At 39.1% G+C, this 144,179-nt stretch overlaps 1 protein-coding gene across 1 annotated transcript; it reads left to right on the top strand.

Annotated features, from left to right (window-relative positions):
• The first annotated feature begins 24,465 nt into the window (after positions 1 to 24,465).
• ST6GALNAC3 (ST6 N-acetylgalactosaminide alpha-2,6-sialyltransferase 3) lies at positions 24,466 to 136,928 on the top strand. The gene is made up of 3 exons (XM_032217795.1): positions 24,466 to 24,594; positions 54,206 to 54,400; positions 136,515 to 136,928. Exons 1-3 carry the CDS (start codon positions 24,466 to 24,468, stop codon positions 136,926 to 136,928), a joined length of 738 nt encoding a protein of 245 aa, XP_032073686.1.
• Positions 136,929 to 144,179: the final 7,251 nt, after the last annotated feature.

Below are 144,179 nucleotides of genomic sequence, written 5' to 3'. Positions count from 1 at the left end.
AGGAGCTGAGTTGCCCTCTGAACACAGAAGAAGACATCTCTGCTGAGCTATAGGTACACGCCTCGGATCTTCAGGGAATCCTCTCAGCAGGTGTTGTCAGTTGTAACTTTCCTGCTGGCTTTCCAATTGACTTTAAGGGGAGGCCAGCAGAGAAGATTGAAAATGTCAATCGCATGATTGCAGGGTGCTTGGCAAATGGTTTTAAGTATGGATAGGTTGCCAAATTCCCAAAAATGTAGTTATGTGATCATGGACGGCAGTGGTGCAATGACTGGAAGTGCTTTATGGGCTGTAAAGCACCTTTCTGAGGCAGTCATAACTTTGAACAATCAGTAAACAATAGGTTGTACATTGAAGACTGCCTGTGCTGTGAATGTTGTCATATACCTTATTTTTCGGAGTATAAGACGCACCAAGGTTTTGAAGAGGCAAATTTTTAAAAAGTAGGTAGATAGATAGAGGGAGAGAGAGGGAGAGAAAAAGAGAGAAATACAGTAGGTAGGGAGGGAGAGAGAGTGAGTAGTGTGGTAGGTAGGTAGATTAAGGGATACAAGAGAGAGAGAGAAATAGAGAGAGAGAGAGAAATACAGTCGATACTGTAAGGAGAGAGAGAGAGTAGTTAGATAGGTAGATAAAGGGATAGAGAGAGAGAGAGAAATAGAGAGAGAGAGAGAGGTAGGTAGGTAGAGAGAGAGTTGTGTGTGTAGGTAGGTAAGTAGAGGGATAGAGAGCGAGAAATACAGTAGATAGGTAGGTGTTTCTGCTGGCACAGAACTTGATCAATGTAATTATCATCAATGAAAGAGCTTTCCAAAAGGAAAAAAAAAGTTTTTGCACTCTGCAAACCTCCAAAAACGGTCCGTTTTTCAAAAAAAAGGCATGAGTGGGGGGGGGGGGTTTGCAGAGTGCTCCTGGGGAGATGGGGGTAAAAATGAGCAAAAAAGGGCCCATTTTTCATGAAAACGGTCTAGTTTTTTGCAAAAAAAATAATTGCATGCATAGCCTTATGGAGGCTTATAGAGTGCTGGGGGCTGGGGGGGCAAAAACGGCCCTTTTTTGCTCATTTCTGATCTCTTCAGCCCCCTGGAGCTCTATGAAATCCTCCATAAGGCTATGCACAGCCATTTTGGTGAAGGGGGTGGAGTTTCAGGAGGCAAAAAATACTGTATTCAGTGTATAAGACGCACCCAGATTTTCAGCCTCTTCTTTGAGGGAAAAAAGTGTGTCTTATACTCTGAAAAATACGGTAAATTGTATTTATGTTTGCCAAGTTTTTTTTTTAATGTTAGTGGAATTGATTCTAGGAATTACATGCTAATAATAGATGGACTGTAATATTTAAGATACAACTTTCTGAGAGAGCAGTATTGACAGGAAGTCTCCAATAAAGATCAATGAACTCATACAGAGATTTCCAATTAGCAGTATCATACAATTTGAAACCATTGAACTTTATTGAAAATCCTATCTTAGTGCATAGTAATATACCACTTTCATGAGGAATTAAAAAAAACAAGGAGAGAATAATTCAACGTTACCGTCAAAGATTCTGGAGATAACCTTGATTTTTATGATTAGCAGACATGGAGAAATCCTATTGCTAGTAAAACAGTTGAGGAAAGCAGTATTTTTCTTATTTCACAAGGCTGGTTTTAATGTCATTATTCCAAAGTATTTGTTCCACTAGTGCCTGATATTTCAGAGTTATTTTTTATATTTTCGCCGAAGAAAATTATAGGTATCTTCTCTTCCAAAAGACCCGCAACAAAAGTTTAAGTCCCTTGTGTAAAATAAATGACTGTTCTGAAGAGAAGCATTTTCTAGAAAAGAGGTGATACTTAGTAAGTGTTATATTCAGAATGAGTACCTTCCTTGGGCCATTATGTTCTCTCCAGCTGCTAGGTGTGCAATTTGCCAAGGATAGTTTAATGGACCACTATCATTTTATTATTTGACCCCTTCACCTGTGCAATGAATGGAGATTGGGAAGGCTTTGGTTATCTGTTCATTTTCTGATCATCTGCAATAATGTTCAACAGGATAAAAGTTCACATGAAACTAGTACTTACTTGATTGTTGTTACACTGGCCAGAGCTACTTCCAGTGAGATGGGTAGCTTCATAAATGGCTCATTACAGTTTTCCTTAATGAATCATTTTGAACTGATTTTGTGATATGAAAAAAAATACCCATTCCCTGTTACAACAAAGCAGCCATGTTACTCTTAATGGAACCTCAAGGGGTAGATTGTGTTGCAGTATCTAAAGCTTCATAGCCCGGGATTGCTAAATTATTGTTCTGGTCCAGTATCTAAATTACTTAATGTACTACAGGCTACTTTATTAATTTGTTTAATTCTAAATCGTTGTGTTAACCAAGTACCTTAGGCATGGAAGCCAAAGAAAGAAGAGCTGATATACCTACCCCGCTGCATTGACTATTTCCTTCCCTACCTTGTGATAATATATGTAGGCAATTTCTGATCTGGACAACTCACATAGAGCTTTGCAGAACACAGGACATATTTGAACTACTAATGTTAAGGCTAAATATCAAAACCATCCAAGAATATTGGAAATAGATTTTAAAAAGGCAACAAACAATACATAATTAGTTAATGGTATTCAAGTAAAACTGATTGTCATGATCTTTGATAACTATAGCTATAGTTATAATTATAACTATAATTTGATAGTTTAAGTTTTTAAGTTACTAACTATGGCATACATAGTTTAGAGTAACAGGAGTGAAAACAAACTAAGAGAAAGCACTTATTTTTAGTGTTATTTAAAGAGATTTATGTAGGGTAGATGCCCTTACTGGGTTAGATGTTTCTTTTGATCTTGAAAAAAAAATTCTTATTTTGTAGGAGATCTCAAAACCCACCCTAAATTACATTCCAAATCCTACATATTTAACACACACACACTTTTTTTTACATTGCCCCTAAGTCTTATTTCAAGAGTTAACAGTAAGAAAATTGGAAAAGGCAATTTCAGTTCTGGAAACAATTTTACAGTATGCAATGTTGTTGACCTATGAGAAACAGAAAAGATGACCAGTTGGTTGAAATTATAAAAAGGGAATAGGAAAAGGGAGGAACAAAGGCCAAAGTAGTAAAGCATTTTACCAAATGTCAGTGAATACATTAAGATTAAAATTCAGAAAGTGTTTCCTTATCCCCCTCCCCCTCTCACACATCTTTTTGAGGTAAAAGAAAAGAAATTGCATGCAAATTTGCTGTAAGATTAAGATCAGCATGGCAAATATTTTACTTAAATACATAATATTGAAAATCTTGTATTTCCCTTTTAAGAAAATAGTTTTCAGTTAGGAAGGTACATCAAACAGCTACCTAATAATGCGGGATCTGCTTTGTTTTCTTTAGTTGAGAGATGTGTAGGACATCCAAATTGACTCATTAAATGCTTTGGGGCACTCATTGGAGTTTTATTTGTAACACTGTATTCAAAACAAGCACTCTCACTACCACAAGCAATAAACTGGGTAGTATCTTAATCCAATGGTGCCACTAAGGGAAATCGTTTCTTTATGGATTGATAACCTACTTTCCTCTTGCCAAATGGAGACTGTCGATTGTGAGGAACAAATTTTACATTTCCACCCCAAATGAATGGCAGTGAATGAACAAAGCAAACAAATAATATGAACCATGGGATGATCTTTATGTATCTGAAGCATCTCAGAATAAGGCACAACATTGGTTAGTACAACAGTTAGACTTGTTTAGAAAACAGATATGCAAAGTTGAGAACACTATTAAGTCAACACTATATTATTCGCATAAAGATAATCCTTGACTTACGACCATACCTTTAGGATTGTTTGAAGTTACAACTTACATGAAAGGTGTTGAATGAAAGCTATGGCTGGTGCAGCACCCCCTGTGGTCATGTGAACAAAATTCAGGCACTCGGCAGACCACTGGAAGGGTGTTCAACCCATCTCCTTTCCTGTACATGTCCTTATGATCCCCTGCACCTTTCAGCCCTTGCCACCCTAGTTGATTTTTGCCATCTTCTTGCTGATTAAGCATGTCCATCCTGGCCATATGAGACTGTCTTCCCCAGATCACACTCCCTGGTTTTCTTGGGAGACCTGGAGAAGATGCTGCCTTGCAAAAGGACAGGGGAGACCAGTCTTGTTAGCAGTAGGAACAAGGTCACCTAGGTGCAAAGTGTCAGGGGTCTCAGTGTGCAGGATGACAAGGGTGGCTGGGCTGACTGTAGCTTCCTGAAATGGCTGTGGATTTACACCATGATGCTGGGTTGTGACTTTCTACCACACTACTGGTGCATCCTTGGGTGGCTGTCGTTTTGTGCTGTACTGTTGGGGTTTTCTACTGTGACTTCGGCTTTGCAACACCTTTCTGGTCTGTGACATTGCACTCATGTTGCTGGGACTTCCTGGATAGTGGGTATTCATACTGTACCGCAGCTCAGGGGCTTTTTGCAGCCCCAGAGGCATGGAGTGCCAAGAAACCTCTGACCTGCAGCATGGCAAGCAGCCGCAGAGCCAACAATTTAAATAGCCAAAGTGCTTGCTGGACATATTTTGTAGATTTAATTGAGAGGTCAATATGTTCCATTTATTGCCTTTAACCAAGAATAACCAGAGTGTGTTCCATTAAATTAGAACAAAAGAATTAAAACAGGAGAAATCAACTATTATCATGGACATTAAGCTAATAGCAAACAGGCAATTATAAATGTGATTGTGTTTAAAGCAAAATATGCAAATTCTCTTCTGATTGGTGAACTGTGTAAGCTTAGTACATGGCAATTTTAAATTGCTCAAAGTGCATTTTAATTAGCATCCCCTGCATGTCAAGAGGATGGAGACTCTAATATTTCCCTTTCTTGTACATTCCATTAGAAAAATTCTAAATAGTTTGTATAAAACATTAAATATATAGACACTAAGCCATACTTTGAAATGAAATTGTTTTCGTGTTTTCGATTGGATGTTGGATTTAAATCAGAAGTGGTAACTGCTTTGTGAATATGTCACAATAAAATAACTCCCATTAAATTTTATTGTTTTTCAGAGAGACTGGGAAAACTGCAGTTCATATTTATGCTAAACTAAACAATTAAAATAGTATATTAAAGCCACCTTATGTTATGGTATTGCATAGATCAAGTTCTATCCTATCTGGCTGAATGTCTCATTAGTCTGTATAATGCTAACTCTCATTTCCCAGGATTTTGATATAAAAACTAATATGTTACACTGAAGCATAATGGTAGGAAGACATTATCTTTCATTCTTCAGTTCCCTTCCAGGTGGAGACAGGGTCAGAGATCTAGGTTTGATGTGGCCATGTTACATATTGGTTTGGACCAGAGGTGGGATCCTACCGGTTCAGACTGATTCGACTGAGTAGGTGGTAACTCGGCCAACCACATCCTGAACCAGTTCTATCGGCGGTGCCATGGGTGCTGCCATCTTGTTTTTTGCTTCTGCCCATGGGCAGAAGCAATTTTTTACCATGCGCAGAAGCAATTTTTTACCATGCGCAAGGAGTATACATGCCCAAAGTGCATCCCTGAGCGAACCAGCAGTAACAGAAGCCGTAACCCACCCCTGGTTTGGACCTGTTTAATACAATTATGCAGTCTGCTATACTATAGACTCACTGGAGAAGAGCCTAATGCTGGGAAAGACTGAGGCAAAAGAATAAAGGAACGAGAGAGAATGAGGTGGCTAGATGAAGTCACTGAAGCAGTAGACCAGCAATGGCAAACCTTTTTTGGCTCGCGTGCCATAAGCAGGAGGAGTGCAGAGGGATCGTGCGCGGGTATGCCGCACCCATAATGCAATGCGTGACCCCCCTCCCCAGCGTGCATGCATGCATGACAGGTGTTTCCCCCCATTTTTTGCATGCTTTTTCACCCTTCCCAGGCTCCAGAGGCTTTATAGGAGCCTGGGGAGGGCGAAAATAGTCTCCCCGCCTCTCGGAGGCTCTCCAGAGGCTTCCCTGAAGCCTCCAGAGCGCAAAAGAAAATGGCCCTTTGGGTAAACCGGAAGTTTGGGAATGTTTGCTCATATGGCTGTTTTTAGTCCTCCAGAGCCTTTGGGGACCTTCAGGAGGCTTCCCTGAAGGCTTCAGAGGACTAAAAACAGCCCTAGGAGCAAACCAGAAGTGACTTCCGGTTTGTCTGTTGGGTCATTTTTTTGTCCTCTATTCCTGAACTTCTGGTTTGCCTGTAGGGCTGGTTTTTTGTGCTCTGGAGGCTTTAGGAAAGCTCCTGAAGTCTCCAGAGGGCCTCTGGGGAGGCAGGGGAGGCTGTTTTCACCCTCCCCAGGCTCCTATAAAGCCTCTGGAGCCTGGGAAGGGCAAAAATGGCTTTTAAAAAGGCTGAACTCAGCTGGCCAGTGCGCACATGCTTGCTGGCCAGCTGACAGGGCAAGGCCTCGTGTCTCCACGTGCCACTGTGGCATACGTGCCATAAGTTCACCAACCTGGCTATAGATACTGCAATGGAACCTACAAAGACAACATTTAGGGTGGGACTTGCTATTGGAATGCATTCTCCTGTCTAGCTAGCATGCTTTTTAAAACCAGTGAGTAGTCTCTCACTTAGTGCTCTCTGAGCTTGGTTGTTTTCTTACAAATGATTTATTACCCAAAGAAGAAAACATCATTAGTGCTAGTAAGGAGTGGTGTTTGCATTAAGTTTATATTCTAGTCCTGTCAGTGTTGATGGTGGTGATGGATCTTGGAGATTCTTTGGTTGGGCTGTTTACTGTTAGCATGTTTGGCAGTTCCTTGTTTAAGGTATTGTTTACTTCTTGATTGTTGATCTGATGTTAATCTTGGAGTTAAATGTATGTTCCTCAGGGACCCCACCACAGACCCCTCATTTCAATCCTGAGTTACAAATATCCTCTTTTATTGGTAAAACCAGAGGTGGGTTCCTACCAGTTAGCACCTATTCAGTAGAACCGGTTCGTCAAATCTACCGGTTAGAAGAGGTTCCACCAGTGGACCCAGAAAGCAGGCCACACCTACAGAAGAGGTTCCAATTTTTTTTGAAACCCATCACTGGTCCTTGGATATGATTATTCTACACTATCAAGCTCATATTTATAAAATTCAATGGCTCTGTGAAAGGTAAGGATGACTACTGCGTTTGTGGTGCAATCAGAACATTGTGTGTGTTGAAATTGTTTTAACGCAAACCAAAGATGCCTTTTAAAAAACAAGTTTACATCATATTCTTATGCATGCCAGTGCTGTGTGTGAGGTAATTTTAAGGTGGTTCTGACAAGTGTCGTTGGCATCTTCATATCTGGTCACATGGGTGGCAAGCTGCTCCCACAAAGGAGGCCACACCCACAGAGTAGGTTCGAACAATTTTTGAAACCCACCACTGGGTAAAACCAATGAATCAAAAACACTGCATCATACATCGGCAGCAGACAGTACCTGAGTAGGGTTAGGATTATAATATAAGGGGATTGACTCCCACCATATTCCCAACTGGAATCTTTTAAGTTCTGTAATGAAAGGAAGAATTCAGTTGGTGTCAGTAGAAGCAGAGAGTTAGACTTGTTTTCTTCTGTAATTGGGATCAAAGTAGCAAGTTGGACAGCTCCAAGTAATATTCAGGCTTCTGTAAGCAAGTGTGAATGTTCTTTCAGAAGACATTTTAAGTGGATACTTTAATAGGGCCTCTCATGAGAAAATATATTCGAAGCTGAAGAAATCTTGCCTGTTTCAGCAATGGTTGGATCCAGCCATTGGCTCAGTTGTAATTCTTTCCCTGAAATTGTTGGCCTGGTTCAACTTGTCAGAAAGATGTTGACAAATTCATGCTCTGAACATCTAAGGAAAAACAGTTTTCCAAGGCTGATCTGGAAGACAATTTAATCCCACCCATTTACTTGTCCCAGAGACTGTGACTTTATTCATTTTCTGAGCCATGATAATCAAGAAAAGAGCTTCAGGCAGACCCCAATGTAAAACATACATTCAGTTAGAAATAGGTAATAGGTTTGACCTAAAGCAATGTTTTAAGTCTATAACTTAGTATATACAGCAATCATCCTTAATTAGATTTACATTTAGAGTATTGATGTTGCTTTATCTTTTGATTTTGAATGATGGCTGGTGACTGTGAATTAATATACACTGGTTAGATTGCTTGTAAACTTTAATGGCTTACAGAGTATGTTTATGTTGGTCTTTCTTTGCAAAATAAAATAATACTGGCTTCCTTTTCCTACTCAGGCAATATAGGACCTAGCTGAAATCCTTATAGATCTGACAAAAATAGAGTCCAACTTTATTTAGTTGAGTAATCTGGAACTTATCTGGTATAGAGTTTAGTATACTTCTTTTTTTTCCAATTTAGGCATTCTAGCAGATGCCTTAATTAGAATGAGCACTACTGAGTACACGTTTTTTCAACATCCCATATTAATAGATGGGTGCTTTTCATTTAGCTTCTGGAAATTGCAACATTATATATGAGTGATAATAGGTGAATTTATGAAATAAGGTGAAAACAGCTGAAAGATGATTTTCTTTTGGCGAAGGCTTTCTTATTGTCTATGTTTGCTAAAAAAACAAACCAGTTCCATTGTGAGCACAGAAAGTAAGAAATTAATGAATTACTGTCCCTTTTATAACCTTTAGTTACCATCTATTGTTATCTGTGGCTCAAGTAAAATAAAATTAGTTTTAAAAGCATTATGGCTTTATTCTGTATGTTTCTCTTGCCTTTTAGAAGCGCCTTACTGAGGTTTCAGCTTCAAACATGTAATTTTCTGTAACCAATAAATGAAATGTGTATTGTATTTCCATCTTTGTGTGATGGAATCACTTCATTTGCAGTTTCAAAGAGCAGATTTAGCTGGGCATAATATATATTTCAGAAGATCCATCTATTAAGAAAAACCCTTAAATCCCTTAATCCCTAAAGCCCTGTGGAAATGGAATAATGTATGTCATAATGTCATGTCAATCATACATTTATGATTCCAAAGAATTCATGGGAGCCCAATTCATTAAAGCATATCTTGGCAACGATACACATAGAGAAAACCTGCTATAGTTAATGTGTCCTATCAGATGAAAGTGAATATTAAACTATGTCCTTGTGCTAGATAACAAATTGTATGAAAGCACTAAATTAATGCACAGGGAAAAGAGATACAAGTTTATATCGTGCATACATTGCACATTCTATTTTGGGGGTGTTGTTGTTTTCTTCAGTATATGTCCTTTGTGGTCGCAAATTTTTTGCAAGCTGACATGAAAAAAATCCTGTATCTGATAGTAGCGTGGTATAATTGTTTTAACATGAATCTTCAGCTTGTCCTGGGACCATTAACTCAAATAATGTGTACTATCTGGAATTTAACTCACATCTGATATTGCTCAGAGAGATGAGTGACTTATCAAAGGAATTTGCCTACTGGTATCACACGTCTACCCATAATTCTTGGGGGAAGTTCTTCCATAGCAATAGTCAGCTGGTCATCTCTTTCCAGGGGAAAAGTTGTATACTATGTTAATAAATTAGTTAATTAATAATGCAAATCATAAATTTAAAGTAGACCTTTTTTTGTTTTTTTGGAAAAGTAGCTTCAGGTATCTGATCTGGAATATGCTTACAATTCATAGTGAGAATTATACTATATTTCTGTGAAAAAATACTATTGCTTCCCACTCTTTGTCCTTGAAGGTCCTGTATTTATCCCTGCAAAAGTACTGCAAAGGTAAATAACTGATGTCATGATGCAGTCAGGATTCAGATCCTCGTTGTCTTTGTTTTTTCAGAATAAGAAACTAGTTTAAACATGCTTTTCCAATAAAGTTTAAACCTTTAGACTGGCCCAAGGATGTACTTGAAGACAAGGGGTTTATCAGTATTACCTTGAAATATTTTGAACTACATATGTTGATTTTTATGTTGATGTTGATTTTATTTATATGCCGCCATTTTCCCCGAAGGGGACTCAGGGCGGCTCACAACTCAACCAGGGAAGGGGGATACAAACAAGAATTTAAAACGACATAAAAAACAATGCATGATTAAAACACAACAGTCATACCAATTCGAGACGGGGGCAACAGTTCTTTAGCCCCAGGCCTGTCGGAACAGCCAGGTTTTAAGGGCTTTGCGGAAGGCCTGGAGGGTGGTGAGGGTTTGAATCTCCATGGGGAGTTCATTCCAGATGGTCGGAGCAGCCACAGAGAAGGCTCTCCTCCAAGTAGTCGCCAGTCGACACTAGCCGGCGGATGGAATTCGGAGGAGGCCTAATCTGTGCGATCTAATTGGTCTAGTGGAGGTAATTGGCAGCAGGCGGTCTCTCAAGTACCCAGGTCCAATACCATGAAGGGCTTTATAAGTGACAACTAGCGCCTTGAAGCGTATCCGGAGACCAATAGGCAGCCAGTGCAGCTCGCGGAGGATAGGTGTTACGTGGATGAACCGAGGCGCACCCACGATCACTCGCATGGCTGCATTCTGGACAAGCTGAAGTCGCCGAATGCTCTTCAAGGGCTGCCCCATGTAGAGCACGTATTTGGGGGAAGATTTTAATATGAGATGAGAACCCAACCTTCCTTAGAAGCTAAAATTACAGTACACAGTTTTTAAGCATGGCAAGTATTGAGAAGCACTATCTATGAAACTCAAGTTCTGTATATTAACAAAAGGAGCTGCTTTTCCATATCTGAATTCTTTAACCTGGCAGTCATACCCAGTGTTGCTTCACAAGTGTTCTTCTAATATCCTTGGCTGCTTCTTACTTAATGGTTGAGTGCATCTTAAATATTTATAAGGGGAATAATTCCCTACACGATAGATTTTCCACCTATTTTTTTCTTAATTGGTTGTTCACAGTTCAGTGATGTCACCACAACACCAGCAATTCTTGGTCATTACAGACGCAAATTCTTATAAGTCTCTTTTCTAGAGACTCTAACCTAGAAAGATGAAAATAATTTAAAAATGGTTCCAGGTTGAGTACAAATTGCTTATTCAATTTATTAATTGTTTTATTAAATTAATTTTTATTTTTAATGCCTGCAATGATTAGGGTTTTCTGACAGATGGGCAGATTAAAGAATCTGCAAGGAATTTGAAAACAGTAAAACAAATTAGGATCTGAGAAAATAAAATATATAAAAGCAACTATCTCAGTATAGTGCAGGCAATTACAATTTGCAGATGACACCAAGCTGGCAGGAATAGACAACACTCCAGAAGATAGGCTAAAGATACAGAAGGATCTTGACAAACTTGAACATTGGGCACTATCTAATAAAATGAAATTCAATGGTGAAAAGAGTAAGGTTCTACATTTAGGCAACAAAAATGAAATGCATAGGTACAGTATAGGTGGTACTTTGCTCCACAGTAGTAACTGTGAAAGGGATCTTGGAGTCCTAGTGGACAAGCATTTAAATATGAGCCAGCAGTGTGAAGCAGCTGCCAAAAATGCCAACACAGTTCTAGGCTGTATAAACAGAGGGATAGAATCAAGATCATGTGAAGTGTTAATACCACTTTATAATGCCTTGATAAGGCCACACTGGGAATACTGCATTCAGTTTTGGTCACCACAATGTAGAAAAGATGTGGAGATCTAGAAAGAGTGTAGAGAAGAGCAACAAAGATGATCATGGGACTGGACACTAAAACATATGAAGAACGGTTGCAGGAATTGGGTATGTCTACTTTAATAGAAAGAAGGACTGGGGGAAACATGATAGCAGCGTTCCAATATCACAGGGGTCGCCACAAAGAAGAGGGAGTCAAACTATTTTACAAGGTACTTGATGATAGAACAAGAAGCAATGGGTGGAAACTAATCAAGGAGAGAAGCAACTTAGAACTGAGGAGAAATTTCCTGACAGTTAAAACAATTAATCAGTGGAACAGCTTGCCTCCAGAAGTTGTGAATGTCAACACTGGAAGTCTTTAAGAAGATGTTGGATAGCCATTTGTCTGAAAATGGTATAGGGTTTCCTGCCTAGGCAGGGGGTTGGACTAGAAGACCTCCAAGGTCCCTTCCAACTCTGCTATTGTATTATATTGTATTGTATTGTATTGTATTGTAAACAATACAAAATAAAGGAGTAACACAAAAGGTCTGGAAGAAGATGAAATGTCTTAAATATCAAAAAGAGAATATTATGTGTACCAGAGAAACTTCAGCACTTGAATTGGTGATAGGTAATTTTTAATCTGTTATTTGAATTTACTCATCACTAAATCTGTTTTACCCCTATTTTTCATCTGTCTACAAATTGATGGATTTTTGTATCAATAGAAAAGGGCATTTTCAAGATATATTTTTTTTACATTTTATTTTAAAATAAAAAAAATACTCTCATATTGGTAACTTTTTTTTCAAAATGTCACCTACCTGCATCTTTTATCTCTCTGTAATTAGTTCTTCTTAGGTGATTTATTTATCTTCCTTGCTTACTTTTATTGCTTAAATATTTGTTAGCCAGCAGCAACCTTCCAGATGTCCCCGAGCTCATTTTCACTTAGCGTTTGATTGTTTCCCCAACCTCTGTTATTTGGGTTTATATTTTTCTGAACATGGAAGCTCCAAACTATAATCCTTGCAGCTGTAGCTATGTTAGCTAGCTATGGATTAGAGCAGTATTTCCTTTAGATATTTTAAACTACATTTCAAAAACAAGATTTGGTTGAACAAGTTGTTGTAAGCTCACACTATGTCACACTAAATCACAATTGACGGTTTGTATCAGGCTGTGATAAAAACAAATAAGTCATATAGTTGTGTAACATGATATATAGATCTCTGTTTTTAGGGTAGGAGCAGATAATGTACTATAATTTGCAAAATGTGATCACTGGCCATGCCAGATGAGGCTAATGGGATTTTTACTTTAACACAGCTGAGTAATGTCAGATTGTTTATTTCCAATTTATAAAAACTAAAAAAGAAAAAAGAAAAACGAAAAACAGGAGTTTGGAATGCCAAGGTTGCACTTTGCAACTCTGCTGTGGATTTTTTTTTTAACCAATTTTAAAAGTCTCACTCTTCAGTAAAATAGCAAACAATGTTTTTGTCCCAAGAGATGTTTAATGTGTTAAGAATTTGTAAACCCCAAATTATTTACAATTGATTGATAGTAAGGATTTCCAAAATCAAATCCAGGCTTGTTCACTACTGTTTATGTAATCCCCTTCTCCTGTAGAATGCCAGGATGCTACCAGCTGTAACAAAATACCAATAAATTCTGAGACTTGGAGAAGAAAAGGAGGAAGCAAAAAGGAGAGATCAAAGAGTGTTCTTAGTGATTGAAGTTAGATATCACATAACAAAAGCCCAAACAAATCTACTAATAAGGGAATTGTCAGACAGGACAAACAGGAGCTTGCAATAGCACATAATAGGGCAGGGAGAAAACTAAATTCAGAATGAAATCCTGTAATAAAAGAACTGTCAAGTATATAATGAGCCAAACCAAGATAAAGAATAAAGAGCATGGAAAAGTAAAGATTGCATCTCTTTTAAAGTCTGAAAATAATCAAAAGGAATCTCATGAGGTAAGGTTTAAGAAAGTACTATATCTTTGGAAGATAACATAGCCAGGCAAATTTTTCATACATTCATGAATACATTCATGTATGCAGCAGGTGAACTGGTGATACTTTGGCATTAAAATACTGAAACCTGTACTATCATTTTTTATATACCTGTTCAGACAAAAGCTTCGTTATGCAGAATCCTGATTTCTTTTAACTAGCTTTGTTGAACTATCCAGAATCAAACTTGTAGATGAGCAAAATAATCATGATTTGCTTGGGCCAATTTCTAATTTTTGTTTGCTTTGTACTTCTTGAATTTAGTTAGAATCTTTGATAGTGGAACACAAAAATAAGTCAGGAAATCACACTTTCTTACATCATCCAAAGTTGCAAGTAGTGAGTCAATTGTAATATAGATGATGATTCAAGACCCTAAATCATATTTATTCAGTTGAAAAGGAAGGACAACTCCTATTTGTTCCCCTTTTGCTGTCTGTTGTACCTAAAGGTAGGTTCAGCAGTGCTCATAGTTTTGTGTTAACAGTGCAGATTACAGAAATCAGAGTGAACAGGTAGTTCTCACTGGTTCTATGCAGGCAGTTGTGCATACCTTTTCACCTAATTTGGTATAAATTAATGAACTGCATAATTAAACATGATGTTTCTGTTTCTTTTTTAAAATAAAAAGTATTATTGGATATTGCAACCTGGAATCCTTAAGAATCTTTTTCTCATAGACTTATCCAATCATAGTTGCTTAAAGCTATCTGCTGTCACATAAGTAAGGGAATATTTTCAGTGAGTCTGAAATATGGTCCCTAAGGCATTCAGAACAGTGCCCAAGTGAAGGGCTGGTGTGGCTGTCTTGAGCCAGAGAAACTCCCATGTTAAATTCCATTTTTGTCTCTTGTTTCCCTTATGTGCCCTTACCCAGCCCTGCAAATTCCTGCAAGGATTAACTTGTTGGTGTTATCAAAGAACTCCTAACAGCCTGTCTCTGAGAAGCAGCATATTCAAGGCCAATTCCCCTTCTTGTTGTTGTAATTTTCTTGTTGTACATAAATTATTTTTAAAATGTTTTATAGTCAGTGCTCTGTATGGAGAACCAGGCAGGCAGGAACTGAGGCGAGGCAGGTTGCAGTAACAATCTTTATTGTAGCAGCTAACAGTGCAAAGTGCAAGGCAACTCCCGAACCAGCAGCACCAACAACAGTGGCCGTCTGACAGCGCTTTATATAGTAGCTATCAGATGGCTGAACCAATCAGGAAGCTGCATTTTTCTGCTGAAAGGCTGCTCGTGTCTTAGCCAATCAGGAGAGTTCTGCAGCCGGCATGGCTTTTGACAGCATCGTAAGTCCGAGGACTTAACACCCCTCTCCTCCCAGTTGGCACATGTGTAGTCAGACAAGTATGCTGGTCGACGTTGGTTCTGCCCTGATCGTCTCAGTTCTGGGGCAGCGGCTGAGGAAGGAGGAGCTGGTGGAGAGTCCCCCGGAACTCCTGAAGACTGTGCAGATGATACCAGAGGAGTCTTGAGCATCGCTGGCAGGCCCGGTTCCCCAAGTAAGTCTGGTGTTGAGAATGCTTTAGTGGTATGTTGTCTCTGGCTCGGCTGGGAAGCTCGCTGGGGGTGTTGTGTCTCCAAGGTAGGACTGGGCCTGCCCTGGTTGTTGATTGGTCATGTCAGCAGGCCTCCTTCTGAGCTGATTTGTGTCTCAGCGCCGTTGGGGAGCTCGACCCTATGAATAGGGTCCTGTTAATTATATTATGTGTTCTGGTAGCCACCTCGGGTCAGCCCCATAATTGTGGGCATATACAGGGTCACCCACAGCAAAGTTTCTGGGGGGACTGCATCGGTCAGTGGCCTGTTCATAGGTATAGCTGGGATGCTGTCAGTCCAGGGTTGTCCTGAGCCGACGACCCATATGTTTTTCAGCTGGGCTTTGTTTGGTGACCAGGCAGGGGGTTGAGTGCTGTGCCAGGAGATACTGGGACAATTTGTCATGCCAATTTCTGGAACCCAGGTGGCCTAATGCCTCTTTGGCCGATCAGACTGACCGTTCTGCCATGCCATTCACAGCTGGGTGGAATGGGGCTGTTGGTACATGGCATATGGCTAGAAACATTTGGAAGGGTGCCGACATAAACTGGGGCCCATTGTCAGACATTACCATGTCCAGCAACCCATGGGTCATGAACAGCCTGCTCAGGACCTTTATGACTGCCTCTGAAGTAGCGGAAGGCATGAGAGCCAATTCCACCCACTTCGAATAGGCTTCCACTAACACCAGGAAGGTGTGTCCCATGAATGGTCCGGCAAAGTCCACCATACGTAGCTATGCCCCAATGATTTCATGCACATGATGCCAGGGTGGGCATCGTGTAGGCAATGCAGACTTAGTGCTCTTAGACTGGGAGGGGCTACCACCCGGTGTCCACAGAGCAGGAGCCCATTTTGCACGGACAGCTCATGCTGTCTCCGGAGGTAGAGCTGAAACTCGGGGGAATTGGCCCTTGTGGCGGAACACTGGGGAGGTAGCCTTGGAGCGACATCTCGTCGCCTGTGATTAGAAGACAGTGCTCAGCTGGATGCACCTCAGCTGTAGTGAGTGACTTTAGCTAGCCTTTACCTCAGTCCTGATCCCACCAGTGTTCTGTATGGAGAACCAGGCAGGCAGGAACTGAAATGAGAGAGGTTGCAGTAATAAACAACCCTTATTGTAACAGCTAACAGTGCTAAGTGCAAGGCAACTCCCAAACTGGCAACAACGACAGTGGCTGTCTGATAGCTCTTTATATAGTAGCTGTCAGATGGCTGAACCAATCAGGAGACTGTGTTTTCCCGCTGAAAGGCTGCTTGCATTTTAGCCAATCAGGGGAGTTCTGCAGCTGGCATGGCTTTTGACAGCATTGGAAGTCCAAGTACTTAACAGCCTATCAGTTTATCAGTTAGGACAAGAGGGAAGAGGCCTGCAATATTTTAGCCAGGAACCCACCTTAGAAAGAAGGTTCTGCATAGGTCAGGGGCATGAATAATTTACTGCCTAGTCCTGTCTACTGTTTGGTAATGATCATGTGTCATTCTTAGAAGTGTAAAAAGGCCATGCTCATTTGTCTGTTAGGGGCGCTCTTAATTTGTGACACAGGCTCCAGAGAGCTCCTCCTTATTGCTGTAAATAATAAACAGGTTACAGTCATGTCCTAGTGGGATAATTGGCTCTTGGTACCAGGTAATAACAATCCCAGCATCTGACTGGGCCAATCCACAGTTTAGCGAATACAAGATAAGAAGAATAAACATGATCTTTGTGGTTGTTTATGCAATCTATTGCTTCCATTTGATTTTTCTTTTTAAATTTTGTGTACCAGTTGCAAATCTTAAGAGCAGGACTGAAAGGCACCTATTTGCCACTAAATGATTGGTGTAAATGACCAGAACACTCAATGTGATAGCAAGAAATGAAAATTTCATATATTAATATTGGCATTTAGTTTTAGAAATTAGACTTTGCTTTATAAAAATAAGCAACTTTCTAGCCATATTAGTACCAGGGCTGGGTTTCAACCGGTTCGCACCGGTCCCTGCGATCCGGTTGGTCGCCGAACCCGGAAGTAAGTAACTTCCGGGAACGGCGAAGCCCCCCCCCGCGCCCGCGCACGCCCGCACACCCGCGCCCGCTCCTTACCCGTTTTTTTTGAATTTTGCGCTTTCCACGCATGCGCAGAACGCCTGCGCGATCCTCCAGGAGCAGCTGGAGCATCGCGCAGACGCTAATACGCATGCGCGCGCTGCGTGCGTGCACACGCGCGCCACGTGTGTGTGTGAGGACGCCGCGTGCGTGCACGCGCGCGCCGCGTGCGTGCGCGAGGACACCGCCGGCCTCGTTCCAACCGATCCGGTTGGAACAGGGCGAGAAACCCACCCCTGCATATTACCTAGTGTGGGTGAATGGGTGATGGATGTGTGGAGGTAATAGAAACACACAACCATGTAGAGTTCAGAAATGCAGTCATCTCACAAGGCCAGAAATGCAGATATATTCAGTAACTTAGCTGGAGTGAGACCAAAAGAGATTTACTTCCAGTTTAAAATAAAGTTTTCCTTCTCTTCAGTCGACTCCTTAAGGCGACTCCTTAACACCCCTCTCCTACATTAAGCAGAATTTTAAAAAAAACCTTTGAAGAATGTAGAATTAAGAAACCTTTGGTCCCAGGATGATAAAAGTGCATTTGGAAATGAAGTTTTAAATGTGTAGAAACAAAAAATGTTAAAAGTGGAATCAAACTATTCGGGATACTACCTGCTTCTAGAGAGGATAAGGGGAATGCATAAAGAATGATATCTCAAGGATTAATTGTTTTTATGGTAATAGTGAATAATGTACAAGATTGAAATACAAGATTGAAAAAAGAGTCTTATCTTGATGGCCTAATCTAACCATGGATCCGTTTTACATCATCTATTTCTCTGTACATCATCATCATCATCATCATCACATCATGTTTCTCTGCAGTAAAATGTTTATGGCTAGCAGGGCCATCGTACAAGCATTTCATTATAGGACGGTATATGCATTTAAGTACAATTTGAAAACAAATATCCAGCAGTGACAGAAAAGGCGAAGAAAATCAGATCTGACAGAGTTAAGTTTGAAGATGAGTTTCAAAAATTTCATTTTTAGTTATGATAATACAGTTTTGAAAATCTTCCTGTGGCTAAAGCATGAATTTCACCATACATATCTATTTGAGGGCCTCCTACAAAGACAAGGGGGTGGTGGTGTCAAAGCTATTTTGCAAAGCACCAAAAGGCAAGACAAGAAACAATGGATAGAAACTAATCAAGGAGAGAAGCAACCTAGAACTAAGGAGAAATTCCCTAATTGATGAGACTAATCAATCAATGGAACAATGGAACAATGCCTTCAGAAGTTGTGAGTACTCCATCACTGGAGGCTTTCACAAACATACTGGATAATTATTTATCTGAAATAGTACGGGATCTCCTGCTTGAGCAGGGGTTGGACTAGAAGACCTCCAAGGTCCCTTCCACCTCTATTCTATTTTGTTTATGTGGATTTTTTGGAAGGAAATCCAGAAGTCTTTAAAAATCACAAACATAACCACCACAACCACTGGTGGGATTCAGCCAGTTTGCACCTATTTGGGAGAACCAGTTGTTAACTTTCTAAGAGTTCAGAGAACCGGTTGTTGGAAGAAATCTTATTTTGATTTTTCCACTTTACAGGGCTAATCCTGTAAGGAAGGCAGGAAGGAAACATTCTAGTGGTGTTTCTAGCCTAATTTTTATTGCCCTTACAGAAACTGCCTGTGTGGTTAACCCTTATTACATTGTAAAAGCTAAGGCTAAGGCAAAGCACCCATCGACGTGAGTGACATTGACTTGGCCACGCCCATCCTGTCACGTGTTCACCAAGCCAGTGGTGGGTTCTGGATCCCGTTGCAACCAATACGCTGCAATGGGGCCCAGTGTTCACCATATGAATGCGTTTCGCACACATGCATATGCATACTTACCACCTGCGATGCTCCAGCTGTTCGGCGGAGTGTTGGGCGAACGTCATATGCTCCGTGCGTGTGCGTGAAAGTCCCGATGGGCTCAAATAGCGGTAAGGAAAGCGGGAGGGCAGGCCCTCCAAAGCATCATACTGGAACAGTACGTGGTGCTCCCAGCAGGCACCGGTACACCCATACCATGGCATACTGGTTGTATCCCACCACTGCACCGAGCCCCACCTACCCAGCTGGTCATTAGGGCAGAGAACAGGTTGTTAAATTATTTGAATCCCACCACTGACCACAACTATAGTTGTTGGAAGCACTACGATCTAAGGCAAGATCCGATGCCCAACACATTTTAAGGACACCAAGTTATGAAATTTATGAAGGACCTACAGTCCTATAGGAAAGTCCCATATGAAGAAAAGACATGTAATTTTCCAAGATATGTCTTGGTTCTAGAACACAGATAGATTGGATGTATCTGAACAAAGATAGTATTGGATCATCTTGAAAAACCATCTAGCCCTGCTATTGGGTTCCTTTACTGCCCTACCCAATTTCTTTGAATTTCTGATGTGCTGGGCATGAAAAAAACAACCCATACTCTTTTCCCCCCAGTATATGTCTGATGTTCATTCTCATTCTTGGCACATATTCACACACATGTCTATAATTTATTTCACATTAATCCTTTGATTGATGGGACTGATTCAGTAGACATGCTTTACTGCATGGAGGGAAAAGGGAGGGAAATTTATGTGCACAGTTTTATACTGTTAGTTGACAGAAGTTATGATTTCTTTGACAAGTTTGACTGTCATTATTGTCTTTAGAAAATTCAGAAATAGAAGTGCTTGTTTCAGCTTTCATGGGCAAAACTAAATGCAGAGCCTTAAAACATAAATGACTTAAAAAATCATCTCAATATATTATTTTTAAAAATTATTTTTAAAGTTATGGGCACAAAAAATAATATTGATTTATTTGGCCTAATAATTTACTACGGCAATATATACATTATTCTACTTGGTATAATGGATATCTATTGTTTGGAATTTATTGTGAAAACAGTTAATTTCACTTACCTTGTTTGGCAGTAAATTACATGGTCTAAATGAAACTAGATAAGTTCAATATATATTACTGGTATTTGCATTGAATTACTAGAAGAGAGTCCTGATTCCGGCCGGTACTAAGCCTCATACTATTTTAGCTCATTTTTCTCTTCACATTCACATCACATGAAGCTCTCATTGATGAAACATGAGATTTTACTAAATAGAGTGAACATTTTTCCAAATGAAAACATCCAGATCCCCCAAAGCAAAACAGTCCTGTATTCCTGAAGTTAACACAAACACAATCAAGAACTGTTATACAATTTTCTTTTGTACAGAAAGGGTGGGGGAATCCTTTCACTATTTTTATTTTGAAGTTATCTTCACAACCTTGATGTTGGGGCCTTTGAAAACCAACATAGTTTCAATCAATTTCTTTTATCAAAGCGAGTCTTTTAATTTCTGAAGCATGGTGGGTGTTTGTTTGGTGTTTTGCCTCTAGCTGAAGTGTAAAAAAAAGGAGTTTTATTTTCATAAAAGGTTCTTTTTCCTTATTTGGTATACATCACAGTCAGTTTGCACGTCTAATGTATGAGTTGGATTCATACACTGCTCTGTAACTTCTGAAAATATTTTTTTTCCTTGATGCCAGCAGTTTTACAAATCAGAACTGTAAGCTGGCAGGCTGTAATCCTTTAAGACAGCTTTCACAATCTTCTGGGCACAGGTGTAATCAGCTGGACCTTTGTGAACATGGCAAAGCTATTGTAAGCATGTCTTCTGCTGCGTACAATTGAAGAGCTGATATTTTGATCATTGTTGTAAATATTTTATATCAAAGTCTTAATTGATCACCATCAACTGATCTGCTCCTATTTCATTCTCATTAAATTAGTTTTAATTTTTTTAAAAAAAATTGCTAGTCAAGGCTAGGTAATATAGCAGCACTGTTTTTCTTTTTCTTTCATTAATTCAGTCGGCAACAGTGTTAGCATTTTCTTGTTTGAATGTGATTGGCAAACATTCTCAATGTGTTTTAATGCTCAAGGCATTTGTAAATGTGTTATTGGCTTGCAAATGTATTTGGAACCTGCATGGAATATCAAAGAAACTTGTTCAATTTGTATGTTCGGTTTGGCCGCAAGTTGAAGATTGAAAAAAACTGTGATTTTTCTGATAATCAGAGTTTTAGAGAAATATACTTGTCAAATTCTCTCCATCAACACCTGCCAAACATTTATATAGTAGTATATCCCAAAGGTCTTTTTTTTTTTCAGGAGGAACCTGGACTTCCTTGTTTTTTCTTTTGAAGATGTTTAGCTTCTCATCCAAAAAGCTTCTTCAGGTCTGCAGGGTAGTGGAGAATGGAAGGATTTATATTGCTTGCAGACAGCTGGACATGTGGATCCTTTTAGAGGGTCCTTGTAGCACTTGGAGGTTTATCTGTGTCTTTGGGGGTCACCTGAGTAGTGCTCCTGGTTCCTGTGGTCTGCAATTTTTCCCCTCTGGAAATCCATTCCTACTATCACACCATTCAAAGGTTGTTCAACCCACCTAAAAGCTAAAAGTCTTTTAAAAAGCATCTGTGGAACAACCATGACCTGGACGACTGAGAATCTCTACAAAAATACAGTAGTATAGTTTGTGAAAAACCATTAACTAATGGAAAGGCTAGACCTGCTAGATCAACTACCTTGCCTTGAAAAGATCCCAGGTTCAATTTCTGATACCTCAATTGAGACTAATAAAGGTTAAACAACTAGTGATACATTCCTAGTTCCAACTGAAATATAAACACAGATTAGGGATCAGTTTGTTAACTCATAGCATAATTGTACATAGAGTTTAGAGATAGTATTTAGCAGGTTCTGACCAGTTCTGGAGAACTGGTAGTAGAAATTTTGAGTAGTTTGGAGAACCGGTAAATACCACCTCTGCCCCCACCCCCATCTATTCTCTGCCTCCCAAGTCCCAGCTGATCGGAAAGAAATGGGGATTTTGCAGTAAACTTCCCCTGGAGTGGGGTTGGAATGGGGATTTTACAGTATACTTCCCCTGCAACGCCCACTAAGCCACACCCACAGAACCAATAGTAATTTTTTTTAATCCAACCACTGATTTAGTTATTCAGAAAAAAAAGATGGCTTGAATCAAATAATAGAATAGAACATAGAACTACAGAGTTGGTAGGCATCTTGGAGGTCATCTAGTCCAACCTAGATGGGGGTGACACTATACCAATGAAGGTTAACCTTTTCAGTACCAAGTGCTGAAACTGGAGCATGAATGTACGCATGTGCGCACCAGCACCTGGAATAGAGCGGCTAGCCGATGCGCATGTGTGCCTGTGCATCGGCCAACTGCTCTCTTCCGGGTTCTGGTGCATGCTGGCACACCAGCCAGCTGGCCTCTACATGAAGACCAGTTGGCTGGGACGCATGCGTGCATCAGAATCTGAAAGAGAGCAGCTGGCCGCCATGCGCATGCATATCAGACCAGCTGTCTGGCATGCATGCACGCAACAGAATCCAGAAGAGCAGCTGGCGATGGCACGTATCCCACCGAGAGGGCTCTGCGTGCCATAGGTTCGCAATCATAGCCCTATACCAAGAGTCCCCAGCCCACAGGCCACGGAGCAGCAGCTGATCATGAAAATCAATATACTTTTGCATCTCACAAATATTCAGTGTAACACGCACCAAACCCATTAATTTGAGGTTTTTATGTGTAACTCTTTGCATTATTACATGGTAGAAGTTGTCTCTCACTGACATAAATTAGTACGGTATTCTAATACTTTGTCATCACTCTCTGCTCTCATTTGAAGTTCCACACAGTATGCTTACATAAGTGCATTTAGTTGGAAATATATGGTGTAATAATTTATGGATTTATAAAAATTCATTATTTGCCACCCTTAGATATTTTTTGAGAGGGAGGGTTCTATTTCAAGCATAAGATTCTGTGGAGCCTTTCTCCATCCCTTCCAAGTCTAATGGAAATTGAAATAGTTAATGGACTGTATATCACAATCTCCTGGGGGATGGAATTGAAACACAGCTTGAGCTGAGATTTTGGAGCTCTGCGCTGTAACCCTGAATTGGGTCACCAGAAAAATGGGAAGAGCAACAGTTTGATGGACTGAACTCATGCCACTCTTGAGCTGCTGCACATGTTACTCATTTTCTTTTGCTACACCTTGTTTCTTTGGGTCGCAGCAGAGGCCACCAGTGGTCAAAGGCAAATCAAATTTTGTTCAAAGGTTTAAAGCGCTTATACAGGAGAGATTCTTGTGGCTTTGCAGAAAAATAAATCCTGCTGAAAATGCCCTTATATACTTCATAAAAAAAAAGATTGCAATTCAGAGGCTGACTTCCTTCAGTATTTGAAACAGTGGAGATCCTACATCTGTTTTAAATGATTTTCAACCTCTCTTTATACATTTGGAATCTAGTTGAAATGTGTAAGTTTATAAAGTCCAGACATGCAATTCCAAAAAGGGATATAACAATAATGTACTCATCAAAGGGTTCTGCTGGTAGAGCCTTGTGTTTTAACTATTAGTAATAGCATTTAAAATAATATGATAATGACAAGGAGGATGCAGTCTTTATGCAAATTGTTACCTACTATAAGTGATCCACACCTGTACTTAAAATACCTGGACATTTCAAGTGAGAACATAAAGTTGCCTACCATTTGTCGTTTGCCAAGAATTGAGAGGGCTGGATGCCATGATCTGAAATGGAAGTAGTGACAGATTTTATTTTCCTGGGCTCCAAGATCACTGCAGATGGGGAGTGCAGCCAAGAAATTAATAGACGCTTGCTCCTGGGGAGGAAAGCTATGGCAAATCTAGACAGCCTACTAAAAAGTAGAGACATCACCCTGCCAACAAAAGTGCGTATAATTAAGGCTATGGTTTTCCCAGTTGCAATGTATGGCTGTGAAAGTTGGACCATAAGAAAGGCTGAGCGCCAGAGAATTGAGTCCTTTGAACTCTGGTGCTGTAGAAGAATCCTGTGAGTCCCTTGGACTGCAAGGCAATCAAACTGGTCAGTCCTAGAGGAGATCAACCCTGACTACTCTTTAGAAGGCCAGATCCTGAAAATGAAACTCAAATGCTTTGGACACCTAATGAGAAGGAAGGACTCACTGGAGAATAGCCTAATGCTGGGAAAGATTGAGGGCAAAAGAAGAAGGGGACGACAGAGAATGAAGTGGCTGGATGGAGTCACTGAAACAGTAGGCGCGGCCTTAAATGAACTCCAGAGGATGATAGAGGACAGGAAGGCCTGAAGGAACATTGTCTATGGGGACGCAATGGGTCGGACATGACTTTGCAACTAACAAGAACACAAGTTGTCACCTTGAGCCTTGGCAGTAAATTCTTCATAGTGCAAAACCAATCCTATGAAGATGAGAAAGGGAATGTGAAGCACAACAGTGGTTTCAGGGGGAAAGTAAAATTGTTCATGTCTTCCTTTTACTGTAAACATTATTTTTACTGCTAATTATTTTAATTTTTGTCCTGTTCATATTTGAATTTATTTACTCTCTTTTTATCTTACATTAAATAAAAAACCTTCAGGTTACCAGCCTACAATCTAAATCACCACCATAAGAAAAATAATATTTTAACAAGAAGGCAGACTGAGTTCACCCATCTACTTTGAAAATTATGACTTCTCAGCTGCTAATCCTTTCCAGGTAGGGAAAGATAATCTGGTGATGAAAAAGGTCAACTTTGTGCACTTTAAATTGCTATCCCACCTGCTAAAGTTTTCACTTCAAATTTATTTTATTACAACTCCCTTTGATCCAAATGATGATATATAAATAATGCTAGAATAAGTACTACTTAGCCTCAAGGTCATAGAATGGCTTTATAGCGGGCAAAGTGGAGACATCCTTTGTTAAAGCTGGTGAAATTCTGGCATGTCAAGAATCCACTACTTCATTAGCCCCATGGCAGGAAGAAATAGTATCTGTTCCTCTAATATATAGATTGAGCTGCATCATGGATGAACCGAGGAAGAGCCGAGGTGGCGCAGTGGTTAGAGTGCAGTACTGCATGCCACTTCAGCTGACTGCTATCTGCAGTTCGGCGGTTCAAATCTCACCAGCTCAAGGTTGACTCAGCCTTCCATCCTTCCGAGGTGCGTGAAATGAGGACCCAGACTGTGGGGGCAATATGCTGACTCTGTAAACTGCTTAGAGAGGGCTGAAAGCCCTATGAAGCGGTATATAAGTCTAACTGCTATTGCTATTGCTATTGCTAACCAGGATGTACATATTACCCTGAAAATCCCATTTTTATTTTTAATCATATTAAAAATATCTGAATATTTAATAATAGCTTAAGAAGAGGTTAGTGCAAATATTCAATAAAGAAGAAAGATTGTACATTGTCAGGCCCAGGAAACCAGATCCATACACATAGAATTAAAATTAACTACTTTATTGTATTCTGCCTATAATACCAGAGAGCCAGTTTGGTCTAGTGGTTAAAGCACCAGACTTGAAAGCGGGAGATTTGTGAATTCAATTCTTGCCTTGACCAAGAAAGTTAGCTGAGTGACTTTGAGCCAATCATTATTTGTCGGCCCAAGGCATTTGGGAGTTGTTATTGTGAGGAAAATAGGAGGAGGAAAGTGTGATGGACATGTTCACTGCCTTGAGTTATTTGTAAAAATCGTAAAAGTGGGATACAAATAAACAATTACAGGGTAGATAAGAGTTTGTGGTGCTTGTGAGGAGGGGGTGTTAGTCGGTTCCTTCTCAAGGCTAATTCCCTGCTTGAACCATCCTCTTTGGATGGTTATTTCTCAACATACATGGAAGAAAGTATCCAAAATATTTTAGTAAATGAGAAGTTACACCTAAGTTTAGTAATCTTGGTCTTTGAACCTTCTTTGGAACAGAAACCTGCCCTTTCAGATTGTTTTCCTGTGCAGATTTTCTGGATATAAATGGATTGAAAGCAACTTGTGCAAGTATGAATCAAAGACATTTCCCTTTTTGTTCTGACTAAGTTTTATATATATTTTTTGTCTCCATAAAAGTGAGTTAGAGCTGACAATACATTATAATATTGTATGACTTTATATAACATCATTCTAGTGTGAGGAGCCCGTTCAAATTAAATCTCAGATGGGTATTAAAACCTACTTTGATGGAATGGTAATTACTTTAAAATCTCATTCCAGTGAAGTTGGATGGTTTATATTTAGGGGAGAGACATTAAAGATGAACAGCTCCCATGCCATTAATTACCAGAGAATATCATAATTAAAGCATTGTACATGCTTCGGCCTTGAAAATAAAAGTGGAAGGTATTGCCAATCTTTTTCTTCCTGGTAGGAATTAACATCTGCCTGACAGGCAAAAATATAATCAGATGAAGTGCTTCAGGTTTGTTAATAAAAACATGAGAATACCCCATTGCATCTTTTGAGGTTTAGGAGAAGACATTGGCTATCCCATCTGTATCAATCATTCACTCTGGTGGAATTTTCTACATTCTTGAATAATCATCCCTTTTCAGAAGTATATATCTGGTTATTGTGTTACTTTAGCCTTTCACAATGAAGGGGAAAACGTGACCCGACAAAAGCGCGAACGTCATAAGCGCGCCGACAAAACCGCGGCACTAAAACCGCGATGTCAAAAGCGCGCCGACAACAGCGCGCCGACAACAGCGTGCCGACAGAAGCGCGATTTAAGTTAAGGTAAGGTTTAGGGTTAGGTTTAGGGTTAGGTTTAGGGTTAGGTTTAGGGTTAGGGTTAGGGTTAGGGTTAGGTTTAGGGTTAGGTTTAGGATTACGTTACAGCGCGCTTCTGTTGGAGCGCTTTTGTCGGCGCGCTTTAGGGCTAATTCGTCGCTCATTCGTCGCGCGGTTTTGTCAGCGCGGTTTTGTCACCACGGTTTAGTCAGGCGCGCTTTTGTTGTTCGCGCATTTGTGGTGGAACCGGGGAAAATACAAAATAATAACCAAGGGCAAGTTCAGGTACGACCCTGCTTACATATTTACTCGGTAAATGGAATGAGAGACAAAGTAGCGTTCCTATATCAAACATCCATATGCCTTGTACTCTCTCATCCACTGAAAGACTCACCTAGTACATAAGTAATGTGAGAGATACATTCTCCAAAAAGTATATGGTTGACTAGAGAGCTCTAGGAAATTCATGTATTAAAAAATGAATTTTTTAAAAATTTAGTTTGTCAAATATCTGCAAGATAACAGGTATAAGTATAAACATGGACATGAACAAAGGAAATAAGTACAAAAAAATGGGCACAGGGATGGATAGGGATGGAAGGCACACTGGTGCACTTATGCAAACACCCTCTACAGACCTCCTAGGAATCAGGTGAGGTCCATGTTAGACAGTTGAAGGTTGAAGCTGTGGAAGTTAGATGATGTAACAACAGAGTCTGGTAGAGCATTCCCAGCGTTGATCACTCTGTTGTTGAAGTCATATTTTCTGCAATCTAGTTTGGAGCAGTTTACCTTGAGTTTGTATCTATCGTTTACTCAAGTATTATTGAGGTTGAAGCTGAAGAAGTCGTTGACAGGTAGGACGTTGTAGCAGACAATTTTATGTACTATGCTTAGGTCGGACAGTTGATAAGTTGATAAGACGACTTAAATATCTGTAGTACTTAGAACTTATTGCAATGACAAAAAAAGAAGAGGAGCCACAGTAGATCTATGTATATTAGTAGAAGTGCTGTTTAAGAGTTATTGTTGGGTCCCTAAACAATGCCAACTCATGATGGTTCTGTCTATTGGTACTGCAAAAGAATGCTTTATTTAAGATTATGGAGTGTGAGTAACATGTAACTAAGATGAGTGAGAGAACAATCTAACCATGGTATGAATTAAATCACTTTAGATTTAAGTGTCAGGAATGGTTTAAAAATATAATTAGAAAGGAGAATTGTCAACACTAGCAGTAGTCGTTATCACCTAAAGGAGAAAGGGTAATCTTTTCATGGCTGAGGAGTGAATTCTGTTTGAAGGATGCTGGCCTGTGTTGAGCAGGAGTTTTTCACACATGTGGGTGTGCCAAAAATTTCCCTTTTTTTTTGTTTCTTGCTGGAAAATGGTGGGCAATTGAACTAATAATTTTCAAGAGTCTTAGTCTGAAATTCTACAGGCCTGCATGTGGGGCTTAAGGGCTGCATGTGATTTAGAGGTCATGGTCTTGCCTGATTTAAAAGCTAATCATGCAGAAATTTAGATAACAGTGGAGAAAGAATATTTTAATATGCAGGCTTCAGCTCAGTTCACCCGTGGGAAGATATAGTTCAAACCTAAAAGCCTAAATAAGAAAAATCTGCCTGAACTCTGTTCATAGAAGAATGAATTTAAATGACATCTGTATGTATGCTTGATAATAACCGGGGTGGGGGCGAGGAATCACTGTGGAATCTACAACCCAGTCTTTGTCAAAAAAGATTATTTGAGATCTTTGTGAAAGACTATTTTGTTGCATGAGTCACATTTTTTCATCTGTTGATGTGTCTAATATAGAACATCCAAAGAGGAATTTGCTTGGATTTTTAGTGCTTGAATTATCATTGTAACTCTTTGTATGTATCTCAGACCTTTCACCATCCTGTTCACAAAATAAATGGAGAAGTTAGTTTCCTATTCCATTACACAACAATGAGTTTAAGGAGCTAGTTCCTGTTAGGCAGAGTAGGGTGAATATCCCTTGGGGCATCTTTCATACTTCTTTAACCTCTGAAAGCAACATTACAGCTGATCTGCAGATAGTCAAAATAGGATATAAGTTATTTAATACAGACTGCACTCTGATAGAAATTCAGACCATAATTTGACTTGAACTTGTTACTCCATGCTAGTCTCTGCTTGACTTGTTTCCCCGGGAGCTTTTCAAAGTAACACAGATGTAGATAGTGACAAGGTTTTCCTTGGAGTATTTTCTAAGGTACTAAGATGTATAAAGGGAAATATGTGAAAAAAGCATGTCATCTTAACATGACATTAAGATTACCTTAAGAGCAAGATTATTTAGTCAACCTTTTTATACCTATCGCCCACTTTTGTATCTCTGTTAGTAATAAAATTTTCTAACAGTCCACCGGTTCCACAGTAATGGTGATTTTATGAAAACCTAATGAAAATTTTTAAATAATGCTATGAATTTTTTTTTAAGTCAATTAAATTTTAAAAAAGGAAAGTGCTTCAGTATCGGACAAAACCCCTACTGCCACCATGAAAGTTGGAACATGGGCGGTAGGGACCAGGTTGACTACCACTGATTTAGAATATCCCATACCCAAACATTTCCTAGCCAGAAATGTCCCTCTTTTAAGTCTTCAACTTAAAACCATAGTTGAATCCAACATTTCTGTTGCTAAGCAAGACAGTTGTTGAGTGAGCTTTTCCCCATTTTGCGACCTTTCTTGGTACAGTTGTTAAGAGAATCACTGCAATTTTTAAGTTAGTAAGAGCCATGGTGGCACAGTGGTTAGAATGCAGTGCTGCAGTCTAATTCACTGATCACTCCAGGAATTCAGTTCTGAGCAGCTCAAGGTTGACTCAGCCTTCCATCCTTTTGAGGTCGGTAAAATGAGGACCCAGATTGTTGGGGGCAATATGCTGACTCCATAAACTGCTTAGAGAGGGCTATAAAGCACTATGAAGTGGCATATAAGTCTAAGTAATAAGTGATATGGCTAGTAATGTAGTTGTTAAGTGAATCTGGTTTTCTCATTGATTTTCCTTGTCAGAGGGTCACAAAAGGTGATCACTTGAACTGGGACACTGCAGCTGTCACAAATACATGCCAGTTGCCAAGTGTTCGAATTCTGACCACTTGACAGTGGCATGCTACAATGGTGTTTCTCTGTCTGTGAATTGCTCTTTTAACTTTTCTATCATTGAAATGTCTGCTTTTATCAATATTTTGAATAGCCAAACTATTTGCAACTTAGATTGTGGATAGCATATAATTCAATACATTCATTCATAAGTCTTATGAAAAAAAACCTATTTTATTCGTAGTTGTTTTTTCATGTCTTGTGTTTATCTATAAAAGAGATATATCTGGTTCAAATAATCAGCCGATCTTCTGTGATATTTAGAACTTTCTCACCATGATCAGTGAGTTCTTTACACCGATTAGCTGAGACAAGCTTTGTAGTTTTCCAAATTTAGGAAAGTCACGAGGCAGTTAAATTTCAATCCCACTTTCAGAATTAGCCTTCCGTATCTTGAGCGCTTAACTGGATGGGACATGTGATCAATGGATAGTGAGGCTGTTCAGCCATGAAAATATACTGAGGTTGAATTGTCAATTTACCCAGATTGCAAATTATGAATCGGTTCCTATGCTTTCAAAAATGGTTTTCTGCTTGTAATGTAAATCAAAACTATTTCATGCTCATGAGCCTATGTGGTAGTCGTTCATTCTGCATATGACAGATTAGTCACTTGAAAAGTGGCAGCTGATCTATAGTATAGACACGTTTTCCTTGCCTAATAAAATGGTTAACAGTGGTGGTCATATCCCTGATTATGAAGGTCCTGTATCATTCTGGAGAATATTCTTCAGCTTGATGAATCACAAACCCTACTGCCCTCAGCCTGGTGAATCAGGACATTCCTACTCTTATGTTCAGTTTCTGATGACTGTTTCAAGTGCATCAAAACAGAGAAAGAGTCATGTGACTTTTAAGAACGAATAAATATCTATAATATTGGAGTTGCTGCATGATAGGATCTGTCAGCATTCCTATGGACTGGGTTGCTGCAGTTTTTTTAATGAGGATTTTTTTAAATGAGTGGATATTCCAGCAGGTATCACCTTGCTCTGTTCCTGCCTCGGGACAGGTCTAATTGTTTCAGATTGTTATTGTTACAGTAGCAGTTGTTTTTTTCACCTTTTGTTTAGGCTAGAGAATAATTGTGTACACTGTGCTCCTGCAGACCCAAAACAAGTTGCCTTATTTTGAAACCATTTTTGTTGTTGTGAGCTATCTAACCTGAGCTGCTATGAATGATCTTACTCTACCCCATTTGATTTCTAGGCAAAACAAGTTAGACTTACAATTCATACAAGTTATCATGATTTCTTCATCTGATCATTCTAGGGTATACAAAATTATTCAAGGTGGTTGTTTATAAATCAGTAGGACTAAATCTGGGTGAGATGTGAACCTTAGGTTATAAAAATAAATTCATAATTATGAATCAAATAAATAGTAGTTTGGCATACATTCTCTTTTTTTAACTATCTTAAATGCTATTTTAAAAGTTGATGGAGACTTTGTGGAGGGGGGAATGATGATTATCTTCTCTTTCCCTTAAAGGTTCATTCATATATGCAAGCAAAGAGTGTGTGATTGGCAACATATTCTATTAAAAGCTATAAAGATAGGTCTAATGAAAAAGGAAGGGCCCCATTAATTTGGGAAGGCTGAAATCAAATGAAAAATGATCAGCTGATGAGTGATAAGTAATTTGTTCTCTAGCCTCTTTAATAATGTGTGAACGTCACATTACATAACAGTTAAAGTGATTAATCCTGGAAATGAACTAAGACAGGATAGATCTTAGTGTGTTTTCCCTTCAGTATTGGACAACTTGTCGCATTAATCTCTCTCAGATGAATAGTCTTAAATTAAATAAATAGCATTATTTATCTGGATTTATGTCTAAGAAAAAATCTTCCAGATTTTCTAAGGAAGTCTCCATTGTTATTTTTCTAGACTCAAGGGATAATTTTTCAAGATTTATGGGTATACAGCCTGACCATTAAACATTCCTCTCTCTGGTACTGAGTATGCAAGTTCATTTGAAATCTTAATTTGACAACCAAGTTCATTGCCAATGTCTGTATTCATGGGAGTTTTAGGAGACTGCTTTTGGGTTAAGATTTATTTTCCTTATCTGGAACTTGCACCTCAATAGTAGAATGACTTTACAATCATTACATAAAGATAACAATCAGGTAATAAATGAAGACATTTGGTTAAAGAAATTGACATAAAAGAAAGCAAATGGTGTAACTACTGAGGCTATCAGTTTATACCGATTTATATGGGACTAAGCCATGCTGAAATTAATATAGGAGGCAGCTACAGTTTCCCCTGATGCCTTCTTTTAATGGGTTATTTTTTCTTCCTTTCAATCTGATTCTGATTGATAAGTCTCTGCAGTTTTCTTGGCAAGGTTTTTCGGAAGCAGTTTGCCATTGCCTGCTTCTTAGGGCTGAGACAAAGTGACTGGTCCAAAATCACTCACCTGGCTTGGTGCATAATGGATGACAGCTATGGTATTCAAAGTTTGTTCACCAGCACTCTAAGGTTTCCATGAGAATTATCTAAGGAGTTGAGCACCACAGTTTCAGTTATATTGTGTTATTGCAACATTCATTGTAACATTTTGTTCAAATGAACTATGTTTTTGAATGAGGTCTGCACTGATATTTCATGTTGAGTAGAGTTTCTTTGTTATCTCAGATGTGAAGACCACTGCACTAGAATAAGTGAAGTGGAGAAGGCCAACCAAGGATGAGAAGTGTAGCTTCCTACTACCCATGTTTCCCTGAAATAAGTCTTATTTTCTTTGGGTCCCCAAATAAGCACTAGGTCTTATTTTGGGGGGTGTCTTATTTTGTGACCACATCCCTCCCCCTGCTTCTGCCAGTGCCACTGTGCAAGTCTCCTATGAATCAGGCAGCCATGCAGCAGGTCTGGATTACCTGTCTCTCTTGCCTCACCTCTGCCTGTGCATTCGGACGTATCTGCGCTGCACCAAGGATCCAGCAGCTGTAGCTACTGCCGGACACTGTCGTCCCCCATGCACTCTTTGCCTCTTGTGCTGGCCCATCCCCCGGGCTTATTTTTGGAGTAGGGCTTATATTAGGCCCACCCCAAAAATCAGGCTAGGGTTTATTTTCATGGTGGGTCTTATTTTTGGGAAAACACATAATCATTCATTGATCTGAGATGAATGATGATGTCATCAAAACTGGACCACACTGAATGTTGTCTGTTATGGAATTTTTCAAGTCTACAAATTTCACCATTTAAATGGCCTCGTGAGTCCACTGTATTCTGTATTAGAGCACACTATGGTCACTTCTGTCCTCTGAGTCTATAGCATTTTCAAGAATCAGCAGCCAATCTTAATGTGCTCTTCTAGGTCAGTAATAAAGAGAGATATCTCAACTAGTCAGTGCTCTGCTCTTCTCTTCTCCTACTTCTGAAATGACAGTGAAATTCAGTCACTTCTGTAGCAATGTTCCTTGCAGTCCTCTATTTGTATTAAAGCCGCATGCCCCTCAAGGAACTGTTCAGAAAAAAGTTGTGAGCTGGTTGCCACACTTCTAGTGGCAACATGCACCCATTGGTAGAATGTCAATCTACCTCATTATTTTCTTGGAATCCTTTGCTGGATGCTCCTTCAGTCTCTTCCATTCCTTTCTGATAACTGGTTTAAATGAAGTATCCACTTAGTTCTTGATGACACTTGCATTGAACATAAAGAAAAAAACGATGCCCTCTGTTCCCCAAAGTATATCTTTCTCATGAAAAATAGGCCTTCCTTCTGAATAGATGCATCATGTTGTCTCGTGTGTGCTCATTTCCATGATGAATATATTTCAGTGAAATTAGCTTGTCATAGTTAGGTAACCTTGGCCAAGCACATTTGAAAGCAGGAAATATTTCTGAACTAAGGGGGATTAAGAGCTGAGGAAACAGTTGTCTAAGAAAAGCAGCAGCAGTGGTGGTGTAAGTGGGGGAGAAAAAGATAGGTGTCATGCCTGCAAGCCACTTTTCTTTTAGACTTCAGGCCTGCCACACTTTCTATCTACTTTCTATTGTGGGAAAATGGGAGGGGCGATTATAGAGAGTTGAGTGATATGTAGCCATAATAGCATTCTTCTTAGAAACTCAAGGTCATCTTTGTCTCTGCATCTTATGGGAGGAATATGTCTTCATGGCAGTGGAAGATTGGACCATGATATGAACCTGTGGGTATTGGGGCAGGATCTTGAAATTTCAACTAGGTGAGGAAAACCTGGAAGCTTTCAGATTTGGGTTTTTCCAGATGTGCCAAATGGCTCTTTTAATAAATTGGAACTTTGAAGAATCTTTTGCCTCGGATTCTGATTTAATCTTGGATGCTATTTGGAGCCCTGACAATAGGCTTGCCTTTAAGCTCCAACTCTTCACCAAGCTCTGCTGTATATGAATATAGAAGATAAGCAATTTTCATACAGGAAAACAAGACACATCACCTATTAAAGAATTGTATTCCTCATAATACCCTACTGCAATAGTGCCACAGGTAGTCCTTGACTTCTCACTATTCATTTAGTGACCAAAGTTAAAACAGGACTGAAAAAAGTGACTTATGACTGATTTTCACACAACCGTCCCCATAGTCATGCGATCAAATGTTGATGCTTGGCAACTGGCATATATTATAACAATTGCATGTCCCGGTGTCATATGATCAATCTTTGTAACCTCCATAGCTGGTTTCCAACAAGCAAAGTAAATGATGAAACCAGATTCACTTAACGACCGCATGATTCATGTAACAGCTGCAGTGATTCGCTTAAGAATTAGGGCATAAAAGGTCGTAAAATGAAGCACAACTCACTTAATTGTCTTGCTTAGCAACATAAATTTTGGACTCCATTGTGTGCATAACAAATTCACACAATACTTGGCTCAACCAGTAGTAAGGTTTATTAAGCTTTTTGCAAAGAGCAGGTGAGACTTCTCTGGCACAACAATAGAGGTTCATACTGTTACCGATCTCAGCATATGTTATACATCCCTTTCACAGGCCGCAGGTCCTTCCTAGCCAGGCCCAATTGATAGGTCTGGTTCAGTCACATGTTTACAGTCTGCCTATAATCTTCTACCTTTAAAATTAATTAGGTATGTGTTGCTAAGCACCCAGCCCCCTCAGCTCCCTTCAGTTCTCATCTTCTTGGCACTCCCCTGTTGTGACTCAGCAATTCTGCTGAGAGTTTTTTCGGGATACAAAATTCAGTATGCAGCTGGGGCTTGTGGGAGGAGGTTTGGAGATAAAAGGGGAGATGCTGCCACACCCCAGTCGCTGGAGTCATACATTCATTCGTGCCTTCGTGTGTTCCGTGTCTGGTACAATATTGCTGGCTGATTACTCGTGATTATGCCTGTTACATTTGGAGAAATGCTTTGATGTTTTCATGTAAAACTGTTCCGTGAAGATTTCGGAAGAAGTGCATCTTGCTTGTAAGCGTTTGTTTTGGAATTCTTATCAGAGTTTTGTTTACGTTATTTTCTGGGCTCGAAGCCAGTTTGAACTGAAAAACTAATAAAAAGTCCTCTTAAGCCTTGTCTGCCTGCGTTTGTTAACGAGCCGTCAAGGGGGGGTCAGAACAGTCCCCTATCTTGTTTTTCTGTACAATTCAGTACCTGGTACTGAAGTATCTCAAGGAAGGAGTTGGTATGTCCAGGGATCACAGATCGAGTAATCATGGCTCTGCTCTAGCTATGTAATATTGTCGCTATACTTTAAAATACTAACTCTAGGCAAGTAAAGAAAGAATATAATACACAACATTTTATGTGCTAGTCTACATTATGGAAAATTACAACCTATTATATTGTATTTATTTATTATCTTGTTGGGTTAAACTTGGTTAACTCTTTTTGCTTCCATTTTGATAATGATAATGAAACCATCCCCCTACAATAAGTTGAGGACTACCTGTATGTGTGTTTGATCTGAAGAGAGGTTCCAGATATGGGGGGGAAAAACTGTTGATAATTGACTAGGTGGTTCATGGCCTGACATATATAAAGCAAAGTCGTAGAATTAGGCTTAGATTTGAGCAGGCATATGATTGAGCATAATAATAATTTCATTCAACATACTGTTGCAAATATTGCCATAGCGTTTGATTGATGGATTGTGTGAACACTACTAATTTGTTTTTCTGATCTGGAAGGTTCATTGAAGTGATAAATGAAAATCATCTTTTAAAGAGTGTAAAAGGCACGGCAGTCTGGAATTATAGGTGCTGCTTTTATTTTGAAAGTTGTAGCCAGCCAAATGTTCAATTTGGAACATGTGCTAAATTATGTGGCCGCAAGTGCATGTGAATAAGTGCTTCGCAAAACACAACGTAGCTATAAATTGTAAATTATTATGCAAATCGAGAAAATTCTAAATCTTTGATTCATTGGGCAAAGAAGAACAAAAGCCAAAATCACACACCTTGTAAAATTTGACACAGCACTGACCATCATGTTTTGAATGTTCTTCCAGACCATTTCGGGTCAACATTGTTTAGCAGAACCAAATCACAGAATGTTTTTAGTTTTTCCAACAAACCAAGTTTAGAAAGGATGAGGGTGATGGATGACTGTGACAAGGTTAGTGTGCATCACTTCCTCTCTCTTCTCTGCATTCTCCCAGTCTTCCATTGTCCCAACCCCAGCCCCTTCCTTTTCCCCTGCCTCTTCCTGTTCTTTTTATTATGTAGCAAATTAGCAAGAGCAACAGACATACATCGTTTCATAGTGCTTTGCAGCACTCTATAAATGGTTTACAGAGCCAGCGTATTGCCCGCAACAATCTCGGTCCTCATTTTACCGATCTTGGAAGGACGGAAGGCTGAGTCAACCTTGAGCCAGTCGCGATCGAACTCCTGGCAGCGAACAGGAGCTATAGAGGCCTTCTTATTTTTCTAATCTACAGCTTCAGCCAGCATTAGTCAGTAGGCAATAGAAATCTCATAGGAATCTAAATTTTTTGACGGATCATAGATGAAAGACTGCTGTAAGGTAATTGGGATGGGAATCTGCTTCCTGACCTAAGAAAAACCTATAAATAAAGTAATAACGTGAGAGCCAGCTTGGTACAATGGTTAAAGGAACTAGGCTAGAGTTCTGGTCCTGCCTTAGGCACAAAGCCAAGTGGGTAATTTCAGCCTTAGGAAGAGGACAGTGATGAATAGCTTCCTAAACAAATGTTGCCAAGTAAAACGGCATAGAGTGTCTCAATGGCACACAGAAAAAGTAATGAAAAAATTAGGGAGTGCAGCTTCCTCCAATTACAAGACACTGAAGATCTTCATATCTTTACTCAAACCCCAAATAAACTAGGTTGGGAGGGTAGAGATGTGTTCAAATTTCACGACTTTGAGCAAACTTATTTTATTTCTTCAAAGATACTTATCTTAAAGAGAAGCCATCCAATTTATTTTAGATTTGGCTTCAGGCAAAGTTACAGATAAAGCTCTATTTGTAAGAGGGTAGGAGAAGGCAGATGGCAGCAGGATCAGATGATGATAGAGCTTTGGTGAAATTTATTTTTGTGGTTGGAAGTTCAGTTACGATTATATAATTCTCAGGCAAGTCCACTAAATTATCATAGTTTTTCATCATACCAAATTCAAAAAGGTACGATTTGGACTACCCATAGGTTCATACTGCATTCCCCCCGCCCTGGATTTATGTTCCATTTCAGAAAAGGGGCAATTTAAGCCAGTGCCACAATTCTTTGGATATCTTCAGAGCTTCAGATCATTTCTGCTCTTTGTATCCCGATTGCTGTTCCACCGAGTTGCATATCAAGAAGAGAAGTCCATGCGCTAGAAGCTTCCTTTGGAAAAAGGAAATGTAAATATTGTATCTGATTAGACTAGCTTTTCAGCAAACCACATAGAACAAATCTGTCTTTTGTTTCTGTGATTTGTCAGAGTTTATGGTAGGCTTTTACACAGCTCACATTAGTTTTAAAACAATAAAGCCAACCATGCAGAAAAGCCACCAATAAATGTTAGGAAACAAAGATGTTTTGTTACATTCTAAAGTCACTGACAGTTCAGTTCAACTCAGCTGGCTTGCCCAGAAAGATACTGGTGATATGATGATGAAATATGTGTTTAGCTGGGTTACACGTGTATACTGGTAAGTTACTACCTCCCTGCTGCTTTATCAAAAATATTGAGGGATTAGACTTCATTATATAAAGATGATTTTCTAGAAAAACTCAATTAAATGTTGAATTTTCTCTTATTCTGCAGAAATCATTATCAGATATAATGAAATCATGTTTGCACTTTCTTTAATGTGGCTTCATGAATATGATTTGGGCCTTTGGTCTGTAGTCATTATTTTAAATATATAATCTATTAAATAAAAATAGTAAAAATATATATCTGAACATCATGTCGTAAACTAAGTGCTATACATCCCAAAGTGACTTTCATTCAGGCTAATGAAAGCACCGCAGAACTTATTTCCTGCTTATGAACATAATATGAATAAGATATTCTGGACTGATCTTTTTCTATTATTCTAATCATATTTCTTCCTTTATAGTATAGAATATTTAAATAACATTATATATTTTATTTTAGTTTCCGCTCCACTTGTTTTCAGTTGCTTTAGTGATTTAATATATAGGATGCATTCCTGCTATTCTCAAGTACTAACAACCATGATTTTAATGCATTTAGTTCCATATTGGGTTCATGCCCAAGCCACCCAAGATGGAACTAGGGGAGATGGTTTTAAAATGTAATAAATACAATGAATAAGAAATAAAATAAAAAATATTAGTCTTTGACCTATTTAGGTAGGAATAGGAACCAGATATTGTTTGGCTAGAAAGTTACTTGGGCTTCAAAATATTTTGGTTGACCCGTATGCTCTTGAGTTTCATCACAAAACAGATAAAATGTCTTAAGGTAGAATATCACATTAAGATGCCATAACACACTGCTTTTTTCGCTATTTGTGGTGAGCCTTTCCTAAGGCATCTCGTGATGACCTTTAGGAAGATCCAATTCCTGGAGAATGAATAATGAGATAATTTTAAATGTTGCACATAGCAAGAAAAGACATGATGTGCTCTTAGCATTAAGCCTTGTTGCCGTGGCAATTATCTCAGGTAAACAAGTTAAGGGGGTTAGGCCATGTTAACCTCCAGCGATTTTGTGGAAGCACCAGGTAAAGATGATTCAATCATAATTTTCTAATTAATTTGCCAGTCGAATGTATTCATGGACATTTAGCAACAAATATGCTTGCTTGGAGAGGCAACTTAACTGAACGCCTCGAACTATGTATTTATAATTTAAAAAGGGAGGATACTTTTTTCTTTTTTAGCACCCAGCCAGGGTAGATTCTACATGCTAAATATTAAATTTATTTAATCACTGCTTCCTCTTTTTTTGTACACTATGTTTTTTTTCCTTTTTTGCTGTTGCTGGGTTAAATGTATGATTTTGTTTCATTTCATTTTGTTTGTTTTTCTGTTTTGTATTTACTTTTTATGATAGTACAATAAATAATATTTTAAAAAATAATTCATTAGTTCAGGGGTTTAGATGCGGCTAACCAATAGACACGCAGACCTTTAAACATGTATGTGTTCATGTATTTATCCTAAGAATTTACCAACTCATCTACAGTGAAGAGTGGGACCCTCACACACAGTTCTAACATAAATTGTTTTCTGCACACCTGCTATATAGTGTGATTCTGGACACGTATGCACATATTTGACTTTCGAAATGTCCTTATTTCAGATTGATTGTGCACTTAATTGGGGTAGAAAGAGGTTGCCTCTGGGCCTTGGCTGTAGTGAGTAGGGCTGAATATTTTTTTAAAAAAATCCTTTTGGCATTTTTCAGTGACTGGAAAAATTAGGGCCAAAATGGATGCCTTAAGCATCCTGTAGAAAATTATGCCTTGGAAATCTCATCACCCCGCTTCCATAAGGCCAGAATGCAATTTTTATGTTTTACAAGAAATGGAAAATAGTGTGTTAAGTTCCTGCAAACTCTTCCCAGACATATCAAAGGCAAAACCAAGTGGGTTCAAAAATGTCAGCTGTGCTAACAGTTTGCAAAAAGTTAGCAGCAAACAACCTGAAAAAAAGGCCATTACACCAAGTTCTAATTTATTGACCACAATTGGGGCTGGAAACTCCGCCGTTAAACAAAGCAATTGCTAAGTGACACTGTAACACAAGTTGTGATTTAACGTCAACTTTTCTTTTCTTTACAGACTTGTGAAGGTCATATATGGGAAGGTTGGTGGCAAGGTTGCTTTTCCAATATCATTGTAACTGAATGGTGACTAAACAAGGCAGTCATTAAATAAGGACTATCTACTTAAATAAGGGATGGGGGGAGTAATTTCTCCCTTCCAAAAGTACTTCATACTACTTGGGTGGGAGAAAATGACACCAAAATTTAAACTTCAGTTTCATTCTGAATAGGATTTTTATTTGATACACAGCAGTCCTTGGAATTATTCTAGAATAACTTTGCCTCTTCTTGTTTGTTTTTTTTTTTTACCAAAGTTTTACATTCTTTTAATATTGTCGTGAGAAGTCAGAGTTCAGTCCATTCGAAGGAGCTCTGATGACTTCAAACTGAGTGGTGAGTAGAGCTGAGTTGCCCACCTCTAGCCTAAGAGCACCGGGTGGCATTCATTGTAGACAATTATTTATGCAGTTCTTTTCGAACAGAAGACATATGAAAACACTCTGTCTAATAACACTGCACAAAATCTTTTCTACTTTGTTTATGACCATTCACCTCATTTTTTTCCTGAAGGTTAAAATGTAGGAGATAACATAGAGCAGGGGTCAGAAAACTGCGGCTCTGGAGCCGCATGTGGCTCTTTCCTCCCTCTGCTGTGGCTCCATCACTGGAGCTTTCGGTTATGACAGGTAAAGGAAAAAGTACGCCGTGCTAGGAAGAGACTCTATGGTGGGGGAACTGAACTTCCAGTCAGCTCCAAAATTGAACAGGGGGCTTCCGGTTAGGACCTTTGTGGCTCCTGGTGTTTTCTTTTCTGTGGGAAATGGGTCCAAACGGCTCTTTGAGTGTTTACGTTTGCCGACCTCTGACATAGAGGAAAGATGCTAATTTCTAACGCCATTTATGTTAGGAGCATCTTAAGATATAGCTCTATGTTCATGAAACAATTTCAGGGGTTCAAAAGTAAACCTTCAAATACTGATGAGAAATGTAAAGAGCAAAAATGCAGTATGAATCAGTGCAGGGTGCAGCAAGGGTAGAAAAAGGCAATTAAGTATAGCGAGCGTGGTTGGTTACTATAGATTTAGCTAGGTTTCATTTTTTATTGTCTTCTACTTACAGGTAGTTCTCGACTTATGACTGGTCATTTAGCTTAGCGACCTTTAAGTTATGATGGTCTCTCATAAAAGGTACTTATGGCCTGTATTCAAAGTTCTGACAGCTGGACACCCACTTGCCCCTGTGGTCATGTGATCGACTTTGAATGCTCAAAAGCTGGCCCATGTTTACAGCTGTTTGCAGTGTCCCACAGTCATATACCACGTTCACAATGTTTTTTGCTACTAGAAACTTGGAAACAGTTTACAGCAGAGAGAGAGAAAAATGCTCATTGTGGTCAAAGGGTTGGCTTAACATTAATGATAATCACAAGAAGTGTTGCAAAATCACTCAGTCACATGGTTGCCTTGACTTACAACTGTCCTGATATACAGTGGAAATACCATGTTTCCTTGCAGTTGTAAATTGATAATTACTTTTGGTTTCATTTGCTTACCGTTTTGTAATCCTTTTCAATCCTTTGCCTAATACTGTTTACCATAGAAGGGAACAGCATGATTATCATGCCTATCTATAGGTAGTCCTTGACTTACAACTGTTCATTTAGTGACCATTTGAAGTTACAAAGACACTGAGAAAAGTGACTTTTGACCATTTTTCACATTTGACCGTTGCAGCGTCCCCATAGTCATGTGATCAGAATTTAAATGCTTGGCAACTGCTCATATTTTTGACGGTTGCAGTGTCCCAAGGTCATGTGATCACCTTTTGTGAGATGACAAGCGAAGTCAATGGGGAAACCAGATTCACTTAACAAGTGGGTTACTAACTTAACAACTGCAATGATTCACTGAACAACTGTGACAAAAAGGTTGTAAAATGGAGCTAAACTCACTTAACAACTGTCTTGCCTAGCAAGGGAAATTTTGGGTTCAATTGTGATCACAAGTCTTAAGTCGAGGACTACCTATCAGTATAGTGTCATCATTGTGAACCTTAATCCGAAGTCATAACCTTATGCAATGAGATAGGTCATATTATATACACAAAACAAAACGATATACAACAATACATGGTTTGGGAGAGAGAGAGTTAATGTTGTTTTAATAGTATATACACTTTTATTAAGCTCAAGAATGACTATTAGGAAATGCATAAAACTGCAAAAAGGTATAAAAACAAAGTGGAAATTGAAGAGTTAATATTGTTGATTTTTAATACTGCGGGTTAGTAGGTGTGGAAAGCTCTCTGTCTTCATTCTAAGACACTGTTTTTTTAAAAATCTGGCAACTTTTAAGATACATGGCTCTCCCTACTGCTTGGAGAAAGCTAGTGTAAAGAATCTTTTAAAATCCAACTACATACCAACATGCATACATAGATAATGTAAGAGAATTAAGAATCCATTTATTTGGGGGGGGATCTGGGTTGGGCACAGGAGCATAACATATTTAGTTATGCTTAGTTAATGTTTAGTTAAACATTAGATTATAGACAGCATTCTAAATTGTTATCTGCTAATTTTTGGACAGGCACAGTGTAAAAACATTAACATTTCAAATGAGCATCGATCTCGCTTACGCATTTGCTGTAAACACTCACTTTGTGGAGGCTGCAAATTATGACTAGCAGCAGCGTCCTTGGATGTTTGTGTCTGCATGTCTATATGAATGTATATCCATAGAGAGAAGGAAAGAGAAAGTGAATGGGAGAAGAGTATCTATATTTCAAGGGAAATATGGCAGCTTTTATCCTCAGATGTCTACTAAATCTGGTTGCCTGACAGAGAAATATGGCTTTGCCAATTCTTTTTGAAGCCATAATAATCTTTTTGCTTTATTTCTTCTTTCAAGTCAAAAGTGCTGTGGAATGACCTCTTTCTCCCTTTTTACTTTGAGATGAAACTGTTACTCTGATGCAACTTGAAATCCTTTTTGGTTATTTGGGTATGGTCTGAAGGATAAGAAGTCTTATGAAAAGCTCATCATGGAACTGATCCAATTTTATGACCTTTTTTTTTGTAGCAATTGTACAATCACAATTGAGCCCAAAATTTCTGTTGCTAAACAAGACAGTCGTTAATTGAGTTTTGTCCCATTTTGTGATCTTTCTTGCCACAGTTGTTAAGTAAATCATTACAGTTGTTAAGTTAGTGACATGTTAAGTGAATTCCAGTTATCAGATATGCTTAAATGTTGCTTCAATACTCCAAGAAAATAGACAAGACAATATCTACATTTTGTGCTGAGGGAAGAAAACGGTACACATACACTATATGACATTAACATTCTAATATTGCATAAAACTTCAGAGACTGCTTACTCAGGATTTTTCTTTAATGGTTATATTAACTGGGCATTAATTTGTAAATGCTTCTGGCAAGATGGGCATTGTGATTTTTGCTTGCTCTGTACATAAAGAACGGCATATATAATATAAGTATTTTGCAGAACAACAGACTGAAAATCCTTCTTATTCTTGAGTGGCTTTTAAAAGGAAAATGAAGTGAGAAGCTGGTTTCTATAGTTAGCTGGAAATCAGACATGCTGGCTAGCAAGCGTATCTGAGCTATTTAAAGAAAAAGCAATTTTGTCCAACTAGTGATAGGCAATTGCTTAAAAGTTATGATTCCCTTCATTTTAAAATGCTTTCATAGCCACAAATGTTTTCACTGTCCATAGCTCAATGGAAAAGATAACAGGATTCAATTTTTTCCCCTCATATTCTTTTCTAAGTTATGGCATATTTCCTGGGGAATGTGAAATCTGGGGCATTTGGATACTACCATGCTTATTTTATGCGTGAAAAGGACTTTTTTTACTTTTCTTTCACAATCAAAAAATAACAACCACAAACAGAGAGGGATGAAAGGGGAAAAATAGAAAATGCTATTGTTTAATACACTGTTTAACTTGCTTAAGTAGAAGAAGATGGTGATCTCTTTGTTACATAATTGTGTCATTTAAGAGCAATATGTATAAATGGTTTGATCTTTTCATTTCCTGTATTAAAATGCAACAGGAATCTTTCCTATTCCACTTTCCTTTCTCTTTCCCCTTCCTCATCCCGCTGCCTCCCTCCCTCCCTTCCTTCCTTTCTTTCCCCTTTCCATTTTTCTCTCTTCTCCTCCTCCCCTCTCCTCTCTCTCCCCTTCCCACATTTCAATGAAATAACTCTAACAGGCAGTATTAAATAAAACAAGTTTCACTCCAGTAGTTGTTAAAATAAAACCAATTTATTAATTGCAGTCATTATTGTTTTCAAATGCATAACACATGAGTAAAATGAAATGAGGCCTGAAAACTGGTACCAATTTGATAATAAACTGTTACCACGTACTGTACAATTGAATTTATTACAGCTTTAAAAATAAATACGAATAAACCAGGGGCTGTATTACACTTTAATACATCATCTAAGATATTCTGGGTTTTTACATTAATCTTTACTTTTAAAGTAAAGTCTTTTAGGTCAGCCACTATCACAAAACCAGCATGCACGTAGGCATGTTCTCACTGCTACAAATATTTGTATTATCCATTTGGTTAAATTTTGCACTTTATATCCAGGTCAAGCCCAATATTTGTGAGTAAACAGATTATTAACCCTTGATCTTGGAGGCCATTCTTAATGTTCTAATGTGCCCGCATGCCTCTCACGTTCTTATTCTTTTTTATTACTGCTATTATCTTACCACAAAAAGATCTTTGCTGAACATATTATCTGATTTCCCAATAAATCAAAGAAAACAAAAGACAGGCTTAACATCTAAACATTTCAGTGGCTCAACATATAAGGGGTTCTATGGAATAAACCTTAACATCCCTCACTTTTTTTATTGCCCTTGGAGGACTTCAGAAGATGGAAGAATAACAAGCAAAGTCATAAAGAGAGATTGGCTGAAGTTTTCAGCCCTTAATAGTTTTCTATTCATCAAGGCTCTTAAAATACTTCAAACAAATACACTAATTTGAGAGTAATCAGAAAAGGGGGGAAATGTGTGTGTGTGTGTGTGTGTGTGTGTGTGTGTGTGAGAGAGAGAGAGAGAGAGAGAGAGAGAGAGAGAGAGAGAGAGAGAGAGAGAGAGAGAGAGAGAGAGAGAGAGAGACTGTAAACAAAATGTAGCTTGCAAGTGGCTTTCCCCTGTTTATGGCTTATGACTGGACCAAATTAATTTTGAGTTATTCAGTCAACCAATGGTTATAGAAACTAGACACGACAGAAATTACGAACGGTGCATTTATGGGCCCAAATGCATCTGCAACATTTCTTATGACACTCATAGCAATCAAATAAGTATGGTAAATATTAATTTTAAAAAATTTAAATTTTTAAAAATTTAAAAAATTATTTTTTTTTTAATTTTAAAAAAGAGGACATGACAGAACTTTGGAAAAATTACCTGATGTTGCAAGATTTTAGTGTTCTCACATGAAATCACAGAGGTCAATTGCTAAAATCTTGCAGGAGCTGTAAAACATGGTGTGTGTGTGTGTGTGTGTGTGTGTGTAGCAATTGGCATTTCATTGATATAAACCATTAAAAACACAATTTTAGCTTACTTTACCAATATTATTATTCAAGGTTTCAGAAAGTTACCTTTTCCATAAGATTATTTACTTTTGACTTGGCATAATGTCAGGTCACAGAATCACACTATTGTTCTATCTACCTGGTATTTATGAAACTTTCAGCATTCACTGCTAGTTTAGTTGATAATGTTTTGGTTGGGAATTGTGACATTTGTAGTGCCAATATATCTGAAGAGCATATAGTATCAACATATCTTAGAAAGATTGGTCAACACTAATACTATTAATCAACACTTTTCTATTATTTCAACATTAGTCAGCACTACCTAGGCCAAGTTTTGCATCATTTTAGATAGGATTATCCTAACTTTACTTACAGAAAGTTACACATATTTTTTTAAAAACTCATTTGAGTTCATGTCACAGGTAAGATTTAAACCAATAACTTTTGATACGAATGCCGGTATCATAACAGTTAGCATCCAGATACAACCAGTTGTACTAAATTTTAAGTATAAAGGTATACTTAAATATACTGAAGTATATTTCTTCAGTAAATGCTGAAGAAATACTAATTAATTTGAAATTAACCCTCACCCTGAACAATAATACTGTCATTTATAGCATATCAAGTCTTGGAAGACATGTAATATAATAATTAGTGAAAAATATAACTATTTCCATTCTAGACATGAACTAATGAATAGTTGAGTTAAAAGAGAATTGAACAATTTAGCCTTATATTTAAAAGAAAATGGAAATGACACCATTATATTCTTTTTCAGGAATGTGACAAATCTATGTATATCCTAAGTGTAGGTATGTGGGCAAGTATATTGTCTAACATGACAGTGCCCAGATTAGAAAACTTTTGTGTACAGAATAGCATAAACATGTTTGCAGTACCTGTCAAAACATGCTCAAATAAATAAATTAGCAAAAAGTGGATATGACTAAGGATCGTAACCTAGTCTACAATACCTTTTCTACAATACAAAGAAAGCATTATTTGAAAGCCTTGAGTGAAAACATTCATGATGTTTAGCCATTCTCCAGTCAAGGTCCAATCACTGACAACAATAGAAAATGGAAGCGTGTGACTTGGAACGTAAAAAGAGTAAACGAATTAACAGATGAAATGAAAGAAAAATAAACATGTTGTATTTGTGAAACTAAGAAACAGAGAAAGGAAACAATAGATATCAAAGAAGAGTGACTAATTCTGTTGAGAGGAGTTGATGAATATATGCAGCGAAGTGAAGGTGTAGGTTTAATTATAAATACAATGGCTAAAATAGAAGTATGAATGTACATAGTAATTCCAAGATCCCAAAATGAATAGAATTATCATTATTAGTATTAGTTTACAAAAGATCTGTACACACATAGAAAAATAATAATAAAAGAAATGGGTAATTTGACCGTATAGCAGGAAAGATTGAGTTTGTGAAGGATACAAGAATAATGAAAGGCTCTGAATAAGATCAGCCCCATTTGGTAAACCAGACCAGGAAATCAATTCCTCTGAAAAACTAATGCTACTACTTATATTGTGATTGGCTATAATTAGAGATTCTTGCAAGTGTGATTGTGCTCTACCTTTTCCTCCTTTCTATAGTGGTTGTCTGACTCAGCTGCTTCCTAATGTTATTTCATACTGGACTTTAAACATGATTCAGTACTTCTTGCCTACATAATGGTTCCTTCATATCTCTGTCAAGATCATTTTGACACTGAATGTCAGGAATTGATCTTGAAGAAAAATAGATAAGGAGAAAATGAAGGGGGGGGGGACAGAAATTATTACTTCTGTAGGAAAGAATATTAGAATATGAATTAATCTCCCCACAGAAGGAATGGAAAGTGGATTTAAGAAGGGGAAAAGACTATTTGGGATGGCATGAAATACTTTTCACACCACAAAAATGATGTGGCATAAAAATGTGGCATAATAAAATGAAAGAGTTTCTAGTTTAAGAAAAAGTGCTTATCAGGGGACGCTGCAAAAATTAGTAAGTCAAATATATTGCACAATGTGTGTAGAGAGAAGAATATAAAAGAAAGTCAAGCACAGTTAAGCTTAAAAGAGATAAAGAAAATGCCGAGTGATTTTTGATGGAAATGGAAAAAAAATGGAGGTGGGAAAAAGCGCTCAACGAAGAGCCTATATAGCAGAGAGATTAGAATCAATCAAAGGAAAGATTGATCTGGAATGAAACTCAAATGAGAGAATGCTAAAAGCAGTATTTTAGAGATCCGTATGGGAATAGTAGTGATGTGTCAAATAATAGAATTAAAAATAAAATTTAAAAGATGAAAAGGAAGTCATAAATGTCAGAATGATGAAAAATTCTAATGGTATGGTTATAAGTGTAGGGAATATAATTTGAGAAGTGTTGAATATGGATGTGGGTTTTTTTATAAAGCATCTCTGAAGCTTGTTTAATGTGTGTTTGGAGACTGGGAAAACTGATGAATGAAACAATGCTGTTAATATCTCCCTATATAAAAGATAAGCAGGATGAAAATACTTTTTTATTTCTTTATTTTTTATTTTATTCATAAGGAAGTTAAAATGCAAAACTAAAAAAAACCCACAAAAAACACAAAACAATCCAGATATTGCCGTGTTTCCCCAAATATAAGACAGGGTCTTATTGGTCCCCAAAATAAGCACTTGGCCTTATTTTTGGGGAGGTCTTATTATTTTTGAGATGCAGGAGCCCCTTAACCTCACCCTGCAGATCAGCTGATCCAGAGAGGGCTGTAAATTCTGTTTCTGTTTCTGGCACACTCTTGCCAGCCCTAGTGTCGCTGGGCCTGCTGCTCTTTTTGCGGCCACTACTAAGAGAAGAGGTGCGGTAGCTAGGATTTGTGGGAATGGCCTCCGTGAGGTTGTTCTGTGTGGATGACAGGTATGTGTGGCGCATATTGCCCCCTTTCCCCCCAGGAAATGGAGGGGACTTGCTGCGCATGCATTTATTTATTTATTTATTTATTTATTTATTTATTTATTTATTTGTTTGTTTGTCTTGTATGCCGCCCACTCCCGGAGGACTCCGGGCGGCTCACAAAAGACAAGGGAAAGGGGGGAATGAGACAAAGACAACATATTAAAAACAAAACCAACATTCACAATTTCCGTGGAGGTAGATGCTTCTCAGCTCCCCCAGCCTGCTGGAGCAGCCAGGACTTGGTGGCTTTGCGGAAGGCCAGGAGGGTAGTAAGGGTCCGGATCTCAACAGGGAGCTCGTTCCAGAGGGCCGGAGCTGCAACAGAGAAGGCCCTCCCCCGGGGAGTCGCCAGCTGACATTGGCTGGCAGATGGAATCCGGAGGAGACCCAACCTGTGCGATCTAATTGGTCTGAGAGAGGTAATCGGCAGGAGGCTGTCTCTCAGGTACCCAGGTCCGATGCCATGTAGGGCTTTATAGGTAGCGATCAGCACCTTGAAGCTGATTCGGAGACTAATAGGTAGCCAGTGCAGCTCGCGGAGGATAGGTGTAACGTGGGTGTACCTTGGTGCACCCACAATCGCTCGTGCGGCTGCATTCTGGACTAATTGGAGTCTTCGAACACTCTTCAAGGGCAGCCCCATGTAGAGTGCATTACAATAATCAAGTCTTGAGGTCACAAGGGCGTGAGTGACTGTCTGAAGGGCCTCCCGATCCAGATAGGGTCGCAATTGGTGCACCAGGCGGACCTGGGCAAAGTTCCCCCTGGTCACAGCCGACAGATGGTGTTCTAGAGTCAGCTGTGGGTCCAGGAGGACTCCCAAATTGCGAACCCTCTCTGAGGGGCGTATAATTTCGCCCCCCAGCCTGAGAGATGGAACAGTTGGACAATCTTTGGGAGGGAACATCAGAAGCCACTCGGTCTTGTCTGGATTGAGTGCCAACTTGTTAACTCCCATCCAGACTCTAACAGCCTCCCATCCAGACTCTAACAGCCTCCAGGCACTGACACATCACTTCTACTGCTTCGCTGAGTTTAAATATTTTAGGAGAGGGCTTATTTGGGGGGAGGGCTTATTTGGGGGAGGGCTTATTTTAGCACATGCGCTCAAAAGTCCGATTGGGTTTAATATCCAGGGAGGTCTTATTGTTGGGGAAACAGGGTAAAAAATTCATTGGAAAAAAAACCCCAATACATATACACATGTTATCCCCCTATTTGAATACTGATTACTACAATATTGGTTCCCAACCCTAGCAAAACACCCCCCCCCCAAGTTTTAAACAAATAAATATTTGAAAATTATTTACCTGTCATATATATACTATATTAATGACAAAATATTTAACAGGAATAATAATAAGAGCCAAGGTGGTGCAGTGGTTAAATGCAGCACTGCAGGCTACTTCAGCTGACTGCAGTTCTGCAGTTCGGCTGTTCAAATCTCACCGGCTCAGGGTTGACTCAGCCTTCCATTCTTCCGAGGTGGGTAAAATGAGGACCCGGATTGTTGGGGGCAATATGCTGATTCTGTAAACCGCTTAGAGAGGGCTGAAAGCCCTATGAAGTGGTATATAAGTCTAACTGCTGTAATAATAAGATAAGGTTAAAATTTCAAATCCTCTGTTAATCAGAGAATTATTGTTATTGTATTCAAAATCTTCATTTCTTGGCCAAGGGAGAAAACGTTGTCCGAAGACATTTTCCATGGTCATGTGACCAGCATGACTATATGCCAAAGGTGCATGGAATGCTGTTACCTATCCACCGAAATGGTACCTATTAATCTACTCGCATTTGTGTGGTTCCGAACTGCTGGGTGGGCAGGAGCGCAGGAATGGGAGCTCACCCATTTCATGGCGCACAACTCTCAAACCCAGGCTGTCAGTTTTCCTTGATCACTTTGTTTCTCTATTTAGGTAAGAAAATAACTTTGAAATGATGACTCAACCAGGCATGGGTTATCTAATAAAGATCAAAAGTGAAAGCAAATTCAGGAAGGAAGACTGAGTGATGGAGAGGAAGGGAAATATGAAGAACGAGCAAGGTTTAATGGAAGAGAACCTCAATGGGAAAAAATGAGTAGTTTAAATTTAGTATTTTAGTATTTTTTAGTATTTTATTGTCACTTATAGGCCGCCCTTTTCCCTGAGGGGACTCAGGGCAGCTTACAACTCATGGGAAGGGGGTGCAAGACAGAACGTAAAATAATATGTGAGTACAAATAATAATAGCAATAAAACACAACATTCATTCAACATTCGGGTGGGGTGTATGAAGATCTTATCCCCAGGCCTGACGGGATAGCCAGATCTTAAGGGCTGTGCGGAAGCTCTGGACTGTGGTGAGGGTGCGAATCTCTACGGGGAGATCGTTCCAAAGGGTCGTAGCTGCTACTGAGAAGGCTCTCCTCCGCGTAGTCGCCAGTCGGCACTGACTGGCGGATGGAACTCGGAGGAGGCCCACTCTGTGCGATCTGATGGGACGAAGGGAGGTAATCGGCAGAAGGCGGTCTCTCAAGTACTCAGATCCACTACCATGAAGGGCTTTATGGCTGGTAAGTAGCACCTTGAAGCGCACCCGGAGATCAACAGGTAGCCAGCGCAGCTTTTCATTAAAGAATGAAAAACAATATATAAAATAGTGTATGGACATTATAGAAAGAAAGATGGGTTTTAAGTTATGGAGAGATACTATTACTAGCTTTTGTGTAAACCAGATTCTTTGACTTTTATTCTATATCGTATCTTTAATTTTTTTTACTCCATATTCTTATTCCTTTCTTGTGATTTGCACAGTTTTGCTTATCCAAAAAGGAAATAATATAATTCTTATGTATATGTGCATATATGTACATACTATTAAATTAACTTACATATGATTATTGGGAGAAAGATATACAGTGGCATATTCCATTGCTAGATGTAGTATGCAGATTTAGTTATGGAATAATGGGGAAATTTATGATAGAAGAATCATATTTTTATTGAAAATGAAATATACTCTATTACTTTAAGAAAAAATAACATATGGCTCAAAGACATGATAAATATACTGCATAATCATAGATATTTGGCCTTGATTAAATTCTGCCCACACACAGCTTTACGGTATATGAAAATTGGCAATAGTTTCAATTTGCTGCTTTAGGAGGAAAGAAAAAGAAAAGTGCTGCATTCCTTTTCTGATTAGTACAATTTGGGGTTTTGTAGCTTGACTAACTGATAGTGTGTATGTATGTGTATATATGTGTATATACAAAGGCACACATATATGTTTGAAATATGATTGAACTAGACTTTTATTCATTTTCATTCAAAGTACTACTAGAAAAAGCATAGGTCAAATTTGAAATTGTCCTGTCTTTTGTCTTCAGCACTCATAAATTTAATTTTAAAAAGAGTGATTCATCATGTCTTCTGCTTATTGATTTTGATATACACACTAAGCAGAATGATTCTGATTGTTTCAAGTGAGACAAGATCAGAGTTTTCTTATTATTGAGATTGAATTTTCAGAATTGCTAGAAAAGGATGGCAATACGCATAAATTGCTTAGGTATATTAGGAGTGTGAAGAGGTTGTGTTCATCCAGTTTTATTCTATACCACAAATTGAACGTAGCAATACTAAATTAATGCATGTTTCACTTAGTAAAGATCAACAAAAAGGACTTATAAATGTAATTTTCTTTTTAATATTTGAATATTGAAGCAAATGAAAGGATCGGAGCACATTAAATTATTATAACTTGCTATTAAGGTTTTACTGAATCTTTTTGGTACTTATAATTTTTAAAATAAGATCATAATCCCTAGAAAAATGTTCTTGGTATCAGCAAGTTATTTTACTGATACATTTTTTGGTATAAATTATGAGGTTATGACGGGAATGTTCAGATTAAGGTAAAAAAAAATATGACCAGTTTAATCATGTTGAAAGACTGGGGATGGAGTCATGGTTGAGGATTTACACCAAATGGCATTGGGAAGCAAAGAAGAGATAGAAAAAAATAATGTTGATTCTATTAATATCTGACTACATTATTTTTTTCCCAGAGACTGACCCATCAGGTAAATAGGTTTCTAGCCTTTAAAACAAAATACAAATTGCAAAAAAAATGTTATAGCAACTAGAAGTCATGTTTAAAAAACCAATAATTAGGGCACAAAATGCAGTTCACGCTCATTGATTTATTTTCCTTGCCAGTTTAGAGTAATTCAATTGCTTTGAGTATGTACAAGAAGAGCAGGAAAAGCTATGGGATGGAGTTAAGCACGTCATCAGCTTAGATTTTCAATGTTCCCACAAATGGTCCAACCCCTCCTGAATTCCATTGACCATTATCTGGTACCAGTTTAATGCTGAATTTTAATTGACTAGATTCTTGTATGTAGACTTGAATAAATCTTCTATGCTTCAACCTAACATCGATCCTGATTCTTTGCCCCTGACGCTGTAAAGTGATTAAATTGCTGCAAATAGTATTTAAATAGGGAGATCTTAAGAAATATAAACTTGAAAATAGGTAACATAATTTTAACTTCTCGTTTTATTCCAAAATCATCCCAAACATGGTCAATACTCAGTGTTCTTACCATTATTATCTTGATATAGCTTACTATGTTCCTATAAGCTACAGGGAATGAGGACTGTCTTCTAAATTTGTATTTCCACTTCCCTGGAGAAAGAGCCGAGGTGGTGCAGTGGTTAGGGTGCAGTACTGCAGGCCACTTCAGATGACTGTTATCTGCAGTTCAGCGGTTCTAATCTCACTGGCTCAAGGTTGACTCAGCCTTCCATCCTTCCGAGGTGGGTGAAATAAGGACCCAGACTGTGTGGGCAATATGCTGACTCTGTAAACCGCTTAGAGAGGGCTGAAAGCCCTATGAAGCGGTATATAAGTCTAATTGCTATTGCTATTGCTAAATTCATGAGTAGCTGTCAGTTAGCAGTCTAAAGATCCCTTAGGGCAGGGCTGTCCAAACTTGGCAACTTTAAGACCCATAGACCTCAACTCCCAAAATTCCCCAGCTAAACATTGAAGTTTTATTTACAAATAGTCCTTGACTTAAAACCATTTGTTTAGTGACCATTTGAAGTTGCACTGGCTATCTTTCACACTTACGACCATTGTAACATGTCCGTGGTCACAATGATCAAAATTCGGATGTTTGGCAACTGGTTTGTATTTATGACGGTTGCAGTGTTCAGGGGGCAAAGTCAGTGATGAAGCCAGATTCACTGAACAGCCATGTTAACTAACTTAACAACTGCAGGGATTCACTTAATAACTGTGGCAAGAAAGGTTGTAAAATGGGGCAAAGCTCACTTAACAACTGTCTTGCTTAGCAGTGGAAATTTTGGGCTCAGTTGTGATTGTAAGGCAAGGACAATCTAGTTGGTTTTACGACAGGTTAAAAAATAAATTTGTGTTGAGGTGGGTATTTTTTTTAATTATTTTTTTTATCCCGTTTGCAGCGCAAGGCCGTTGTTGTAATTGGCTTTACAGTGGCTTTTCTAATCGTCATCATTGCCCGCCTTACAAATGAAGTCAGCTTTCCTCTCATTCTCAGCTGCTTTGGACAATCCAGTGACCAATGGGTGCCATTTTCCTACACACAAAAACGACATCTAAGGGCTCACTATGGATACCTTAATGTGAAAAATCAAGAGGTAAGGATTCACGTGGAGTTATGTGATGTTCTTTCATAAAGCTAGTTTTAAGTATTCTTTTTTTTTATGTTGGTAAATGGAACTGTTAGCTGAAAATGGAAATGTGATTAATTTTTTAAACTACAAATTAAAATTAAGTAGTGGTAATTATTTATAGTAACTCTTTTTGCTTGATTTTAAATCAAGTCATATACAGGTAGTCTTTGACCTACGACCACAATTGAGCCTAAAATTTCCATTGCTAAGCAAGACACTTGTTACGTGAGTTTGCTCCACAGTTATTGAGTGAAACATGGGGTCATTAAACGAATCTGGCTTTCCCCATTTGACTTTGCTTGGTGGAAGCCTGCTGGGAAGATTACAGATGATGACCACATGATTCCAGAACAGTACAACCATAAATGCATGCCAGTTGCCAAGCACTTTCATTTTGATCACGAGACTGTGTGGCTGCTGCAACGGTCGTAAAGAGAAAAGGTCATAACCAGGGGTAAAATTCAGCAGATTCTGACAGGTTCTGGAGAGCCAGTAGCGGAAATTTTGAGTAGTTTGTAGAACTAGCATGGTGCCAGAGTGGAGTGGTAATGGAGATTTTGCAGTATCCTTCTCCCAGAAGTGGGGAGGGAATTTTGCAGTATCCTTCCCCTGGAGTTGTGAGAGAATGGAGATTTTGCAGTATCCTTCCTCTGCCACACCCACCAAGCCACGCCCACCGAACCGGTAGTTAAAAAAAATGAATTTCACTACTGGTCATAAGTCATTTTTGTTCAGTGCCGTTGTAACTTCAAACAGTCACTAAATGAGTGGTTGTAAGTCGACGACTATCTATGTATAGAACAGGATTTATTATCTATTAAGTGAAGTTGGGATTTGAGCCTTGAATCAAGACCCTCAAGCGCTCATACAAAGCGAAACAACTAGTTTGCTTTTGAAGGGATAAATAATATTTAAATTAGACTGTAACTTTCTTCAGTGAAGATTTTTCATTTAAGCGCAGCATCTTCATCATGAGGTATAATTAAAATATCCTCATTCATTAACTGCCGAGAAAAGACATACCTTGGCTAACTTTTGATTAAAGTTCTTTTCATGATGTGGTGCTATTGGAACACTAGACTGGTATTGTAGCTATAGCAACAGTGATCAGAAACAATTTACACAAAGATACTTATAGAACTGTTTACAGTCTAAATCATCTCTGACTTTGGGGTGACGCCAGTGGGAACCCAAGGTGAATTCACTCATTGTATATAATTTGCTAAGCTCTTCTGAAAAACAGCTATTATAGACTTTAAAATAATTAGTCTGTAAATTAAGGATGCTGGTTTCCCCTCTTGAGAATACAATTACTATTTTTGCTCTAATGATACAATTTTAATTGATGAGCTGAAAGAATGCTCTATTAATTCGGTAGATTAAATGTGTGTAATAAAGAGAAGAGAAAACTTTTTTTTCTAATGATATAATTGTTTTTAAGATTTTTTTTTTAAAAAATAGTCTCTAGAAAATTACATTTGTACTTTAAAATATTTTAAAGGCTAAAACAGAATTGTTATTCTTTTCATGTCACATGAGAGCATTCATGGGGAAAAGGTGGAGGGGCTGTTTATATAAACAACCATACAGCTAGTCCTTGACCTATAACCATTTATTTAGTGACCATTTGAAGTTACAATACCACTGAAAAAAAGGACTTAGGACCGTTTTTACACATACGACTGTTGCACCATCTCCTTGGTCACAAGATGAAAATTAGGGTGCTTAGCAACTGGGATGTATTTATGATGAGGTAGTAGTATCCTGGGGTCATGTGACAATCTTCTGGTAAACAAAGTCAATGGGGAAGCCAGATTCACTTAACAGCTGTGTTACTAGATTAACAATTGTAGTGATTGACTTACAACTATGGCAAGAAAGGTTGTTAAGGGGGCAAACCTGACTTAAATACTGTCTTGCTTAGCAACAGAAATTTGGGGTTCTGTTGTAGTTGTGTTCTGATCTAGGCTTCTCAAGAGCATGAAGCAAACTCCTGCTCCTGACAAAAACTCCTTTTATTAAACACAGAATTTTCCTGTGAATTCTGCTCAATTCACAGACAGCAAAGTCTTTCAATGGAGGATTTACAGTCACAGACCTTATCTGGCATAGAGAGCTGACAGGCCAATATCTGCAAAACTTGGCAAGGAGTCTCGGAGAGTCATGACCCAATTAATCAAACTAATTGTCTCCTGCAAACTCCACTCCCCTTTCGCTCTTTTATTTCCTCTGGAAGGGGCCATTTACCTTCCACTTGTGGCCTTACTTCCAAGTCAGCCCCTGTTCTTTAACTGTTCCCTTCTTCTGGCAACTCTGTGCATGCGCACACGGGGAACAGGTCCCAGCTGTTCATCTGTATCACTCATGTCTGACTCTGAAGGCATCTGATAACTGGCATATGGCTCTGGCCCCCTCTCTGCCACTGTCATAGAGCCCTCATCAGGGCCTGCCCCAAACTCCGGGACTGGCCCATGTTCATCCCCAACTTCCTCACTGTCCGAATCTGCTGCCAGCTGCCCTGGGCCACAACAAGTTGTAAGTCATGGACTAGCTACACTACTCATTTTCATCTATACTTTATATAGGTTCTCCATATCTATATCCTGGTGGATCTGGTAAATATGGGCTCCCACTAACAAGTGCTATTGTTATTGTTTGAGTGTATATACTTGTCTTAGGAATGTATTTTATTCTCAGAGTTAAGTCTCACAAGGAACAACATTTTGAATTTTGGGAATGTTTGGATTTTTTTTATTTAAGTAATTTATTATTTTATTTCATGGAACTCAGAATATAAGGATACAATTACAAAGTTGGGAACTGAACAGTCCCAGGCCAAGACAACAAATCCAAAATTATGCAATAGTCACATGCAATAATCCTGATCCAATACATCATAAACTAATGAGGATTTTGGAAATGTGTGCATATAAGATAAGAATGATTAAAATACCTCTTTATTTTTAAATCATGGAGAAAGGGTCAAGATCTGTTAGATTGGGTAATGGATAGGCACACACAGGCTTAATGGTAACAACAGCTCTTTATTAAGTACAACAAGTGAGAACAATCCAGCGAAGGTTGAGTCTGACAGCAGCCCTTTTACAGGGAGCTGTCAGACCCTTCGACCAATAGGATTAAAAGTCTGTTCCCGCCGGAACAGAGGGCCTTGGTGGAAACCACTGTAGTTAGAACTAATACCTAACACCCCTCCCCTCTTGGATGGAACAATCCTACTTGTAACGTAGTCATGCAGGTAGGCGGGCTTTTGGGTAGCTCTGCCTGACCTGCGCAGTTCAGTAGGAGGGGTTTCCTTGGACAGGTCGGATGGACCTGTTTACTCCGCAGCTCCATTTGGTGGAAGCTCCTGGAACCTTTCACAGGCCGCGGCTGGAGCTTCTAGAGCCGATTCGCTTGGAGCTTGCTGCGGGCCTGCAACAAAACCAGATAAGTTTCCCAGTACCCTCGGGCCATAGAAGGAGTGAATGTTTGCTCCATTTGGGTAGGGCTTTGGCTAATTTGGGCAGGAGTTACCTCTGGTTGTCTAAGCGTGGAGCGTGGAGTTGGAGAGGTGGCCATGGAGTTGGTCAATATGCCTCCTCCAATTCCTACCATCCTCGAGCTCTAAGAGGTAAGAGTGAGGGCCGGTGATGCGCAGGAATCCACAGAGTTCACCGGCGTAGTTGTGGGCCTATACCGAATCCCCTATGCTAAATGTCTGAATCTTGCTTGTGGAGTCTGGGGGCAATGAGGCAGAATAATTGGGGTGTAGCTGGTCTAAGTGGGACCTCAGCCTAGTGGTGATGGGTGTGATGTGCTGAATTAGCAAATAGTGATCAACCTGTGTTTGCCAATCTCCCGGGCCCATCCTAGCCAGGACCTCTTGTAGATCTCCCCATTCTCTCCGCCTAACCATTGGAGGCCGGATGGAATGGCACGATCAGGGCATGCCTGATTCCCTGAGCTGCTAGAAAGGTCTCAAATTGCATGGCCGTGAATTGGGGCCCGTTGTCAGAGACCAAGACGTCGGGCAGGCTGTGTGTGGAGAAAAGTCTCCGTAGCACCTTGATGACTGCTTCTGCCATAGTGGAGGTCATCAGAACAACCTCTAACCATTTCGAGTAGGTGTCCACAACTACGAGAAATGTTTGGCAATGAACTGGACCAGCAAGGTCAATGTGCACCCTAGACCATGGTGCTTAAGGTCGCTCCCACTCCTTAGCAGGTGCCTCTAGGGGAGCTGGTCTGGACTCCTGGCACAGTGTTCAGGTAGCCACCCACTCTTCGATCTCCCTGTCCATGTTAGGCCACCACACATAATTCCTAGCCAGAGCCTTCATCCTGACAATTCCAGGATGCCCTATGTGTAAAGCCTCTAATACTGCAATGCGCAGTTTGGGTGGAACAACTACTCGGAAACCCCCACAGTAAACCAGCCATTAACAACCGATAACTCATAACGTTTGGCAAAATAGATTTTAAAATCAGGCTCCACTGGCCCTTTGGGTCACCCCCTCCACACCCAGTTCAAAATTTGCTTGATGATGGAGACCTTGGTAGAGTGATGGGCACTGGATGAGACTGGCCCAGCCTCAAGGCAGTCAATGAGGAGGACTTGCGTCTCTGGGGTAGGGTTAGCAAGAAGTTCAGGCAGCGTGCAGCAGCTCAACATGTCAGCGTGCTCCAAAGTGGAGCCTGGTCAGTGGATGAGGCGGTAGGAGTAGGCAGCTAGGAAGATGGTCCACCTGGTGACACTGGGGTAGGTCGGTCCCCAGCCGGTAAGCATAACAACGGCTTGTGGTCCGTAACCAGTTCCAAGTCCCGGCCATATAGATACTCGTGGAACCTCTTTACTCCGGCCACTGCAGCCAAAGCCTCACGGTCCAACTGGCTGTAGTTCCTCTCAGTGGTGGACAAGGTCCTGGAGTAAAATGCAATAGGGGCTTCACTTCTGTTGGGCATGCAGTGGCTGAGGACAGTGCTGACACCAAAGGGGGAAGCGTTGCAGGTCAGCACCAACGGCAGGATCTGGCTGCATTGGACTAGAAAGGAGTCTGTCGACAGGAGTTGTTTTTACTGCGGCAAATGCGGCAGCCTTGGCTCTGCCCCAGGATCACTTTGCATTCTTAGCTAGGAGACGGTGTAAGGGCTCAGCAACAGTGGCTTTCTCTTTGAGAAAGACGCTGTAGAAATTAAGGAACCTAAGGAACGCCTGCAGCTTGGTTTGATTGCGAGATCTGGGGGCATCCTGAATAGCTGTAATTTTTTGTGTAGTCGGGTGAATCCCAGAACCATCGATCAGGTACTCTAGGAATTCAATCCTTGGCACATTCATTTGGAATTTTTCTTTTTTGAGACAGAGGCCTTTGTCTCTAATTCGAGCCAAAACTGTTTGTAGGCATTTTAAAAGTTGCACATCATTTGCAGCCAATACCAAGATGTCATCGAAATAGGGGACGACTCCTGGAATCCCCTGCAAAAGCTGTTCCATGACACTTTGGAATAGTCCAGGGGCGATACTAACACCGAATTGCAGCCGGTGACATTTGAATGCACCCCTATGCACCACAGTGGTTTGGGCCTCTGCCGTAGCGCCATCTACAGGCAATTGTTAGTATGTCTGTGCCATGTCCAATTTTGCGAAGATTTTTCCTGGGCCTAGTGAATGAAATAGGTGCTGTAAAATGGGTACAGGTAGGCGCTTTGTTGTAGTGCTTTATTTATTGTGCACTTGTAGTCCATGCAGATGCGGACAGACCTGTCAGATTTGACAGGTGTCACTATAAGGGTCTCCCAGAGTGCGTGATCAACCGGTTCTAGGATTCCCTGGCTCACGAGCTTGTCAATTTCCCTGTCAATTTTGGGGTGGAGAGCAAGATGTACTCTCCTGGGTTTTAGCCTAATAGGGACTATGTTGGGGTCCAAACTAAAGAAAATTGGAGTCCCCACATACTTAGCCAGACCAATGCTGAAGACGTCCTTGAACTCCTTAAAGATGGTCTCAGCGCTGTTGTCTTTCAAGGTGATGATACCGGTCACTTCTAGGCCCAGGGCTTGGAACCAATCTAGCCCTAGGAGGCTCTGCAGGTTGCCGCTCACCACTGTCACTGGGAGTTTCCCGCTGAACTTTTTGAATTTCACCTGGAAGTTGCCTTGGCCCATGATGGGAACCTGGTTTCCCTGGTAACCGCGTAGGCGGATGTCAGGGGTGCGTAGATGCTGCTTCTGTAGGCTAGGGATAGCCTGCTTAAAGTTAGACCACGACATGATGGTCAGCGATGACCTGGTGTCGATTGCCATCTCACATGGAGAGTCTTCGATGAGGACCGTGACCTTCAGCTTTTTGAGCCACCTGGTGCAGACTTGGCTGATTGACCTATGGTAGGTGACTCTATTGTCGCCCTCGGAGCACCTTGGTGGCTTCTGCCAGGCCCCTGGGATAGGCCTCTGTTGGTGGTTTAGTGCACTTCTAGGCTGCCATGTGGTAACAGGGAATTCGCTCCAGCACACCTTGGCGATGTGCCCCTTTCTCTCGCAGCACTGGCAGGTTGCGTCGTAGAAACAGCAAGACGATCTAGCATGGTATCCTCGGCAGCTAGTGCAAGGTGGGAGATGTGATTTGAATTTGCACGCCAGCTGGGCGTGGCTACTGCACATGTGGCAGCTGTCATCTTCCTCACCTTCTGAGCTCTGCAGCCTCGTGATGTATACGTGTCCTCTTTCGCGGTCTTGTGGTACAATTTAACGCCGCAAAGTCTCAGTAGATTGGCCGCTGATTCGGATGCCCTGCCTCATCCAAGGTGATCTGCAGAGTGAGGTTAGATTTAGCGAGTAACTTCCTCTGCAGGGTAATGTCCTGCACGCTGCAAATTATGCAGTCCAGAATCAGCTCGTCCAGATCTCGGAATTCACAGTATGCTGCGGCCTTGCGAAGCACTGCAACGTACTCATTAATCGACTTGTCCTCTTTCTGGTTTTTGATGTTAAACTCATGCTGGCGAACGTGCTTGGATGGCTTGGGTGCATAGTGGGTCATTAACATCTGCTGCAGCATGGACCAGATGACTGCTTGAAGCAGTGTCAGCTCAGAAAGGTTTTTCGCCATCTTGAACACTTCCTGTCCACAGTATCCAAGGAACATGTTCTTGCAGCCTTCAGGAAGGCCCATGAGGTCGTTTGCCTCAAGGAAGCAGTCAAATTGTAGCATGTATGATTCCCAGTTCTCAGTGGCTGGGTCATACGGAGTCAGTGGGGCGTGCATAACCATTTTGTATACAGAAGGCGATTTGAGTTTGCCACTCAAAAATGGCTGCTCGAAGCCATGCTGAGCTCCGGGCTGGATGTACTTGCTGGATTGCTACGTTCTTTTTGGTTCGCCTAGTTGCCTTCCAATCCCATCCTCGTCGCCAGTGTTAGATTGGGTAATGGATAGGCACACATAGGCTTAACGGTAACAACAGTTCTTTAATAAGCACAACAACTGAGAACAAACCAGCGAAGGTTGAGTCTGACAGCAGCTCTTTTATAGGGAGCTGTCAGACCCTTCGACCAATAGGATTAAACCTCTGTTCCTGCCAGAACAGAGGACCTTGGTTGAAACCACTGTAGTTAGAATTGATAAAGTAATGTGGCATTCAACATTTTTTATTTAGCAAAGACAGCAGATTTGTAATATTTTGCTTCGAAGATATACATATGAAATTTAATTACATTATTGTATATTCTACTCACAAAGGAAAGTTGAACAAATACATTGTCTTGTTTGCTTTAATTTTAATGTATCATCTGTTTTGATTATTATTCTGTCCTTCTTTGTCCTTTCTCAAATTTCCAATGACACCCCCTTTGTTTTAGTTTCCTCGTTTATTTTGCATTTAATTTTATTTATTTACATAATTTGAAAAAAGAGTCTTGTTTTATTGATCTCTCTCTTCCTACCCTTATTTTCTCACTATGCAGTAGACACAGAAAAAAATCTGATATCTAACATGGAATTTTATACGGAAAATGGGAATTAACATCTTTAGAATTGCATAAATTTGAGACCAGAAATGAAATCAATATCTTGTGAAATGAAATCAACAAATCTACTTTCTTTTGCTTTGTTTTTTAATATTACCAAAATTGGTAGATAGATTACATTTAGAAATTATTTCATTCGTTTGGAATAGGAATAGGAATAGGAATAGACAGCCTCAGGTTTACAGGCTTAATAGAGGCCATAGTACTCCTGTCTTAGCGCTACAAAGCAGGTAAATATCATGCAGAATTAAATCAGAGTCCAAGGCAGAGCTATCCTTAAAGTTCCATTTAATAAGACAGACATGTTGGCACATCTGTGGAATCCCAAATCTAAAAGCTTCCTGGGATTTCACCCAATTGAAAGTTCATGATCTTATCCCCACACCCATAAATCCATCACATGGTCCAATCTTCTTCAGCCATGCTGGCATCTCCACCCAGCTGGTTCTGGTCAGGTGCAGAGGTGCAGAGACAGAAGATGACCTTGGGCTTCTAGAAAGGAATGACAACACATTCTACAATTCTACTCCTTTCTATTCCCCCTCCCAATTCCTACCCTAATGAAACAGCATAATGAAATATAGAGTGTGTGGCAGGCCAAAGATTCTAAAAAGGAATATGACTGCCGGCCTGACACAGGTAACTGAGATTAACTCAGCCAAACTTAGCCAAAACTAAGGTGGAAAACTAATCAGATTAGCTGTGTTTCCATAGTACGGACAATAGAAGGCAGTTGAAGTTTCTCTGATGTGGGGATCAAAGCAGAACTCATTGTTTTCTCCTGCAATTATTTCTTTGGAAAAGCATTCCTTTATGTGGATGTTCACTGTGAACCACCATGACTGGAGAATGAATAATGGGAGAATGCTGCTTCTTTAAAACCTATGAAGACTTTCTGAACCTTGTTTTCCAGGAACTGTGAGGTAGAAAAAAGTATTTCATCAGCTTTATTCTTGCTTCTATTTTATGGAAGCAAAAACGTCGTAAGATTCATTAGTTGCTTTCATTTTCTATCTTGACATTTTGAATCTATCTTGGACATAACTCTTTTATTTTGCTTACTGAAAGGAACATTTAATTTAAAACATTTTTAAAATTGTAAAATATTTAATCAATACACGATAGCTTAGTTCTTCTTTGCTTTATGCTACTTTGTTTTCATTATCATTTCCTCATTAAACAGATGGCAGCGGCCACCAGAATTTTTATTACAAGATGGATTTAATAAAACAAATGGTCTTTCTGGATAGGAATTGTATTAGTATAATATGATATTTTATGTTAACTATTATATAATTTTGATGTGTGCCACACAGAGTCACTTTTTCATGAGGTGGGCATATAAATTTGATGAATGTACCCCATTAGGAACATCAAAACATATATTTTGAAAGAGGAAAAAAAACCATAGTGATCTGATTATGCATTTTGAAAAATACATGATTACACAAGGAACACATACAATGTTAACAATTATTTGCTTTCTGAATAGCACTTTATAGACATGACTGGTTTATTTACAGTCAACAACTAGTTTAGAGCAAAAATCGCTACTTATTGAGTTTTGTTTTATACATAAACAAAACATATGCAGGTAGTCCTCAAGATACTACAGCTCACTTAATGAAAATAAACTGAACATTTGAAGGTATTTCTCAAGATATGACAGGTCACTTAAAGAACATTCAAAGTTACAGCACCTAAAACCAGATATGACTCTGTTTCAAAGTTATGACAGCTGCAGCACTCCCCATTCATCTTCATTCACCCTTAAAACAGACCATGGGGATGCTGCAGTGCCTTCTTCCCTCTATTTACATCCTCCATCCTGCCCCAAAAGAACCCCTCCCCATGCTCCTAGGAAGCAGACATCATTTTCAGAAGTGTCTGACAATTCCTTGGGGAAATAGTGGCTGCTTTCAGAGCTTTCTGCTCTGGTCAACTGGCCATCAGGAAACCCCTTCTTATCTCTTGGTAGGCTTTGGAAACCATGCCCTACATTGTAAGGCAACATGTTTAGAATGGGCAATGGGTCAAGTTGCATGGAATCAAAATGCATGACAAGAAATTAGACATTTTTTCCAACAATGCTCATCTCTCATGTCGGGATTAAATAGGCAATGTCTGTGTGGCCCTTCACAATAGACAAAGTTGCCTCCTCACATATAGCTTGGCCAACCAGCATTGCACCTGTCTCTACTCCACCCAGCGCATCCTTGAATCAGGAGGAGGTGTGGACTCCACCTCATCATCTTTGCTGACACCAGCAGCAGCTAATGTTCTTTGCGTGGAGCCTCCAGACTAACTTGCTGCAGCTGCGACTCCATCAGCTCAGACTCAACCTGTCACCCATCCAATTGACTCAGCTGGGGCTGCTTTGTCGGGTTAGAGCCCTCTGCTACCCAATCCAAACCACCATGTGGCTCTGTGCTCTTTTTCCCCGATGTCCCAGGATCTGGCTGTTCTTCCTTCTCCAAACTTGCATCCTGAGAGGGGTTCGGTCTATGACAGAAGCAAGCAAAGAAAATCTTTCTGTAGCCTTTTAGCTTGAGAAGCTGCAGAAAAAAAATATATTCTTAACATTTAGGCTAAAGCACAACAAATGCAAACAAGGAAGAAGTTAGGTCCTTGCAAAGCTTTTTGCTGTTCAACTGATTGTCTTTAGGACCCAGCTAGGAATGTTTTCTGCCAAGAAAATGACAACAGATTTAACAAAAAGCATCCAACATTACCTATTGTTGCATGTGGTAGTACCATGTAAGTGAGTGAATCAGACATAAACATAAAATATATAAAAGTCAATAATTTATGCATATTTTCCTAATTACCCGCCTCCTTAAAGTTTTTTGAAAAAAAGAAATACAGAAAACAGTTTACAGTGTTCAGAAAATTATATTCTCCCTCATAAATTACCCCTTGATAAAACGTTTGACCCAAGAATATTTTAAGGTTTCAGAAGGAAGAAAGTGTTACGTCAGAATATCTACCAGTGGGGCATGATACATAAACTATTAGCAAAATAGATGTAATAGATGTAATAGACTTGTTTTGGTAAAATGAAGAACATTAATTGCCTCAGATAATGATTAATGCTACGCAAAAACCTAGGAAAGTTAGATGGTAAATTTCTAAAACTCAAAATTTGCTTGGCCAGTGGTAAACAAATGCGTTCCAGAATTGCATGACAAGACTGATAAATATAAAACAGTAGCTTATGTTACCTTTTCCATCATCCATAATGAGATCAGGGGCAACCAGGAGTCTCTTGCTACTTCATGAAATTGGCTAATTCAAGCAGCATCAGGCTGAGAACTAACATACAAAAATATCATAACCTGCTTTTGACCCTGCTCTACTTTAAATGAGAACATGCCTTGAAAGAAACATCTGCAGTGATATAAAGGATAGTGGATACACTCTTTATATCTTTCCATCACAACATCTTAGGAAAGATGGATTGATGAAAAAATGAAAAGACCCCTTGCTGTTATAAAACTAAACATATAGCTGGTCCCTGGATCTTGCCTCCCACAGAGAAGCCAATATGCAGTGATGAAAACATGTGTTCTACGTATCTTGCTGTCCTTAGCAATTGGTCCTTAGATAAAAAGTTTTTAACTCACGGGGTTGCATATAGTCATCATGTTAAATTCTGGAATGGCAAAGGACTTCTACTGACACCATTAATAATGATTTATGATTTAAAGGAGTATCATATGACAGATACACAATAGAAAATCTAAGCAATTAAGCTAAAATAATAACATATGGCTTATATGTATCTCAAGGAGACTTCATTGGAACAACTTCTTGAATACAGTTGAGTAACTGAGAAGGGCAGTTTCTTTAGACATTTCATATAATCAATACATATATAAGCTTAGCTTGCTCTTATGGAAGCCAAATGCTAATACCTTTGCTGACTTTTTTTCTTATAAAAATATTATCTCATTGCTCTTTAAGTACCCTCACATATTATTTTATAAAGTGCAAAATTTCCCAAGCTATATCTCTATTTGTGTTGTTTTCTCATCACAATTCTTTTCTTTCTAAAATCCTTGGATTTTTGTCATTGAGAGAATAAATTGTACAGCATTCCATCTAATGTAGCCTGTGAATACTTCATGAATTACATAAACACTGATGATAGCAGGATATGTTGCATAGAAAGTCTTAATAAATAACTCTGGCAATGTTTATATTCAGAGCAAACTGACCTTTCAAGTTGAGTGGAATTCAAACCACTCTGTAGTCAGTTTGGGTAATCCCATCAAGTGACAAACCTCATCCAGTGTAATTGTTTCCATTTTGAGAATGGAATCCAAGACTTTAGATTAGGATTTAACAGTAAAAGTAAAAATGTAATAATTGCCATATCAAAGGGAATAAATAACAATAGCTATATAAATCATCTGCAATCATTCATAAATATTGATTTTTCCTACGTAGGTCATTTCTTGTTCTCAACACAGTTTACATCTATGAGGCAAACATAAGCAGCAAATAATGATATGTTGTATGAGTACAAAAATAACAATGTTAGAAATGGTCAAATTCCTTGATTTGAAAAAATTATGAACGGTGCCTGAAAAATATTCACAAAAATAAAAAAAATAAAGTATCTTCAGGATTAAAAATCTTTAGTGTGGTGCTGGTAGCATTACTGTTTCCTTCTGATTCCTAAACATTCTGTCTTCAGTGTGTCAAAAGAAAGTTCAGTTAGAAGAAATGTTCTTGCTGATGGCTTAATGTTCATTATCTGACACTGAGTAGGCCATCAATAGCTGGGCTATTGTGTACGTCAGTGCACAGCTGAAGCTCTTCTCAATTTCTCCACTTGCAGCGTTCACTTAAAGTGAACTAAGACTGGTAAGTGACAATACAGAGTCAAAGTCAGTCACAAAATAAGATCTGATTGAGGCGAAGGTTGGCCTAATCAGGGTTTGTACTTTACAGCGCAAATCTAGAAATTGTTCAGTCCTTTTACGCAGCATGTGTTATGGAATTATATGTTCAGTTTTCCTCAGATCAAGAAAAAACATTTACTTTTTGACTAGCTTGAGCCTACCTCCGCCTTTTAGACAGAAAAGTGTGGAATGTTGTCTATTTTGTACAGTTTTCTTCACTATGTAGGAAAAAGACACACAGGATGGTGTTTTTTGTCTCTATATATTTACCGAGGATGCCATAAATGTACATGTGATTCACGGTGAGGAAATATGCTGCTCTATTAGCATTATCTACATACCTGCTTTGTTATTGTTTCCATTTATGTAGCCCCAATACTATTCAATGCATGACCCCTACCTGTTTCACAAATGCAGTTCAGCTAGAATAGAAGGATGCTAAAGTCGGAAGGAAACAACTTTTGATAGAAACAGCCCAGTGATATCAGAAAATTAGCATGAAAAAATGTCATAGCAAAAGCACTTTAAGGCCTTTCCTTAGTGGATAAAAATTATACTGTACTACAACCCAAAATAATGGGTCTCGCTGCTTAGTAGAACAGTAAATACAGTATGTCAGTAAAGGTTTGCATAGTGTGTATTTGCATATACAATATATTGTGTAGCTGATTCATTATCATCTAGGAACTAACATCACAGTCCTTTTTCATAACCTGTTTTCTACTTATTTTAGTGAAGTGGTACTCTTATTTTCATTTGCTAGGGAAAGAATAACCTTGTAGAAGGTTACTCAGTTTAGAGTGGGTTTTTATAAAAACAAGTCTAAAGTCTCAATATATTTCCAATAGTGCCCAATTCTGCAGCTGTTTGGAGGCTATTGTACTTACTTCATTTTCCAAGGAACATGCACTGAAAGAGTTTCCAAGTTTTCTTTTTTTAAAGCTTGTTTCTACATGCACTCTTGCTCCTTGGAAAATGAAGTAAGTACAATAGCCTCCAAACAGCTGCAGGCACTAAGGACAATGAGCTAATGACTTAGGCAATATTGGCACTGTGAAATATAACTACTAGTAACAATCAGTTAATAACCTAACACCTCAATGGAATAAATTGCTCCCACCACCTATAATTTCTCCTTTCCTATTTTTCTCCACCTTTATTTATGGGAGAGAAGGATGAAGGTGAAAATGGTGGCTGTGTCACTTGATGCATTTGGTTCCCCTAAGAGGCAGTTTCTGGGATGGTGAGACAAGAAAAGTGCAGTGCCCGGAGAGAGCAAAATTGATGATGATTCAATAGAAGCAACTGTAAATGAAGACTGCTTATGTGGAAGGCTATAATTAGCATCAATTTGCCTTAAAATAGTTTATCTGAAAAGAAACATGCCAGCAAAGATAAGGTTTATCATCTTTTTCTAGAAATAAGTTATGTACTGTATATAAAGAGCTAAATCTCACATTATCTTGCCTGGATGATCTATTGTGTTATGCATTCAAGCATGAAGTACTATATATACTTTGCATGAACCACACACACACACACACTGCCCATTTATTCTGATATTGTATGTAGCAGCCTTTCACAATTTGGAACTTCCTCTACATATGTTGAGACCACAATTCCTCACTTTCCAAACAAGCATGCCCAAAAGTTACATACATTGACTGAAAATTTTGAGTGTCATTGCTCAAAGACATTTGGTGAATATATCAGATTGGGTAAGATTGATGTGGTGCTGCTTCCGTTTCTGGATTTCAAAACCAAAAGGTTATTTTGCAAGGTTTGGTTGTTATTATCAAAGATGTCATTTCTACTGTTGAAAATTTTGGCAAACTGCTTTGATTTGGATATATTTGGCAATCATTGGGCAGAGCATTATGGAACGTGCTTATATGGAGGATAACTGAGCAAGTTAGAAATGTGCTTTTAAACTCTGCTTTTTTCAGACATTTTGTTGGATTACGATTTCTGTGTTAGGGTGTTCTCTAATTGATTTTCACCAAGTGCTTGAAATAATATCTATAATTTGCCAGTTCAACAGCAGGAGCATTCCAGTTTTGTAGAGGGTGATATTTTCTAACTAATGCATTTTGATCCTGAAAAACATAAAAAAGCAGTTCTGCCTGTATATATAGTTCTACTTTATTGACTTAAATACAGTTAGTAGACATGGTTTATCATCATAGTGGACATTGCAGTTATGCTAAGAAATTTCGGAATCAGATATTGTTAGTTTAGAAAATTTAGAAAATGGGTATTATTCTGAAAACTAAAGCTTTTCTTTTAGAATGGCGATAAACAAGTGGAGGAAAAAAAGGACGTTGTTTTTATTATGACTATGGTGGCAAGATTCTTATATACTATAAATGTGTTATATATAAATATTATTAAGATGGGAGGAAAGAAAAATACATACCCATAATGAAAAAAATGGAGTTTAAAATTAATTTAACTACCAAGATGGTGAAATGGACCGATTTGCTCAGAAACAATAAATTTCATGGAACCCAGAGTTCCTACAATAAAGGAAAGCATCAGGTTTTGACCCTGAGTTTTGAAAATTAGGTTGAATTTGACTTGAGAAATATTGTAGTTTTTTTAAACATAAAGTTACTTAAATTTGATAACTTGATAGATTGTAGATGATGATAGATAGATGGTAGATAGAAGATAGAGAAATGAACAGATAGACAGATATAGTTGTTAAGGATAAAAAGCCTAGGAAATAGAACTCCATTCCTCCCCCAACATCTCATCTGAAGCAGCTGCAAGTGTTGGTTAAGAATTTGGTTAAGAAATTATACACATTTTACAACAAGAATGAGATTCAATCAGTGAGTTTCTCTATTGAACATATTAATTTTCATTAATGTAATCTAATGGGTGCCTATTCTTTAGGATTGTAATGATGATTGTATTAGTTTTAGCAATCTAAAACAGCATCTATTGATATATGTTCATATTTATGACTGAATACATTGTCTTTGAAAATTTATATCTCCTGATTATTCAAGATAATCAGTAATATTAATCTCATGTACTATTTGATGTCCAGTTTAATTTTAAGCTTCAACATGGCCTGAGCTTTGAACTTGTGCAATACTTTCCTAAAGATTTAATCTTTCAGATGAATTTTAATATGTGAAACTGGCATACTGGGAGATATCAAGAAATCCAGAGTGGCTTGCAAAGATGCGTTTGATCTTAACATATCTGAAGGCTATTGAATAGCTTTATTATGAAACATATTAACATCTCACTTGAATAACTTTACAGTTGAATCTTTCCATACCATTAAAAAGAATGCTTTGGGAAAGAATTATGTCTCTGAAATATAACATCTGCTATTTTTTATTATTCAAGATAATAGCAGCATTAATGTCCCAATTCGCAGCAACATCGTCTAATTTGTGGGGTACAGAACTCATATTTTCATTTGTAATTGATACAAGATAGAAATTTGTTCAGCCTCTTGGTGTGATTTATTTTTATGCCCACAGGTTTTAGCAAACCTTTTTTTTCACGGGGGGGGGGGATATAGTTCTATTCCCACTTATGCATTATTCATTTCCATATCTGTGTGTATATACTTATGTATACACATATATAGATATATACATACATACGTATCACATCACATATCAGAATCTTACTCATCTGAAATAATAGAATCATGGAATGGGAAGGAGCCATTAATCCAATCCCCTGTTCACTGCAGGAATCCAAATTAAGTCAGCCCAGACAGATGGCTGTCTAGCCTAAGGTGACCAGACGTCCCGCTTTTGGCGGGACACCCCCGCTTTTTAATGCATTTTCCCGTGTTCCGCACGCTTTTTTAAAAAGCACGCTTTTTTTGGCGCTCGCAGCTCCCGCCCATCAGCTGCTAGCTTGCTGGGCTGGCTCATCGTTCTGTTCTCTATCCTACCTACCTACAAATTTAAGCCAGCCCAGCCTGCCACGCACTGATTGGATTGGCCTGGACTCCAGCCAATCAGTGAGCTGGCTGGGATGGAAAACGCGGCGTGCTTAAAGTTTTCCATCCCAGCCAGCTCACTGATTGGCTGGAGTCCGCTTAGCATGCCGCATGAGTCCCCCGCCCATCCGTTGCCGCTCGCATGGGCGGGGTAGCGTAGTGAGTGAGCGGGGAGCGAGCTCGCCTTTCCAGCTCCACTTCCGGACAAGCTGTGGGAAAACCTCTGCGAAAAGTGCCACCTGGGGCCGCCGCTTCTTCTCCGAACTCAGAGTAAGTGACGGGTGGGGCGAGTGAGGGGGGGTGGCGGGATCGCCGTCCGCTGCACTGCAGCTGACTCACCCCGGGCCGGGCGGGCTGGGAGGCTCTGGGCGTCCGGGCGGGAAGAGCGCAGAGAAAGGCAGAGCGGCGCTCGACACGACTCTGCTATTTCTGCTGGAGGAGTCCCTAGATAGGGAAGGCGGGTGGCGAGGCAGAGCAAGGGAGCGCAAACGGCGGATCCCGGGCTCATATGCAGAGGGAGCTCTCCAGGCACAGGAGCGCTGGAAAGGTGCTCTGCTCATGCACCCACCGGGACAGAGCACGCTCGCTCGCTCCAGCCCTGCCTGCCGGCATGACTTTGAAGTGTTGGCTTGCCGCTTGCCTTCCACGTCGGCCCGCACGGAAGGCAATCCAGCCCTTTCAAAGTCATGCCGGCAGTTTAGAACTCGCCCGCCATTCAGCGAAACATCTTTCGCTGAATGGCGGCTGAGGGGCACGCTAAAGTGCCGGCATGAGTTTGAAGGGCTGGCTTGCCTTCCATGTCGGCCCGCGTGGAAGGCAAGCCGCACTTCAAAGTCATGCCGGCAGTGGGAAGCCTTTGCCGGCCCGATACCAGCTCTGAAGTTGCTTTCCTTTCTACTAAAGCCCCTGCTCAGCAAAGCAAGTCCAGGGAAGTCCTTTGAGCCGGCTAGAAAAGGTCTGCCGCGAACTGGGAAGCTGACGCACCCCCCTCCTCTCTGCCCCCCCTCTGCAACCCCGGATACCCTCTGCCGCCGTGCCTGAAGCATGGGAGCGCTCACCAGCCGGCAGAACGCCGGAGTGGAAGAGGTGGATGTCCCGTCCAATTCCCTCTACAGATACCCCCCAAAATCTGGTAAGACGGAGCAAGCGGGGGGGGGAATATGCGAGAGGTTTGCGGGGAGTCCCACATGGCAGGGTTTTGCGCGCGCTCTGTACTCTGAGTTGATGGAATGGCGAGCAGCGGCTGCAACCCCAGAGTTCGGCTAGGCGAGAACTTTAAGGCGAGTGGCGGGACGGACCCTTGCTGTCAATCTCCCCCCCCTTGTGCCTTTTCGCAGCCGTCCCATCGTTCTCCCACCAGTGGGGCTGCTCCTGTGATGGGGTCCCCCCCCCCCCGTGGCTGCGAAGGAGTTTCCCGAGAGTTTTAGAGGGTCAGGAGTACGACCCTCATTGCAACGTCGCCATTTGCAAGCTCCGGCTGCTTGGGAGGGTGGTTATTTATTTATTTATTTCTTCTTGCTTCCGCTTTCTTGCTGGCTTGCAAGGATTGTGGTGGCGGCTTGGATGGAAATAGTGACATTCGTGGCATCGTGCTTGGGGTTAAAAACTGCTTTTCGTTCGCGGCAGCAACTGCTCTTTGAGAATTCTTGCTTGAAAAAACAGGACTCCCTCACGCGGTCCTGAATTGAGGTCCATCTCCCTCCACCCCTAATTAAAAAGCCCCTGGTAAATTCTTGCCTGTCCTGTGCCACTTGGCATGCATGCCTGTTTAGTTGTTACTGCGCTGATTGAATTCTAAAATATCCCATCAATCTTCCGATGTAACATTTAACCATCCCCGCTGCTAATGAGAGTTCGCCCCTTCGCCCGCTGAGTTGGAGTCGGCGATGGGACACGCGGGGTCGGTCGGTGGCTCTCTCGCTCGCTCCTCCCGCCGCGGCGCCAGCAGCAATGGGATATGCTTGGGGAAGGGACAGCCAGAACCACCTGCCCGGATTTGTGCTCCAGCCGTCGCCACCGCTTCTGCTGCTGCTGCAGCAGCCACCAGAGACTCCTTCCCCTCCGCCGCCCGCATGGAGTGGGGAGTGAGCACGCGAAAGGAGAAAAAAGGAAAGGGCGACGGCTCCAGGACACAGCGACCCGTGGGAGCGCCGGAGGAACCGGCGGATGTTATAGCTGCTTTTCGCTTCTCCGCCTCTTCCTGGGGATCGTGGAGGAATCTTGGTCTGGCATCATTGAGGAGAACCTGCTGCGCGCCTGTTTCGAGGCTCATCACTAGCAAATACCCACCGCTAGAAGATGGGGGGGTAGCCTGGGTCTTCTCGGGCCAGGATCGGACCTTCCTGGCTGCCTTTGCCACTGCTGCCGCCGCCAATGCTTGGCAGGTTCTCCTCAATGATGCCAGACCAAGATTCCTCCACAATCCCCAGGAAGAGGTGGAGAAGCAGGGCGGAGAGAGGAAAGGAAGCTGCAGCCGAAGGGAGAGACGCTCGCCCCCGTGTTCAGCAAAGCAAGCCCGCTGGTGGCGCCTGTGCTGTGGTGGGAAGCGAACTGCGGGTCCCCCCCTGCCGCCGCCGCCTTCTTTACCTCTGCCTCTTCCAGAGCCCGGGGTGGCTGTCAGGGCGCTGACGGTGGAGCGGACGCGGCCAGTTTGTTACTGCTTCCAGGGATCGAGACGGACAAGGGAAGCGGCGGTGGCGGACATCGGACGTCGGCAGCGACTGTAACGACCGCTCGGGCGAGGTGCAGAGGAAGAACGGAAGGTCCCTCCTGCCCGCGACGACGGCTCCAGCCATGGACGAGCAGGCTGGCCCCAACAACAACAACGCGCTGCTCTTGCCACCACCTCCGGGTGGGAAGCAACCACGCCTGTGCGGCGCCTGTGTTGCGGAGGGAAGCGAGTCTGTGAGGCATGGTTGCTTCCCACCCGGAGGTGGCAGCAAGAGCAGCGCGTTGTTGTTGTTGTTGAAGAAGACGCCGGGGCCAGCCTGCTCGTCCATGGCTGGAGCCTTCATCGTGGGCGGGAGGGACCTTCCGTTCTTCCTCCGCACCTCGCCCGTGTGGTTGTTACAGTCGCTGCCAACATCCGACGTCTGCCACCGCCGCTTCCCTAGTCCGTCTCGATCCCTGGAAGCAGTAACAAACTGGGCGCGTCCGCTCCACCGTCAGTGCCCTGACAGCCACCCCCGCCAGTGGCTACCGGGCCTCGCTGGAGTCAATTGCAAAACTGCATTCAGCGCTTTGAGGACCTGAGGCATCTTGGGAAATGCAGTTCCCTATCGGAAAGAATGGAGTAGCTGCGAATTTGTAACAACAGAAGATAATAACTTAGTGCTTCGCAGGTTACGAAAATCTCAAGTTTGATTTGCACACTGTTTTTTAAAAGTTAGATAAAGAAATTATGCTGTGAAAGCGACTAGAAAGCCGCCCCCCTCCCCTTCCTGTATGCGAGAAAGGGAAAGAGAGGAAGGAAGGAGGGAGGGGGGAAGGAAAAGAAGAAGGGAGGGGGTGAGAAGATGGAAGGAGAAAAGATGGATGGAAGGAGAAAGAATGGAAGGAGAAGGAGGAAGATGGAAGAAGAAAGGAAGAAAAAGAAGAAGGAAGGGAGAAAAGAGGGAAGGAGGTAGGAAGAAAAGGGGTAGAGAGGGAAGAGAGGGAAAGAGCAGAAAGACAAAGAGGATGAAGTTGATAGGCAAGAGGAAGGAGGAAGGAAGGAAGGAAGAAAAAGGGAGGGAGAGAGGAAAGAAGAAAAGATGGAACTAGAAAGGAAAGAAGGGAGGGAAGGAGGAAAGGGGAAGACAGGGAAAGAGCAGAAAGCCAGAGAAGGTGAAGGTAGATAGGCAGAAGGAAGGAAGAAGGAAGAAATAGGAAAGGATGGAAAGAGGAAGGAACAGAAGCGAAGAGGAAGAGAGAAATGGAAAGCAGAAAGACAGAGAAGGTAGATAGGCAAAAGAAATGAAGCTGAAAGAATGGAAGGAGGAAGGAAGAGAAAAGGAGGAAGGGAGTGAGTGAGGAAAGAAGAGAGGATGGAAGGAGAAAGGAAGGAAGAGAGGGAAAGAGCAGAAGACGGATAAGGTGAAGGTAGATAAGCAAGAGGAATGAAGGAAGAAGTGTGGTGTCTCGAGGAGGGGGAAAACATTTAGTGACCAAAGTTACAATGGCATTGAAAAAAGTGACTGATGACCATTTTTCACACTTAGCGACCGTTGCAACCATTTTTCACACTTAGCGACCATTACAGCATCCTCATGGTCACGTGATCAAAATTTTGTTTGGCAACAGATTTGTATTTATGCTGGTTTCAGTGTCCTGGGGTGACCTTTTGACAAAATATAAAAATTTTAATCAACACCCCTCCCCCCGTCAATGGTGTCCCTCTTTACCAATCTGAAAATCTGGTCACCTTAGTCTAGCCTTTCGTTGAACATAGCCAATGCAAGAAAGCTTACCAGTTCTATATATAATTGGTTCCACTGTCAAATTGCTCTTACTGTTCGGAATTTTTTTTAATAAAATTCAATCAGAATCTCTCTTCCCATAGTCTGAATCTGTTATTCTCTATTCTGCACAGTGAATGATGAATAGCAGGTCCTAACCACTTCCCATGTGACATTATTTCAGATATTTGAGGCTGGTTTCTTTGAATTCCTTCCAGAAGTTCTAATTCCTCTTCATAAGTTCATCCTTTTTGCCTGTGTGTGAATAGTTTCATTTTTCTAAAACCACATGGAAGAACTTGACAAGAAAACTAGGGTTGGGATCTGACTAACTCAAAATTGAATGGTTACTTCTTGTGATTTGGAAACTATTTTTGGTTGTATCAAATTGTATCAACCGCTGATTCACATTTTGTTCACAATTATCTACTGTTTCAATAACTTTTTTCACATTTTTCAAGCTATTGTATCTCCTTTGCTAAGCATGTGTTTTTTATTTCCTAAATTAAGAATTTAGCATTTTAATCTGTTAAATATCATTCTGATATTTTCTGTCCATTTTTTTTAACTTTTAGGATTGCTTTGAGTGTTATTTCTTTCTAATGGGGCATTACCCATGACACCTAATTATATGTCCTTTGCAGCTTTGAGAAGCATTCCCTTATTTTGTCATCCAGATCACTAATCATCAACATCTACAGCAGGACCAAGGAATGAACTTTATAGCATCCCTACTTCACACCTCTTTCCGGTTTGCAGATTGATATAGAATCTTTGAGTGCAATTTTCACACAACCAGAGTAGCAACTTAACGATGCCATCCAGGCCTAGATATCAAATTCACACAATGCATTAAGGAAATACCCAATTAAAAAATGAAGTTTCAATATTAACATGGCAAGATTGTTCTTGTCAAATCTGTATTGAATTTACTACACCTCCTTTCCTGGGTTTTACAGGTTGTTCTCTTAAAATATGCTCTAAGGTTATCCCAGATACACAAGTCTAACTTACTGAAGAGACAAGTAACTTAGGCCAAACTCCTCCTACATTCACCCAAAAGCCCACCTGCACACCTTCCTTTTCTAAAAAACACCTTTGGGACAACTATGACCTGGATGCAGGGGTGGGTTGCTGCTGGCATTACTGCCAGTTCAGTGTGCATGTACATTTGTACATAAATAGGTCTGTGGATGCACAAAACATTTTAAAAATGGGGGGGGGAATTATGCAATGAAAATTGTTCTCTGCCTGCACAGAACTAAAAATCAAGATGGTGCCGCCATAGGAGAACCGGTTCGGGGCGTGGCAGGCCTGGGTTGCTACCAGTTCCAGAGACCAAACCTCTAGCGGTCCAGCCAAACCAGTCCAAATCAGTAGAAACCCACCACTGCCCGGATGATTGAGAATATGCATAGATATATACTACTTAAGGTTACAATCACAGGTCAATAAAGCAAAGGACTACCCAAAAAGTTTGCTTTGAAATAGGAGCATGCACAAGAATCATCCTAGTTAGTCTATGTTTCAAAGAGCTATGTTAAGGTTGTTGGTCAATCCAATGGTTCAAGAATCCACACACGTGTCCTGCATTTGCCAGAGATCAGATGTCTCTATGCTAGCTGAGAGGCCTTATATTGCTTCATCTGGCTTTTCCAGCTCCTCTGGTGATGCCTGTGTGTTTGATCAACCACATGTGATTCCTGGCTTTGTTCTTCCTGAGGCTGAGTCCTGAACTTGGACCATGGCAGGTGCATCTCTAGGCTGATGACCCTCAGCAAATATTTTGGAATTCAGTAATGATGAGTCTCAAGCAAAATGGTTAATCCCATCTTTTCCCAGTGCTCAAACTTGTGAAAAACTGCTGTCTCCTTATAAGGACAGAGCATATTTGGGCAATCTCCATCCCCTCCTTATCTGGAGAGGTTCCAAGAAACTAGTTTACTCACCAGTTCCTTGTATTTGCAGTGGTCATTGGCTCCACTTTTGCAGAGCCATTTGCTAAAACCTACTTAAGAAGTTGGTACATCGAAATAATTTTAAGCAAAAAAACACATTCATGAATTTTCCCTGCTATAAATATAGTTCAATATCCAGAAAAGCATATAAGCATGAATACGAGTTCTACATGTTGCCCTCTGTATAGTGATTAAAATATCTAGATCTCAGTGGAGAAGATATTTACAACACTACCAGCTCGTGTTCAGAAACAAGAACAGCTGTGCTGCTAACAGAAAACACACATCTCGAGTAAGACAAGCAGGCTGAAAATTATGTGTTGGCAGTTAACATTTTTATTTGTACATACTGCTATGCAAAGCTAAAAGGAAATATCACCCCTCTAGGATTAATACATTCTGCAACATAAATGGAGAAAATAGTCTGACATCAGAAGAAGATTTAGCTGATTAAAATATGTGCCTTTGCTATTGCATTTTCAGTTTATAAAATGAAATTAAAGCAATGTGCATGGACATTTTTGTTCCAAACTAGTTGCATAAATACTTAAACTACTGGATTGGACCAGTGAAACCCTGCTATAAATCCCCACTGAAGAACAAAATACTGTGATCTTAAACCAGCCATTCTCTTTCAACACACAAGGTTATTGCAGAGATAAAAGAGAGACCTTCATCTATGCTTCCTCAAGCTGTCAAGGAAAATATAGAATAGAAATATTTTCCTGGAAATATGACACAAATTGTAATATAATTATAAGAATAATCTATAAGAATAGGTTTCCACTCATTTGCTCTACAAAGTGTAAGAAAAGATGCCAATCTCTATAGCTTACAATGCCTGTATTGGTTTCTCATTCGAAAGCAGAAGCACAGAAATCCTGTGTTGTAACTTTTGTGTTCCTTCTAATAAATTTACTAATCAGAGCTTTGGTTTTTTGGATGTTAAGAGGGAATGATAATTCCGGAAATGGGTTGGTTTCAAGAGAAAGTTGGAACAGTAATGATATTTATAACTCTCTGAATCAAATCAAGCCCTAAATTTTACATACATCCTAGGCAACATTTGGATAGAACCATATCAGACCCCAACTATTTTTCTTATTTGTATATTTATGGACATTCAAGGGTTTTAAAAAAGCATCTCAAAACTGTGCCTGTTTAAAAGAATTAATTTTGCATGTACAAGTATTCCTTGACTTACAACAATTTGTTTAGTGAGCATTCAAAGTTACAGCAGCATTGAAAAAAGTGACTTTTGACCATTTTTCACACTTAAGGCTGCATCCCCATAGTCACATGATTTACATTCAGATGCTTGACAACAGTTTATGACCGTTGTAGTGTCCAGAGGTCCTTTGACCGTCTTTTGCAACCTTCTCACAAGCAAAGTCAATGGCAAGCCATTAGTAACACTTAACAACCGTTTTACTAATGTAATGACTACAGTGATTCGCTTAACAAATGGGGCAAGAAGAGTTGTAAAATGGGATACAGCTCACTTAACAAATTTCTCGCTTAGCAACATACATTCTGGGCTCAGTTGTGGTTGTAAAGCAAGGACCAGCTCTACTTTACAAATACAATATCAGGGTTTTTTTTCCCCTGGTGGTTTCATCTATAGTGTTGTCAATCATCTCCAGTTGTGGTCTACTTCCATTCACATTTACTTTTGCTTCAACATATTATGGGGAAGCCACAGCCAAAGATCTCTGCCAAATGATAGACAGTATATGGTGTGTATATGGAAATGTATGTTTATCCAAGTCAAGATTGCACAGTTGGTCACATTTTACATAATGCGTAGTTTCTAGAAGAATTAATATTGAGCTTTTTAAATCTACTGTCTTTAAATTATATTAAGATAATATTTTATTATATTAAATGATTAATTATCTTTTATTATCTTATCTTGACAATATTTATCTATTAAACATAATTATATTAATCCAATGTTTAAATTTATAGTTCTATTTTAATTATAGATACTTTTAGGTCTATTTTTCCTGTACGGATCATGTCTTTGATGGATGACCTATGCTAGAAACTGAATGGGGAGAGTGCGATCCTGCTCTACCTCTAGCCCATTAGCAGCTATTGAGAGCATCATTTACAGTATCTTTATAGATTTCCTGGAAGGATTAGTCTTTCAAAAGTAGTGCTTTACAATGCTTCTAGTCATTCCTATCTAGTTGAGGTCCAGAAGGTGGTATTAGGGGACTTCTGTTCAACAGCTAGGGCCACTGACTTCTGTCCTGCAGCTTCTGTCTTCCCATGTTTTTCTACCTGTAAATAAACATAATGGTATGGTGTAATGACCTTGAGGGACCAGAGAAAGAGATGCTGCTAGGGATTGGTCAAAGAAGAGAGGGAAGAGCCCCTGGTGGCTTAACAATCAGAGAATTAACTGGATTCCATTTTTGTTGCCTATTTAATTAATTAATGACTTAATTTCTGAATGAAGAGCTACCTGCCAGATTCGTTTTCACATAATTAATTATAAATATATTTGGGTCTCTCTCATTTTCTCATATAATTCATCATTTCGCAATAACGTTCCTTCCACTGATCTGAACCTTACGTATCTATAAAAATATATATTTTGGCAACAAAAGATTTAAAATATAGTTCTATAGTTTATTTTATCATTTTTATCCCTGTTACAGCATGCACTTTAAAAATACAGTATGCTTTCCCTTTAGAAATGGGCTGCTGCTGGATTAAAATCATTTGACAGTGAATTGCATTATGGCATATCTCAAATTATTGTTTTATCTTTCATAAAGTATGAAACTTTAGTACCTTCCCATTTGTTATTTCTAGAATTGCCTTGATAGAGGATCTGACAGTCCTGGAGTGAAATGTAGTTTCAGAAGCTTCACTTGTTCTATTATTTTGATATATAAATGGCTATGCTATTTTGGGCTCATTTTTTTCTCACTTACCTCACTGTGAGGGATTTATGAGCTCACACATTTATGTAACATGCTGTTCAGGTGAATTAGGATTGGAAACATTTTTAAATAACATGTAGAGATGTCGAACTGGCAGTATTCTCGGTAGTAAATGGAACAAAAGAACATAGAAGAAAGCTTCAAGCTCTTTAACTAGTACATTACTATCAGAAAATATTTGATAATTCAATAAATCATTTCAAAACTAAATGTCTGGGTTGGTTATATCTTTTTTTTGCTTCCCAGTTGTAAGCAGAAGCACATTAATATATGGTTGTAAAGCTTTATGTTTTAGTTTCCATTATATATCTTCTGTTTGCCATAAAAGCTTGTTGTAAATTTGGAAGGTATTACAAATTATAAACCTGATATGATTACATGTAGATGGTGTTGCTTAAAAGTTTGTGAATTCTTGAGTTTTAAATATTTCTGCATAATTATGACATGTGATCTCTTCTTCACACATTCTAAACCGTGACCCGTCAAAACCGCGGAGGACAAAATCGCGCTCGACGAAAGCGCGCATTTGACGTCATCACAGCGCGACGAAAAAAATTAAAAATTGAAATAAAATTAAAATTAAAGCAAGCCGATTCACATAAAGGTAAGGGTTAGGTTTAGGGTTAGGGTTAGGGTTAGGTTAAGGGTTAGGGTTAGGTTTAGAGCATTAGGGTTACGTTTAGCGTTAGGTTAAGGGTTAGCGTTAGGTTTAGCGTTAGGTTAAGGGTTACGTTAGGGTTAGATTTAGGGTTAGGTTAAGGGTTAGGTTTAGGGTTAGGTTTAGGGTTAGGTTTGGGGGGGTTAGGGTAAGGTTTTCGCTTTATTTTTACATTTTTCAATCACAGCGCGATGTTTTCGTCGCGCTGTGATGACGTCAAATGCACGCTTTCGTCGAGCGCGATTTTGTCCTCCGCGGTTTTGTGGTGGAACCATTCTAAACTAGCTAAAGAAACCCTTAAACAAATGAGACAAAAACAACAAATTGGTTGATTTATTTATGAAAATTATCCAAACGTGTATATTTGTATTTGGTAAAAGCATAGGAACTTCTGCTTTCAGAAACCGGTGCGTCCCCTTGGACAGCAAAACCTACAACTCAGTGTTTCAAATAACTGTTGATCAATCCTACACAATGACTTGAAGGAATGTTGGCCAGTTCTCCTTACAGAACAGCTTCATTTGAGAAATGTTGCTGGCCTTCCTCACATGAACTGCCTACTTCAGTTTCTTGTATTTACATTTCTGTAAGATTAAAGGTAAGGTCTTTTGATTTGGTCATTCCAAAATATTAACTTTTTTTCTGCTATAAACCATTTTCCAGCCATACAGTTTGTATATTTTGGATGGTTGTCTTGGTGCATTTTGTCTTGAGCTTCAGTTCATGAACAGATATGCTGACATTTTCTTGCTGGTACAATTCATAAGTCACAATATCATCAATGTGGGCAAGCTGTCCTGGTTCAAAGGCAGCAAAGCCGGCCCAAACCATTATGCTATTACCATCTTTCTCAGATTGCGTTTTTGTAGAATCAAAAGAAAAGAATCAAAAGAGGTATAAGCCTAGAATCGTTACATAGCCACAAACAAACTAAGTTCAACCCCTCCCTTGATTGCCATTACTCTTATCTAACTATAACCAGGCACTGACCAATAGTTCAGAAGACTCCTATGCATAGGCTTTTAGCAACAAATCAGTTACATTGGACCTTCATGGGTGAACTTGGTCTTTCACACCTGACAGTTTTCTTATGCAGAAATGGAGCCATTGCTTTTTGTCAAATATAACATTTTCATTAAGCTGAAAAATCATATTTTGGTTTTCACCCACCCACAGAACATTCTTCTGCTTTCTGGCTTACCCACCTGGTCTTTCACAATCTGTAGATTGGCAGCAATGTTGTTTTTAGAGGACAGTCACTTTCTCCTTGCAGTCCACACACACCATTGTTGTTCAGTATTGTTCTGACAGTCGCCTCATGAACAATGACTTTGCCAATGAAAGAGATATTTTTAGTTTCTTGAACATTATTCTGGGCTTTGTTGAGACCTCCTGGAGTATTACACACATTGCTCCTGGTGACTTCTTGGTTAGTTAACTATTCCTGAGATGGGTAACTATTGTGTTAAATTGCCTCCCTTATTTCCTGATCTACCTGATAGTAGACTAATGGAGTCTAAACATTTTGAAAATAATTTTATCACCTTTTCCAGTCTGGTGAGCATCAATAACTGTTTTTCAGAATTCCTCAGAAATCTCCTTTGTTTTAGTCATAACACGTTTTCACATGCTGCGTGGTGAAAATCAGCCTTTGATAGTGAATACTAGAATTCTGTTCTTTAAATCAGGGGTACTCAACCTTTGTAGCTTAGCGGTCTAGCTAGAAATAGAGGGGAACTGTGTCGTGTGAGTGGTGGGTTGGCACACATGTGCAGCTCCACTCACACAAGAGAGAAGAGAAGCCTTTGGGGCACCACTCATGTGAGTGAGCTGTACATGCACATTGGCCTGCCTCTCACATGGCCCAGTTTCAAATAGGCTATGGCCCAGTAGTGGACTACGGTCTGAGGGTTGGGAACCCCTGTTTTAAAGAAGGCAGGACTTCCCACACTCAATCTGATTATCATCCCATGAATGGTAACATCTGATTCTGATTCCCTCTTCAAATGAACTGGTAATCCTAGAGGTTCACATATTTTAACTATACAAATATGTACCTTTGGTTCATTTTCATCAATAAAAAATGAATATAATATTTTCTATTCATTTGTTTAATTGTGTTCTCTATGTAGTTTTAGGACTTACCTGGAGAACAGAATAGGTCACATTTATGCAAAAATACTGAAAATCCAAAAGGGTTCACAAACTTTTGAGCATCACTGTATCTCTTTGTATTCCTTCTCAAATGTGTGCGTGTGTGTGTGTGCATGCGCGCGTGAGCACGTATACACATACGTGCCTACACACAGATACACACAAACTGGGTTATTAAAACATTAAACATATATATGAATAGTTTAATAGCTAGCAGGAATGGTATGCAGATAATGAAAGAATGGAATAAAGGAGCTGTAGTCAAAATTCTGCATCAGAATATTCTCAGTTGGGTTATTCCAGGGACACAAAGCTCTAAAGGTTGAATAATATTCTAGGGAAAAACTCAAAACTTCTCAAATGCTCTAACTCCGTGATGGCGAGCTTATGGCATGCATGGCAGAGGTGGCACACAGAGCCCTCTCTGTAGACACACGCACCATCACCAATTACCTCCACTAGACCGATACGATCGCATCGATTAGGCCTCCTCTGAATTCCATCTTCTAGCCAGTGCAAACTGGCAACTACCCGGAGGAGAGCCTTCTCGGTGGTTGCTCCGACCCTTTGGAACGAACTCCCCATGGAGATTCGGACCCTCACCACCCTCCAGTCCTTCCGTGCCGCTTTAAAGATCTGGCTGTCCCGGCTGGCCTGGGGTTAAGATTGTAGCCCCACTCGAATTGTGTGACTGTTGTGTTTTCTTTTTAACATGCTGTATTGTCTATTGTTTGTCTTCTCCCCCCCCCTCTTTTGAATTGTGAGCCGCCCTGAGTCCCCCCAGGGAAAAGGGCGGCATACAAATAAAGGCAAAAGCAAAAAAAGCAAAAAAAAGCTATTCGTGGGTGCCAGAGAGCCTGAAAGTGGCCCCCAAAAGTCCAAAAAACAAGTATGTGTGCACTGGCCAGCTGGTCTTCAGGTTTCCAGTGCACACACATTCCAGTTTGGGCACTCGATGCCGAAAGGTTCGACATCACTGCTCTAACTATAGCAAAGAATGAGTTCTCATTCAGAACAAGATTCTCACTCCATTGTTTGACTGTTTGAGCCAAAAAAATATGTGGATGGTTATCCAAGGTGACCTCTTGTGTGTAACCAGACTGCAGAAAAGTTTGCAGAGAGGATGTTTAAACCCCTTTTTGAAAACATAAAAAATAATCCTCATAAGAAATAATGGAAATAATGGTTATCTTACATTTAAATACTGGAATCTTTTGTTTAAATATTTTACATTTTTAAATATGCCCTGAAGCAATTCAGACTTTAAAGCGGAGAAGAACAAAGTCATGTCATCAACATGTTTTCAATTACCAACTAAATGTCCATGCAATGTCAGAGAAACTGTAATTTTATAAATGAACTGAGATTTCATTATTTTAATTAATCACTCCCCATTTCCAGTTTTTCTATAGTTTGCACAATAGATTTCTATGCGTATCGACTAACGCTATTTAATAAGTTGAAGATAGATGTCAGGTTTAGTCCATACCCAGCTGCTGCTTAACTCTGGCAAAATTAAATTAAGTAAATTATAGCAAAAATTGCATAATACATTATTATATCCAGACTTAATTGGAAAGTACTTCTTTGTTTTATATTCTAAAATGTTAAGAAGGCAAAGAGGCAGAAAAAAAGACCATTAATACATACAGACTTTGTAGCTTAGGACTGTATCTTTCAACTACAGAAGGTCAAAAAGCTCAGCAGACTGAGTCACACCACAAACAGTTTGTGGAGATACCAACAATGTTTTGTATCAACAGTTACAAGGACTAAATCTCAACCAGCACAGAGAATTCTGAAAATATATTAACACCCATTGCCTTTCTGAAATTAAGGATGCCCATATGTTCCACCTGATCATGCCTCTTCTGTTATATTCAATTTAAATATTCATAAAAGTCTTTTTAGATAAAGCATTGCATAATTTTAAAGGCAGCAACGTGGACGTAAGATATTGTGTCTTCTTCAGCAAGTAGATCTGTCCACCATAATTTATCAAGAGAATGAAACACTTGAAACAATGCTCAAAATGGTTGCATTATTCTGGATAGGAATTAGAAAAAAATAGGGAAAAGAGGTCAATATCCATTTGCTCATTGGTGGGATTCAAGTAATTTAACAACTGGTACTCTGCCCTAATCACCAGCTGGGTAGGCGTGACAGGAGGTCATGTGACTGGATGGGTGTGGCCAACTCAACATCACTCACGTCGATGGGTGCTTTGCCTTAGCTGTTACAATGTAATAAGGGTTAACTGGAGGGGCAGTTTCTGTAAGCAAGGCAATAAAGATTAGGATAGAAACAACACCATAATGTTCCTTCCTGCCTTCCTTACAGTATTAGCCCTGCAAAGTGGAGAAAACCAAAATGAGATTTTTTTCCAACAGTTCTTCGAGCTGCTTAGCAAGTTAACAACCAGTTATCCAAATAGATGCGAACTGGCTGAATCCCACCACTGCATTTGCTGTTGTTGCTTCCAATCATATTATATAAAGTATGTTGATCAGGGAAGTACATTAATAGTGTCTATTCCAGCACAGATGGCAGCAATTCCATGTTTTAAAAGAACATGTGTGAAGAAGTACTTCTACTGTTAATTTCAATAGATGATTAGGAGTTCTGTCTTCCCATCCACATTTTATGCACCATGCTTGGTTTTATATTCTTCTCTTGTGTTTTTCCTATCTTTCCTTTGCTTTTAGTCGAGAAGCCTAGATTGCTTTATACTTTCCTTGCCAGGGAAAACTAGTAATTTTGCATAAGCTTTTTTTTTTTAGCTCCACAGTATTCTTTTTGAGACTGTTGATTAGAACTTTATCTAGTCTTACAACTAACTGTAAATAGTAGGTGGAATCTGCTGTTCCTCATAACATCTACACAGCAGGGATTTTATTGAAATGTCCATTATAGCCCCAAATTCAATTTTCCAGATTTTTCCTTGACTGCTTTCACATCTTTTGCAAAAAATATTCTTATTTGTACAAACTTTGACATGACTTGTCTTTTCTAAAAGCAGTGTTTTTTTTACTATAGGTAGTCCTCACTATCATAATTAGGACCAGAGTCTCAGTCATTGAGTGAAGCAGTTGTTAAGCGAGATGCTCTTGTGAGCACTTAGTTCAATCACCACAATTCCAACACTCTCATCTGCAGTTGTTAAGTGATGTCACGGGTTATTTGAACATACCCAGTTTTGATAAGGTCTCGTTGGGACCATATTGACCTCCCCCCACCCCCAAGCATAAAATAAACCACTGAGCTTTATATTTTGGCAATGCTGTAATATGGCAAAAGCACAAAACTCCCTTTGCTGTTGGACACAGACTTTATAAATTAACAAAATTACAGCATTTAAGAAGTTAAAACAATTTTAAATAGTAAACTAGACTGACTCAACTGTAGTTAGATTTTAGTTATTGTTTACTGTTTTTAAATTCAAATTCAAAATTTTATTGCCAATGCACAACCTGTGTACAATGAGATTGGATGAGCCTCCCTTAGTGATCCCCCCCAGACACAAAATACATCTCAATAATTCATAAGTGAAGAAAGAAAATCCCCACCCAGTAAATCAACTAACAGACATATGATCTTATATACATATATGTGCATAACATTACATTACATTATGTTATATTACATAAGTGTGGACATGTTGCACATTGTGCTGGCCCTGCAAGTCTATAATACTGAATAGTTATGGTGTTGTGTTGCGTTCAGGAGTCTGACAGCCCATGGATAGAAGCTATTTTTCAGCTTGTTCGTTTGACTGGCTGTGCTTCTATATCTCCTGCCCAATGGTAAGAGAGTACAGAAGTGCTGACCAGGATGTGATTCATCCCTGAGCAGTTTCCTTACCCTGCTAAGACAGTGAGTCCTAGCAATTTCATCTAGTGGAGTCAGGGGCAGCCCATGATATTTTGTGCTGTACTCATCACCCTTTGTAGTGTCTTCTATCTGCAGGTGGCAAGCCAGCATACCATACCGTAACGCAATATGTGAGGACGCTTTCTATCGTAGACCGGTAGAAGGAGATCATCAGTCATTGTTCCACCTTGCTTTGTGCAAGACCCTAAGAAAATGGAGTCTCTGTTGTGCCTTCCTGGCCACCTGGATCATATTATTTTTCCAAATGAGACTCCCAGGAATTTGAATAAGGAGACCCACTTCACACGCCCCACCCCACCCCTAGATTTAAGTGGGGCAGGTTCCTCTCTCTTCTTTCGTAGGTCTAGCACCATCTCCTTTTATTACTTGAGACAATTTTCTTGTCCTAATAAACTTGCACAGAAGACCATGAGCCAGGCCTTTCTAAACTTTCCACCAATGCAAATGCAAATAATGCCTACAGTACAATAGACGTCCCTGCTTTCAAATCATTTTATTCCCTCCAATTTTCAGGGACATTTTAGTTTTTTTATATCTTTCCTTTATCCCTTGAGTTGACTCTAATCAAAACCTCTCCTGAAACCATCTCCTGCTGCACCATTTTGCATTCTTAGGTGTTTTCCATCATCTAAAAGCAAAATTTCTACAACTTCAGCCACCAAATCTGGTGTAAAGCACAATACTGTTTTGTTTTGCTAGCATTTTTAGGCTGGAACACTTCCTTCAGCTCTGAGCTTTGTTTCCTTCAACCAATTCAGCAATCGTCAACTTCCTTTTACTATAATCATTGTAATTTACTGATTGCCTATTATTTTCCAACTGACCTTTTCTTCCTCTCTTTCTTAAACATCCCAGCCAGAGGCTTTTAACCAATTATGAACCATATAGGCCTTCTAACTACCATTCCAAATTTGTTGTCACTCCTTCATTTTAGTCAACATCAAGCCTCTCTTACATAGCAACTGTAACCAAGGCAACCACATCTGTCTTTGGCCCAATGCAGAGAAGCAAAACTGAGTTTCTGGCCTACTCAGTTACATAGCAACCTCATCCAGAGGTCACTCCCAGAACACAAAATTTACACATGCACAAACAAAAATTCGGTAGTTGTTCAGAAGTGCACAGCTCTCCTTTTCCATGAAGCGTGCCTCACGTTTATTAACAAGAGGTAACTTTTGATGGTGCATAAATTGTGACTTTATCATGTAGACTGGCTTGCATTAGATGAAAAGTTTCATTATTTTTGAAAAGCCTTAGATGATAATCCATTTGTTATGTTTTTTCTCTTTTAATCATATTTTTCCCAATTTTAAATGTGTTGTGTATACAAATTGTATGACTTTTGTGTATATACACAGTTGTATGTCTTTCCTGCAGTGAATCCAATATTGCTTACGCAACATTTACAAAAGGATTTTTAATCTGATTCTTTTAACTATTTTCAGTAATATGTGCATTGGTATAGGTTTTTGTTTATTTTTTTGATATACACAAACATATACTTAAATTCAACATTTGAATATTTGTAAGATAACCAAGCCTTAATATTTTTTAAATGTTATATTAGATATAGTTGCCCCAAAATGCAAGCCAAATGAATTTCTTCCTCATGTGCACTTGGTGACTGCTTCATACATTTAGAATAGACAAAGTAGTTTTACAGTCATTGTCATGGCTCTCTTGAGGCCTGGCTCTGAGGAGAAGGATTAGATGGAGGTAGGGCAGATGGAGCAGTGACCAAAAGAGCAGGACAAGGCAGTCCTGGGTCCCTTGGGCATGGGAAGGGTCGCCAGTGAAGGAGAGAGGGCATAGGATGATCAATCAAAGAGGGAGGAGAGGAGCAACAGCGCTCCAGCGACGTGCAACTACATTCCCCCTCCCCGATTCCCGAGCACGGAGAATGGAGAAAAGGCAGAATCAACGCAGGCCGCAGGGCGATCTGACAACTCAGGAAGAGGGTACCCCACCCCTCTTCACAAGACTCACCTGGGAATGAGATTTAAAGAGACACTGTTGGGAGGGGCATTTATCAGGAAAAAGTGTTGCCTTTTTCCAGTTTCACTTGCTGTCTGGATACTTTGCTTGCCTTGCCTGGCTATGTGTGAGTTTGCAGCAACACAGTTCTGCTCTGGGTTGTGCTGCAGACCCAGTGAACACTTCCTGTGACAAGAACTCTTTGGAATCAAATTCTCCGAACTGTGGCTGCTCTCAGAACTCTTCTGCCCCTGTGGACTAATAGCAGGCAGGTACTATTGGAGGTGTGTGTTTAGAGCTTTGTTCCTGGACGTGCACTGAATGGTGGGACTTTTGGGTAAAGGTTGGAGCAATAAAAGGGAATTAAACCTGTGTTCTGGCTGTGTTGTTTCTGTGCTCAGCCCCGGCTCATCACAATTATGTTTTTCTTTCCATCGTCTTGTGGTGTGGTGTGGTGCGATGAAAGGCTATCCAACTCAGGTATGCTGCACTGAAAAATTATTGCTCTTATGGTATTCTGGAATCAGATAACTTAGAAGAGAGGACAAATCTTTAGTTTTCTTTAATTACACATACTTCCAAAAAAAACCTCCCAATAATATTTTGGTTGATTTTTCTGTAACAATGGAATGAAATTACATATGACACTAATCTATATGTAGTTCCCAGTCATGAGTTTGAAAATCAGACTTCCTGCTAAAAACATATAATACATTTCTTTAATCATGTAAAGCATTATACAGATGGTTTGATGATTAATTCATGATGATTCTTGAGCCTTCCAACTGTGAAGGGCACACTGTTGTTCTCTGTTGTGGTTTATGTTCAATTATTGTTGTTATCCCCATGCTTTGCTTACAATCTTCTATATTGGTCCAGAAAACTCATTGATTAAGACAATGAATTATGTGTAACAAAGCGCCATACTTTACTGTATCCCAATTTGGCACAATGACATATGTAATTTATAAATTGTACATAAGGACATTTTAAAGCACATAGCAAGTACCTGTAGCTATTTGTGTTCATTTGAGGAAAATATACAGTATAATAGGATGTTAAACCATAGTGCTTCATTGACTTGAGAATATTTCACCTGATATTTTAGCATGTGTTTAGATACAAGAAGTAATAGGCTAGTTACTGAAATAAATATCCCTTCCTACAATATTATTTATATATTTATTTATATTTAGAGGTCACTTGACCATCAGAACATCTTTAGGCAGCTTACATTTTAGAAAAATGGAAAATAATAAAAAGAATTTGGCAGGTCCAGGGAAATCACACTTCATTTAACATAAAACACAGCAAATGGTCTATCTCTGCACCATCATTCAAGCCCTAGGAGAACAGCCAGGTTTTTAAAGACTTCTAGAGCATCATTAGGATGTTAGCCAAACAGATCTCTGGGGGTATATCATGCCAGATTCCAGGAGCCAGTCATTGTGTCAGAAAAGGTCCCAATAGGTGGCATTGTTCGAAGGAACTTGAACAGCCATTTCCTATGCATCAATATTTATTTTTTTAAAATAAAAATAAAGGTTTACAAGCTTTAATTGATGCCAAATTGGAAAGCCAAATTTTAAAGGGATTTTATTGTTATGGTTGATTACAAAGTCTACCAGATGTTAGGCTGGATTTGGTATTTTTATCCACCTATGAAGTCCTTTCATTACCACCACCACCACCACCACCTTCATCAATCATCATCATCATCACATACTGTAAATAAACATGTATTATGGGTGATTCTCCAGCGCATTTCTTGGAACTTGAGGAATTTTTAGAGATTCTATGCATTTTTATGGAATCTAGCAGATTAGCAATAGCACTTATATACCACTTCATAGTGCTTTTGAAGCCCACTCTAAGCGGTTTACAGAGTCAGCATATTGCCCCCAACAATCTGAGTCTTCATTTTATCTACCTCGGAAGGATGGAAAGCTGAGTCAACCTTGAACCAGTGAGATTTGAACTGCCAAACTGCAGTTGGCAGTCAGCTGAAGTAGCCTGCAGTACTGCACTCTAACCATTGCACCACCTCTTGGTGGTTTTCCAATTGGAATTAGCGATTGTGCTTTATCTGTTTTTAAATTGAAGACTGAATCAAAGCTTATGAGGCTAGAGGTTTACTGATTACATGATTTACGGTTGAAGGAACAGAAACATTTTGCTAATCAATTTTTTTTTTTTATACATCATCTCAACAGTTTCTGAAGACCTGCTCTGGAGAATCAGAGGTTCTCTGAAAAAACATGGAAAGTAGCCACTGGGAATTGTGTAGAAAAGTAAAAATCGGCCAAAAAAAAAACTTAAAAAAATTATTTGCTGAATCTTGTTCTTTTGCATGGAAGAGAAAGGTTAGCTCCAATAATATTTTGTTCAGTCTAAATTTTGCTTTTAACACAGTTCATTTACCAGATACTCTACAAGTAGTTATCTCTCAATTTAACCATGGACTACTCTGTGCTTCCTCAAGACAGGTTATTTCATGCTATCACAGTTACTTCTCTGTAAGATGATAATAAACCTACAATGTTCTATTTTATACCCCCATTATAAATGTAAAAAAACCCTCTTTATATATCATACTAATAAATATGATAAGTATTATTGCAATAGTGTAATATTTGACAGATAAAATATTGTTATATTACTAATTCACCTTTGTTTGTCTCCAAGCAAAACAGAGGAAACTGTACTGATAAAGGAGAATAAAGTATAGCATGTAAATCAACTAAAGCCCTTTGAAACTTCCTAAGTAAATCGAAAGTTTCAGCAGCTTCAGAAGAAAAAAGAGAAGTCATCTACAACATTCAGTGTAAAGACTGAAACAGCCACTACATAAGACAAATAGGCAGAACACTAGCAGAACATATCAATGAAATAAATATCCCAATCAATACCTGCCAAACAAGCTAACAGTAAACAGCCCAGCTAAGGAACCAACCAGATCACTTACACTAATGCTGACAGGGTGAGCCACCAGAATGTAAACTGAACGCAAACCCCACTTCTTACTAGCACTGATGATATTACCTAGTTTGGATAATGAAATGTCTGCAAGAAAACAACCAAGCTCAGAGAGCACCAAGGACCCTCAGAGATCATTGTAATTAATCTCTTAATTTTAATAAATTTCTGTAGCACCTTTACCTAACTTATTTTTAACATTACTAAGTTTGTTTCATGTGACCATTGAATGAGAATTCGTGATGTGTTTTGAATTTATCTCTCTATTAAAGTATTTTGGCTATACTTTCAAGAGAATTCAAGATGCTAATGAGACTATATTTGCACCACATTGTACAGTGTGCACAAATACCACATTTATCCTGATATAGTTATTTTCCATCCATAACACTGCCTGTCTGACTAACACTCTGTTGTCTGCTTAAACAAGAACTATATATAGATTTCCCTGGAAATGATAAAATATTTCAATTAAAAAGAGTGCACACAGACCTCTAAACTTTACAGAAAAGATTGCTATTTCTTTGTATTAGAAAACAATACAAATGCCTATTGCAAACTATCCTGACACAAAGGTGACAAAACATGTGTTGTGATGTCACGATGCGAGCTTTGCCCTTTCATTTTTGCATCGGGCTACATGTTTCATCAGTAACCTTCATTTTTCTTCCTGTGGAATCCAAAGTGGAAAAGATCACTATATTATTCTCAATTGTTTGTATATCTGAAATACACACATGCAGTAATTTCATGTTTTCTCCTTTGAAAGAGCATTATTTGAAATCAAACATCAGTGGATGAATCTTTGTGAAACAACACATATTTGCGCTCAGACCTTGAAGTACTTTGTTTTTTCAAGCAGCTTCAGTTGTTTCCTCTTGCGAGATGATTTACGGTGCGTTCTGCTTAGCCTTTTCCTCAATGTCATGCTTTCTTTCATTGTAAATCAATTGGGTGGTGGGGTGGTGGGATGAAACAGTATAATTTTTTTCTTGAGAACTCAAGATAAATTATGTCTGCTCTTCCACCAATGTAGAGGCATACTCAAGAAATTCAGCAAATTTGTCATACACAATCTCCCTTTAAATAACCTATTCTCAGTGACCCTTAACTATTCAGTGATACCACAGTGTTCTATCATCTTGACAACAAATGAATGAAAATTTTGCAAGGAGAAATTCCATCATCCGAAATTCTGATTTGCTTGTGTTTCTAATTCAAGCATACTGTATGGTAGGGAGTTTCTAATAGGAGGTGGTGATTTGGCATTACTCATCCCTTTACTATATAGAGTATATTTTGAAGTCAGCTTGAATAGATCTAAGCTGCAATAATCCAGACCAGTAAATAGCAGGAAAGAGACCCAGAAAGCTATAATGCTTTGCTGCCCACCTAATGATTGTCTGCTTCCCACCCCCACCCGTCCCAATCAGCTAGCCTAATGGTGCTCAGTCATTTTAAATTGATTGGTCTGTTATGGTTTTAATACATCACAGGTGTGAATTAATTTAAACTTCACCTGAGTCCTCAGTCACGCTGCTTAAGGTACAAAGTACAGTCCTCGTTCAGCAACCACAACTGGGACCAGCAATTCAGTTGTTAAGTGAAACGTTTGCTAAGTGAAACCACAAATGTGTTTATGACGTAACTTCAACTTTCCTCTACGAAGGCATAAATACAAGCATTGCTTGCAAAGATAATTTTTCATTACCATCAAAACTACAAGCGGTCACTAAACAAAGCAATTGTTAAACAAGAACTACCTCTAATGCTATCAGTGAAGTTACTTTTCCATTCAACTATGTGGATATTCACTAATTCAATCTTTCTTTGTTTCTATTCTCAACTCTCACCTGTCCTGTGCTGCTTGCTTGCTTGTTTATTTGTTTGTTTTGTTTACTTATCATTCAAATTTATATAGCCACACATCTCATATACATTCTGGGTGACTTACTAACAGATACAACAAATATAAAAGCAAAACACCAACAATTAAAAAAACAATATACAGGTATATTAAAATCATAAAAATTCATAGTCAAGGCAATTATATCTCACAATAACATCCAGTGCAATCACTGGGCTGGCTCTGCCACTTTTCCTCAGGATCATATTAAAGGCCAGTGGGATTGGGGCCAATGTAATCTGTGAGAGGACGATCTAGGCTTTCTTCCTAGATCTTTCCAGGTGACCTGGAGCATAAGCCTGCTGAACCTGGACAGATGCAGTTGGAAAGAGATGGTCCCTCCGGTTTTCACAATCTGCATTATATTCATTCCTTTAAGTTTCTTTTTTTTTTTTTTATAAATATATTTTATTCATTTTTCAGATTCCATTTGCAATCACTTATATACAGGGTATTTACTATAAGAAAAGAAAAAAAGAAAAAGGAAATAAAACGAACAAATAAAAAGGAAACACAACTCATCATTCACAACCCCACCTAACCCTTCCATCCTCCATACACCCCATCTACCCCCTCCAACTTTCCTTTCTCCCTCTAACACTCCCCTCCTACTTCCCTTTCCCCACAAACCTTTCTCCCCTTACTCCCCAGACACCCTCCTTACATTCCCCTTACTCCTTCCTTACTCCTCCCTCTTCTTTCCCTCTACCTCCCTCCTTGGTGTATGCCTTTATTCGAGTGTTGTTTGATCTGATAAAAGTAAAATGAACCAAGAAAAAAAAAACAAAGGAAAGAAAAAACCACCGTATATAAGTACATTCTTATTCTTATTAAGACTATTTTAACACCCCCCACCCCCCCCCCACAAATCCCCATCCCCAATCCTCCCGACTTCCCAGGGCCCACACCTGGCACTACCTTCTGTCTAAAATATCTTGTATACATATGGATTAAAAAATAAAAGTAATATGTCAAAAGAAAGAAAAACAGAAAAAAAAGAAGAGAGAAAAAAAAAGAAAAAAGAAAAAAGAAGAAAAAGAGAAAAAGAAACCACTCTTTGTGTTGATCTCAGCCCCCCATCTTTATCTATGCTTAAATAGTATAAATCATTCTATCTATATTTTATTCTCGTCTCTTACTTCTTTGCTATTTACCCCAACCTTCTGTAGACTCTCCCGTTCCTCTTCCTAAACCTCATGATCCCTTCCGATAAGATTTAAGCTACGTGGTTCATGCCACATATTCAAATATGATTTTACAGAAGAGTAATCAAACTTTCCCTTCTAGTAAAATTTAAACAGCGTAAGTGATCTTTCTTAACCTCCTTTTCAAACAGTAATTCAAAATAGTCTAGCCAAGCTTCCCCTTCTTAGTAAAATTAAGCAGCGTAGATCAAATATTACTTTACACAGAAATCAATTTCTATCTTAAGATAATTCCAACCGACTTTCTCTTCTGATAGGATTTAAATAACGTAGTTCATTCCACATGCATTTTACCCTCATCCCTTACTTGTCTGATATTTACCACTATCAAATTTATACTAGCATTTGTTTAAAATCTAACTCAAAGCAATTTCAACCAACTTTCCCTTCTAATAAAAGTTAAATAGCATGGACCATTCCACATATTCAAACAATACTTTCAGCAAGAGTCAGTTAACCTTCTGTTTTAAAATAATCCCTTCTAACAAAATTTAAACAGCATAAATCATTCCGCATTCTTTTTACACTTATCTTAAGATAATCCCAACCGGCTTTCTGTTCTAATAAGCCTTAAACAACGTAAATCATTCCACATATATTTTACCCTCATCCCTTGCTTGTCTGATGTTTACCACTATCAAATTTATGCTAACGTTAATTTAAAATCTAGCTCAAAGTAGTTTCACCCAGCTTTCCCTTCTAATAAGAATTAGTCCGCTTTTTCTACCGGAGAGAGGTCTCAAACCCCCATTCAGTCCTCAACTTTGGCGAGTATTTTAAAATGTCTAAATTCTCGATCTCCGTTTTTCTGCTTCTCCGAGGGAGGAAGGGCTACCCCCTCCATCTTGCAACCACATGGCCTGCCGTTTGCCTTCTCCTTCCGCTTGTCTCTCCTCTCTTCCAAGCGAGTCAGGAAGTCCCGCCTTCAGAATCCTGCAATAGAAATCTTGAGCCTCCGAAACAGAGTTAAGACGAAATCTTTGATTCTCAAATGTAACCGTGATGCCGGCAGGGGCCTCCCATCTGTATCGAATCTGTTGACTCCTAAGCTCCTTAGTTAAAAAGGTGTAATCCCTTCTTGCCTTTAACATCTGGAAAGGTATTTCTTTGAAGACAATCACGTTCTGGCCATCAACTCGGAGACTGTTATTATAAAACTTTTGCACAATCGCATTTCTAGATTCTTTTGTAGAAAAATATATAATTATGTCCCTCGGGAGCTGTCGCTGTTCCGCTATCAATGAGTTCTGGCGATAGATTTTCCGAATCTGCCAATCAAAGTTAAGTCCCGGGCTTCCCACCGCATCGCTGAAGGCTTCAGCAAAGGTCTGTTTCAAATTCTCTTGCTCCTTTTCACGGAATCCTCTGACTCTTATTGCAAATGCCTTCCTATTAAAATTTATCATCATGAGCTCTTCTTCATTGTCTCTAATTTTTTGTTGTAAAATTTGAATATTGGTAGTCAAATTAAAATTAGCCTTCTCCAAACTTTCCAATTTGTTCTCTATTTCAGCAGAGTAATCTGACAGGGCAGACACGGCTGCAAACGTATTCGCCTTCATTTGATTAACTTTAGACTTTAACTCATCATATAGTTACAATACAAATTCCTTAATTTCTTGTTTAAAGGCATTAAACATTTTAAAGAAATATTCCTGTGTTAGAAATTCTCCAGTAGAGGGCATAGGAGACAAAGGTTGTGGCTCCAGTAAAAATTCTTTAAATTCTTTAGACACATTTGTAGCAAGACGCTTCTTTGACCTGGGTGCCATAATAAAAACACAAGTAAGCAGCGCTTTGCTCCCCTCTGTTTCCAAAGAAGAAGAGTTTATTTTGTTAAGGAGCAGTCTGCAGGAAGGTAAAACCGGCTAAGTATATCCACTATCAATCATCCACGGAGAGAAATCGCCATTTTGAAATCATTTAGACAAAGAAGTCTCTAAGACAACTGGTGCTGGTATTTAAGATAGTAATAAAAGCATAAATCTCACAGGGGTGGGACCCGCCCGTATCAATTCTAGCTTGAAAAAACTTTGTTTTGTCCTGGGGGGGGCTAGCCTGTCTGGGGCTGCCAAAAAAAAAAGGCAGCTGAGAAGAACTGGCTGGAGATAAAAGCTCTGCTCCGGCTGGATCTAATCTCTGTCCACAGCCAAAAAAAGAAAAAGGCTGTGGCTTACGAATAGACCCTAGCCTACAAAGCTACTCCCTGCCCCTTTTTTTGCCAAAAAGAGGTGCTATCTATGATCTTATTTAGATATACAGACCAGATCTCTGAGGAGCTCGGTGGAGCCCTCCTCGGCAACAGGCCACGCCCCCAGGAAGTCATTCCTTTAAGTTTCTTAATTAATGGACTAACCGATTTACAAATAGTGTACTCTACTGTGTTTCTCTAGTTTCCTCTACTCAAACTTTCTTATCCATCCTGGACTGTATTCTGATCTGTTTTCCAATTTCCCATAAGTTCATTGTAATATATGGATATATGAGTGGCAGTTTAGTGGCCGGAGAATGGTCATGTTGTCTTTAAGGGTCATATCTGACTTTTTAATGAACATTTCATGATCTTCCAAGATTTAGATTTGTTATTTTCACATCCAACAAACTCCTAACCAAAGAATCCATTGGACTTGGCTTGTTATGCTAACGTGAAAGTCAGCAGAAATTATCCTATGTCTTCATTTTTTTCAGCACTCTCAATGTATTTTAAAAAATGTTTTAAAATTCATCATGTAGAAATTACAAAAGCACATTTCTCTCATGCTTATATCCTAGACTAGACATAATATTTTTTTCTGAATGTCAAACAGATTTATAAGCATTACTATGTTGGTGAATCTGCAAACCTGACATGGGGAAGGTGCACATATTTGTTCCAATGAACGGGGCAAATGTTATATATTTACTAAGGCGTCTATATTACTAATACCTAAATAAAAATTATTAACAGCATTAAACTGTATACTGTATCCTGGCAATAATAATTATAACAGTTATAATATCAAGTAGTTACATCCTATTTTGTAATCTTATAGTACAGCTACAGTAACATATATTTAAATACAAGTAATAAAAAGAAATCTTGATCCTCTAAGGAAAAACATTTTGAACAAGGCGTATTCATTCCTTTTGAATACTGAAGGTTTCAAAAGTTCATCTTAATTACTGGAATTCTGATTCACAAATGGTGTTTTTAAGATTTGTAACCAAAGTTGGCTTTTTTGTGCATTGCTAAAAATATGCAATATATAGATCTAGAAACACATTTATTGGGATTCCCGTGGTAATTGAATATGGTCTACTTCAAAGAGTCTTTCATTGCAAAATGGAACAAGTCAGATTGATGGAAGTGACTCGATCAGTTATGCTATCTGTAATAGTCAAGTAATGCAGGCAGGAAAGTACATAAAGCACTAACACTTGTTTTAGGATACTTGTTCAACAGTACCATTTTTTGAATGACTATAAATGAGCTGTGGTGGCGCAGGGCTTAGAATGCAATGTGTAGGCTACTTCTGCTGACTGCTGGTTGCCTATAATTCAGCAGTTCGAATCTCACCAGGCTCAGGGTTGTCTCAGCCTTCCATCCTTCTGAGGTGGGTAAAATGACGACTCAGATTGTTGGGGGCAATATGCTGACTCTGTAAATCACTTTTTTAGGATTTTAGGATTTTATTTAGTTTGTATGACGCCCTATTCCCGAGAGACTCAGGGCGGCTCACAATAGAAAGGGGTGTGGATACAAAAAATAAAATAAAAAACAGCAATTTAAAATCAACAATAGTTGTAACCTTCAATGGGGCTGGATAGTTCAACAGCCCCAGGCCTGCCGGAACAGCCAGGTCTTGGTTGCTTTGCGGAAGGCCATAAGGGTAGTAAGAGTCCGGATCTCAACAGGGAGATCGTCCCAGAGGGCCGGAGCAGCCACAGAGAAGGCCCTCCCCTGAGGAGTCACCAGCCGACATTGGCCGGCAGATGGAATTTGGAGGAGGCCTAGTCTGTGGGATCTGATAGATCTTTGGAAGGTGACTGGCAGGAGGCGGTCTCTCAAGTACCCAGGTCCGATACCATGTAGGGCTTTAAAAGTAATGACTAGCACCTTGCAGCATGTCCGGAGACCAATGGGCAGCCAGTGCAGCTCACAGAGGATAGGTGTAACGTGGGTGTACCGAGGTGCGCCCACGATCGCTCGCGCGGCTGCGTTCTGGACAAGCTGAAGTCTTCGAACACTCTTCAAGGGCAGCCCCACTTAGAGAGGGCTGTAAAGCACTGTGAAGCAATATATAAGTCTAAGTGCTATTGCGATTGCTAAATAGTTCAATGAGTGATATGGTAGTATGCAGGCAAAATTTCTCATCTTTTTTAAAAAATGAATTTGTATTGCATTGAAAAATCATTTATCATCATTATTAAAATATTTATTCCTTCAAATATTTTGCCAGAATATTTTACCTAAAAGCAAATTTGCATAGGAACCTGGATGCTGTCTTTGTCTAGATCAGATAATTAGTCCACCTATTTTAGTGCTGTCTGTAGTGACTAGCATTTCAGACTTCAATCTTTCCCCCCTTATACAGAGAAATACTGGAATTGATACTTAGAGTTTATTTATTTATTAGGTTTATGTGCTGCCTATCTCTCTAGAGCTGGGACTTTTGATCTTCTGCATAAGAATCTGAGTTATATTGCACTGTAACAATAAAGAATAGCAATTAATATAGCAGGTAAAGCAACATAGGCACTTCTTTTTTCCAGTATACCTTGAATATGTATGCAGACAAATCATTCTTTTAGTCTTATTCCATAGCCTTATCTCTTTGCTTTTCCCACCTTAATCCAACTCACTACAGAAAACTGAATTAATGCCCTTGGTTGAAGGAAAGCATTATCTTTTGCATGGTGCTCTGCCCTTGCTAAGAAAGTGACATTTTCATTTTGTCTTTCACTTTTAGATTGGACAACGGTAGGGATTCTCTTAGGTCACAGGGCATCTTGTATAAAAGAAGCACTTTTCAATAGTGCTGATGCTGTAGGAAAGCTTACTGAAGCAATTGAAGGCAGAACTGTTTTCACAAGAATCCATGTATGAAGGTCAGTTTGCACCTTGACTTCTCTGAAACAGAGACAGAGAGGAAAATGTATCCTGCTTGCAGAACCAGCTACCTGTGTGATATAAATACCTGAGGATAATCCATGGACTGTGTACAGAAAGACTTCTTTTTCTATATAATGCATAGCTTGAGTTTGCCTAGCTCTGAATTCTGCTCAAACCTGCACAATTTTGAAAGTGTACAAACTAAATAACATTGGGCTTGATCTGGTTGTAAGCTGGTCTATTACAGTAGATATGACCATGGTGCAAAGTTAAATAGGGACACTCCAGTGAAGTTCTTTTTACCCTTAATCTCTTTAATCTCACCCTTTTGCCTCTCTTTCGCACACTTATCGGTTGGAAAAAAGAAGAGGTTATACCTGATTAGAATGAAGTAGCAGCTTTAGGCTGACCTATCTCAAACAGTTCTTCCTTATAAGTTACATGGCAATTTCCTAGGCAGTGAGGTTAAGAAATGTTTTAATATGAAAGTACTAGCTATTTTAAAAGCTAGTAGGACTTAAGAAGCAGAGAACATGAGAATGACATTAAAAAATGGAGTAAGACCTTGAGATAGGAGACTTTAGGACATGAAGAAGGTTTCTATCAGTAGTAGGAGCTAGGTGAAGAATTCTTCAAAGAAGAATTAGATGGCTAGACTGGAGATTCCCACTCTTGATGTAATATTCCAAGAAAGTAACACAGCTGTTCTTTAACCTCTGTTTATGTTTAAGAAGCACTTCAAATGTGAAAACAGTTTCATTGTGGAGAAAAAACCCTGGAAAGCATGTACAAGTAGTCCTCGACTTACGACCACAATTGAGCCCCAAATTTATGTTGCTAAGTGAGAAATTTCTTAAGTGATTGTTGTCCCATTTTATGACTTTTCTTGCCAAAGTTGTTAAGTGAATCACTGCATTTGATAAGTTAGTAACCCAGTTGTTAAGTGAATCTAGCTTCTCCATTGACTTTGCTTGTCGGAAGTTGCAAAAAGTGATCACATGACCCTGAGATACTGCAACTGACATAAATGTGAGACAGTTGCCAAGCATCTGAATTTTGATCATGTGATGCTGCAACAGTCATAAATGGGGAAAAGAGTCACTTTTTTTCAGTGCCGTTGTAACTTTAAACAGTCACTAAATGAATTGTTGTGAGGACTACCTGTATAGTGGCATTGCCTGATGCAATCCAGACTATGTCAGGTACAGTTCTCATGCATTCACTTACCTGTAATGAAATATACAATACAAAATACAAACCAAATATGTAAAATCCTTGTCTGGGACAATCCACAGAAAATTTGAATACTGTTTACCTATGGCAGTGCTTTTTTACAGTCCCCAAAACATTCAGTGTCTTGCTGTCCAGTGGCAAATGACCACTGTTCAGAGGTGGGTTGCTGCTGGTTCGTCCCGAATTGGGCAAACTGGTAGTGGCGGCGATGGGAGGCTCCTCCACCCGCCCAGACGCTTCTGTGCATGCACAGGAGCGTCGCATGATCGTGCATGCATGAGCGAACTGGTAGTAAAATAAATTGCAACCCACCACTGCCACTGTTGTTAGCAATACTCACATTGACTAGAGCCTGATGTGTTTTGAAAAACATACTTAGATTCTTAAAAGGTGCTGATGCTAAGTAATCAGCAAAACTGAAGTCTTTTGCTCCCTCATTACAGAGTTATGTTCCCTGCATTTCGTTGTTACTTTTAAATGAGATAGTAGCATTACTGTAGTTAATTGCTTTAGACAGCAACTGGAAGAGCAGGCAGGGACTTTATTTATTTATCTATAGTGCATAGTGGAATTTAATCAATAATACATTATAGCAATGATTAGTCCACTGATGTCGAAATGAATTAATCTTAGTATTTGGTAAAAGTGATTTCATTTTTTCCCATTTCTGTTCAAGCTTTTTGAAAAATATAGTATTAAAAGTTTCTTCCAGCATATGTAAGCTTTATTCTACTTTGTGAAGTGTTCTAAGTAGAAGTGGACAATAAACCATTAGATATTAAACATTTAAACTGATAGCTCTGCACTTCTTAAAATATTCATATATGCAAACATATGCACAAACCGAAAGATTCTCATTTTTGCAGTTCAAGAAAAAAGAAATGTCATAACAGCTATGATTACAGGTGGCTTTATGGCTCGTATGCTTGCTTATTTGAAGACGATAGTAAAGTAAGTACAAAGGAAATGCCTATCGATCATAGTTTGTTTCTAGGCAAGTTTACTAAACCACGATGTTATACAATGGACTGAGCTTCTTGTATCATAGAGTGTTTTGTCTATTTAGATCTTGAATTAATAATTTACTTCTTCCATTCATAGTGGGTTGATTAAATGTATTCTATATGCTATTCTTTATCCTATTTATTAAATGTATTCTATATAGACATTATAGTCAATCAGAATTGTTTATTTTCACCCAAAGAAATAGGAGAAGAGCTGCTGTGTTATAATGGACATAGAAACAAAGTATATGAGGTTTAGTGGTCAAATGCTGAATTTTGTTGAACGTAATTGGGGAACGAAACAAGCCAGATACTATATATTACACATATCTCATTACTACACTGCATTAACTTAATTGAAACATTCCAATCTTTGATGCTAATACAGGTTATCTTCATTTAGCAACTGCTTGTTCAGCTTCTGTCCAAACTTGCAACAAGATTGAACAAGGGAGCCTTATAAACAGTCCTCAAAGTTCCCGAAGTTGCAGCACTCCCACACAACAGTTGCAGTGTCCCACAGTCCTGTAATCACTGTTTGCAACCTTATTTGTTGGCTTCCAAGAAGCAGTCAACAATAAAGGCAGCAAGAGGTTGCCAAATATGGCCATGTGGCATTCTCATTTAACAACCTGAAATGATTCACTTAACAATGGCAACAGTTGTTGCTAAGCTAATGGCCATGTGATGTCACATTTTAAAAACCACCTCATTCAGCAATGGAAATTCTGGTCCCATTTGTCATTGTTAACTAAGGACTACCTGTGTCGTGTTATAATGCAACAATCTAATGTGCTTTTCAAGAATTGCATACTAAATGCACATTTGGAAATAACATACGTGCAAATCCATGGAATTTTTAAAAGAAATTTTAGAAAAAACATACTAAATTCCAAAGAATTTTCTAAAATGAGTAATAAATGCAAGGATGATTTTTTTATTACAGCTATGAATGGTTTGAAAGTTGATTTCTTAGAAGAGAGGCATATTTGAAAGCCTGAAAAAACCACCACCACCAGAGGCTTATGTGAAGTCTAAAACACCTCTTTCAAATAATTTCTTATGGTGTCCTATTGTAGAGTCCCAACTCTACTTGGTGCACTCAAAGCGTTTTAAAATCCATTGTAGCATCATCTTTATTTATATATGCAATAGTTTGATTTTGCATATCAAATATTAGCAGCCTAAAAACAAAGAATGTGTGAAATGCAAATGTAATATTTGATCTACATTTTGTAGGTCAAACAGCATAGTTACTCAGTGATATTAAAATGTACAAAACGGCAGAGTTGTTCATTAACACACTGATATATTAGCTGTCAAATGACATTTCCTAATCAACAGATACCTATACTATGCATATTAATAAGCCTACACATAGTCTTTTAAGAGAGTACCACTAACTAGTTATAATGAATAGGGTGACGTACCATGTTGAAAAATGTTGAGCTGTGACCTTTATGACTCTATTTTCCATTGGATCAATTTTTGCCACTGTTATTTTTCACAGCACAAGTAAACTGATGAAAGGAAAGATTTATTAAGTTATAGAGCAAAGATATATCTGATCACAAGGCATGTGTTTCATGTTCTGGACAAAATATTTTACTGCAGACTTTTCAAGAGCAGAATAATTTTTGCTTATGGAATTATGTAAATGAGTATCAGCCTGAAGGGTCTTTTTGCTTGGGGGAAAACGTGGCAGCAGTGGGCAAGGCTGGGACCAAACATAAATGGATCTGATACTATTGTTCCTTTATTTTTGAATAGAATAGAATATAGAATATACTTTATTTGTATGCCGCCCTTTTCCCTGAGGGGACTCAGGGCGGCTCACAATTCAGGGGAAGGGAAGGACAAAACAAGTTACATACATGAAGACAATACATCGTTAAAAGCGCAACAATCATACTATTCGGGTGGGGTTGAAGTCTTTAGCCCCAGGCCTGTCGGGACAGCCAGGTTTTAAGGGCTATGCGGAAGGTCTGGAGGGTGGTGAGGGTACGAATTTCCATGGGGAGTTCGTTCCATAGGGTCGGAGCAGCCACCGAGAAGGCTCTTCTCCGGGTAGTTGCCAGTCGGCATTGACCGGCTGATGGAATTTGGAGGAGGCCTAATCTATGAGATCTTTTTGGCCTAGTGGAGGTAATTGGCAGTAGGCGGTCTCTCAAGTACCCAGATCGAATACCATGAAGGGCTTTATAGGTGACAACTAGCACCTTGAAGCGCACCCGGAGATCAACAGGCAGCCAGTGCAGCTCGCGGAGGATAGGTGTTACATGGGTGAAACGAGGTGCACCCACGATCGCTCGCGCGGCTGCATTCTGGACCAGCTGAAGTCGCCGAATACTCTTCAAGGGCAGCCCCATGTAGAGCACATTGCAGTACTCCAGCCTAGAGGTCACAAGAGCATGAGTGACTGTTGTGAGAGCCTCCCGGTTCAGGTAGGGACACAACTGGTGCACCAGGCGAACCTGGGCAAATGCCCCCCTGGTCACAGCTGACAAATGGTGTTCAAAAGTCAGCCCAATATCTTCCCTATTTTCTTTTCTCCCTCCCTCATCCCATCCTCTCTCTCATCTACCATCCATTATTAAGTCTATACTCAACACAGCATATTTTTTTAGGAAAGCCTACATTGATACCACAGCACCTTTTCCTAAGTATTTTACTGGTAGCAGTGACTACGTGTTTCTGGTAGAAAGCTCTACTTATTGTTAAGGTGGATTACAAAAAATGTTTTTCTTCAGTACATGCAACTCATAGCCCTTTGTGTTCTTGCTGTGCCATTCTACATGCTGGTTCACAAGTGCATCATCTCAGGATGGTATGAGGTTTTGAGCACTGCTTTCCTTCAAATATATTGGTTTTCAGTGAAGTAGTCATGTACAAAGGCACAACCCCAGAGGCACAACCCCAGAGGGGCAGCTGTTCCTGGCAGCATCACTGGCAGCTTTCATGATATCAAGAAGTGAGTAGGCCAAGAATAGTTCTTGCCACAATTTTGAATTGCTATACAGTGGAGAAAAGAGAAATACAGTGAATGGAAGGAGTAATGGGACTACAGCTGTAACAGATGTTGATGATGCTCATTAAGAGCCAAAAAAATAATTGAGAAAACTGCTTGCTATTTCCATGCCTTACTATTCTCTGCGGCTTCATCTTCTTTTTTGTTGTTACCTCCCTATTGTACATACATTCTGTTGGTATTCAAGGGAATGTTAGTAGAAGAACCAGTCAAATCCTGCTGGTCAGTCAAAAGTACCACTCAAATTTGGCTGTTCGAAAAGAGAAAATGGGTAAGGACGTTTGGATGCCAATTGTTTATGTTTGGGTTAATGTTTGAACAGAAACTGAAATTTCTATTGATGTTATGATTTGACTTAAGCAAATTCCACCTAGGTAAACATGTCTTTTATTATAATAATTAGCAGGATTCTTCTTGTCTCTCCCAATGATTGTAGAAATACTGCTATTTCTACACATGTCTGATAAACCATTAATAGTTCTATTAACTAAGGTACATTTTCTTCATTCTGTCTGACCTTCCATAATCAAATTGAGGGATGGGGATGTTATTGAAATACTGCTTAGTTGAAAGATATATATCATTAAATGAATTTAAGACTTTCCCCAAATGCTGTCAAACTACTTCCTACAGTGATTCAATTACAAGAGTAAATTTCTTGTAAAGCTTCAAAAAACTTTTTTCTAACAGCTTTTTACAAAACATGCTCATTATATCCTATGTACATGTTGGTTCTTGTATGTGATAATGTGGAATGCATGGCCACTATTTCCTGTGTGTTAAAAGAAGTAGAGAGAGAGACCTTTTAAAAAGGTTTCTCATGTTTTATAATCTGCTTCTATTAGTTGTAGAGAGAACATCAGAGTGGGAGGATAAAGCCTTTCATTTTTAATGTAGATTCAAACTTCTAAGCAGTTTTTGAAATTTTAAAAATTTTAGAAATTTTAAAAAATTAAATAGAAGTCACAGAGGAAAACTACTCTTGTTCTAAATGGTATCAGGTACTAATTAGATAGCCAAGAAATATGTATGAATGCATCAATGGTGGGTTCCGGATCCCATTGCAACCGTTGCGTTTGCAACGGGGCCTACCGTCCTCCACATGAATGCGTGTGGCGCGCATGCGCACACACACAGTGCGTGCATGCGTCTTACCATCCAGCGACGCCTCTGCGATGCTCCAGCTACTCGGCGGAGTGTCGCGCAAGCACTATATGCACCACGCCCGTGTGCGGAACCACCAAAGAGTTTAAAGACAAATAAGGAAGGCGGGAGGGCCCTCTGGAGCACCATACCGGAATGGTACCCGGTGCTCCGGGAAGGCTCCGGTACACCCAAAGCTGGGCATACCACCTATAATCCACCACTGGAATGCATATATGTTATTGGATGACATGGACTTTTATACTGAACCAGGAAGGCTGTACTTTTGTTCTTATGAGATTAGACTTCTTTTTAATTGTCACAGTAGTAGTAATGTTATATGTACATGATACAGCTGTCTTATTTATTCCTCTTTTTGTTTATTTTTATTTTTTCAATTTGATTATGCTTATAAAACTTTTAACCCTTTTCAGTTGAAACTTTGGGGTACTAAATCTTTTTACCCTTAGTGATGGAAAAGAAAAACTTAATGTTCTAATTAGATTATATGATTCAGTCGTACACTTTTACTTGGGTACAGATCCATTTCACTGCTATCACGGAAACCAGGCAAAAATATCCCAAGAAGGATGGCTTTCGACAGCAGCAGTCCACAATCTTTTGGGTACCAGGTACCGCGGAGAGAGGTTTTTCCACTGACCAAAGGTGGCATGGTTTTGTGTGCTGCCTGCATCCCATAGATGGGGTTTCACTTGTTTGTGCAGTCTGGTTTCTGGCATGCCACGGACTGGTACCGGTCCATGAACCAGGGGTTGTGGACCCTTGCTCTGCAACATCCACACAGCAATTCTTGACTTTTTAAGTTTATTGATATAACTCTATAATAAGACTTGAGGTGCCCTGAGTTCAAGGAGAATTGCAAGATTATTAGAAATATCTGATCTACCGTATATACTCGAGTATAAGCCGAGTTTTTCAGCCCACTTTTTGGGCTGAAAAAAGCCGGCTCGGCTTATACTCGAGTCTACAACTGGATCCGGCAGTGCTGTTGCCTGTTGGAGGAGGAGGGGATTCCTTCCTGCGAGACCCCGTCCAGAAAAATGCGGGGAGCGGCAGCGGAGCCCCGGGGCTGCTTCTGCTCCATCCGCTGGACTGTTTCCTCGCCTGCCTGCCCGCCCGCTCATTCATTCCGTTTCCTAGCCTGCCTGGCCACTTATTCGTTTCGTTTCCCTCCCCTGCCTGCCCCCTCGTTCATTCCATTTCCTAGCCTGCCAGGGGAAGGATACTATGAAATCCCCCAAATCCTCCCCACTCCAGGGATAGGATACTATGAAAGCCCCAGGATCTCTTGTCTTGCTGGGCAGTCTGCGCCAGCCATTCCCTCTCCTCTGTTAACTCCCTTCCATTCCACGTCCGAGTCAAAGGACGGCCGGTGGCTGCTGGACCTCCTGATGGGCCAGAGGTCTGTCTGTCTGTCTGGATGTTTGTCTGGATGTGTCTGTGTATGCGCGTGTAGTCCGCTGACTTCCACGCAGGTGAGCCGCTGCAAGCCTCCCAAACGTGACAGGCTCCCAGCTTGGGTGGAAGAGTTTGACGCCCTTCCCGGCTTTGCTCTCCTTCGGGGTTAGAATCGGAACCCGAGGATGCCGGGTTCCAGTCGCCCCTGGCGTCCGAACCGAGAGTTGCCCGGCGAAGTTCCTCGGTGGGAACTCCGGCCGCTGCCCACCCGTGGGGAGAGAGGGAAGAGCCCCGAGCGAGCCGCCTCGGTTTGGCAACCAAACCCATCCAGCCTTTTACCTCCCGTCCCCCCGCCCGCCCGCTCGCAGCCCCCTCCCCGGGCTGGCGCCAACTCCTCCCCGTGCCCGGCCTCCAGCCGAGGCAAGTCGGTGTCTCTTTAAGCTAGAGAGAGGAGGGGAGGGAAGGCAGGGACCAGCCGGCTGACAATGGGCCGGAGCGGCTGAGTTGGAGCACATTCCGCGGCGGAGGCGGCGTCCCAGCTCCAGCGGCTCCGAGGCGAGCGGCTTGGCCCTTCCGCTGGGCGCTCGGAGATGAAGGCGCGCTGGCGCTGAATTGAGCGGCGAGCTTGCCGAGCGCGCGGCTCCGGGAAGCCCCCCTTCTCCTCCCTGCTGGAAGCCGAGCGAGCCCCGCCGCCCACGGACTCCCGTGGCCGCCCCAGGGCTCCGGGAGGCAGGACCCGGAGGCAGCCCAGCCCTGCCGCCGCCCCGCGCCCTCCACCCGCTGCGCGAGAGGGGACCCCGCTTTCCCCTTGCCGGATGCGTCCCTGGCGGAGCTGAGCCATGCGGCGGAGGCTCCCGCTCTGGTTCCGGAGCTTGCTGTGCCTCTGGCCGGTCCTGGTGGGACCCGCGGCAGGTAAGAGGCGCCGTCGAGCGCCTCGTACAATGATTTATGTATGAGGTTTAAGTGACTGAGACACACTCCTGGCTACGCAGCAATGTTATTTCTGACTTAGTATACTATGAAATCCCCCAAATCCTCCCCACTCCAGGGGAAGGATACTATGAAATCCCCCAAATCCTCCCCACTCCAGGGGAAGGATACTATGAAATCCCCCAAATCCTCCCCACTCCAGGGGAAGAATACTATGAAATCTACATTTCCTCCCCACTCCAGGGGAAGGATACTATGAAATCCCCCAAATCCTCCCCACTCCAGGGGAAGGATACTATGAAATCTACATTTCCTCCCCACTCCAGGGGAAGGATACTATGAAATCCCCCAAATCCTCCCCACTCCAGGGGAAGGATACTATGAAATCTACATTTCCTCCCCACTCCAGGGGAAGGATACTATGAAATCCCCCAAATCCTCCCCACTCCAGGGGTAGGATACTATGAAATCCACATTCCCTCCCCACTACAGTGGTAGGATACTATGAAATCCCCCAAATCCTCCCCACTCCAGGGGAAGGATACTATGAAATCCACATTTCCTCCCCACTCCAGGGGAAGGATACTATGAAATCCCCCAAATCCTCCCCACTCCAGGGGAAGGATACTATGAAATCCACATTCCCTCCCCACTCCAGGGGTAGGATACTGCAAAATCCCAATTCCTCCCCACTCCAGGGGAAGGATACTATGAAATCCCCAATTCCTCCCCACTCCAGGGGAGGAAATAAATATTCAAAAACATTATTGGTATCTATTTTTATTTTTGAAATTTACCGGTAGCTGCTGCATTTCCCATCCTAGGCTTATACTCGAGTCAATAACTTTTCCAGGTTTTTGTGGTAAAATTAGGTTCCTCGGCTTATATTCGGGTCGGCCTATACTCGAGTATATACGGTATGCTGCAAAACTCTGGATGAATCCTAGCTGGTAGGAAAGAGATGTAGCCAGGAATAATTAGATTACTAATAAGCATGATCACATATCAATGCATTGATAGAGCAAAGAAGCAGGCCTTCACCTTTGACTGATCAAATAGCTAAGAAAAGCTACTGGATGCTTTGCTCTTTCCAAATATACTATGAATCAGAATGAAAGCACATTACTTGTTTTGGTCATTAGATAGCATTATCTCTGTGGAATGCCAATTCATATCTCTTTGTGCTATGCACGGTTCTCACATACGGCATTTTAATAATCTTCATGCTGTGCTATGAATTTGTAAGTAGCCTGAGAGTGGAAAAGCACCACAGGACCATATGTTTTTCTAAAGTTTATTTTTTATCATTGTACTTCAGGAGGTGTGGTTAGAAAGAACGGGAAATAAAGGTAGCAATAGCAGTTTGGGGAGTAAAATAATGCAGGTAAAGAATTTGCAACCTTAAATGGAGTGAGAAAAAGGTTTCTGATTCATTATGAAAAAGGATATTTTCATCCAGAAATATTCTTCACAATCCTCCATAGTAACCTATACTGTAGATAGTTTCTGTGAATGATGACATATGGAGGTTGAGTTTGTAACTTATATTGCCTATTGTACCTGCCCATAGTTTCGGCTACTTCTTGTTCAGTCTGTAAGTTGTGTTCAACTCTTTGCAACACTATGGATCACAGAACACCAGCCCCCCTGCCCCTCATCCTCCACTGTCTCATAGAGTTTGCCCAAATTCATTGCATCAATAAGACTATCTAACCATCTTATCCTCTGCTGTCCTCTTCTCCTTTTGCCTTCAATCTTTCCCAACATCAGGGTCTTTTCCAATGAGTCCTTTCTTCTCATTAGGTTTCCAAAGTATTTGAGCTTCATCTTTTAGCCTTTTAGTACTGTCCATGGGGTTTTCTTGGCAAAAGATAGTATAGTGGGATGCCATTTCCTTCTCCGGTGGCCCATGTTTTTTCACTCATACATCAATTATCAAAAGCTTTATTTTCCTTTGTGATCAAGAAATTACAATCTTTGTTCTGTAAGACCTAAACTGAACAACACTTCAGAAAGGTTGCCAAGTTTCTAGCAATAGGGCTGGCAGAAGCTTGTGAATATCTTTTTCTCGTTATTAATTATTTTAGTTTTGGGTTTTTTATTGATATGTTTTAAATTGTGCACTTTTTATTGGTCTGCATGAATTATAAATTCCAGTGTTTAGGTATTTGCTTATATGATAGATGGGTTTGAAGATGGACTAGTATAAACTGCTCGTCCCCTACTTTATGCCTTCTAGTTGGGTTGGATTATAATTGCTATCATAATCCACCTGAATATGATGGAAATTCTATGTCATATCCAGAAATCACTAAGTTGTGAATGATTAATAGAAACAGAGCTCACTGTGCGGTGACATAGAACCTTGCTTGTGATCAAGTACACAAGGCAAGCAATCTTTTGACCTTTTGTATTCATCTTCCCAAATTCATTTTATTGTCTCTGTAAATCATTGAGATTATCACAGCCAAGTATGAGATTTTAAAGTGGGAAATCATTTAATATGCTTGATTATTGTTATTATGAGTGGTCACACAATCAGCCAGATGTTCACACTGGATTGGACATTTTAATGCACCTATCAAGTTCTTCCAGGGTCCTAGATAGCCAGATGTCAATGTTTGATGGTCTTAAAGATATCCCCACAAGATCTAAGCTGTTCCAAATAAATATGCCTTTTGGAATTGATTGAGGTGATTTTGTCAATGCTGATGGTGTTCAAGAGGGGCCCCAGGTGTTTTGAGATTGCATCCACTGTTGATGCAATCTATCCACCTATCACAATTGATATTATGCTATTTCTTTTCCTCACAGTCATTCTACTTATATTTGCAGAACTTTATATTTTGTGATTTTCTTCAGTTCTTTCTCTTCTCTTGTGCTGTCTCCATATATTACAGTGTCCGCTATTCAGACTTTTGACTCTTTCTTATTGACATTTTTTTTAAAACTCTGGGGTTTAAGTGGCAGGTGTCTGTTTGAATTCTAAAGACCCAGAGCACTTTAGCTTCTTCATTTTCTGTTACTTTGCCTATTTTATTGTCCTACCGGTACTTGCTCGCTCAAGTCACCTATTACTATTGGTATTATCTTTGCTTTATTTTGCCACAGTCAGTTACAATTATTAAACAGGATTGGATATCCATTGTATTGAGAGGGTTAACCTCTTTTTCTCAACAATCCCAACAAAAAACCTGAAAACTCTTATTACATTTGCACTGCATCAGACCATTCCAATTTAAGAACAATATTGTAATTTTTGCAGCATGTTACTGCAGAAGAACTAATGACAGTGGCATCAAGAGCAGCTTTCTTCCAAGGCAAAATAGCTGTTTTGGAAGACTATGTTTTAACTGCAACTTGTATGTAAGGATTAAATCCTTCCATATCCATTCGGATGTTGTATTTGATTTACATGCTGCAAATTAATAAGAAATTTGTTGTTGCCCTTAATTTTTACCTATTGTGTAGCTTATTCTTTAGCAAAGTGTGTGTGTTTGTGTGTGTGTGTGTGTGTGTGTGTGTGTGTAAAAACATGAAGAGAAGGGAGCTACTAGATTTGTGTAAATAAATAACTAAATAAATAAACAAAAAAAACCCAAATAGCCTATAATCACTAAAACAGTAAAATTAATTAAAAGACATATAATCCCATGCCTTAATAAAATAGCCAATGAACAATTCAGATAATTATTTTAAAGAATTATTAACAATTAAAACATTAAAATCTAACATTTACTCCTTTCCAGCAGCCATCCAAAAATTTGCAGCCCAAATCCTGTAGCTCTAGATAGCCCAAAGAATCTTAACTGTCATTCACAAAACAGCACTACTGTGTGATTTTATATGGCATCCTTTGTCCATTCACAGAATGCAGCTGATTAATATGCAACCTTAAAATAAGGTTCTATTTAGGGCCTTATTTTAAGAAATAAATAAATGATTAAGTACTGATGAAAAAAGTGTAATATTTCTCAAGACAACCAACATTTTAAATGTTAGAAAGAGGAGAAACACTTCACCTCTTAAAAAAAAAATTATTCAGAGCCATTGAAGGGGTTGTCTTATTTTCTTTTCCTTTTCTTTTTAGGTTGGTGTTGAAGAATGCATGTGCGTAATTGACATTTAGGAACAGGATGAATAATTTTTAAATAAGCTTTTAATATACATAAAAAGTCATCTTTTCTTCAGATTTTGCTTTTTATTCATATGATTTGTGTTAAATTCCATCTGCTACGGTTTTCCATAATTCCACTGCTTTTTGTGCTTTAGAGAATAGGTTGACCCCCTCTTCTTTGTGGCAGCCCCTCAGATATTGGAACGCTGCTATCATGTCACCCCTAGTTCGTCTTTTCATTAAACTAGACATTCCCAATTCCTGCAACCTTTAGTCTCTAGGCCCCTAATCGTCTTGCTTGCTCTTCTCTGCATTCTTTCTAGAGTCTCAAAATCTTTTTTATATGGTGGTGACCAAAAGAATTCCAAGTGTGATTTTGGTAACTCTTAAAATAAGTTAGTAAGAATTATAAGGTACTGCTTTGATTTCATAGAGTTTTCATTCTGTGAGTCCCCCTGTACATAACCCAAAAGAGACCATAAAGATTGTTCTTTGGGTAGTTCTATAGTTCTCTCTTTTAAATCTTACACTTACTTTGTTCCTCATATATTTTCTAATTACTAGATGACTGTAATGTTAATTTGTTTGCAAATGAAGAATAGTTATGAGCCAAGCAACCAATTGCTGTGTTCACTGTTTTGCTTTTGTCCAAGCATAATAAGTTATCGAGGTAGTCCTTGATTTATAACAGTTAATTTAGTGACCGTCCAAAGTTATAACACTGAAAAAAGTGACTTACAACCATTTTTCACACTTACAATTAGTGCAGTATCCCCATGATCATGTGATCAAAATTCAAATGTTTGGCAACATTTATGACCATTGCTGAATCCCAGGGTCATGTGATCCCCTTTTGTGACCTTCTTACAAGCAAAGTCAATGGGGAAGCCAGATTCACTTAACAACCATGTTACTAATCTAGCAACTGCAGTGATTCAGTGATTAACAACTATGGCAAGAAAGGTTATAAAATGGGGCAAAATTCACTGAACAAATATCTCAATTAGCAACATAAATTTTGGGCTCAATTGTGGTCATAAATTGAGAAATGTCTGTATTTTCTGGAAAAGCCAATGGAAATAAATATTATTATATGAATGATGGTGGATTACAGAAGAAAAACAAGCATGTGCTTTCCTTCTGTTACATCCATATTTTCACATATAATACACTGTTCTGACCCCCTCTTTGCTATTACACACACGACAGTCAGACAAGGTTTGTAAAAGAATGACTTTTTCAGTCCTGGCTCAAGTTGGCTGCGAACTCAAAAATAAACGTAGATAAAGTCTCTGGCAAAAAGTTACACAGCAAATGCAAAACAAAAACTCTTACAGCAAACCAGGTTGACAGAAAGCAAATCACTTATCCAAGTGCCTCTTTGAATCACGAAACTGAACTCACGAACAAACCACCATGAACCTCGAACAACGAACCACGAACGTTGACTTCTGCAACTAAGGCGTGGCACCATCCGTCTTTTATCTGCAGAAGATGACCCTAACGAGCAACAGCTGTTCATTATTCCTGCATCCCGACGCAACTCACAGCAAGCTGCTGCTGAGTCACAACACTAAACTATATTTAAGATTGTATTTTTGTAGGAACCTTATCAACGGACATCAAATGATGTGAGTATTATATCCTTTGTTTCTTTTTGGACAGCAACAAAGATAAGAGCAGCTGTAACTTTAAAAAAAATTATAATGACAAACCAAAAATAGAATAAATTTCAAAGACCTACAGCTTGGGTTTTTCATTTTCTTTGCAAGTCATCTCATAGAATCTGTTTGACATTTTGCCTAACTTCAGAGTGAAATAATTTTTGCTTCATTATTTATAATAAATCCATAGTCATGGTTGTCACTTTTTTTGCACATTTCCAGTTACTAAAAACATTGTGTATGACCAAAATCTTCCCATCCAACTGTGGAGGCCCAAAGTGTATAGTTTGAATTAGTGATAATATCCAAGCAGAGAGATTGAACAGACAAGCATGTTTACCTCACTGGCTTCTTTTTGTGCTAAATGACTTTGTAACTACTTCCAAGGTTTATGATGGAGAAAATTTTGAGATATTTGTCAGAGAGGACCATACAAAAGACACTAGGGATTATAGTGATTATGTCTTTAATGGGGATGTAAAGCAAACATTTGGCCCAAGGAACACATTTACCATTTTGAAACTATCTGGAGGATGTGACCCAAAATGGGGAAATCTACTGTATGCATGACTTGACAGGAGGGATAAGACAAGGGATAAGAATGTACTCTTTCCATTCCCAGTACCACAGCTTACCTGTGCCCTTTTTTTCTGGAGAGAATGAATTACTTCCAAACAAAGCATTGAACTGCAGTCATCTTCCATATTAATTGTCTAATACTACTTAAAGGGTCAAGTGGGACCAAGACAACTTCAGAAAAATGAAGAAAACACTGAATGCTATAAAGGCATGCCAACTTCCTTCCAATGTTTTTAAAATAAAAAAGCAGTTTAGAAGAACATCTTAGACTAGAAAGGTTTCTGTTAGGAAACAGGAAGTATATCGGTTTAATCCCTGGCATTACTTTGTCTACCTTTGATTTAAAGTTACTGAATGTAATTTTTATAAACAGTAGGTATGTAAATTTTCCCTCTCAATTTCTTTTACTATAGTATCAGATAAAGGCAGTGGTGGGATTCAAATAATTTAACAACTGGTTCTCTGCCCTAATGACCAGCTGGGTAGGCGGGATTTGATAGTCATGTGACTGGGTGGGCTTGGCCAACTCAACGTCGATGGGTGCTTCACCTTATCTGTTACCATGTAATAAAGGTTAACCGGAGAGATAGTTTCTGTAAGTAGAGGCAATAAAGATTAGGCTAGAAACAACACCAGAATGTTTCCTTCCTGCCTTCCTTACTTGATTAGTCCTGTAAAGCGGAAAAAAACAAAATGAGATTTCTTCCAACAACCGGTTCTCCGAACTGCTTAGAAAGTTAACAACCGCTTCTCCCGAATAGGTGCAAACTGGCTGAATCCCACCACTGGGTAAAGGCTAAGTTTGAGAACAGAGAATTGTTTCTTAATATGCCACATAGGTTTTTTCAACAAGGAATAAAGGTTTTAAATAAATATTTGTGATTTAAAGAGAATGTTACTGTTTTAAATATGAGCTACCTTAAATGACATAAATCAATATTTCAGTAAATAACTGAACTACAATTCTGCTGGCTAATGATATACTAAGTGGAATCACCTGTAACTAAGTTGACATAATACAATATAAGAGTTATCCTTCCTGTTGAATTATAATTTTTAAGTTAAGTTTTAAAAAAAAGAATACATGAAATTCATATTGAATTTTGTACAGGAAAATAAAATGAGACGATACCACAGTCAAATACCTACCGCAAATTCTTGGCTCTACCCATGTTTATCTATTTCTACAAAAGTAGAAAAATTCCTGAAGCAAATGATTTTATGCCTCACTTCCTGGACTTGCCCTGCTTTTAGAAGATTTCCAACATACAATCATGATGGAAGAAGTCCTTTTTAACCTTCTAAGTATCTTTCTCCCTCCCGCCTCTTCTCCCTCTCCTGCCTTTCCCTTGCCTTCTTCCTCTCTTTTTTTTTACCAAAGAGAAAGTTTAGGTTCATCTAACTCTAAGATCACGTATGTGAACAAACAGCCATCTCTCACTCATGGGAATTTAGACTGTCAAACTGACCTGGGATGCAGGCTGTGTTCACAAGACACATTCTCAAAATGTTCTCTAACCACAGGGTTGCTGTTTTGAGGATAAAATGAAGGGAGATAGGTACCCATGTACTGTAAGCGCTCTTGAACTTCTGGAAGAAAGGCAAAATGTAACGCTAACAATTAAAATTAAAATAACACTGCTGCTTAGGGGACACATCATTCTGCATTAATATTGCCTGCCTATTAAAACCTTCAAAATTAAGGAAGAGAGAAATGGATTGGCTTCTTGTTTGTTCTGTAATAACAATAAAATTTTACACATGGATATTTTAAAACAACGTCAGTCCTCCATTCCAAGAATTAATCCTGTAGCTAAATCCTATAGCAGGTTGCTATGAGTTTTAAAATCTCCATAATAGTTCTACAAATAGTTTCAGTTTGATTCTGAATATCTGGCTGGAGGGATGCATACATTTGCTTAATAGATAAAGTGACTAGTCATTACAAATACAGGAAGTTGGCTTTTTATTTAGATTTGCTGCTGGTGCTTGTTCTTTATTTTGCAAATTTTGTTTAAAAAGTCATGGAATAATGGCACTGCAATAATACTTATTGTTACTTTTGAAATTAATTGCATTTCAAAAAATTAACTCATTGGGGTTTTACCTGCGTATTAAAAATGATATGTTATTTGGCTTTTAGTGATGACATATTAAATAAGAAACTCTGACTTCAATGAAGTTAAAATTCATTAGAAAGTTTGAACTTGGTTGTCTGAGCTCTAGTGACTGTATACAGGTAGTCCTTGACTTACAACCATTCATTTAGCAACTGTTCAAAGTTACAATGGCACTGAAAAAAGTGACAACAGGTTCTCGCACTTATGACCATTGCCACATGATCAAAACTCCCACACTTGGCAACTGTCATATATTTACAATGGTTGTAAGTTGAGGCCTACTTGTGTTTCTATTTTTTTAAGGTACAGTGACTACCTGTGCAATTTAATTATGCAAGGTTTTATTTCTTAAGCTTGTTCAGATCATAGAATAAATAATTGCAAGAAATAGATATTGGTATGGAAATATTGAAGTGATTTGTTTCCGCTGGGGGGGAAAAATCTGTTCTCTAAATTGATGACTTCCAAGTTGTTACTATTAAAGTACAGTTCCCTCCAGGTGTATTGGACTTCAGCTAAGGGATGGGGGAATGCAGCAGAAATCATGATCTGTTGCCTGGAGGCTATCAGGGCCTGAATGAGGAAAAACATGTTCAAATTCAATCCAAGTAAAAAAGAGTGGCCATTAATTCACCAGCTGACTTATTCTGGGATAATATTGACTTTGACAGAAGCATTTCCCCAGATGGAGTAGATGGTAACACAGGACCTTCTGGTTTCATAGCTCCGGCTGTAAGACAAGTAGAAATTATGACCAGGAAGACTTTTGCACAACTTTGGCTAGTGCATGGGGTTGCGGCATTATCTGGCTGGAACGAGAACAGTCACGAATGCCCTTGGCATCTGACAATTGGGTTGCTATTGTTCCCTTTACACGATGCTGCCTATGAAGAGCACCCAGAAGCTTTAGCTGCTTCAAAAAGCAATGGCCTATGACATGAAGCCTCCTGGGACCAAAAATGGGCCATTGGAGGTGCCGCACATGCATGTGCGTCTCCCGCATACACAGCAGAGACCTGAAAATCAGATGGCTGGCGAGAGGCGCACGCCCATGCATTGTGGAGCTGAACTAGGGCGATGGCTCGCGTGCTTGCAGAGAGGGCGCGTGTGCCATAGTTTCGCCATCACGGGCCTATGTGCACACTGGCTGTTTTGATGCTACCATATTATATTACTGCCGTGAAAACTGCACTGATTAGTTTCTGTTTCTGAGTACAGTTCAAGATGCAGGTTGCTGTCTGTAAAGCTTCGTGTGGATTGAGGCTCGGATTTCCAATAAATTAACTTTCCCAGATAGATTCTACCTAAGAAAAAAAAAAATCTAGGCAACTAAACAGCCCCCACTAAAGGCTTCTTCCTATTATGAGTACAGTGGGAGGGGATGTGATAGCAGACATTATTTGTGTTTCACTTAAACCCCTGAAGCCTTTAGAAGACTCCCATGGTCTTCTAAAGGCTAGTATAAACAGCTTAAAAAAAGACTTTGGGAATTATTAACACCAGTTTAGAAACAAGCTACTATGATTACCACCCAGCATGCCTAACTTGAAATTTATAATCTAAGTCTTGCCTTACAAAAACTAATGAATAAGCTTCTGTTATTCTGGTACCTATGCCAACCTGCTAAATTTCCTGCAGGGATCATGGTGGTGGGGCTTGCACTTATGCATTCCATTCTCAATCAAAATGTTTGATGGATGGGGTATCTTAATATTCAGGATCTAATTAACCAATTTAATTTGGATTGGAGGCTTTCCTGCCCAGGTGTTTATTTAATGAGATGTTCAGAAATTACTTTTTTGCTGGAGCTACCTGCAAATGCTAAAATTATAATAATGCTTCCAAAGCTCTTTGCCAAGTGCCAGTTTTCTCACAGACTAGGTATGTATTGGAAACTGCCTAAGATTCTGGGTTTTACTGGATATATGAATGGTGCCTCACATTCACTTAGAAAATATCTGGCCTAAGGACAGTCTCTGTGGAGAATGCTTTCCAGCATGGAAGCATTGTATCAGTGGTGGTTGGGCCTGGTGGCGTGCACATGGACATGCACAGCATGCACATGTATCTTAGCGCCTCCGCGATGCTGTGCGTGTGCGCAGAAGTGCCGAAAACTTAAAAGACTGGTAAGGAATTCAGGCAGGCGGGTGGTCCCTCCAGAGCACCGTACTGGAATGTATCCGGTGCTCCCGGCAGGCTCCGGTACGCCTGTACCGGAGCGTACTGCCTGCAACCCACCACTGCATTGTATATACATGATGGCATACATAGTATTTGTATGTTTGTTTGTTTATTTGTTGCATACTGATTGTCAGAATAGGGCCATTGCAGGAAGGATGTAATTATTCAGATTCAATATGGCAACAGAGTCAATCATATGTAGAACTCTTTAGAGCTCAACAGATGGTGTCAGTTTTGCATCTAAGTGGAGAGACACTTGAGAAGCAAGGTGCCAATTCTTTCTGAAGGGTCTCCGGGAACATCTGTCTGTGTGTGAGTACGAATGGTGTGTTTGAAACACCTACCAGGCTCAATAACCAAAATAGCTGATTATTTTGGTAGCCCAGAGAATAAAATCTGAAAAGCATGAATGATATGATAAACACTGGATCAAAGCTTCACCTTCATTCTGATGACAGCCATTACTGTGAGCTATATATTTTATTACATGTTTTGACACTTCAGGAAATAAAAAACATGCCTTTCCATCATGTGCATCTCTAACCTGTCCAGATGGCAGGAGCCCACAACTCACCCAGTACATTTAGTAAGTTACATTTCTTATCCTTTAATCATAAAAGAAGCTAAATGCCACCTTTGGATTTTTTTGCACAAGGAAAGGTGCTTTTTTTCCTTTGCTCTGCTTGCTTCAGGCCATAACATATGGTTTCTCCCATGAGGAAGACTGTCTCTTCTACTCAGTTTTATGTTCTCTGAAGTTACTGCTTTTGGTTCTCTTACCTTCAGTCAAACAATTAAAAATTTACTTTATCAAGCATGAGAAGAGTACAGAGAGGAAAATAACTTCTCTCCTTTAATGCCCTAATTTTGCCCATGACTTTCTTTGAAATGTTAGACTGTGTAAGTGTGTTAACTGAGGGAGAATCAAGTATTCTCTCTGCTAAAACATTAAATTCCAAAAGACATTTACATTTACATTTATTAACATGTAAACCCTAAGAAAAGCACCCACATGAATCTATAGTTGTCCATGTTTTTCTCAAAACATACATATTTTATATCTTTTTCCTAACATATGGGTATTTATAAGCAACGTTTTAAATAAACACTTCTTTGAGTGTGATTTCTTACTTTGAGGCAAATTCTTATTTTTTAAAAATGATTTAATACACATTTTGAATACATTTGGTATTCCCAGCTTTGTGTGAAATTGTAAAGCCAAGCAATGCTTCAAAGATAGATAGATTACATTTTGGATGATCTTGTTATTTTTAGAGGGAAATGTGTGATGGAATTGTTTTGCATCCTGATGGCTTATCAAAGGCCTGGTAATATTTATCTTATTCCAACCATCCCAAACCTTTCTCTTTGCTCCAAGGTGCCTTATACAATTTCCCCCTTCTTCCTTCTATCCAAACACATGGTGCTGTCTGTCATAATCCAACATCATTGAACATTTCAGCTTCTCATCCATTATTTTCTGCCAGTACCAATCACTCCTTCTCAAGATTTTCTTCTTCATAGTCACAAATCCTGGATCTCTTGCTTGGTAGCCCCCACCCCCTGAGGCAAGTATGTGTGAGAAACAATACAGGTAGTCCTCAATTTACAACCACAATTGGCATCAGAACTTCTGTCACTAAGTGAAGTGCTTGCTAGATGAGTTTTATGATCAATTTTGCTTCAGTTGTTAAGCAAATCATCACGTTGTTGTAAATGGAATCTCATAGTTGTTAAGCAAATCCCCCATTGACTTTTTCTTTTCAGAAGCCAGCTGGCAAAGTTTCAAATGGTGATTACACGACCCCAGGATACTGCAACTGTCATAAATACATGCCAGTTGCTAAGTGCCTAAATTTTTATCATGTGACTATAGAGATCCTGTGTGAATGTAAGTATCAGGACACTTAACATAAGTCACTTTTTTCCAGCAACATTATAATTTCGAATGGTCATGAGGTTATAAATTGTAAGTTGTCACTAGTGGTTGTAAATTGAGGACTATTTGTATCCTGAACTACCAGTAATAGTGGATTTACAGAAATTTATTTTAATATATTACTCATATGTTATAGCATTATTAGTTCACATGATGTTGTTGACTCTATTCAGATAGGCGTTCTAAGTCCCAACTTCTCTTTAAGTTGTTACCTTTTTTATATAGGAATTAAAATTCTATTCTCTTGGGAGAGAGATTTGAGTGAAATTTTAACAGTCAACACTGCTTTATCCCTTTTAAACATCAGTCATTAAGATATCAGCGACAATTAGCAATGCAATTTTAGTTGCAAATTGAAAGCAGGAGTAGGTTGGACAACCAAAATGTTGACCTTGCTCTCGCTTGTCTATATTCCACTAAATTCAAATGGGAAATGCAAAAACAGATTATAGTGATTGGGAGCTTTAAATCATTGATGTTTTCCTATATGTAATAACATCACATTTATTCTGTGTGTTGTTTATAAACAGCTGTTTCTTGTTGCATGGAGGCGAGAAGAATTCTAGGGTCTTCATTGTGTAACATAGTGCCTAAGAAAGGTTTACATGGTACATGTTGGAAACATATTGTGCTACCCTGTGAGATACCAGAAGCGAGAAACTATTTTGATCTCTCCTGTTGAGAATCATTCACAATTCAGTCCATGTACTAACATTATGTTCTTTCTCACCATGTACCCTTCAGCTGCAACTGACATTCTACCTCCTGGTGTTTTGTGCTCTTCATCAACATAACATGCCTGGCACAGAAAGAAATCTGTCTCCTTGCCCGATTTCTCAAGCATATTAAATGCTCTCACTAATAATCACATGTAAAACTGTAAGGCAATGTTCTCGTAATAGGACAATCTTCAAAGACCCTCCAAACTGAACTACTAATAGCTCACTGGACCCAGCATGCAGCAGCTAAGTGGCGCTAAGTATTTTAGAGCAACATTCTTGCAAGCAAATTAAAGAAAATGACTAAAAAGCTTAAAGTAGAGTGGGAGATTGGATGGCATCTGTCCCATGTGGAAGGCTGATTACTTTTTGTGTTGCCCACTTAGTGCAATTTGATGGAATGGCTTCTCATTCAAATGCCATATTATTGTTGGCTGCAAGCAAACAGTTGTGCAATACTAATGAGGGGCAGGTGAACAGCATGGTGGTTTTTAAGACGAATGGCCTCTTGGCTTCAACATGCAGCATTCATTTGGAATGACTCCCAGTTCTTGAACTAATACTGTGCAGTATTATCCCAATGTGCTCTCTCTCTCTCCCTCTCTCTCTCTCTCTCTGTGTGTGTACTTTCAAAATGAATTGGAGAGTCTCTTTGCTATTTTCCACTGTTTAGCCAAGGCCTCTAATGAAATGAGTAGCATTCTCAAAAGTGATTTTTCTAACAGTCAAGAAAGGAACAGATTGGCTTTCAATGGCATGCTCACTCTGACAGCTACATAAGGAGAGTCTAGAAAAATGAAATTCACTATCCAAATTAGGAAGGGATGTTATTTTGGTGCACTTTGGGAAAAGTCAGTATGGGTGACATCAATGATGGGGTGTGGGCATATAGGACTATCTAGACTAGAGGACTGAAACAATGGAATTGTCATAATGTTTCTTAATTTTCTGAGGTAATGAGGATAGAAAAGTAGGGTAATTGAGAAGTATAGACACATTTAGTATGACCAGCCTTCCATGGTCTGCCTTAATTGTACACAAAACATCAAAGTCTTCATAGATACATCAGTAAATGTATCCTTCCATTGAACAAATGCAAATGTTGCAAAACCCACAAACATTTATTTATTTATTTATTTATTTAGTTTAGTTTAGTTTAGTTTAGTTTAGTTTAGTTTAGTTTAGTTTAGTTTAGTTTAGTTTAGTTTAGTTTAGTTTAGTTTAGTTTAGTTTAGTTGGTCTTGTATGCCGCCCACTCCCAAAGGACTCCGGGCGGCTTACAATAGACAAGGGAAGGGGATAAATAGACACAACAACACTTTAAAAAAACACAACATTCACAATTTCCGTGGGGCTGGATATTTCACAAGCCTATTTATTTATTTATTTATTTATTTATTTATTTATTTATTTATTTATTTATTTATTTATAAATAAGACTGTTCTTGTTATATACAATAGTCTGGGAAGCTCATAAAATAATAATAATTTTAAAAATACAAAGGTAGAAATAAATAATCTCATGCAGTGCAAAAGAAACACCACTTTTCCCACCTTGGCACCCCTTCATCTTCAGATCAACTCCACAATAAAATGCATTAGATGGAGAAAGGAAGTTTAACCTTTGTCCTTCCGTGGTCCAGATGAAAATAATTCATCCTAAAATTCTGTTTGTATTGGGAGGAAATAAGATTTCTGAATTTCCTCTCACTGCAAATAGCTCCATAGGATTGATTTTCTTTTTAGGACTGCAGAGTGTAGGAAAGGTTTAAATGAGCTTCCTATATCTGCTGTGATCTTTACAATTATTTCTCCTCTCTGCAGCTATTTGCTGATTAACATTAGATACAAAGATATATTGTGATATAACATATCCAACTTAGCACTACAGGTGCTACATGAATCTGACTTCCCCATTGACTTTGCTTGTCAGAATGCAAAAGGAGCTCTGGGACACTCCAACCATCATAAATATGACTCAGTTGTCAAGCATCTGAATTTTGATCACATGATCAAGGGCATGCTTCAAGACCAAGACTGTAAGTGTGAAAGACAGAAATAAATCACTTTTTTCAATGCTGTCGTAATTTTGAACGGTCACTAAACAAACTGTTATAAGTCAAGTATTACCTGTATTCTGACCTACTTTATATGATCCAGTAACATGCTATTAGAATAGAAAATGAGAGCTGAGGAGTAATTTCAGTGGAATATACATTTCCCATGTATGTTTTGATTTTCTGTTTTATGTAGGCTTATTGGCCAGATATCAACTGCATATTGTTTTCTTGATATGAATCTTATTAAAATAAGAGTCTACCCTACTGCACTTTAATCATAATTTGCTTTGTGACCACTGCTTTGCAAAAGACCATAATTTTGAATTTGTTTTGAGAACTGAAACCCTGCTGGCAGTTTTCTTATTTTTAAATAACTTCCAAATGGACATCAAATTTTATGAAGATGGAGATTCTTCCCACAGCACGAAGCTTGCTTGCTGTATGTTGAAAAAATATGGGAATCAGGGGACTGAAAGTCTCGTAAAAATAACCAGATTGAGCTTTTTGTGTATAAGTGTATGTGTCATGGTGCTTATACAATGGAATTTTATATAGCGCTTCTGAGAGCTGCATTAAATTGGGCCATCTGGTTTTCTCCTCTGTAAAGGCTTAGCTGTAGAAAGCCATAATTTCTGGATCAAAGCGGCTCGGTTAATTATTCCTGAAACACAAGAAAATTAATATACATATTTTGTTTCCTTAGAAAGCACAGGAAGACAAAGAAAGCAATGTCAGCCACTTAATGACTCTTTTGTACCTTTCCACCGAGAGGCCTCAAAAGAACATCAAGAAAAATCAAGGCAAATGCTATTCCCAGCTGGTATCATTAAGCATCTTGTATTCTCCAGAAAGTGGGGAGGGGGAAAACCTCTGTTGGTATTCTGGAAGGGCTGAAGAATAAATAAAATATGTATCTCTGGAGCCTTGGTACCTGCTTTATTAGAATTCAGACAAATTGGATAATTACAAGAGAAGCTCAACTTAGAGGACTCAATTAATATGTGGTATGACTTGTTAAAAGTTGCTCTTTCCAAACAAAGGAGTTGTTTTTGAATTGCAAATGAAAAGTACGATCCATCAATAAGATAGCAGGTCAATCGAGGAATTTTGGCTTTCCTGGGTATTCATTATAATTTCTTCATGACATTAGTTTCAATATGTAGAACATGTCATTGGAAGGAGAATCTGCTGTCCAGAAAACCAGAGAAGGGTAGGTCCAGGGGTGGGTTTCAACCGGTTCGCGGCGGTCCCCGCAAACCGGTTGGTCAGCGAACCCGGAAGTAAGTAACTTACGGGAACGGCGAAGGGCCCATCCGCGCTCCTTACCGGTCTTTGAAGGCTTCTGCGCTTCCACGCAGGCGCATGGCACATACAGCGCCTGCGCAAGTCTCCACGAGCAGCTGGAGCATCGCGCAGGTGCTAAGATGCATACGTGAACTGCGTGCGTGCACGAGGACGCCGCCAGCCCCATTCCAACTGAACCGGTTGGAATGGGATTAGCAACCCACCACTGGGTAGATCCCTGCTAATCTTTGAGATCAAAACAACATTTTCCTGTACTGGAAATCATACTAAAAACAATTCTTCAGCCACAAGGGAGTAAATACATAGCAACTATTAGCAAGGACCAGTTAGTTTGACCTTTTTCAGCTTGGTTGTATTCATTATTTAATGGGGATAACCTTTGTTTCTGAGCTACTTCAGTGCAAATGCAAAGATTTAATCATTGGGACTGTTTAATAAGTGACCTTTTATTACATAGCTATTTCTTTCCTACAGTAACCACATTGTTTTTGAAGCCCTAATTCACCATTTAATTATGCTTTCTATTGACCAAAGGCTTTTTTGGAAAATGGAAAGGTCAAATACTGCATTGTTCGTCATTGATTAAAATACATTCCTATGCATATGTCACGAGTGAGGTTTATATGGGATTGTATCTTTGAAATGTATACTGTGTTGAATTGATCAGAATTACAGGATCTTAAATAGTTATGCTAAGCTACATAGTTATATATACAGATAATCTTTGATTTACAATCACAATTGAGCCCGAAATTTGTGTTGCTAAGTTGTTAAGTGAGTTTTGCCCCATTTTACACTCCTTTTGGCCACAGTTGTTAAGTGAATCACTGCAATTGTTAAGTTAGTGAACTGGTTCTTCACTGAAAGTTGGCTTTCCCATTGACTTTGTTTGTCAAAAGGTGACAAACATGAGCCTGGGACACTATGAGCCAGTTGCCAAACATCCGAATTTTGATCCATGGGAATGCTACAAGAGTCGTGAGTGTGAAAAACAGTCATAAGTCACCTTTTTAGTGCCATTGTAAGCTTAATGGTCACTAAATGAATGATTGCAAATCAAGGATTACCTGTGAAATAATTTGAAGACACCAGAGGTGATATTCAACCAGTTCAGATCAGTTCTGGAGAACTGATAGTGGAAATTGTGAGTAGTTTGGAGAACAAGCAAATATCACTTCTGGCTGGCCCTGCTCCATCTATTTGCTGCTTTCCAAATCCCAGCTGATCTTCTTTTGTTGCCCTGCACAGGAGAACAGAGCTGGAAAGCAGGTTAGTGGGGTGGGGAGAGAATGGGGATTTTGCAATAACCTTTCCCAGGAGTGGGGAGGCAATGGAGATTTTGCAGTATCCTTCTCCTGCCACGCCCACCAAGCCATGCCATAAACACCAAGCCATGCCCACAGAACTGATAGTAAAAATTTTTGAATCCCACTACTGGAAGACACTCCAAAGCAGGGGTGTCAAACTCACAGCCCATGGGCTAGATGCGTCACACACTGACCATGTCCACCCAAGTTTAGCTAAGCGGGGGGAGTCATGATACATCATGTGATAACAATGTGACACCAAAAGTTTGACACCTCTGCTCCAAAGCATTTTAAGTAAGTGATAAATCTTGATCAGTCAGCATTTTTCCCTGGAGAATCAGGGGAAAATTTAACTTTGACAAGCTTAGCTGATGTGGTAGAAAAGCAGGAACAGTAAGTAACTTTGGCTTGAACAGAGAGCCATAAAGATGAGTGTCCTGATGAGAATTTGCATTCATTTCCACTCAGCTATCTAAACTTGTTTCTTAAGAACAAATCAAACAAACTAGGGCATAATGGCCTACCCTATGGGGACATTCACCACAGTGATCTCAACATGCAGATCATATTTTGTACAAGAATGAGACTCCGTCCTGTGCTTTATGAGTTTTGCACAGGAAGAAAACAATTGTTTATTTTTCTATGATGGAAATTGGCATTTTGCGTTGGTCCATGCAATACTTGGAAATCACTTTCTTACTTCTTGTTTTCTGTTAGAATTTGTTGAACAATTTGGACACTTTAGAAAAAATGATCAATCATGCAATTAAAAGTACTGTCTTAAGAACAATCTCAGTACTATTTCTTTTTAAAATAATTGTAATCATTCCATTTTGGAATAAACAATGTCATGCAAAGGACTGAAAGGAGTAAGAAGATAGTGTGCAACCTTCCTCCCCCCAGGACAAGATTTTTTTTTAAAAAGTAATACATATATGGAAACAAATCAACTTTATACTAGCACATATAAGAAAACTCCCAGAAAGTGGGCTGAGGATGGGCAGGGAGTATTTTAAAACATGATAATTGAAGAGGAAATGTATGTTTCAGTCTCATCTGGTAAAACCCATTAGTCCTTCAATTAAGCAATCTACAAGTTCAGGCAATTCACAATTAATGAATTCACTACTGAATTCTCTTGTAATGAATGCTGGAATGTTGCTTACTTAATTTTTAAAACTCTGAATCTTATCCATTTTTTTTCCTGGCAGTAAACCTGATTAACATTGGAATCTTCCTATTCTGATTTGCATTTTGTGGTCTACCTCTACATACTATTCTATCTTTGCAAACCCTCCTTGTCTTTACTACCTCCATACTGGATGGTCTTTTGTTTATAAAACTTCTAACCTTTCTTTTGAGGATCTCACTGGTTTCTTTAAACCACAATTCTCTTCTCTTGATCCAGTCATTTCTTTTTTGTTTTGTAATTTGATCTTTATTCACTTTTGCCATATGAGCAAACCATACTCATGTGCATTTCCTATACTGTTACTTTATATATCTACTTTTATTCATTATTATTTCTTCCTCCCCCTCTCTTCTTTCTCCCTTCTTCCTCTTTTTTCTTCTTCACACATTCCTTAAGTATCCATTACAACTACATGCAATTTAGATCATGTTTTTTCAAACGGATCCAACTTTTAGTTCTATATAACAAAATGATGAGAACTTATACACAACCAGTTTTTCCTTTCAACAAACATTAATTTCTTACAGCGGATCACGTGCTACCAACTTCCCTGTTTCCCTGAAAATAAGACCTCCCCGGATATTAAGCCCAATTGGGCTTTTGGGGGCATGCACTAAAATAAGCCCTTCCCTGAAAATAAGCACTTCCTAAAAATATTACAACAGAGCAGCAGCCATGGGGTGACCACACTTGCTGCACCTGAAAAATAATAAGACCTCCCCCAATATAACACCAAGGGGTTATTTCAGGGGTCAAGGGGAAGCACGGTAACATTCTACCAGCATTTGCAAGTCTTAATTTTTTTCCATTCATTTTTCATTTTTTATTGAACTAATATTAGGCATACAAATGAATTTACTTCATGTGCCTAATATGCATTATATGATTGTATGATATGCAAATGTTCAGATGTTTTCCTGTCAAATGAAACAACCTTAATCTTTGATACATTATTTTGAGCTGTATAATTATTGCTCATTGTGTCATGCAAACTATCTGAAGTTTACTGCAAAGCATTCTCATTCTCTGCCAACACAACATGGTTTTCACAGAAAGGCAAATGCACATTCACATCCTCCCAGTCAACATGCTACCACAAACATTTCCCATATATTTATCCATACAATATCTTAAATGATTACAGATCCATTACATTTCCTTGATCTATTTCCTACTAACTGAATGACTGTGGAAGCAAATTACATCATATTTTAACAATTGTCCAGTTATACCATCAATACTTGTCGCTCTACCATTTTTCAATATACTCCCAGCATTTATTACTTCCTTTTCATCAGTGGTTTCGTGGACCCTAATATTTATTGCCTTCATTTCAACTTCACTCATTGACATATCAATATCACTCCTGTACAAAGTCTAAAATACTCCTTCCAGCATTCTCTCACTTCAGCTTCATTGCAAATCAATTCATCATTTTTTACTTTAAAGTCCATTCACTATACTGGAGGCATCTGGTTTAGCAATTTTCACCCACCCCAAGACAATTTTTTATTTCCATGAAAATTGCTTGGTATTTTCTCTGCCTATTTTAATATTAGCCAATCACTGCTCTCTTTGACTGCATTCTTTGCAACAATCTTTTTTTTTCTTTTTATACAGCCATACAATCTCTCTCATCTGTTGTAGTGATTATTCTCTTACATGCGGTTTTCTTCATCTGTAGTTTCTTTCAAATTTCACCAAACACTCCTTTTCATATTTCTCATGCATTTCTGTGGCACTTGGATAGATAAAAGGATAGAGATACATAAATACAATTTCTTCTGTCTCAAGCATATTGCATATATTGTTTTATTACATCCATTTTCCATTCAGAGAATTGGGTGATTAATCTTTTTTCTACTACTTTTTCATATATTATTTATATACATTTTTCCTGCAATCATTTTACTTTCACTCTCATTTCTTCTTTCATTGTGTTTCAACTCTATTTTTCCCCAAGATTCCTTCTTGACATTAAGAAACAATCTGAGTCGCATTTAAAAATCTCTGATCATCTTACATCCTGTATTTTCTCAATCTTTTATCGGTCACCTCAACCATGCTTTTAAAATTATATTTGTTCCATTGCCATGAATATGTACAATGAGACCTATGCTTAAACCACACAATATATTCCAAACAAGTATAAGCAAAGGGTTTGTAAGCTGATATTTGACAGAAATCATCACTCTCGTTCACTGTGGAATCTACAAATGGCCCAATCATTTTTTTCTGCCCTCTTGGGTCTCATTCCCAACCATTTATTCATGTTGCCTAGCAAAATGTTTTGCCTTGAACCAGATTCATTCATAAAATTGTGGAATAGTTATCAGAACTCTAATCTGGTTCTTCCATTTGCACCATTCACTGGAGCAGAACATGTGACTTTCTTCAATTATTTGTGCTTCTATATATATATATATCTACCACAACCCATTTATATTTATATATAAACCCGTGCACATAGCTTAATACTTTCACTCATAATTAAAACTATGCCTTCCCTATTTTGCATCTCTTTTCAACTCCATTCCACAAGACTACTTTTATTTATCTATCAGTTAGTATGTCTTTCCAGTTTCTCTTGTTTTACAGGTACACATCACAACTATTTTTCATTCATTCGTTCCATTTGTTAATTTATTATCTTTACCATGTATTCTTACTTGACTGTAGGAAATAGTCAAGGAAGATGGCCTTCACTATGATATGCAGGAAGTTTTACCTAAGGAAAAAGGGCTGAAACATTAAATTTTGAAAAAGGACGTGACATTCAGTAGTGGCTAGAGGCAGCAGTGGGATTCTCTTATGTTTACACTGGTTCACCACTGTGAATGTGTGCATACTCGCATCATGTGCATACCTTCTGTGCATGTGTGCTTTGCTTGCACATGTGGTGTGAACGCATATGTGCGACCTTGAAAATGTTACATAGGGTGTTTTGGAGCCAGGGCGCAGTTCGCCATTACCAGTTCAGGTGAGCTGGTCCAAACCGGATGAATACCACCTATGTTCAGAAGGACTCCTCCCAGTTCACTGGATATTAGATGGAAGGGAGAAATAACACTTGTAGATGCATTGTAGCAGTGGTAGGATTTAGCCAATTCACATCTATTCGGGAGAACCTGTTGTTAACTTTCTAAGCAGCTCAGAGAACCGGTTGTTGGAAGAAATCTCCTTTTAGTTTTTCCCACTTTACAAGGCTAATCCTGTAAGGAAGGCAGGAAGGAAACATTCTGGTGTTATTTCTAGCCTAATCTTTATTGCCCTGCTTACAGAAACTGCCTCTCTGGTTAACCCTTATTACATTGTAACAGCTAAGGCGAAGCACCTATCAACCAGTGACATGCGGTGAAGCTTATGGCTGGTGAGGCAAAAAGAAAGAAAGTGGCTTTTGCCTGCCCCGCAGCAGCTATGTCCGAAATAGAGGTGTCCCGCGCCCCGCAGCTATGTCCGACCCAGCTGCAGGGCGTGGGACACCTCTATGTCAGACAGAAGCGGCGGGGCACTTTATTTTGGCTTTTGACCGCCCCGCAGGGCAAACACTTCCACCTTTCAGGCACCGGAGCTGCAGGCCACCAGGAGTACCCAGGTGAAGTGAGAGCTGCGGAGGCAAAAGGTTAAGAGGGGTGGTGGGTGTTCCAAGAGGCCCCCCTTCCCTTTTTGTGCTCCGCAAGCCAGGCCCGCAGCAGCAAGAGGCTCAGCTCCGCTTCTATCGCCCCTCTCTGCTCCAAAGAAGCTGGCCACATGTGAGTTTCCACAGCCCTTGTTCCATCTCCAAGCATCCCTGGGAGGAAATGGGCCAGCCCTGCTTCCCTCCCCAAACTTTCCGGGAACGGAGGACCCGCATTCTGCTCCCCCTTCCAAGCCCCGAGTGGACAGCCTCAGCTCCCGCCGCTTTCTCCCAGAGCTCCAGCAGGCCCGCCGCGGAGGAGCCTGGATGAGGCGGGAGCGAAAGCCACCTCCTGCTCGCTCCGCCGCCTCCTCCCAGGCCCGCCTGGCCTCTTCCTTGCCCTCCGGGGGCTGGGTGGGGGTTGGGAGCAGCTGGGCCCCCCTCGGCCAACGCTTCGGCTGTGGAGAAAGAGGTGCCTGTTGGGCTGAAAGTAGCGGAGCGGGCCCCGAGTCCAGCCCAGACCGGCGTCCAGGTCGCAGTGCTCCAGCCTCCCTTCCTTCAGCTCCCCCGTCCCCAGCCAGCCAGCCCACCCAGCCCATTCCTCCCCCAGCTCGGCAAGCTCCAGTGGTCTGGGCCTGGCAAAAGAAAGTGCCAGCCCGCCAGCAGAGGCGGGTAAAAGACCCACCTCTGCTGGCGGGCTGTCCCTCTCTTCTCAAACAAGCTGCCCTCCCTGCCTCTCCCCCTTTCCTCTCTTCTCAAACAAACTCTCTCTCAAATTGAGTTTGTTTGAGTGAAGTAAAGAAACAAACACACACACACACACACACACACACAAATTACTTACAATAAAATTAATTACTTACGTGTCATGGAGGATTTCAACTCTCCTCTTGTCTGCCATGATGAAAATGTAAAAAATGTAAAAAGAAAAAGGCAAAAGCTGCTGCTGCCAGTGTCCCCAATGGATGACTCTGCTTAACTGTTTAAAAAAAGCCTCTAAAAAAAGTGCCCTCTGCAGGAGGAGACGAGAGAATCACGTGCCTCCTTTGCATAAGGCATTTTTCGCTTTTTAACCCTTGCTTAATTCTGCTCAAGTGATCATAAAGATAGTCTAAAGGGCCATTTAGATCCGGTTTCCAGCTCCCTCCTCCCGCCAGTCCGCACATCAAGATGAAGAGCAAGAGGAGGAATTCTGGGAGTTGAAGTCCACAAGTCTTAAAGCTGTCAAGTTTGAACACCCCTGGGGTTTTTTTCTAAAGGGTTGGGGGTGTAACTTGACAGCTTTAAGACTTGGGTGCTTCAAATGCCAGTTTCTGAGCAAACATTTTGGTTGCTAAGCAAGAGCATTGTTAAGGGAGTTTCATCACATTTTACAAGTTGGCCACGCCCACCCAGTCACATGACTGGCAAGCCACTCCCACTTGGTCACATGGCTGGCAAGCCACTCCACCCAGTCACATGGCCAGCAAGCCACTCCCACAAAGCAGGCCACACCTACAGAAGAGGTCCTAAAAAAATTTGAAATCCACCACTGCATTGTAGCCAGTCTTAGTAATAGAGTTTTAGTTTTCATGTGGTTATTTTCCTTCACACAACTTCCATATGCCACATTGCCACCTTAATGGAATAAGTGGATGACCTGGTGGAACGAAGGGAAGAGATGCTGCCTAGGAAACGATCAGACATGAGAGGCAGGAGCCCCAAATGCCTTAATAATACAAGAAAGAACTTAGAAAGCACCCACCCTAATAACTCAAGCAGTTAAAAGTTAAGCAGTTACACTCAAGCTTTATACCATACTTCCAGACTTGCAAAATTCCATTAAGGTAAGCTTACAATAAATAAAGTAGAATTAGGGCATCTTTTGGAAACCTGACGCTCCTTTAGCTATGTTTCCTGGGAGACCTCACATCCCCAGATGGATACATAGATATCTATCCTTTCTTTGGTCAGTTAAAACTTTTTTGTAAGTCTTTAGTAAGACAGACAGCGGGTTACCCAATTTACTAGCATTTGTGCCATATGCAACATTGTCTTCTAAAATTAAGAGAATTTGGGCATATTTTGGCCAGCCATAACTGAAATTCAGTTTTACTCCAAGTATGCTCACACTATTTGAGTCAAGGCGGATCTGTAATCTAGAAACTGGCAAAGCATTTGCCTGCATTCCATGAACTTGTTTTAATATTAATACACATTGATACAAAGTATGTACTGGCACTGCAAATACTAATACACACTGAGATTGCATACTAATGGTGATAAAATATTTAAATTGAGAAATACCACTGACCATAAAAGATTGACAGGATCTATCTTGCTCATGTGAACTTTCAATGCTTCCCATTTCTTATCAAGGATATACATATTTCGTTCCTTTATGCCTCTATTAATAAATGTTTTATTTGTCAAAAATACTTTAGAAAAAAACATGAATTAATATATCTCAAGTTTTTAGTGTCAAAGCAGTACTGACTGCAAATCAATGAATATATGTAGAGAGCAATGTATTTGCTCTTCTTTGCAGTCCATTTTGGAATAGAAAAAGAGATTTTGAAACAAGCAAGGATAGAGATTTTAGGCAGTGTTCAGCGATGACATATGAAGAGAAAGAAATTTTGCTGGAGGCATTTCCATCCCATTATTAAATAGTTATGCAAACAAATGAGTTGACTCATTTTATCTCCCTTCAACATTTTTCACTTATTTTATTTTCTTAACTGCCTTCTTTCAATTAGATATATATAGTGCAGAAAAGAACAACAAATATGATAAGGATTCTGGAAGTTAAACCATATGATGAACAGTTGCAGGAACTAGGTATGAGAAGAGAAGGAGTAGGGATGAAATGATAGCAGTCTTCCAATATTTAAGGGGTTGTCCCAAAGAAGTAGTGGTCAACCTATTCTCCAAAGCACCTGAGGGCAGGACAGGTAGTAACAGGGGGAAGATTATTAAAAGAGATTCAACCTAGAATTAAGAAGAAATTTCCTGGCAGTGAGGGCAATTAATAAATGGGACAGTTTGCCTGCAGAGGTTATGGGTGCTCCAACTCTGGAGGTTTTCAAGAAGAGATTGGACAGCCATTTATCCTAAATGCCCTTGAGAATGGATTGGACTAGAAGACCTCCAAAGTCCCTTCCAACCCTGTTATTCTATATTCTAACTATCTACTTATCTGAATACCATATGGAACAAGGTTAGTTTTCTAATAATTGCATTATTCGAGATCTGGACTACATATTTTGAGAAATCTTGCACAGGATTGAAGTAATGTGCAAATAATTGAGGTTCAGGGGGTTTAGGTCAAAAATTATTTGATTGCCTCTGAATCAAATTTACTTTTTGGATTGAATCATCAAATCCCTTGCCTCCAAATTAATCCAATGACTCTATGGCTGGGTTTCTTATTTGCAGAAAGTTCCTTTTTTCTAAATTGAATTTGCTTTCCAAATCAGTTTGATTTCCTTAAATTATCTGATTTGGAAACCCAGTATAGTTCAGAAATCCAAATTGAATCAGTGATCCAAATTGATCCAAATTGAACTGACATTTGGATTGATGTATTGATATGCACAACCCACATTGCTTATCATCTCAGGATACCTTTCTTGTATCCATTCAACTTCCAACCTGCTGATCTTCGCTTTTCATTTTTTAAATGCACAAAGAGTATGCTTTAAGAAGAAGCCTAGGAAGCTTCTTTTATGCTCTATCTTAATCGTTCCACGATACTTTCTATTGGCCTTTCCTTTTCACTTACTCATCCCCTATAATTCTGCTCCTTTCATGTCGCAATTTCTTTCATCAAAATTCCCTTTGGCAGACTTTTATCTCTAGTATGCTGTTGTTGCTTCTTCCTGTTTTGCTCTTTCTAAATCTACTTTTGTGCACGCTGCAGTTTTCTCCAGCTATCCTTTTTGCATTACAATCAGGGCTGCAATTAGACAAGTGAACTACTTACCTTAAGCAGAAGATTCTGGCTGATGATAAAAAGATGCTGAAAAAGAGAATGTTATCTCAGAGTTTACTCGGTGCCCTCTAAATTAAAGCCATTGCTGGCTTTTGCATTATAATCATCCATAAGCTAACTAAAATAAAAAAACATATTTTTTGATCTGATCTAAAAGTCACCAAAAAGTGAAGGAAAGCACATGTTCTAGAAAGGCATGAGTATCCTATAGAAAAGTTTGGCCGCTGATACTCATTGATATAACTCCTGTTAGTGATGGATCAGAGATCTTTGGTGGGTACTTATTCATGCATAGAATCCATATAACTTGATATTTGGTGGGTACTTATTCATGCATAGAATCCATATAACTTGATTCCAGATCTTTAGATCCTCTACTCCCCAATTGCTTCCAAGTGTCATGTAAAATTGATTGACTGTTTCCCCCGCTTCCTTTCCAACAGCCTCTGCAGCTGGAGTGTGATCTCTGTGCCATTATTTCAAACTCCGGTCAGATGACAGAACAGAAAGTAGGATCTGAAATTGACCAGGCTTCCTGTATATGGAGAATGAATAACGCTCCCACCAAGGGCTATGAAGAAGATGTTGGAAAAAGGACAACAATAAGAGTTGTCTCCCATACTAGTGTCCCTCTTTTGCTGAAGAACGCAGACTACTTTTTCAAGGAAACCAATAGTACAATTTATGTCATCTGGGGACCTTTCCGAAATATGAGAAAAGATGGAAGCGGCATTGTATATAATATGCTGAAGAAGACTGTGGACAGTTATCCTGAGGCCAAAATCTATGTGACCACTGAAAAACGCATGAGCTACTGTGATGAGATATTTAAAAAAGAAACTGGGAAGGATAGGTAAGTCCTACATTGCAGATCAAAATAATTATTTCACCAATTTAACAAGAAAGTGCTATGTTGGGGGTTTTATCTGTACATGTAACTAATAAATCAGTCTCTCAAATTAGTATTTTAAAAAGATACACTCTTTTGGCAGGTGTTTTTGCACTTGACTATAAAAAGTCCAGCACATTATCTTCTAATTGACCTTTTCTTTCTTTTTGGCTAAGATCCTCAAACATACATGTTTATACAAAGGATTTTAATACTGTATGTTTACTTAACTCCATTTGCTTAAGGTGCCAATTTCCCTGCTTTAAAATTTGCAGGCAGGATATCTTCATACTCAAATGTTTAGGTTGGTACTGTCAAATGATATATGGCTACTGTAGTTGGACATATACAGAAAGAAACACAAGAGAAAAATGCATTATTAGTGTACTGCTTGTTAGGGATCTTATGAATTTTAAAGCCTTTTGGTGTTTTTATAAGCATGGGATAATAATGTATCCCAAGGTAGATACTGTATACTATTATTATGCTCTAGTTAGCTCCAGATGTTTGTATCAAAACTTCTTTGTAAAATTTGAAGAGCAAAAAATAGGTTGAACAATTAGACGGGCATTTAAGGAAGCACCATTGTGGTCAGTTACAAAAGGAGAGCAGAAACTTCTTGGGCCACAAGATCCAAAAATTGAAGTAATACAACCCAGGTGTTATTTAAACAAAACATAATGAAATGCAAGTGGCTTATGTAGAGATTGGTTTTTTTTTTCTGGTCATGAAGAGAAAGATGAGAAGGAAAAAAGGGATTTTGAAGCCTTTTCTGCAATTTTTTGAATAAATGTTGTATGTTTTTGTACACTCCCAAAGGAACTAAATTTGAAAAGACAAAATGTGCTTAATAAAACTTCTTTAAAATTACACAGCTCTATACAGAATATAAGAAATTGCTACACCCTAAGTTGATCATGTGAAAGTCAATAGTGGGCAGAAGCAGGAGAAGAATACGGAAGTATAGCGCAGGAAAGCCAGGATTTTGAAGTAGAACTGATAATAAATTCATACATTCATTGATTGAAAAAATATTAGGTGATTTTTACAGTATGGATTTGTATGTTGCACGAATATTAAGGCAGGAAAAATGTTAAAATGTAGCCCTATTAAGCAAATTGGGGGAGTTGTAATTGGTATTTTATTACCTCATAAGCTCTAATTCAGTGGTTCTCAACCTGTGATCCGGGGACCGCTGGTGGAGTCACAATGTCATCACAGGGGGTCCATGAAGGTTTGAAGAAATTTTATGATTTAAATCTTGAGTTTAGTCTTATTGGTCCATGGCCATAGAAGGCGATCCATGGTGAAGAAAAGGTTGAGAACCACTGTTCTTGTCAATGTAGAGATGCATAGTAAAAGTCTTCTATTTTTATATATAGTTTTCTATAGAGCAAACTCTGTCAACACTGCCTTATATCTGGAGCAGAGGTATAGCATTAGTCTTCCATTGTATTATTCTGAAGCAGACTGATAATAGCACTTAGACTTATATACTGCTTCACAGTGCTTTACAGCCCACTCGAAGTGGTTTACAGAGTGAGCATATTGCCCCCAACAATCTGGATTCTCATTTTACCCACCTCGGAAGGATGGAAGGCTGTATCAGTCTTGAGTTGGTGAGAATCAAACTGCTGGCAGTTGACAGAATGAGCCTGCAATACTGCATTCCACCACTGTGCCACCACACCCCATTTCTATATGAAAGAGTTGAAGGCTGGATATAACAATTTGTCAGAAACACCTAGATCAAAATACAAGGCAGTCATTATGGACGTGTTGACTCTTCTGCAATGTTCCATATGTTGCTCTCTCAGTCTGGACTCCACGGAGACACCAGAGTCAGACAGAGAAGTTTCTGTTCTGTTCTATTTGCTGAACTGTCAAATAGTAACTGAGCTCCATGTGTGAAGAAATTGGCCACATATGTCTTGCCAAACCATTAAACATTTGTTCACTCTTTATTTTTCTCCCTTAGTTCCTGTTTTGTTAGTAAAGCGAGTTATTTTTTGCTTCCTCAGATAAATAACTTTTCTTCCATTAGGATGGCATTAAACAACACTCTGATTTTGCAGCAAAATTAGGAGGAAGCCAAATGCTGCTCATAGGACACACAAATGCACAGCTTGTGTTGGAAATGGAAATTTTGGGAGGCTTATTCTTAAAATATTAACTGTGGAAATGCTGTACGTGTGTAATGTGTGATAATAGTCTAACAAAGTAACAAAGTTCTAGCTTGTTGAGCCATTATCAGACATTTGATGGTTCTGCAGAGTAATATGAGCCTGCAAAACTAAATGCTGCTGTCTTTACAGTATCTATAGTGTATGTTTCTCAGAGATAGTTAAGAAGCATGTACTATATTCACATCTATAATGCAAAATGTAACAGAATTTAGAATTTATTAATTATGTTTACATATGCTGATAGAAGAGCCCAAACTAGCATTTTTAAGAAGCCAATAATAAGATTTTTTTAGGATTGATGGCAAAATACCATCAATGTTCCTACACTCCCATTTACTTCTCACTGCATCCTGCCATCATGTATTATTTATTATTTTTCATTCATTGATGTTGAGATGCAATATATGGAAAACCTAACAATAAAAATTAATTTATTCAGATTATATTTTAACTGGTTTGTTTTACTGGTCGGATAAGATATCCATCTGATCATTTTAGAATGGATCATAGTTTGGAAACATTTCTCCATGCACACAACTCAATACTATTTTCCCCATTGCTTCCCTCCCTCCCTCCCTCTCTTTCTCTCTCTCTCTCTCTCTCTCTCTCTCACACACACACACACACACACAGACACACACACACACACACACACACACACACACACAGGACCTTTACCATTAATTAACTCTCCAAGTTCCCAAACATCTCTCATTTTTATCTTAACCAAGTAAAAAAAATAGATTTCATAAGCAGGCTGCTAAAAATTGTGATTGCTCTCATTTCCATCTCGATATGAATGTGAAGGCCAGTTTATTCTTTCTGGAGACTTTAATTAGTAAGGTACTTTAAGTCACTGTGAATTCTCCTTTTCTGTTATTATTGTTGTGCATTAAAAAATATACTGTGGCAGAAAGACTTTCATACTAATGCGTTTTCCGTTTGTACAGTCTTCTTGAGGTGCTCAAAAGCTGACAGCTTCTTCCAGTATTTCATTAACATCATTCGGAGCAGTATTAAATACACTGACTGAGATGAAAGGAAAATTTAAGCTATATGTGAAGGGATGCCAGCTAGTAACAAAATGTGAAAAAAGATTTCCCCCCTTTTTGGAGTGTTTACCTGAATTCTGATGTGCAATTTTGTTTCCCTGATGTTTAAAAATGTAATAGAAATTCTTACAGCATCATTTAATTAGTAATAGCTAGGGGGGGTGGGGGAAATCTTTATAGATTGCATTGAAAGAAAAAGAGTTCATTTCAGCCTAGTAAAATGCATGGTGAGAAACTCTAGAGAGCATTTAATTAGCTGACACCAAAGTTGTTCTATCTTCAGGGATCTCTAAAATTAATAAGGTTAGAATCAAAGAGATCAATGCACCACATATTGTAGCCTTATCAGATAATAGTGTAGAAAGGGGGAGTGGTTTAAGTAGAAGGTTCAGCTTGCAACTATTTACAAACAAGTCCTTTTCATAGAAATGATGCTGAAAATTTCACTAAACAATGCTGCTATCAGTTAGGTTCAACCAGAGCCAACCTGAAATTTATCTTCCTATAATGGTTTATCCTGCAGTTTACAACTTGACTATATAGTCCCTAAAACAAATAGTGTGTCCTCTCATGGCCAACACCTTGACTAGAGGGTCTCTATTCTATTCAGCTATTTACACACGTTTCATATTACAAAAAGTGACTATCAGCTGATCTCAGAGATAGTATTCATTTCATACCAAAAACTTGGTACAACTTTCTGATCTGATGCATTGTGGATGCGTTAACACTTCTTCAACTCCCCAGTTCCCAACCATATGTTTTAATATAGTTGCAGGTATGCTCTGTAATGCACGTTCTGAGTGCATATCTTGGATCACAGCAAATACATGTTGCTTTACATAGACTCGGGCACCGTCTTTGTTTTCTCTGAAATTTGTAACATAACTCTGAAATGCAGGCTTCTTGGGACACTTGAAACAGCTGTTCTGAGCTTGGCAGAGTCTGAACTCGGAAAACTTTACACTCTGCTTTATTTTATTATTCTATTTTATTTTATGTATTTTTTATTATTACATTATTATATTACATCATATTATATTTTTATATTATGCTTTTGAGTCAATATGGAGTCCTGAAGACTGCCTGGACAACAACTAAAAGTTTTCTTGGCAGGATTTCAGAAATGTTTTGCCATTGCCTATTTCCTAGGACTGAGAGAAGCTGACTGACACCAGTTGACTTCATGTGTAAGGCAGGACTAGAACTCACAGTCTCTCGATTTTTAGACTGATACTTTCTCCCCGATACTAAACTGGCTCTCAGTAATTCTGTTAGTAACCTTTCTGTTACAAATTGAAAATTATGAACAAATGATGCCAGAATATTAATAAGATGGAAGATCTTTCATGTATGGAATTCCAAGGTGGCTTATGATTTGGCAGGTGCTTTATGAGTTGCTTTAACTCATAAAAAGCTAGTTTGTGTTTCAGATACATTGGACTAATTGGTTTGATCCAGGCCTTACAGAAGATATCCCAAATATATATTTAAGTTCTTTAGTTTTTAACGTGTTATTTTCTGTTTTTTGATTGAAATTTATAATTTATCCATCCCAAAATGCTTTTTTAATGTGAATCTTTTATGTGAAATAATTTAATCCCATTATCATAAATTCCAGTAGACCAACTATGCTACGATTTCTGTCCTTTCCATTCACGAACTTCCATTTTAAGATAAGCTTCAATTTTTCCAGAAGTGGGAGTAATATTTATTTTTTCTGGATTCAGAATATTTCAAGAAGAAACACATTTGCAGGGAAATATTAGTATGCTTGTAACACATAAGCTTTATTCCCTACCTTTGGAAATGAACTTATGGCTATGTTATCTAATTTGAATATTTAGTATTTTATTTAGTTCCTAAGGCAAAAAATGCTTGTAAGTTTTATAGGATAATGTTCTTACTTGTATCCTTAATAAATGTACTGGAGAGCGTGGCATATTTGGATTTGAAAATATGTTTTATCATGTGAGATAAATATTTTTTTTTGCTGCTCATTGACTTCTACATCAGGTTTCAAGGATCTGGCCTCATGAAACCTGTTTAGGTACTGTATATTGGCATAATGGGTTTACTACTGCAACAATTCATATATAACATATGACTAAAGTAATTCAGCAAATAAAACTATTTAGTTCAAATGTCTATGGAGATTCTCAGTCATCCTGGTCATGGTTGCCCCAAAGGTGCTTTTTCAAGATGGAACTGGCCTTTCTAGTTTTTCTTTGAAGACATTTTGCTTCTCATCCAAGAAGAGTTTTTCAACTCTTTGTTTTGTTCAAAATAATCTTTTTTGATATTCATTTTCCAATCAGTTGTGAGTCTGAGTGTTACTGAAAGAAGGTCTGGTATCGGTGTATCATATTTATCTCACTTTTCAACCTCATTTCTATCTTTCATTTCAGGATGGTAGGTCATGATTTTAAGTTCAGGTGCTAACCAGACTCATAACTACTTAGTTCTGCATGAAGACTCCTTTGAAAGTCTTCTGATTGAGCTCTTTGTTTGCTTTTTCTGAACCAATCATTTTCAAAGTACAACCCTCAGTATGTTTATTAGGCTCATTAGAAATTCCATTCTACAATTGTATTACAACCAATTTGAAAGTGCCAAGTTGAGGAAGTCTACCATAACAACCTGTAATTCTCCAAATTTTGCTTAGCATTATATTCTTTCTTCCAAGATAAACATCAACTTTATGCCTCAAAATGTAAAATCATTTAATGAGTGTTTTTCCAGAGATCAGATCATATTCCTTACTAAAGTTGATCCCAACTCAAGGGTATTTTGATCTTTTTAATAATATATCTGTATTTGTATAAATGCTTCCTAGTAGATGTATATTGAGTGATAATGTTGAATTTTGTTTCACTTTTCCCTCTAGATAGACTTCCAAATAAAATTCTGTTTTGAATAGTTTATATTTTTGTGTTTGAGAACATGTACTTCACTACATTCATCATTTATCCAAATTCCAGATTTGATGTAGTCAGAAACATCTGAATATTTTCCCAAAATACTTCCTTAATGGTTTTGTTCATCATCATTAATGGAATGACTAATTGCCCCATTGTCTGAGAAGAGTCCTTTATTGATGAGAAAATGCAAAACCACAACAAATTAATGAATTAAATAGATTTTGTTTCATTATAAAACACAAATTGCATCCTCTAAATAAGCAGTTTTAAGTGTTTTAAATGCTACATAGTATGAGAAGATCTAATGCTAAAATGCATCCTCTAAAACTCTGAGATGCTAGCAATATGTCTGATAATTTTTGGTGGTTTGTGTGTGTTGGAAGGAAATCAATGTGTGAGTCCATTTGGGGTAAACAAATAAAAAAATGGATGTCATCATCTTTTCTCTGAGTTTGAGCCTGATAATCAGGCACTTTCCACTACAAGTCAGGAATTAACTAAAAAACTTACAGTAGTCCTTCTAAAGTTCTAAACTTAATCCTCCTAGTTTATTATTAAGTTTTTTTATGTTTCTTTATAAAGCCATTCTTAATGAATAAACACATTTTTGTTTATTATGCTAAGAACTCTGGGTTGTTTTTTTTTACATTCTAGAAAATGAATATAGTTTGGAGCAACTTTATGAAAATCATGGCTCTTGGTGCGCAGATAATTTATATTTCATTTACATTTTTATAATCAAAATATCTGAGCATATTTGGATTGTATGATATGTGCAATATTGTGTTTGTTTGTTTTTTACCTAGATGTTAGTCCATTGAACAAAGTGTAGTGTTTTCTGAGTATAGATTCGTGGGGTTATATTAATGTGAAACAATTTACATGTGTTTATTATCTTTTCTTCATTTTTTTGTTTAATCAACCAGGACTATCACTCTGGATAAAATCTAAATTTGTATCTGCAAAAATTGACAAGTTCTGTAGAATGTTCTATAAAAAGAGAAGTGCTTATGAGACTAGGTTATGGGCTACATCCATTCATTTTTATATTTAATAGTTG

Source organism: Thamnophis elegans, chromosome 5 (genome assembly GCF_009769535.1).
Source record: "Thamnophis elegans isolate rThaEle1 chromosome 5, rThaEle1.pri, whole genome shotgun sequence".
Taxonomy (NCBI): Eukaryota; Metazoa; Chordata; class Lepidosauria; order Squamata; family Colubridae; genus Thamnophis; species Thamnophis elegans.
This window is presented reverse-complemented; position numbering and strand designations above follow the sequence as displayed.

Bases quoted from the DNA above. Each gene is read 5' to 3' on its own strand.
- ST6GALNAC3 (XM_032217795.1), top strand. From the start codon at position 24,466: ATGACTTTGCAACTAACAAGAACACAAGTTGTCACCTTGAGCCTTGGC. The intron at 24,595-54,205 runs GTAAAATTGTTC...TCCCGTTTGCAG, and splicing joins ACAGTGGTTTCAGGGGGAAA to CGCAAGGCCGTTGTTGTAAT. The intron at 54,401-136,514 runs GTAAGGATTCAC...CCTTTCCAACAG, and splicing joins TTAATGTGAAAAATCAAGAG to CCTCTGCAGCTGGAGTGTGA.